The sequence below is a fragment of the Epargyreus clarus genome, unplaced genomic scaffold (genome assembly GCF_041222505.1).
Source record: "Epargyreus clarus isolate Ecla_fem2 unplaced genomic scaffold, WU_Ecla_fem_2.2 ptg000019l, whole genome shotgun sequence".
In the NCBI taxonomy this organism is placed as follows: Eukaryota; Metazoa; Arthropoda; class Insecta; order Lepidoptera; family Hesperiidae; genus Epargyreus; species Epargyreus clarus.
In genome coordinates, this window is record NW_027332227.1 from 16,056,050 (window position 1) to 16,200,228 (window position 144,179).

General features: G+C 34.6%; 1 protein-coding gene across 1 annotated transcript; it reads right to left on the bottom strand.

Moving 5' to 3' along the window:
* Positions 1-12,749: 12,749 nt before the first annotated feature.
* On the bottom strand, positions 12,750-114,061 carry LOC140750148 (neurotrimin). The gene is made up of 10 exons (XM_073083537.1): positions 113,864-114,061; positions 45,109-45,206; positions 41,798-42,002; positions 39,347-39,505; positions 26,532-26,660; positions 23,588-23,725; positions 16,512-16,661; positions 15,411-15,503; positions 13,696-13,797; positions 12,750-13,118 (listed from the first exon to the last, which is right to left on the bottom strand). Exons 1-10 carry the CDS (start codon positions 113,928-113,930, stop codon positions 13,099-13,101), a joined length of 1,161 nt encoding a protein of 386 aa, XP_072939638.1. The 5' UTR covers positions 113,931-114,061; the 3' UTR covers positions 12,750-13,098.
* Between the last annotated feature and the right edge of the window lie 30,118 nt (positions 114,062-144,179).

Genomic DNA, 144,179 nt, shown 5'->3' on the forward strand with positions numbered 1-144,179 from the left:
ATTTACAAAACTGTCTTTTTTAAATATTGTCTTTAGTTATGGGTATCGATCTTAAGATGTAGTATGGATCTGTCTAGTTGTATTTTACTTTTGTTATTAAACGGATTGTTGTAGAACGCTCATTATTAATACTCAATCTGTCCAAATTTAGCTTACCAATAATTGAAATTTGACAACTTCAACTTTGCAGACATTGTCATATATCGATCTTTGGTGAGCCGTGCAAATCCTAATGCTCGAAAAACTGAAATTACTTTGCTTTTAGCTAACACCAATTAAAACTTGTCAGTCAATGGGTATTATTTTTTTGTTAGTCGTGTCCTTCTTTTGGTTGATGTTATATCTTGCACACCTTTTATGAAGATAATTTTACTTAGATGAAGTCCTAAAAATGCTGACAAGAACAAGTTTTTACAGATAACACTACACTTCTTAAAACTATCTGTAGCATTTTCTTAAACTTGTAAAACGACATTGATGGTTGGTTGTAAAGAGATTTAACAGGACAACGTTATCCTTGTAGGTATGCCTACGAGAGATTGCTCCTACAATTTCCAATGTAAACTCTCAACTTGACACATTTCGACCCTGAATGACGGATAATTTCCCAACAAAGAAGCCCCAAATTCGAAGTGGCCTTTCAGGTCAGATAATAGGCCGTCGATCAATATGTCCCTTCCAATAATAAATGCAAATGAAAACAGCTTGCTGAATTATGCACGGTCCATCCCGATATCGAATTAGACCCGTAGCCTGTGATCGCTGTTTTACGGAAAAATACGTGTTAAGAAAATTGGCGTTTACGTCACGTTGACCGTACCGCACCGAACAGTCGTCGCTGGCAAATCTTTACAGATCAATCGTCAAGTCATTTTTTATTATAACATATAGCTTTCACTACTCTTTTTTAAAACTAGTGCGTAATCGCTAAATTCCTCATCTCCTTTTTGTTTAAAGCAAGAAAGTTTATTCGTTTAGCGATAGTCCGAACATCATCGTTCTTCTATCAATTCTATCAATGCATTTTTAAAGTTTGTGCTTATTACAATTCTTCAAGTTGTTTCAGTCAATTTTTCTCGATTTTTCTGTGTAACAAACCTGAACGTCACCACGATAAATTATAAAATAAAACTTTAATGAAGTTATAAAAGCTCAATGAAATTATAAAACGAAAATTTATAATATAAAAAATATGTCATCTAATTTTCATTAAAGTAGAAACGTGCCGGACACTTTTATCGAGCCGTATGTATATCACCACTGTCAGTGGAGTCAACTGAGTTTTTGTTGTCGATGTTCAATTTGTTCTTCGCGAAGGGCGGCTTCAAATTAATTAATTCATCTCCCGCCCCAATACTATGGTCCTTTGTTTTTGATTATTACACAGATTGCTTTTTGAACGGCGCATAATTGTGAAACGGGTTCCGTATTAATTTACATCTCAGTTCGTAAGGAATACATTTACTGAAAATACGGATTTCATTCCCACTGAAAGGATACCAAATCCAATTGTTTCTCAATTGTAGAAACAACTCAATGAGAGCTTGCTTTTAGCGCAAATGTTTGAGATACTTCAGACGTTTCTACCCATTCAAAGTATAAACGATTTGTTTAGTTATTCTGAGGTACGCGTGGAAATTATTATGGAGAAGAACACAAGTAAATATTCAAACAGAGGTATACTGATATACTGAAATTTGGCCTGTAGATTCTAAATTGATTGCTTTAAATAATAGACTTTGACATTACAAAATACTTTGCAACTTGTTTGCAACAAGTAAGTTTTGATTACTAAACTAAGTACCTACTAATTAAATTATTAAAGTTTGTGTCATATACAGTCTGGTCATAATGTATAAATATCCTTTAAAACAAATGATTACTCAATGTAGATCTCAGCTGTGTACTACGACTAGAAAGCATCGCAGCCATGAAAACACCTCAATTATATAACTCATTATGTATTCGGAAAAGTGTAAAAGACACAAATTTTAACCCGTACCTATGTCATTCTCTAAATTATAATAGTGTTTTTGTTGACATTCTTGTTATGCACTAGGAGAGTAATCAGTTGGAAATAAAGAGCTGAATAGCTGAAACTGCATACTGAAGTACAAATTAACGAGGCCAACCTCGTTACCCAGAAAACTAAAAAGCCTTTATCATTCGAAAAATGTACTGGCGTGAAAATGTTAGGGCCGCTCCGTCGAACAAAACACCATCCGGTCTCCGGGCTTATTGCGACATGGTTCTTAATTAGTGTTCATTTGATTTGCGTTGGAACCTTTGTTCGCTCATTTTTTGTATTCTGCGATACAAACAAAGTTGAGAAAAGTTTAGTATTAGTTCTCTGAGTCTGTATACTTTGAAAACTTTGATGCAGAGATGAAATTTAATTTGCTGCGGAACTTTAGATTTGTATATTAACTTTACTTTTATATAGTTAAAGAAAATAAGTTCTAGATGATCCGAGTGGTATAATGCCGTAATTCTGAAGGATCTGGGTTCGGTTCACGGTAGAGTTACATGTCCTTGGGTTAAGGTTTATGTACTTGTTTTTGTTCTGAATTTTAAGAGCCTTGTATGAAAGGACGGGTTATTATTATTAACTGTTATAAAAAGCTCAATGCCTGTTAATTAAAAATCTGTAGAATAATAAAATCGCTTCAAATTTTATTTTTAAGAGAAGTTAATTACTTGTATTTTCCCGCTATCGAGAAAAATAGGATCATATTTTAAAATTGAATATTCTCGAATATGAAGTGCCATTAGTTTAAGAAATTTGAAGAGTTTTTTTGCAGTAAAGTATTTTTTTTACCGATTTAGTGTTTTGCCATTGATTGAAAATATGTAAACTCAACATATGGAGAAGAACGAGTTGTTGGAAATGGATTCAGATTTTATTCCATCTCAATTTTGTATTCAATGAAATTTCAGTTTCAGTTATTCGGAGATTATTTCAGTTTCCATAAGTGGAATTTGAAACTTACCTATCTGTGATTGGCTTCATATAGAGCTAGTATTACATATATGAAGTTGGTAACACATATCCAAGGTACGCAGTGTCCCCTTACCATTATACTGTACAGGAGATTAATTTACTTGTAAAATGCAATACCCTCTCACGTTTGAAGCTTCATATTTGTCTGAGGTGCATGAGGAAGCAATTTGGAATACCCCAAGGTGCGGCGCATGAAATGTTGAGAATTAGATATTAGTGTTATTATTAGCCTAAAACAAAAGTAAATTTTAAGACAGTCTACAGATTTTCTGTTTTATTTTTCAAGTTAAAAAAATAAACTTTATAAATATTTACATAATTCAAAACTACGAACAATTGAACAGAAACATTGAATAGAAAATGATATGTACAAAATGTTATTTAACGAAACTACACGCACAAATAAACGCATATATTACCATTTTGCCGCGAGCTAATTCCGATCTGATAAAACCAATTTTGTTAAACTATTTTAATGCACGAAAAATGAATATTGATAAAGCATTAATGAGTTTAACATTGGAACAGTATTTGAATAGATTTTTAAGTAAATAATCATGATTGTTTTATGTAATTCGCACGTTCGGATTCGAATTTTAAAAATAATTATAGTTCAAAAACTAAAAAACACGCTTTTATGATAAAATCAACTAAAAAGTAGAAAATAATTTTCAATCTAAGAATCAATTAAGGAACAGTAAATAGTATAATTGTGGAAAAAGTGTGGGGTGCTTTTCGAACCTGATAAATGGAGCACCCCACACTTTTTCCACAATTATACTATTTACTGTTCCTTAATTGATTCTTAGATTGAAAATTATTTTCTACTTTTTAGTTGATTTTATCATAAAAGCGTGTTTTTTAGTTTTTTGAACTATAATTATTTATTAATTTTTAGTATTTCTCGTTATAGCGGCCACCATTATTCATCGTTTGTAAAAAAATCAAGTGTCTATCTATTACGATTTAAGAGATAAAGCCCAACGACAGACGAACAGACCGCAGAGGGTTTCGTTTTAACCTTTGAGTACGGAATCCTAAAAATCATTCTACAAGAGCGCATTATAGATATGTTTCAGAACATTTGAGTTATAGGGAAATATCATTATTATTTTCTAAACTAAAAATCACGATATAAAAGTTACGCCTATTGAAACTAAATAGCAATAATTATTTGCAATCTAAAGTTGCGATGGACTTTGCTGAAGGTGTTTGAAAAATCTCGCCTCGAAAATCTTTAATCCAGAGGATGTTGATAAGGACAATGGTACAAAACTATTAATGTTTAAAATATTGAATTGTCATCGGTCCTTAATAAGTATGCCAAATTTCGAGTTAATCCGACGTTTTGAAGGGGGTTAAAATCATGTTCAAAGATTCCGTTACATACTAACATACCAACATACCAACATACATACGTCTGAAGCTAATAAAAGCGTGTTAAAAATAGTAGTAGTACAGGTACAGGCATAGTAAAATTTAGAGGTGTGGGTAGAAACCTAAACATTTTACTTAGAGTTGCATTTATGACTTTTCAAAGTATTATTGTAAACCATTTTCTAATATATTAATTATTTTCTAGTTATTAATAGACTGGTATGGAGACCGAACCACGTGGCAGAGCGGTTACCACACCGGTCTGACGCGCAGAGGGTCCCGGGTTCGATCCCCGGCAAAAGAAAAATCTAAACTTAGGTTTCTGTTTCTGGCTCTGGATGTTCGTGTTCTTGTCTCTTTGTGACTATTGCACCCACGAAGAGAATATAGGGAATCCTAGTGTGGGGCTGTGAGTGTAGATTTTTCTAATATATATGTAATGATTTGTACCGTAATCAAAGTTACTAATAAGTAGGTAAAAATATTTATAAATGACACGCTAACCTCACATTACTCATCTTAAAACTTTACAAATAAACTCTAAGAGGGATGGGCCTTCAATTTCTAGATATCCAACCGAGATCGTGCAACGTTACGACGAACGTAAATAATAGGATAAACGGTGTAATCCTCTTGGACGCTGTATTTCCTCGCGATCCTGCCACGTCAGAGGTCGGTCAGTACAGGCTTCGTTCCTGAAATACAGCTTTTAGGCATAGAGTACACTTTAGAAAACACTTTTGAAGGTAGATGTTTTTATTAAATTGTGGAAGCCCTATTGACCTTTAAAAAATACGGATTACGGTGATACTGAATTAATTTATTTTTTATAGGTACCTATACGAAGACACTTATGAAGTAACTGTACTTCTATTTCTATTATGAAATTATGTATATTTAATAAAATTTTACGAAGTAGGTACTCTCTATTTCCAAAATAAAAACCGTGATCGCGCAACGTCAGGACCAACGTACATAATAGGATAGGTGTAATCCTTTTGGATGTTGTATTTCCTCGCGATCCTGCCACGTCAGAGGTCGGCCGACAGTCCAGGTTTCGTCCCTGAAATATAGCTTTTAAGCCCAGCATACACTGTAGAAAGAGTTTTTGGAGTTACTTATTAATCTGATAATGGACGTTCTTTCGTTTCTTTATAAACTTGTTTTACGTTTTAATTAGTTATTTATTTTGTTTGGGATAATGAGTAATTGTTAATTTTATTACCTAATAGATTGTCTGCTATAGGAAGGACAGGAATTATGACAGGAATAGACTTTAATGAAGAAGATTAGGAAATAATCGGAATCAGCGAAGTGTACTATATCAATTGCATCCAATTGGTCCATCTGTAAATGTTCTATCGATAAAACGTTGTGCATACGTTAGACTGCAATATAATTCTTATTTAAATTTTAATAGAATTTGTTGTGTCATGATTGTAATATATCCTAAATCGAAAATCATTTCAGTTAACACTTTATCGGTAAGAAAAGGAAATAAATATTATTTAAAACAGACGCGTTAACATTTCAATACCAATAACTGAATTTAAATTTGAAACATAACAATATTACCAGCTCTGCAATGTTATTTTTTCAATGCTGCATTTAAAGTTTAGCGGTGTAGTCTAGCCTTACTCAAAGCAGCGGAGCATTACGCACAAAATTGAACTCCAGTGAACTAAGCGGCATTTCGTTCCAGCATTGAGCTGGTTTGATCAAATTAGAGCTGTACGCCCAAATAAAGACGAAAAACACACTCTTTTTAAACGAATTTTCTTTTTGTCGAATCGCTGACCTGTCATTACTAGATTTAGGTCATTTGGTGTATTTTCGCAGTACAGTATTTTTAGTTAGTATATATGAATAGTTTTATTAGCTATAAAAAATTATATTATATATTTATATTGTGCGTTAATTATTAATTGATAGTATTTTGTTCCGATGATTAAGCCCGCATTTAAACATAACTTTTGTAATTTGAGAACTTAGCATACACAAGCGGCGTAGGGTAACACGTCATTGTTAGGTAGGAATTGTTCTGTTTTTCTTATTTCATCTTTTATTTGTAAAATTAGTAATTGTAATTTATGGTACTACTCTAAATACCAGGAAAGCATACGCTTAAATATGCCTACTATATCTGTGCCACATTTAATAATTATTTCAGTGTAACGTCATTATCATCATCATCATCATCATCATCAACCCATTATTGTCCCACTGCTGGGCACGGGTCTCCTCTCAGAATGAGAAGGATTGGACCATAATCCACCGCGCAGGCCAAGTGCATATTGGTAGAAGTCACATACCTTTGAGACTTTTTTTTCTAAATCTCTCAGGTATCTCAGGTTTCCTCGCGATGTTGTCCTTCATCACTTTAGCAAGTGATAATTAATTTCTAATATGCACATAATCAAAAAAAAACAGAAGTACGTCCCTGGTATTTGAATCTCAGACCCCTCGATCGATAGGCCGAGCTTCTTGACCACTATCTTGGCTATCACTGCCTCAGTATAAGTACCAGTATAACGAGGTAAAAGTTAATTATTTATTACATTGTAAGAGATAACATACCTATCCAAGCTATAAGGCATCAGTATAATAGGCGCCGTGATGTGGTTAATCACACAAAAATGAAATAGAAATAGAAGAATATAATATAATATAGAAAAGCTATAACTCTTCTACATTTTTTTTTATATAATATAGGAGTAGCAGACGAGCATGCAGTCCACCTGATGGTAAGTGGCTACTGCCGCCCATGGACATCTGTAATCAACCCCAGATAGGATTAGATATACCTACCTGAGGTCGGCCACAGATGCGCTGCTACCCCTGAGGACTAAGCTGGAATGCCTCGGAAAAGTATGTCTCCCTTACCACACCCTTTAAAACGGAACACAGCAGCGCTTAACACTGCTGCTATTAGGCAGAAATAGGTGTTTTGGTGGTGCCGCCGGAGTCGAACCACAAAGGGTTCTACCACCTTCAAAACATTATAATATAATTAACTACATAAACTTACCTACCTAAGTTATTCCAACTTACTCTACAGACGTAACTACGCATTCTTTTAATATATCGTACCCATATACTTGTATTGGGCAACAGGTTTCCTTGTGATACGTAACTATAGACAGCGAATTTTCCACTGAAAATAATAACCTCTTAAGTATATCTTAAAGGAATAATCCTATGGTCTTATATTAAAACGATTAAAGTCTAAGGCACTGAATACTAACGTCATACAATTTTATTCATGCGATGAATACTCCGCACCTTTAGAATTTATAGCTCCACAGCAATAAATAAGCACCTCGGACCATTAGCTCCAGATAATTCTGCTTTATTGTAATTTTATGCGCCACATTACCTCGAGGATGCATACTCTAGAAGATTAATTACTCGAAGGGGTCGATGCAAATCGTATCGTGCGATGCCTCGATGGATTTGTCTGGTATTCCACTAGTTTTGGTTGGTTTGCGCTGTATCTATTCGGTAGCTGAGATTTAGCTTTTAGCGTTGCTGGACGCTATTCATCATTTGCTCGGCTAGCATGATCGATGTGAACTATAGAAGTAAGAATCGAGCATGCAGTTCACTTAATGGTAAGTGGCTACTGCCGCTCATGGACATTTTGAATCAGCACTATTAGACTTTAACCATATAAGATTCAACCACAGTCTATATCTCAAAGAATCCATATTTATTTAATTTAAAATAATGTAAATGGTATATACCTACAACATTTTAAATTACAGGAACAGAAAAATATAAGTATCAAATAACATTTAATAACCTTTTCCTCACTAATTTAACTTACTAATGAATAATTTACCCTACTAACTAATTATCTTAACCTTTCTCATTTATGTTGAGAAATTCTACTAATACGATAGAACATACATGTATTTTATATTCTAGTTCTATGTATTCGGTCACTTTGATAGTTACTGATAAATTGTGTTGCAATTCTAGAGATTTAGTTCCCCAAATACCGATACCAATATCCGCTTACTAAAGATAGAATGTGTGTTCTATCCTTTTGTTTTCTATTGAAACTGTAGCACAATATTGTAGTTACGATATCTGTCTGCATCTCTACTGGAGATTTCTGCTAAATCAATAAGGGGAAATCATCATCATCATCATCACCATTGCGTCCTAATATTATTTTTTGGACAACTTTACATATCCACGTTGCGTTTAATTTATTTTGGATATGACGGCTCCAATACAAAATCTATCAAGCTTCTTCCTAAGTTGCGATATGAATAGGACCCACGTCAAGCGATGTCTGTCACTGTACTGTACTGACCCAAATATGTAAAATGAATTGTTGGACTCGTTGCAGATGAAACTTCCCCCATTTAAATATTTTTTTATTCATATCCTCAACCCTGAAGATGATTACAGGCGACTGCAAATCTAAATCAGTGGTAGCTTTAATAGAACCTTCTTACTTAATAGAAGCATATCAATTAAATACTCCACATATCTTTCATAGAGTGAAATAGTTTTCATCAAATACTTATATAGGATAGCAGGATAGCAGTTTAGCGCGGACTACATCTATTTAATGTCTACCACGCTTCTATTCTCTTAGCGTGTGTTAAGGATGCTAATGACAAATCAAGACTCAAAAGATCATATAAAAATCATTTTTCAAAATTCGTTGCTTAGATTTATATCCAGATCCTTGTTTATGCTATACTAGTGTCCTGATTACTTGGCATAGATATATTATCTATGTGACTTGGCAAATCATACATTTAAAAATCGTTTTGCGATTGTGTGATAGTGACAACTAGTGACAGATTGTTACAACACATACGCATTCCTTTTAAATGGTCATTACAATATAAATATCGTAGAAATATAGAATCGACACAATTAAAAAGGGTTATTATAACTACAGATACAGGCGAAGTATCAGAAGTTACTGAAGTTTTTAAAAGAAAACTAAAATCACATTTCCAAATTTTATTTTTTACAACGGAACAGATGATACAACGTAAGTACTTTTTACATTTAACTAGGCATTTACAAGTATTCAATATTCGGTCCAATTTGGTAATTTGCAATGGTTATTTATTATAGCTTTATACAATAACTGACGGACATTCTAATATAGACTTTAGATATTTTAGTTCACAAAACAAGGTTTATCTTTTGTAATGAGTTCAATAGAAAATCATAAACTTAATTATAAATTGCTGGCAGATTTTTGATCAAAATGTGTTAGGAGAATTCGGGGGAAGTTTGTTATTAATTTGTTAAAAGAATTTGGGGTAGGTCACGGTTGTACGCTACTCGGCTTTTTCTATACAATATTGTGTTGTAATAATTTAATAATATTAGGGTATCCAATTCGTTGAAATGTTATTTTCAAACAGTGTTTTGTTTTGTTATTTAACGAAACAAACAACTGCACAAAGTTTATAGTGCAATAATAGTCATAAATTCTTAGATATTCGGTAGAAATTGACGAGACTCCTCAATTCATCCACGGAAAATTCTTCCTCCTTCTGGTTTCTGTGTAGCATCTCATTTAACAATTCTTCAAAATCCAAATTTGGACAAAGGTATCTCCTACAAAAGGTGATTATTTTGTAGTCACTGTTCAGTTGTCGGTGACTTGTTAAAATATCTTCACTGGGAAACCTTGACTATCTCCTGAATTTAATCCCTTAATCACCTTCTACGCAAAGCAGGAAAAAAGGGGGTGGATATTCGATGCCACCACACGACTAACCTTGTAATAACCTCGTTTATCATCATAAGCGAGTCGATGATATTTACAAAGATCCCAAAAGATATATTATTCCATCATTCAAAGTCCCGATACATTTAAATTTATGTCACGGACGCTGATGGAGTGATATTATGATTTGACGAAGATAACAATATTGGATATTGATCCTCAAGATTTCCGTATATGATATTACTTTGAACGAGATATTCGTTTTCGTAGTTGATACTTAAGTGATTGGTTTATCGAGAAATTTTGTATTCAGGTAGTTTATCTCGATAGTCTCCAAAATTCAATTTCGAGACGTAATTAGAATAAATTAATTTTACTTAGTAACTAGAACAACCTCAGAATATTGAAATAACATTAATTTGTAAGAGTAGGTAATCAGTAATATTCATAGTAATTTGATTATTTTGCGCAAAAAACTGCTCCGTTTTGTGTTCTGAATTAGTCGGATTATACTACTATGGTACACACAAACAAACCAATTTTATTTATTTAGATTCTTTAGATAACAAAGTAGTCTTAAAACGTCGAAAAGCAATCAAACTGAACGCTATTAAATCGCCAATTACACGGTAGAAATATTTTACTTTCAAGTTTAGGTTTTAATGAAATCAAAACTCCGATCCTTCCCTCCGTGATTGAAGTTGGTGTTTTACTTTGCTGAAATCACCACTAATTAGTTAGCTATCTGATAGAACTCATGTTATATAATTCTACTTTTAAATGCTTTACTATTCTCTTATTATTTTTCTTTCCGATGAAAAAATGAGTCACTATTTGACCAATTAAATTGTGTGGTTTAAAGTAACTCCAAATGTTCCATAAGCTTAGGTGTGATTAGCTTATTTTAATTGAAATTTATTATTATTTTAGACGTGGTTATAGATTTTGGTTCGCCTCGCATCTACTCCATAACGAAACACCTTGCAAAAAGGTGATAGAATCTGTGAAGGATCTTGAATATTTTTTTTTTGATTTTGATTTTGGCCCGTGTGGTGGGGCGACCACCATACTAGTTAGTTATAGAGATGGTAAGTGCTAATATATGTATATGTCCAATTGTGCATAACAATTTTCTATATGATGTATGTAGTTATTTTACCATGTAATTTCGTAGAAGCCATACAAAATTACGAACTAGGTTGGAATTCGATTCTTTGAGAATGTGGACGGTAAATAGAATTGAAAATCGTCCCTTTCACTAAAATTCCGGGAGTGCTAACCGTCGCCTCTTTGCCTGGAATCGGTCGGAATTGTTTGAAGCCGGCTGAAATGCACGCTTTTACACTTTGCTTTTACTATAGAAATTCTAAACTGAAATCCGAGAAGTGTGTTGAGTAACGCCAGTGTTTAAGATTTTGTATTGTATCGATATCGAGTTTCATCTCTTTTTATGTCCCACTGCTGGGTGCGAATCGCTCTTATAACTGCTGCACTGGTCCAATCATATATGTAGAATGTTTGCGAAAAAATTCGAAGCCTATGGGTCCAATACAGATTAGTAAAGACAAGGTGTTTATACATTTATTCTATTGTTCGATTCCAGTTTATGTGTAGGGACGAATATATTTGTTTACGTGTACGTTAATACTATTGAACTTAAGACATAGGTGTCTTGTCTAGGGACAAGAAGTAATCCCGGGAACGTGTATAGATCCTGTGGGATAGTATTGACATTTGTAACAATTGTTAGGAACAGCCGAGCAGCAACCACGAAAACGACAAAAATATTAATGTATTTACCAAAATTACATTCTCATAATTATTACATAAGCACAACATTAAACATAATTAATAATAATATTTTTAACATAAATTCAAATGGTATTAATCAAATATAGAATTATTTAATGTGTTATTTAATTTTAATTGTTGTAAGCAGTTTGACGCTTACAATAAAATAAAAGTAAAATATTATTTTAGGTTCAAATGATTTACATGCCGATTTCGTTCAGATAGTCCAATTAGAATGTCCCTTTTATAATGTAAATATAAAATATCATAATATATCAAGTGTAATAAAAACAAGAAATATTAAAATAACAGCCATGATAACTTTAATTTTAGGTAGTAGAAAATAATCCGATTTAATTTAATTAGTTAATTACAATCAGAATTACTCCTAAGCATGGCGCGTGTTAAATTCTGATATGACTATTTCGTGCAAAATTATTTACAGCAGTTTCGTTATTATTTATCGTTATACGCTATAACATACGTCTATAATACATACATTAAATGTACTTACTACTATATGTAGCAGTCGCTTCACCCTTAGACATAAGCTATATTCATATGGGTCATTCGCTTATTAGGTAAGACGTTATTATCGTAAAATATTTAATAATTTAAGAATGCCATTAATATTGGAACCGTCGGTATTATTACAGTGCTTTTTTTATCAAAAATGTGAATTAAATTAACAACATGTAGGCAATATACTTAAGAAAGGTTGCATACTTGTAAAACAAACAAAGCTGAATATTTAAGTTGAAAGATGATTAACTACAATAACGTATTTTTCGTGTATTACTTAAGATATAAATCATTCTTACTGCTACAATGAATAAAAAAAATACAAAACTTAAAATTGCAACATGCGACACGGAGCATATCATCAAAGAGTCCGCAAACATCTTACATAATAAACGCTTGACCCCCAACATGCAACACAACCGTTCAATTGGAACTCAACTCAAAACGGACACTGAACACCACCGTGCTCACTCCTAACCCAAGTCCACGTCACACGTTACATGCCACGCGTCACGCATCACACGTCACGCGTCACACGTCGCGCGTCACACGTCACGCGCCACTCGTCACGCGTCACACGTCACGCCAGGACCGCCACGCACAGCGCGAGGGTCCAGAGGCAGGCGGCGGCGCGCGGCGCGGCGTCGTGCGGGGGCCAGCCGCCGCTCCACGGGGACTCGGCGCGCCCCCCCACCTCCGGTCACATCGTCGTTATCATCTCTGTTGAACAGACTACGCTTAGGATACCGTCAATCCTCTGTCCCACTGCTGGAGGCAGATTCCCTCCCAGTGGTAATCAGGGAGGTATGGTCTGTGTTAGCCAAATATGGCAGAACCTTCACACACCTTTGAGAACTTTTTTAAAGAACTCTAACGTGTGTTTCGGCACGATGTACCAAGTAGCAAAGATTTTCTAATACACATATAAGTTTAAAAAACAAATCAGAGATTGCCTGGAGTTTGTGCGGACCCCCCGATTAAGAGACCGTGTTTCAACCACTAGACTCGCGCTGCTTTAAAATATAGAATATAGTTATATTAACATCTATTATCTTTGTTATCACTCTGGCAGCACCACCCCTGCACCTATTTACGACTAATAAAAGTAGTATTGAGTGATGCTGTGCTCTTGCAAGAATGAGTTAAAGAATCTTACTTTTAAGTGTACTTTTCTTCTGGATTCTAATCTTATCTAGGGTAGATTACAAATATCCATGAGCGGCAGTAGCTACTTACCATGCATGCTCGTTTCCTATTCCTAATTCCTATATTATAAAAAAAACATATTAAATATTACCAAGATTCTGCATTTGGTGTTGGCTGAGGACAATGTAGTTGTCTTCGAGACCAGGCGCTTCCATCACACCTCGATGAAGCTGTTCCAGATGCCTCTCCACATCTAAACGAAACATTTGTTGATAAACAAAGAATATTGTTTCCACTAGTGTTGCACAAAAATTAATATCGACAGATTTTGACAAGATGTCCGAAGATAATTGTGCTAATAAATAATCAATGACATCAGGCGGAGTTGGGATAAAAATAATCATATATCGATAGTCTCGATTCTACAGTAAATCCTTACTATTTGTCCAGGCCACGGTACGAACCCAGTTCTACTGACGAATACTAAACTTAAAATCGATCTTTATAAAATTATTTACGATATTCAGTTTTTATTATCAGATATTCGGATATTATTACTACGATATTAACATTTATTTTAATAGAACATCCTATTATGTTAACTAGTAACTAAATCACGCTTCATAAAATTATTTGTGAATAAAAATGCTTGTATAATTCAATCCTTTTGAACAACTTTCAACAAAGTCTTAAATAGTTGTTTGAGTTGTTATAAAGTATATTTTATAGTTATAAATCGTAATATACACAACAAGAAATTGCTTTAATGTTCATTAAAAGTTGTGAAATGGGCTAACTTTCCACCCTCGCTAGAGTTAGTGTAACATTTCTCGACGTTGTTTCCTGTTAGTTATCTCTGTTATTATAAAATTGTTAGTAAAATACTCATTTTTTATGAATGATTATGTCTACGATTAATTATGTCTATAAAAAAAATGTCCTAATAAAACACAATTTCGTTAAAATTCAAATTGTTACGTAACAACTAATTTATATATAAGGTTTGTTCAGTAACTTTAGCTATTATAACCTATTTAGCTATTTAGCCATACATGAGAATTAAACAAAAGGTAATAATCTTGACATACCAGACAATGACCTCAATATTAAAACAAAGACCAAAAGCTCAGAATTTAAGTACTTAAATTTTAATTTGCAAGCTTCCAGTCTATTTAAAAGCAGATTAAAATTCATGTTTGTTATTACATTCACGTTAAATGAATTTGCATTGAAACATTTTACGGCTGCAGAAAATCACTTCAGCGCTTAGGTATTCCTGAACTGAGAGCTGAAATTTTTCTTTTTCAGTTCAACTGGGAGCCCATTTTCAGCTCTTGTGATGTTTCAGATAGAGATAATGATCTCTTACATTTAGATGGCTTTTTGCTTTTCGAATGGCGATAAAAACGTTTATTTTGTTTCAGTTGCTTGAGAAAAGTAATCGAGTGTTTTTGTTATAATGATCTGAAATTACGGTTCTATGAAAGTAAATTTGGAGTTTTTAGATGAATAACATCTATGCTTCATTTACTTTATGTTGTAATCTTTATAAAATTGTAATTTAAACGAAAAAAATAAAGAAACTTTGTTCCTATTTCCGAAGAGATTTTGGTCAACATCGTGTCGAAAATGCATCGATATTTTTTTTTATTTAAAAGTGATAACAACAAACTTCGCTTTATGTATGAATAAGTAAACAATTATGTTTTACTCAAGGTTTAGATTAATTTGTATCAGTATTTTTTTCTTGCAAATTGAGGTTTTCTTTTTGTAAGAAAAGTGTATTAAAATAAATGATTTATATTACTATACAAAGAACAAGTTTTGCATGAATTTACTAATTTCAGTAAAAATTAAATAGCTTACATGGCAGCAACGTGGTAGTTGGTGGCGGAGTTGTAGTCGTAGTAGTAGTGGTGGTTGTCGTGGTCGTTGTTGTTGTCGTTGTTGTTGTTAGCACTGTAAAAGAAAACTAGTTTAAAATACTTCCAATAAGAAGATCAATTCTGGAATAGATTTGTCTTCATTTCGATATTCGGTAATAATCAAGAACACAATTATTACGAGAAATTCATTAATTTAAAATTAAATTCAGATGAGCGGCGTCCTACTTTTGTAACTATTATACAAAATTAGACAATTTCGGGCGTGTTACATGACTGACCGATAGTTGGTATCATGTGCACTTTTTACCCGATTGCCAAGGGTTATTTGCTTCACAGAATACTTTAAGTTTTCCGCTCTAAACGTTACCTTTCGATAGCAAAAAGCAAACTTTGTCAAACACCTTACATGTTTTAATAACATCAAACCAGTAATTCCACCGACGTTCATCTTCCACCACTAATCCGAATTGGGGATAACTAGGGGTATGTTCAAGGCAACCAAATGATAGAAAATTGATCTTAGGTTTTCCAAAAAATATCCTCAAATATTTATCTCTCATTTTGTTAATAATATACAATTAAATGAAACCATATTAGTACGTAATTAACACAAGAAGTCGTTTCAATTAATAGCAATGCAACGGCCGTGTTAATTAAAAAGCCGTGTCATTCTCATAACACATTCATTGTTTAATTTATAAATTTTAAACTTACTCTGTTGTGAAAAGTAATTGAATATCATCAACTCGCTCTGTTTATTTCTTTGTTCTCTGTAAAAGTACTCATATTTTTGTATCATTTGTGCCATAATAAATAACTCTTTGTACATTAATAATATTGTTTGTAAAACATATCAATAAATAATTAATACGATTCCATGTGTCGTAAGCGCCATGAGACACAATGACGACTATACAAACCCTGAAATTCTGGGTTTGATTCCTGATCTGGATGAGTCTGGTCGAGTTTGGATTTTAACAAATGAGATGTCGTTGAAACGTCTTAATTGTGGAAACAGTAAAGGCTATATTTTTAAGCATTCGGATTTTTGTCTTTGTATTAATTCGTCTAATTAACTTACTATGTAAGAACAATTCGGCCTGCGCCTTTCCCAGGCTGTTCTCGACGTGGCACCTGTAGGCTCCGGCGTCTTCCCGCGACATGTCGTTGACGACCAGGCTCAGGGTGTGGCGGTACCCGCGGGATACTTTCGCTAGTCTGTGCTTTGTACCTGAGAGGACATAGGATTATTGAGAAATCACTGTATGGTTAAATGTTATGAGAAAAATACTGCAATGAGTTTTCAGGTAGATCTTATGTTGTTTTTTATGTAGCAAACTTGCAATCTGTAAACGCTACTGATATGCAATACTTTTAGTCAGTCGATTTTTTTTATTTTCAAAATATTTTACTAGTACCCAAGTGCGGAGGGTAATGCCTTTCTAGTATGTGTATGTCCTCCATTTCATTTTACTTTTAGTTTTTTTTAAATTATTAGTAAAATTAATTTCCCTATATATTCTTCCTAAGGCCCAGTATTAATAAAGTGACAAAAGACCAACATGACGATGTATGAAGCTTAATAGTTTAGCACTTGTCCGACGAATCTCGTCTAGACTTTATCACCACTGAGCCGTCATATTTAGCCTCCATTTTATATCTAGTCGAGACACTTTATTTGTAGTAATATCGTTCCAGCCTACATGCTACAAGTGTATGTATGTAATATGAACCGCCGCGCTCAAATATTACCTCTGTACCTGAAAAAAGAATATTGCGTCATATTTGGCGTTTGGAATTCGAGGTATATGGATATTTGCACGATAGCATATTTTTCGCAGTCAGTTGGTATGTCTGAACTAAAATTGCCAGACTTTTCAAAAATACATAACTGTCGATAGTGATACGGTGTTAATTGCATCATTGGGTTTGCAAATATCTTTGTTAAACACCAAGTATTTTGTGGATTTAATTTGAATTTAATACGATGAGTCATTTTTTTAAATATGTGAATTTTTACAAGAAAGAAAAGCTATATTTTATCGAAATATATACCGTTGAATTCCTTACTTAAATTGTGCTCCATTCTAAAGCAATGTTTGAACTAATCAAGATTTGATTTCAACGGAACAGAGCTTAACTCTGCTTCGTAATATTACTTGTATCAACATTTAATTCAGAATCGATCGAGTGCACAAACCTAAGCGTAGCATTTGGTAAATTAGATAACCGTTCAGATACAAACTTCCAGAGAACAGTTTACTGAAAGAGCTATTAAATAATGGATGAGTAAATTTGCTTATGAATTTATTTAAAAAATGTTTATGGTTACATTCTGGAGATATTACCGCGGTACTTTTTTCTGCTTTATAATAGCAGTCTTAAGCTCACGACGAGGCTTTCTAACTTAGTCCACATTGCAATGGATCAGACACGTAGGTCTGTTATCCTGTCTGGGATTAAATAAAGATCCTCATGGAAGTCTGGGTAGCGGGGTGGACTATTACACTACTACTACGACTACATGCTATTACTTTGTTAAAATATTCTATAAAATTATTCTAATATTCTAAATTTCTAAAAATATTTGAGGCAGAGTTACACGTATCAGCGTATTTCTTCATGAATTGGCCGGTAACGGTAAAGGATCCGATTTAGATAAAATTTTATGATCCTTCCTCCAGCCCCCCAAAGGCCGCGGAAATTAAGATTATAGTCCAAAATGAACGCTATATAGAGGACTAAAGTGCCATTTTGTTCCATCTTTTGAAGGTGGTAGAACCCTTTGTGGTTCGACTCCGGCGGCACAACCGCCACACCTATTTCTACCTTATAACAGCAGTGTTAGGCGCTGCTGTATTCCGGTTTGAAGGGTATGGTAAGGGAGACAGACTTTTCCGAGGCGTTCCAGCTTAGTCCTCAGGGGTAACGGCGCATCTGTGGCCGACCTCAGGTAGGAATATCTAATCATATCTGGGGTTGATTATAGATGTCCATGGGAGGCAGTAGCCACTTGCCATAAGGGGGGCTGCATGCTCGTCTGCTACTCTTATATTATTAAAAAAAAATCTTCAAGCAATAAATCGCCATCCGCATACGAGTACAAGTTAACTCCATGGAATATGTCAAATAATTATTTGATTCCAAAGTTTATTCAGAATTATTAGCATCGCAGATGGTAAGGTACGTCTTGCTACAAATGTTTTGAAGGCATGTACGGTCCCCAATATGAATATTCTTTTAAATATAAAATATTGCAAAATCTATGAAAAATGGTCATGATGGATATCATTATTTTATATTTAAGTGGACTTTTATTCTTGGAAAACTGTAAGCTTCGTTTACATTTAGTGATTTCCAATATGAGAAGCACATATTCTGTGAAACCTGATTTTAGCCGACGTCGTTCGGTTCAAAATAGTCGTTCAAAATAGTTCGGTTCAAAATATAGTCCTTTCAGGACGGACGTACGGACTACGTAGGCTTCGTAATAGAATTCCTTTCGTAACCTGACCCTAAAAACTGAAATAAGTTAAAGAAGAATTTTTCAAAAGGTCCAGGCATCTTTCAATAATCGGGAAATACATATAAAGGGGTTCGACAAATTGCGAACCTTCTTTGTCGGATAAAAATATTAATAATTGGTCAAGTGCGAATCGAACTCACACACAGACGAATTCAACATTTTTTATATTATTTTATTTTTAGTATTTACTGTCATAGCAGCTATAGAAGTAAATGCATTGTAAAAAAATGAGGTCAAATTATAGGTATCTTATTATTACGGTTCAATAGAAAAAGCTAAGAATGCCAAAAAATAGCCGTTTATATATATGACGACCCCCATTTCATATAAGATTTTTATTTTATGTATTTGTTGTTCTAACGACCACTGTTATACGTACTCTGTAAACTTTCAAGTGTCTATCTATTATGGTCGAAGATATAGAACCCTGTGAGGCTGTGACAGAAGGATTGATAGACGAGGTTTAGTAATAGGGTTCCGTATTTACGCTTTGTGTGCGTAACCCTACCTGCACAATATATAGTTACCTAACTTCAATTAAATAAAAGCCGAGTCAGTGAAGACCCCACTCATAACAATAGTCGCCAGTGTTCCGTAGACAAAGGACAAACAATGTACGGTGGCTCTTAAAGCCCATTTACAGCGGCAGCTGGAATAAAGCTATCGTACTCTTGCTGTTTGCCGATGTTGAATTATATTGTTAATCATGCAGATATTTTAAGATATAATTATTTAATGTAAAATTAAATGAATCGAACATATGGAGATAAGTGTTATAAGAAAATGTGTTATTTAACGTATATAAGCGTCAGTTGAACACTCTTCACAAAGATGGTCCATCTTCAAATGTTATTTATTTTTAAGATGTGTTATCATAGCAGCTATAAAAGTACAGTTGGCGACGGTTGGAGACGTTCGTCTACATGAACTGTCCCTTTCGTTTATTGGTTTACGTAGATAATCAAAACAAATCAAACATTTAAAAATACAATTAATAAATCCAAAATACCATTAATTCATTTTGTCATATGTCTTGTTCGAGCCCCAACAAATGGGACGCCCTACAACATTGGCAACCCTACCCTGTATACGGTTGATCAACAAATGGCGCACTCGGCTTGCTGTAAAAGCACAACGGGACTAACGCGCTGTTATCCATCCTTTGTTTAGACGTAAATCCTTTGTCTAAAGAGCCACTTTGCTCTACATTACAATACGGGACGATTGCTCTATTCTCATTCGAGTATGAACACTCGAAACCAAATGCTATTGTATCTAATTATCATTACAGGTAATATTTTCTATCTGTTTTCGTTGTTACAATGTTCGTTGTTTGTGTTCACTGGCTTCGTGAACTTTCAAAATGACTTAATTAACTTTCAAAATGATTTTTATAACTTGTAGTTAATGGAACTAATAATTCTGTTTTTACCACGCTTTTGTTAGCTTGACCTGTATGTAGTTATTTACGTATGTATGTAACGGAATCTTTGAGCTCTACTTTACCTATTTTGAACGGTCAAATTAATTTAAAATTTGGAACACATCACGAACCAATGCCAATACACGATTTTTATAATTTTGTCCCAATTTCCTCATTGGAATCATTGGGATTGGATTAATTGTTTTCCCTGTGTTAGTGTGGTTACTAATTAAACTATATTTATTTTATCTACAAACTGTTAGATTTACGAGTGGTTATAGCTTCAACCTTAGGTTCTCTGTCAATTCTTTTATTTTTATACCTTAAATTATTTCCATTCTCAAGATTTAAACCCGTCAATGGAAATCTACGTGAGGTAGAAATAAAGTTACATATAAAAATGCGAACCAACAAATGACTTAAATACTTCAGTTTCACACTAAACGGCACAATGGGGCCAACACGCTATTAGCGTCCTTTATCTATTCCAGAAATCCTTTGTCTAGCATATGGACCCTTTGTACGGACCACTTAGTGGTGTATCCGTTCACTAGTTTCTCTACATTGTAAGAGATTACTACTCTTACTGATAGTAGGAGATAATTGTTGAAGTAATTGTAAATAGGTTTTGTTGTAAGGATTGAACCATTAATCTTATAAATAAACTTCGGGTTAGTGGTCCAAGACGTCTAACTAAAAATGTTACAATGGTCGACCTATTCTCATTTGCTCTAGCAATTGATCAAATATCATAACATTTCGTGTAGTACTTTTTCAGTATCGTAAGAAACATAAACTTACATTTCGAATCTATCCTAAAAGACAAAAAATATTGTAATTTAATTGACAATATTTATTCTTCAGAAAAGAAAATTATGAACATTCAAAACTCATTGTTAAAATATCTCAATTCTATGCGAAACGTTACATGGTATTCGGATGTGTGCGTGTAAGTGTATCGTAAACATGTGCTTCATATAACAAGTATATATAATGTAATATCTGAATAATTCCAGTTCATCATCCAAATATTTATTTGCTGCTTGCATTATATATCCTTTATTCAGAATCCTTTGTTTATCAACCACTTAGTGTTCTGTTTAAAGACTTAACTTTCCTCCGGTTCGTAATGAGGCAGTAGTGCTCTAAGTTAAAATTAGGGTATAATTGCTTCGCTAATGGTAAGTAGCCCTTTGTGTAGGAATGCATGTAGGAAGGGAAGTATTTAATGTAAACGCTTAGTTATTTTAATTATGTGTATAAGGTTTAGTAAGAATTTTAAACGACTAAAAAAAGGTTTCCTGTATTCGACTTTTATATATGTAAGTTTATATATCCGTGATTATCTCGGAAACTACTGATAAATTTGGATGGAATTTTCATGATTTTAATAGAGCATCCATTTCAAATTAGACCTAACTTTTATCTGAAACTTGTTATATATGTTCTGCTACTATTGTAAGTCTGAGTTGGAAAACCTTATGTAACTTATTATTTGACCATAGTTATAATATTAGTTTTAACATAACAAGTTTTAACCATTCACGATTCTGCCACCTCAAGGAATATATTTTTCGGTCTACTGATTTCTTCATGAAAATGTGCTTAGAAATCTTGTTCTCTTGATGACCAAATTATTCAACAACTTCGTCAAGTATTCAATATTCGGCTAGCTTTACATTTTGGCAATAGTGGCGATGGTGACGTCACGAGGTCAATCACTTGTGACGGCAAATAAACCTTGAGTTAGAGACTGCTGAATATTCTGGGAAGTTTTGAATAAATGAGTTATATTAGAGCCGTTACAATGGCTTAGAGTTACGTCTGTGATTGTGGCTCATATAAATTGGAAATAGTAATAATCCCATTTTTTTTTCAATATTGAGCAATATTTATTCACATGCACAAAAAATTACACACACATAATCAAATATGTTTCTGCATTTCATTAGTCTGAATGTACACAATTTAATTAATAAGCTTCATTAATGGGAGGACACTTAGTTCCTTAAACATAATACGAAGTTTCCGATGAATCTGTTATAAATTAAGCTATAAAGGAAATATCGTGAATGTATTCATTATATAAAAACTATGTTTGGATAATTCGTTACAATAAAAGTACAGTAATATGTAAGATGTAAAATTCTATCGCAAAAACGTCCGATGTAAAATCGCGCGAGGCAAAAATGCGTGACGCATGACGCACGACACACGACGTAAGACGCACAACGCAAAACGTAAACGCATGACGCACGACGCAAGACGCACGCGGCCGCGACGAAGTCTATTAGGCAACTTGAAGACAAAATAACGACTTGGCTCTCTCCAACCGAATCAATCATCAACATCACAAAGGCTGCAGCCGTGGACATGTTGGCGCGATGCCAGGAAGACTTAGACACGACGTTAATGAGTGAATGAATGAAAAATGAATTGCACTCCCCGGGCCAATGAAATGTGAATTACCTCGGACTCGGTTCGAATACAGGGTTATCATTCTTCTTTAGTTTGGCATTCACTTTTGAGAACAAAAAGGTACGTCTTAAATTAAAGATTAAATATTCTTAGTTAGAATTCAGAGTGTCTTAATTGTTACGAGAAAATAATTCCTGTTAAATTAAGCCATTTGACAATTCTTGCCTATTAGAAATTGACAAATTTCGATCTTTGGAAGGCAAACATAAATTGTTTATTAATATCGGGCGTTTAGTCTGTAAAGCGTACCAGATTATTGACCTATGATGTATTGTTGTCAGAAATATTGGTAATGTTCAGGTAGGTATTTCATAATACCCTAAAACTGACTGACTGAGAGATAACACCCAGCAGCAATGTTCACGTGTCCTTATTAGTAATTACATTTTAGTTCATTCTGTCGCTTATTTCACTATTAGTCAGTTACACTTGTTGAAAAGGTAAACATATGTATGTGAACATTAAGACTCGAAAACTAAATATTTTACCGATGGAGTATTGTAATGCTACCATAATTTTAGATAATAACTAGCTGACCCGCGAACGTTGTGTTGCCATATAGATAAAAAATGTTAAGGGTGAACAAAACTTAGGGGTATGAAAAATAGATAGTAGCTGATTATCAAACCTACTGAATATGCATATAAAAAAGCCGTTTCGGAGGAGTACGGTAACTAACATTGTGACACGAGAATTTTATATATAAGATTAAAAGTAAGATATTACTCACCATTAATAAGCCGTTGCTCGCCATTCAGCATCCAGTAGAACTGCGGCGAGGGGTACGCCTCAGCGGTACACTGTAGCGTGACGGTGGAGCCAGAGAGCGCGCGGATCGCCACCCGCCCCGCCCACACTGACGGCACAACTAGCAGAGCGGATTATAGTTAGTTACAATTCTTTGGTAATATACGTTGTTGAAAATTTATCTCTACATATAATACCGTATAATCTGTAAAGTTGCACATTCTGTAACGCCGGTATGATAGATGCATACAAAGACAAATACACATGGATTTAGATCTTGAATAGTAAAATGAATTAATTATTTACACATTTGTCTAGTTGCAAATTGTATCCAGACCATTTAAGTGTCAGACCATGATAATGACAACTGAATCACTTTTTTGTGTTTGTCACTGTATCACTTTTATATGTTTGTAAATAAATAAATAAATATCATCAAATCATACTAAAACGTAGGGACATCACGAATTTAAGAAATGCTCATTCTATATAGAATAAAAAAAAGAGTTCAGTGTCTATAGACAAAGGCCACTTCAATTTGGAGCACGTATTTTTACCTGTTATTCTATCGAGAATACAACAGCAACAGAAATAAAAAATAATTGCATTGAAAAATTCATGCTAAGGAATCTACTTTTAATCAAAAGATACCGATTCAAATTCCTTTCACAGACCACAATTCCGTTTCAGCATACTTTAATATCTCAAGAGTCATATATTAGAACGATCAAAGCACTCGGTTCCGCTAGTAATACGGACGGTAGTTATAATTGACATCCCATACGCAATCGGAAATTCCGACGCTGAATAAGTTATTTGAAATTGAATTTCAAATTTATTTTAGTTGAGCTCACCGTTTCTAGAATTGTGAATGGTATTTTAAAATGAGCTTTAAGCGCAAAGTTTTCTTAGAATATTGTTTTAAAATAAATTTTAGTTCATCTTCAGTTTTAACGATTGAAAAAAAATCATCAATATTGTTATTCACATCGGTATAAGGTTTTTGGAAAAACGTTATTATAATTTGCTCACATGAAGTAAAATCCATCGATAAACGGCGTAGCAGATCTACGTAGTAACATGCCTCTACTTTTTTTTCATTAAATTGCAGTCTACCTGAACTGATCACGGCCAAGTCCGAATATAATTGAAGTCGTACCCAAAGATTAAATTGTACTGTTATAAATGTCTCCGTTATACTACAGTTTAGGCTGCAGGGAATGCCACAGAACAAGAAATTCATACATACGTACTCGTTTATACATTTATTGTTCCAGACACTGATAGCAACACTATTTGGCTTGCTAACGCATGACCACGTCCACTCGGGCCGGCCATCGCAAACAGACTGACTCATAGCCGGCACTTACCTTATGACAGTAGTGACGTATGTGCTCTAGACAAATATCCATCTACCCACATTCACTGCATTACGCTCAAAAAACATTCTCCTCCTCAGTCGGATAAAACAAAAACTGTTCCTTAAATTTCCCCGCAGGTGGTGGAACAGATATGGATTCAGATGATATAGTCATGTCATGATGATAGATGGTATCATGCCGCTTAAAAAAATATTTGTAGACTACAGTTATAATATTATATCGAACACTGCAAGTCACTTTCACATTAAATCACGAAAAGTAAATTGAACCCTTTCCGACGCATTAATGCGCGATAAATCAAAAGGCCGATCGCAACGCGGTATGTACCCAAATTGTAATTTAAAGTAGTGCCTCGAATTCACCCCGTATGGAGTTAAGTGGACCAATAATTTAATTTGAACCCCACTCGGCGCGCTCATGACGTTAATTTGAAGCCGACAGCTGATATTTATCGGCGTGTAGCCGACTGCACTAAAATAAAGTGTTAATTGATGTAGCTGCAAACTCATCGTTTATTTTTTCATCGTTGCAGTGTACGGTTTTTTGTAAGCACTTCATGTCGTCATGTTCTGAATCCATTACTGTCCCACTGCTGGGCACGGGTGTCTCCTCGGGATGATAGGGAACTTGAAAAATCTGCTATGCTTGCCTAGGATTCGAATCTCAGATTCCCCATGACATAGAGGCCGAGTTTTTAAGTATTACGCTTTAACTGTTTTTTTTAAATACCTCGGTAGAAATACAATTTAAAGATCGGTCTGTAGCTGCAAAATATCTAAGCTACGCTTTAAACGAGATATATTAGCGATACCCTTTGGAAATCTATTTTTTTATTTGTAAGAGGTAATAATCATAGAAAACAATGAGGCAATTTTGAGGGGAATCGTAACGTTAAGCTCCTATCATTCGATTAGATTTGATTTTTATCGTAATACAAGTAGACCTCTTTATATTGGAAAAAGGGAATTGATAATAGTGGTCACATAGAAGAGATTAATTGAGCCATAGAAGTAAAATACACAGATTCTAGCATTTAGATTTTTGGTGGAAGATAAGAATAACGGATACGATCCGTTTGGCAAAGCGGTCAACAAACTGATCTGACGCACAGAGGATTCCAGGTCATAGATCCGTTTAACGAGCATTTAAATTTCTCTGGGTTTTGGCACCCACACATTGAATGCTAATGGACCTGCGAGAATCCAGAATGTTATTATCCACGGTTAGTCAGTTTGTATGTACCTGTCTTTGTGTGTACACATAGTAAAACAATAAATTGAAATTTAAATTAGAAACTTCAAAAAACAACCGTTTGTCGAATTCATCTCATAAAACCATTAAATAAAATTTGATACTCATATTGAATTTAGAATGACGTCAATAAGCCAAATAATGCATCGTCATCCAAACGAATCTATTACGATTAACTGATTTAAAATAAGGTTGCATGATTCAACCCTTACATACTCGTACTAATGAACTAACTATACAATTTAGATAAAAGCTTGTATTAAAAACCAAAGTAAACAGATATGATAGACTCACACATGACATTAATTTGAATCCTCTTGCTGACTGAGGGAGGTACCCCATTGGTGGCTATACAGAGGTACGCGCCTGACGTTACTCGCTCCACGTTACTTATGTTCATCCACTCGTCACTCCATTTGGATACTGAAACAATTTTTTATTATTTAATACTATAATAATTATAATTGGATTTTTGTTACTTAAGATAATTGTATACAAATTGTTAGTCTAAAGCTAAACAAATAAACTTCAAGGCTACAAGGCTTAACGTAAGGTTTTAAAAATAACACTTGTATGTAGTGCTGCGTGAACCTGATTTTACCATTCCTTCTCTTTGTGTGTTCTTAATTGACTGTGGCCATCACTACTCTCTTACGCTATTTTATTTCATCTTCTCACATTCTCTTTTTTAGCGAAAAACTATGCACACTTATAGACTTTTTAGGATCTATTAATATATATTGTGACTACACTTAATGTCCATGAACGCTAAAATATAACACCGTTAAAAGTTAATACTTTAACTACGGTAATCCCCTTACAAATACCACAGCTGCTTAGGATGTATGTATACCAGCGACTAACTAATTACATTGATACAGAAATGTAGACGGAATCCGATTTCCGTTCTGTTTGTGAAAGATAGCGGGATTAATACTGTTGATGCGATTACCGCCCCTTCAGATAAAGAGGTCAGATTGCAGATAGGGATAGATAAATAGGTAGGGTAATAATTAACGACCTTCAGCTTTATGTTTGGGTTACGTATTTTAACTACGCTAATAAGTTGTGTTGCTTAAGACTAGACCCAAAAATCTTACGACAGACATAAATTATACTATGTAGATATAGACGAAATTGCTGACAATTGTGACAAAAAATAATTGAGACGCAGGAACTGTTGTTTTCATAACTCTAGCAGACTACCTGGCTAATAACCTAGATAAAACTGATGATATAAGTAAGTTTTAGACAGAAGAAAACATGTTAAATAAAATTTACCACATACATTATAACTCTAGTAAGTCAAGACATACATGGAATATCGGGAATAGCATTTAGTGAAAAGTTATGATCCACTTAAATATGAATATAAATATTTGTATGAAGTCCAAATTTTCTGAAATTCATTAAAAGACATCACGCCTTTATCCTTGGATGTCGTTAGAGGCGATTAACCGACTAAATTCAGGAAACCTTTGGTAGGAGGATTAGAGAGAAACAGAAGGATGTTATTAAGTCTTTCTACTAAGATATCCTTATTTTCTTACTTGTACTGCCAAGTGAAATACTATATTTTAGAGAAGCTTATCCTGTCCACGTATGGAATTCTACAAACCAATAGTCGATTATTATGTCGACGTCACTCATGTCTGTGTGCCATTTATAGACACGAGAGGAAACAATTAGTAAACAATGTAAATCCACTTTACACAAGCTTACAGCGTAGTTACAATCTGTTTATGCGCGAGCAGCGCCCTCTATGATCCGGCGTGCGTATGGAATCGGCTGCGGTACCACTCCAGTCAAGTAGTCTGGCTGCAATTATGGTACCGGTTACATGTAATTAAATGTACTTATGGTTGCCGGGAGCGGATTAATTGTTTTGTTGATGTGGTTATGGCTCCAAAACAATGGGAGCCTCTTGTGAGTACTCAGACTTCAAACAGTCGTTGTCTAGATAATTAAGTCCATAGTTTTCAAAATTTTACCTTTTCATAAAATTGCCGGTATTGAAAATATTATAATAACAGACGGTACTCATTCTATACTTATAGTTATATACTAGGATTTCATAAACTGTGGCCGTAGACATGCATAGAGATACAAAAATCAAGAGTAATATCAAGAGTCGAGTATACGTTATCTACCGAGATAGCGAAATAAATTATTGATTGATAAACAATAATATCGAGTAATAAGTAAGTGTAATTGAACAATTAAATTAATTTAAATATAGATAGAAATCAATCAATCTGATCCCCTTGTTTAGACAGTAAAACGATCAAGCAATTTGCACAAGTTCCCAGCATCGTAGTGTAGTTACACTAAACTGTTTAATGCGCGATCACGGCGCCCTCTGTAATCCGGAGTGCGTATGCGAAACCGACTGTGAGCTCTTCAATCAAGCCGCACGCAATTATGTTACTCCGTGTAGATGTAATTAAAAATCTCTTAGCTCAGACCGCATAAGTTAATGGTAGTGTATTTTAATACCTGAAGAGTAAAACTGTTTAAACAATAGATGCTCACTAGGAAGGCACCAATCACTGAATAGATATGAAGAAATATACAAAAGAATGTAAAGGATTAAAAATGTTTTGTTATAAAGGAGGTAATTCTGAAATAAATTATTTCGATTTTTGTAATAAATATATTTTAATAACAGTATAATTATAGTGTAATAACAGAAAACAAAGCTCTTATTAATAAAAAGTATTCTTAGAAGGTAGTAGAGCCATTTAAGGGCCATATTTATGAAATAAAAATAGACTTCCATAACTTTTCTTCTGTCCGTCTCTAGTAACTACAAAAAAAGCGCAAGAAAACTTTCAGAACTCGCTTTCGAAGACTAATTAGTGTAAGAGAGAAGACAGGATCTAAAAATAAAAAAAGGTTAAATACCACGTCTCATTCCACGAACGATATCTGCTGAGAAATTGCACGGTAACTAAATGACCGACTTTTATTTTGAGTAATAACGCTACTCTATGTCTTCGGGGATTTTATTTTGTGCATAAAATTTTCCGCTCCGTTTTGAGGCGAACCTTTTATTTAGTTTTAGCTAGAAAGGTTTTTCCCGGCGAAATTTTTCACGAAAATAATTTTCAACGTATTGTTTCGAGTTCTTGAATCTCGGCAGGAGTTCTTGTTTTTGATTTTGTTTATTCTTTTGATAGAAATACACTAATAATAAGTTTGTTTACATACGAGTATGACTCATACATCACAACGTTTACAAACGGATTGACCTATTTTGATGAAGTTTTGTTATATTAATACTAGATGGTTTTTAGTTTTAACAAGACTTGGTAAGTGGCATTGTTATCGAAATTATATTTTAATATCCAATTTTTTACAATTAGATTTTTTAAAAATTATAAAGTCTCGTAAGATAATTAAAGTAAACTTGTATAGAATAATCGGAGGAAAACGAACACTTGACTTCCTATTAAGTTGTCGTTACTTATTAGCAATTATTATTAGTATGTAGGTATGTAATAGGTCTGCAATATACAAGTTCATAAAATAGGACTTCACTCTAGAAGATTAAGTTAGAACGACTTGTGCATTAAGCTTGCCTAAAGCCTAAAGGCCTTCTATTTTAGCAAGTACGTAGACTACTGCTACTATACAGGAATAGGATATATAATAATATAAATAGTACGACATTTAATGATGAATTATAAGTTTCGAGCTAAATTGCAGTCTGTTGATACAATTAGCTATATTTTCTTTTCAATTAGACATAAAAAGGCAAAACGAAATCACCTAACGAGAAAGAACGACCATTAGCGTTAGCAGATACATTATCGGCTACGACGTGATTCGTTCATTAACCTTAACGTATCGATCTGATTCGATTGACAAAGGATAAATTAATTTATAAGATTTTAATGTAACGTTTACTTAGATAGGCAATAACTTGAATCGTACTATAATTTTGTATTTAGTACCTAACCTGAAATAAGTTACTTAAAATTTAAGGATTTCATTACAAAGTCAATAGTATTTTTAGCAAACACTTAATTGAGAATAACACATGTAAAGGATATCACTATTTACGCTAGTGACATTCCGTTTCTATTATTTATGCAGTTATCATAATATAATCTATGGAACTATTAGCTGTGAGTGCGACGTGAGTGACACCGACGATCAATTTTAGAAGGTAAAAGAAAAACGTGGAAAATATTCTCCTGCTTAATGTAAAAAAACAAGTTTAATATTATTTAAACTAGAAGTATAGGCTTTAAATTTTGTTTTTGTTATTTCAGGTAAGCTATTCTGTTTAAAATTGAAAATTAGACGAGCTTACCTGTAAGCGAAGTCTGATTATAATTTTATGAATGGTGATCTGAAATATAATTGAGAATTACAATGTAGTATCCTTCTTCCCACTCGTCGGCATCGCGATTGTTTAGCCTTTTAAAAACAAAAAAGTTTTAAGACCACTGACACTGCGTATGACAGTGACACTATATTGACAGCTACCTCACTTAATTTAGAGTCTATCATTTCCAACTTAGTCTCCTTGATAATATGCATGCTGTCTATATCTAGGAGACTCCTTGTTCTTATTGTTGCAGTATGGGTTTTGATTTTGGGAGGGTGGGTAATTATATTTCAGATCACCATTCATAAAATTATAATCAGACTTCGCTTACAGGTAAGCTCGTCTAATTTTCAATTTTATTTCATGGTGATCTGAAATATAATTGAGAATTACAATGTAGATGTTTAGAGACAACTGCAACAGTGGAACATGTAATTAAATTAAAGATTTATTACCATACATATATATTATTATATGGATTTAATTACATTGCTGAATATTTATTCGTTCTGCATCATATGGATGAGATGTTGTGAAATCCATAGTGCTTAGTGAGATTTATTCTCAATAATAAAATATATATATATAAAAAATATATAAAAATACAACATGAAAATATCATATTAATAAGAATTTTTTCTCTTAACCGATTGCGTGCGGATGTGGCACAACTGTGGGGGATGTGGCACAACTGTGGTGCCATCCGCACGGAATCGGTTAATTAGGTATAATTATAAAATATGCATAATTATTAGGATTGCTAACTGAATATTTACTCTTACTGTATAATATGGATGAAATGTTCTGAAACACATAGTACTAAGTGAGATTCCCTCTGAATCAGATGAAATAATATTCAGTGCAATAATAATGCAATATTTTTCTCTAAATATATTATTACTAAAATTGGCCAACAATAATAATAATAGTAATATTGCAATTTAGTCAGTATTAATGATTATTCAATTCAAGCTTTTGCACCTTGCAAAAAATAAATACATACAAGGTCGAAAATATGTTTTCTACCCTCCATAGTATGTCATAATTATGTGTAGAATTAATTACTTGGTCAATTTTATTGACACAAATAATACTATTTCCTTTGCTATGTAGCAATATATGTATAAATATGTTTCATATGTGATGTGCATTATATAATAATGTACTTTTATATAATACTATACTTATATGAACCAGTAGGTACATTGTATGTATTCCAATATTATTAAAATAGGAAGCCATCCCATGTTGAATATTTAGGAATTAATACCATTATTTATTGACAAATTATTATTGGGTATTTGATTTGATCTTGGGATGATATATGCCCCATGTGAGATAAATTTATATTTTATGTTGTAGGTATACCCGGTATAATATTGGGTGTTATACCTACTTTGTTTCTTTATATTAGTGTGCATGTTCAAGAGGGACATGATCATTCTTAGATCAATGAAACATTTTAGTTTTATATGACTTCCTGTTTTTGTAGGTATGTATCGGATTTGCAAAAGTTACTTATACTTTTTGCTGTACCATGCTTATGCATGCCCTCTGTAAAGTTACATATCTATATGGTTGGTTGGAAAGCTTATGATGCATTTCCTTTTGAAATCCATCTGAATTTCGATCTAACATCTTTTCCTAAAAATGTGTGTAACTATCAGTTATGTGTATGTATAAGTTGATATCAGTTTTCATAACAGTATTTATGTATATGATTATTTCAAACCCCATTCATGACTAGACCAGAAAAGCTTATCTTTACTCAAAAGTATTTGTGCTGAGCATTTCCAGGATTAATTCAGTTTTAATAAGTCAAATATTTTATAATTTCCATGGGGTTCTGGCTTACTTAGCCTGTAATGATTACTAACACAACAGGTTCTAGTTACAGCTCTGCCAGTGATAAATTATAAAGTTATTACCCACATTTCTTCTCCATCTTAATTCTTTAAGAAAAGGAAATTAGATAAATCTTTTATATATAATAATTATTTATATATATAATATAGTTTTCTTTGTTCCAGGTAAGCCATGTGTGTCCTATATAGTAATGTTAGAGTCCTATATAGTAACATTCATCACACATACCCCTAAGGAATTCCTATTAATTCTAGGGATGCTAGATTTACATTTGAGAATTGATTGGACATGCAGCTTACTTTCTATGTTTTATGTTTTATAAGAGCATCTAGGTATATACGCTAGGCACAAAAAAACCCAAAGAAGATATCATATTAATGGCTGGCCATTCACATGATATAATAATATTGTTATTACTTTTATATCATTAATGTGTCACATATTACCATGGTGGACATTATTAAATTTCATTATGAAATGATAGCAATTTCAGTTTTAGTGTAACTAACATAGACATTATAAAGACTTAAGTGCAATAGCAATTCTCATATTATGCTTGTCTTTATTCCAGGGTTAATGGGCTGCTGTGTTATTTGTTGACCTGATGTATAAATGTATGATGCATGTTTCTATATAAACCCGGTGTTGCTAAAGGAAATGTTTAAGCAACAATATAAATAATATATTATTATTTGATTGCATTTTGTAATGTTGGGAGTACCAGGATTCTGTTGTAAAACATTACATAGGTACTACCAATCTTTAGTCAATTTTTTCATGATGATCAACCTCATATTTTAAGCAGTTATGTACAGTAAAAGTGAAAAATATGTGCAGATATTTAATAATTAACCATATGTTTGTGGACTGAACTTCCAAACCTTTAATTATTACTGTATTTATTCCTATTGAGTCACTGAAAGATAAGTGTAACGAAATCCAAAATGTTAATTTTGTATAAATTCTCACATTTGTACATAAAGTTCACTCTTGACATTCACATATTGACATTTATGTCACATATGCCACATAAATAAGTAATACTAAACAAGGTTTTTGAATTATTTACAAGTATGGACATTTATTATTTAGCACATTTGTATTGTTATAGTATTGCAGGTATTGTTATAGTACCTGGCCTTAGAATAAATCATAAAGGTATTTGTGTCCAAAGACAACTCCAGACTTCTGGATTGATTTTATCACTGTAAACCAGTGTATTAAATAGATAATTTAAAAACTTCAATTCAAGTTACATCTATATATAATAGAGTTATATATATTATGTAAGCTCAATAACTTTAAGTAGGTACTCTGTACCAGTAGTAAAGTGGTGCATTATAGTTCTGATTGTACTCCTTGATACAAATCTCCTTAGAGTTATACCTTAATAATACGAGTATTTCCTGAAATCTGCAATATCTTGAAATACACCTAATCTGGATGTTAGGATATTCATATATACCTAGCCTAAAAGATATCAAATCAAACAGCTTTATATAGCTGGTAATTGATTAACTTTTATTATACATCATTTGTATATATGTGAGTAAGAGGTACTACAATATAACCCATGTAATATTGTTTACTTTGAGCCATGTATAGGTACCTGTTATTTGCTTATAAAACAGCTGAAATTGAGTAGGAACTATAGAGTATCCATAACAAATCAATGAACTCTGCTCGATTGTGTTGAGGTATTAACACATAATGCTACTATCAAAGCTAGGACTTCAGACGCTGGATCCAATATATGGGATACTTATAGTATTCTTTCTTCATGTGACTACAAATATATTGGACAGATATGTGTCAGTATCAATAAGCCGGAGTCTTGTTTGCTTAATCATTGTCCTCCTGAGGTGGTTCTTTTGAGAGAACATGCCTTCTGTTCTATATCAGGTTAACATGAAACAGTTGTCATGTATATACGCCAGTGTGTATGTGATAATGTGAAGAGCACATCTATTACCATTTGAGATCGAGCATTGGATTAACTAATATACAAAAATAATTTTGTCATCAATGTTGTAAGATTTTTATCTTGACGCCATATATTAAATTTTAATATCATATAACACAATTGATTTGTGTGGAACAACCAATCTCAACCAATTTCAAATTGGCAACGGGGTGCTGCATAAAACATTTATGTCACAAATGTCTATTTTAGACATTGTTTTCTGATAAGATAGTTAGTCTTCTATCATTTGTAATGCAGCTAAGTGAGTTTCAATGTCTTCAGTATGATTCCGTTACATGAGCTCATGAGCATCATGCTGTGCAGTGAATCCTGATAAGATTCTTATATGCACGGGGTTATATTTGTTTTGGGTTAGCGCACCAGCAATGTGATGATTCCTATTTTCTGTTCTCCACCATGTATTACATATATTTTTATCGTGTGTATTGTGGTGGAGCATAAATGACCTATTATGACCTTTATAGGTAGCACTAGTTAAAGTGTTATTCTGAGAAGAGCATCAAAATGTACCAGGTTGATTTCCTCAGTTCTCATTGGAATATGTCATTCATCCAGTTGCTTCACACATACCTCCCAATTTTAGAGAACTCTGATGATATTATTGTATTCACTCGTTGTCCCAGTATGTTGACATAATATTTTCCATTTCTGTTAGGACACTGTTTTGTCATATAGTTACAAATATGTTTTGCTATTTGCAATAACTCCATGAATGATTCCTGAAATTATAGCTGGTTCTGAAAATTATTTTGTCAGAGTTGGTATAACAGGGTTGGCATAACCTTGTGTTGTAGCAGCTCTAGCTTGGTGCTTATAAATCATTCATGCTTTATACTGTGTATTGTTAGTGCAATAGCTAGTGATGGAAGCATTCGAGCCATTTGCCACATATAAATGTTAGCGCAGGTATCTCGTACTCAATGGCGAATGAGTGAAACGTTTAGTGTCAACAAAGTAACACTTGGAGTATCTCGTACTCGACGGTTCTGATGCTTTGTATATTCGACCATTTGCCACATAGAAATGTTAGCGCGAGTATCTCGTACTCAATGGCGAATGAGTGAAACGTTTAGTGTCAACAAAGTAACACTTGGAGTATCTCGTACTCGACGGTTCTGATGCTTTGTATATTCGACCACTTGCCACATAGAAATGTTAGCGCGAGTATCTCGTACTCAATGGCGAATGAGTGAACCGTTTAGTGTCAACAAAGTAAAACTAGGAGTATCTCGTACTCGACGGTTGTGACTCTTTGAATATTCGAACATCTGTCACATATAAATGTAAGGGCCAGCATCTCGTGCTTAATGGTGAACATGGGAACCATTTAGTGTCGACAAAGCGACGCCACGAGTATCTCGTACTCGGGTGGGTGGTACTCGTGGCTCGGGTGCATTTTATATTTGGACCATTAATTGCTAAATTATATGCATAAAAATGCAAGCATCTTACGGTTAATGGCGAATATGAGCACCGTTTGGTGTCTGTAACGTGCAAGAGCGAGATTGGCGTGCGTTAATAGTTTTGAAGTTGTAGATACGAGAAAGTTTTTCAAACAATATAGTTTCTTTCTAAGCATATGTTAGTTATTTAGGCATTTTTATAGTTGTGCACACATAACTGTAAAAAATTAATACATTATTTTCTTACATACCTGGTAAGTGATTTGTACATAACCTATGAACCGGTGATCCAATCCGAGGAATTGCTTCGTAAATTCTTGCTACTGCGACCACAACTACGCGGACGTGATTCTTCATTCCTAGTTTCCATTTTTTCACTAGTTTTGCTTCACTATACACGTTTAACAAAACTTTGAAAAAATAATATCACGATGCCTTGGAAGCGCGAAAAAGAAGTGAGGTAGCTGTCAATATAGTGTCACTGTCATACGCAGTGTCAGTGGTCTTAAAACTTTTTTGTTTTTAAAAGGCTAAACAATCGCGATGCCGACGAGTGGGAAGAAGGATACTACATTGTAATTCTCAATTATATTTCAGATCACCATGAAATAAAATATATTAATTGTAGTAAAACTTGTGTATAAAAGTGATATATAATGGAATTTTGTTATTTTACAAAACACAATTACGTCTTTATTTCACCTGAGCATATACCATTATACACATATAGGTACGCTTATAATATAGTAATTTCAAAAAGTTAATTCTACAATTTATTCTATACTCGATTCAGCTAGCCAAACGTATGCACACAAGATGTATGGTACCGAAAAGATTTCCATCGTAGAAAATTGTGGAAATCCTCAATGCTTTTACTCGAAACCGCAGAGCAGTTCAGCTAAATACACCTCGGGGTATTAGAATAGAATATCTGCACTGCATTCAGCACATTGGAGTAAGTTTAACTGCATCGGTGGTGGAGATAAAAGTTATCGCACAGTGGGTTGGTATCTTCTTTAATGTTTATGTTGGTATTGTTTTACTTAGTTTTAATTAGATTTTCAAATTGCGAAGTTCTGTAATTGTGGTGCGATTGCAAACTTTTGTTATAATTATTAATAATAAATGACTTTTAGTTCGCTTTCTGGAACGTTTGAATATACTGAAGCGGCTCCAAATTTTGTACTACATTTATATTTTAATGCTTTTTGCATGTAGCCTCGACTATTCTCTGTGTTGTGGGTGCAATGGTGCATGCATAAACAAGTACACAAATACTCGGAAGAAATATGTCAGGCCATGTAGATATATGAATATTGTAGAAGTTGAGCATCAGACAGAATGATAATGTGAGGATTCATAAAACAAGTTGTTAGAGTATTTTATTTTTGACAAGGTTTAACGACTGTTATCTCACGATAAGAAACAGGCGTGTATCATAATGTGCGCGAGGGGGAGAAACACACATAAAATTTTGCTTTTTAGGGTTCCGCATTTAAGTAATAAACTAGTGTGCAGTCCACCTGATGATACGCCGCCCATGGTTCGGTCACACATGCATGCCACCTCTGATGACTAAGCTGGAATGACTTGTATAAGCACGTTTTCCTTATGACTTACTTTTAACAATGCTTTTAATGGACAGAAATAGGTGTGACGGTGGTATTTCCGAAGTCAAACCACCTTCAAATACTACTATCGATCGCCGATCCAACATTTGAGCGATCGACTTTGCTTAACTTTATATCGGTAATATATGCCGCAGCAATCTATTTAACCTGTGTTATGCGATATGCTCGTATTATTGCAGTGATAGTGACAGACTCGTATGTTAGCAGATAGCAATATCTAATTAGTTTCCATACAGTTTGAAATGATTATGGATTTTCTAGAGAACCCATATTAGTACTACGCAGAATTTACTTTGACTATTTTACTTCGTGTGCTTCGAATTGTTGGGAGTTTAAATGAATGCGGGGATAAATTTATTCAACTAATATATTGAAATTGAAAATTTATTGTTGAAGTTCTTATTGAAATATTACATTAATTTATTTTATGTCTAGTCGCTAATTAATAATATTACGACCACTTTTGACATCCAACTTAGGACTGGAAGTAACATCATCATTTTCTACTATTTCGTTTCGGTTGTGAAGTATGTACTACTGTAGTACAGTGGTACGGTGATGCCAAGTTCTGCCTTATAGCAGCAATTAAATAGCGCTATATTCTTATTTGAAAATTGGGGTAAATAAAGTTTTAGTCGTCGTCAACTCATTTTTGTCTTATTGCCGGGCATGTGTCTCCTCTCAGAGTGAAATAGGTTTATACCAAAGTCCAACGTGCTAATCAAATGTAAATTGATAGACGTCACACACCCTTTAAAACTTTTTTCGAACTTTCAGGCTTAAGGGTATCGTCGCGATTTTTTTCTTCGTCGTTTAAGCAAGTGATAATTAATTTCTAATACTATTCAGGGATTCGAACCTTGGACCCCCCGAATGTCAGGCCAAGTTATAACAGACTATCACTGCTGCCCAATTTCAATTTCCAAATTGCAGCTTTGCAAATTTTACTTATTATTCTTGGCAATTATTATCGCAAAACAAGATCAATGTTTTCACTTCAAACGCCGTGTTAGAAATTCGGTCATCCTAATAAACAGCCCTAAGGAACAGAACCTTTAATTATGAACGACATCTCGCCCCACAACGGAAGCTGGACCCGACTAACGACTTTCCTTGTCATAAATTTAGGATTTACGTAAAGGTCTGATAAATGGTTTAGAAACAATAACAAAGGCATTTGACTATGCAACGGGTATTCACGATATGCAGTGTTTTAATTCCTTTATTGCCGATATTTCTAGAATTTCTAGAGTGTCTCCCCGCCAACGCAGTTTCACCGTGACCACTATCCAAGCACCTGGTTCGAAATATCGGCAATAAAGAAATTAAAAAACCGCACACACGAGTGTTAAATACTATTAGTTCCATAATGTGCATAGGCAATATAGAGCAAATTAGCGTAGGGGCGATCGGGGAATGAACTCTTCTCTCCCCAAATAACATCTCAGGGAGAGGGGGAGTCTGAAAAACAGCGCTGCACGAGGTAACTTGTGCTAGCACAAGCTGAGACTTCCTTTGCTCACAACAAAATATTATGTGTGAATTAGATTTAAGTTTGTAATCATTTCTTTTTGTATCTCGTGTGGCAATAAAGCATTATTATTAGTATTATTATTATTATTAGGTACTCGTATATCATGAGTACCCCTTACACAGTAAAATGTCTCAATTCCACGATAATTTTAGTCTAAAATCATAAAATAACAAATAATTTCAATAAAGAATATTGAATAAAAGATAAATTTCCAATATTATACTTCCTAGTCAATTCATAGCGGAAAACGTATCTATGCTGTGGCTTTGTTTCGGTGCCTTCTATCCTAAAATATCATCCACACAAATGTCAATGCACTTGTACTACCTGAGGTTATAAATGTAGTAAATGTTACCTAGAGTCTGGTTATCAATTTTGAAGTGCCTGGAGTCCTCCCTCCTCCAGGTGACGTTGGGGCGCGGCGTGCCCGACGCGACACACCTAAGCGCAGCACTCTCCCCCTCCTTCACCAGCACCTCGCTGCTGCTCACCTCGTCGTCGATGTCTGGTGGCACTGGTGGGAAAAGGGGTGGTTAAATAGTAGAATAAGAAAGTGGTAGAAATCTTTGTAGTTCGACTCCAGCGGCACAACCGCACCTATTTCTGCCTAATGACAGCAGTGTTAAGCGCTGGTGTGTTCTGGTTTGAAGGCCACTCCCTTCACTATGGGAGACATACCTTTCCTTAACATCAGACGGTCTTCATGATCATCTGCTACTTCTATTTTAATATAAGAAAGCAAGCATGCAAACCATCTGATGATCAGATTTATGATCCCAAGTCGGGCAAGAGATATGATGTCAGACCTATGACCAAAAGTACACATAATGTTGATTGCTCTTGAAAAGTAAATTGGTATATTTTATATCAGTATGTTCCCTATCAAACAAAAACACGATAGATAGCGTCTCTGCTATAAAACAGAAAATAATAGCTATGATCGTTCTACCATGGGTTTGAATTAAGAAGAGTTCTACCATCATAATCAACTTTGTTAGGAATAATTTGTAACCATAGTCAATCAAATAACATATTCAGATCAATAATTTTAATTAATCGTTCTTATTCTGATATTATTTGCCAAATATAATTGCCTTCTCCGGAAATGGGAGGCTATTTTCGTCTACCATCGTGTAGAAATATTTTTATAACAGGAAGTATCGATATCGCTATATTAAAAATTAATCAATGAGGCCATCTTGGGCTTGAGCACCATAAATCCTAGGGTATTGGTGCGGACCTGATAAAATAAACTTATAAAACAAGGTCCGGGTAAGTTTATTTAAGATAAGGCAGTTTGTCCCGAACCCGTCGTAGTTTCTTGTTCGCTGACTCAAATGTTTATCATCAACATCTTAGTTAATGTGTGTTTCACTGACGACGAGTAAACGACCATAAGCACTCATTTCCTAAAGGTAATAGTAGAAACTATGTGTCTGGATGCTATTAGCACCACCTTCATACAGATTTTGTCTAATAACCGCACAGTTAAGCGCTGCTGTATTTTGATTTGAAGACCGGGGTAAAATAAACACACTTATCCGAGGCTTCTAACTTATCGAGTAGTATTCTAACTTATTTGATTACCGATCTCCATAAGCGGTAGTAGCCACTTACTATTAGGTGGGCTGCGTGCTTGTTTGTTACTTCAATATTATAAATATTTTTACACAATTTTTACACGTCGCCATCTGTAACAAATTCCAAGAGAACTTTATCTCATCTGCCGTTGATCACTAATACATTGCTACATCAAATGTTCATGTTTTAAATCCTCGTAAAAGCATGTTTCTTATCACATCAGCTCAAGTAAGTAATGCTGTTATATCGCCCTGATACGTCGCTTGGTAGGGTTGCCGTAATCTAACCATCATGAGCTCAAAAGTGTCGAAAAGGAAAGGTTTATCAAATTCTTATTAAACTTATTTTGTCTCATTAATATGTTTGGTCAACAAAAAATCTGAGTTGAGGGATTTGAAAAATGTAGCACGACCTCTGTATGACTAACTAATTATGATGAACTGCAGTTCTGTTTAAGGTTTGATTGCGTCTTCTACAGAACCACCTTAATCTGCTTTGCTACGCTGTTTATTTAATATGTTGTGTTATTTGAATGTATATCCAATTTCAGATGGAACAATTGTTCTGCGAACACAAAATTAGGTTAACTGCCACGCTCCATTGCAATTTCAGTAACATAAACGAAACAAATCGTAGGTGGTTGAACAAGTCCTGCAAGTTCTCAAGTTTTGCCAAGATTTCGTGTTTCCTTAACGCTTCCAAACGAGATTTTAATGCTAACTCGCTCTCGGATTCAATTTCAATTGCATAATTGCAAGCTCTGCCTTTAATGTGCTGGTGCTAATGTTAGCAAATTGTTGCTTTAGCGCTTAGCTCGCGAAGAATTTACAAGTTAAGTGTGTGAATTTCGGAACTGTAAGGCAAATGGAAGGATTTTATAAAGTGACATAATAAGTAAGTTTTTAAGCGGATTTATTTAGGGGTTCAACATGAGAATTGAAAAAAAATCTAATATACGAAAAGTATCAGTTATGTGCACCTACTCTGAATGGTTTCCTATTTTAAGTTCAAATACTCTAGGTGCGGGTAAATATGACACATATCCGACACATTTCCGATGTTCTACATTTAATCATTGTATTGTTATATCATATTCATATTCATATCACTTGATAGGTACCTACTCTGACTTCGTATTTCACAGCTTCTATTCCAAAAACAAAACAAGTACAAACTTCTCCATTCCTTACCAGTATCTGGTATTAGTAACTGGAATCATACTCACCAACAACCAAGAGCAAATGAGTCTGGCTCATCATGGGCTCAGTGTTAACTTGGCACATGTATCTCCCGCCGTCCGCCGGGTTCACGTCCCGGAGCCCCAGCGTCCAGGCGCCGTCTCCATGCTGCACGCTGATGCGGTGGTTCTTCGTGATCACGTGGCCAGCAATCGTGAGAATCGTTTGTGTGTCCACTCGCAACCACGCCACCTGGGGGCAAATGATGAGGTTTTAAAATTGCAATCGTATAAACATAGTGGAAGCATTCTTCTTGAATTTAAAACCATATTAATAATTAAATAAATCACAGATCCATCCATTTATAAATCGTTAGCAGGGCACTATTGAGTGCACAGAAAGTTTTGTGGTAACCAACGTGCTTGCCTGTACGTAATCATTATTACAGGTAATAAGTACATTCATGATAAGATATTCTAAATTTCGTGAGTATTATTGGATGGCAAAAGGATAAAAGAGCAAAAGAAAGTTCTTTTCCTCTTGCCTTTCATACCCCATACCATGCATCAATCCATTGAAATAAACAAACCTTATAAAGGCAGTATCCAATGGTAGTAGGTAATTTATCTACGCGAAAGAATACAGTGACTAGGTATTTATTGGTAAATAGCGACCCTGAACTAAACATGATCGGGGGATTAAACGTGATTCGCAAAAACGACACAAAGGCTTCGCATGAGTCAGTAGCATCGCTGCTCAAGGTCTTTAAAAATATTTACTTACAGCAACTTTCAATTTATCACACTAATTCAAAAATAATGTAACACTTTAAACTAAGAAACTTCTAAACTTCTTACCATGTGTTTTTACATTTTCACAAATATTACTGTTTTGGTGTTTGTTTACGTATTTGCCCATACAATTTCCAATCAGCGCCCCTAGCGGAATGTGTCAGAACTTGGTAATTCTATGGGCCTATACGTAAACAAATACCAAAACAGTCATATTGGTCCTAACTTAAAAATTCATGGTAAGGGTACTGACTACACCCATGTGCGTACAAACTTTAAATTAAATTGCAATTGCTGTCTGTAGTAATATGTAATCAATCCCAAATAGGATTTAAATTTTAGCAAAGTACGCCCACAAATATTTAGCTAGAAGTCAGAATACCTTAGGAAAATATCCCGTTACCAATATTGCCTTTTGTTATCAGAAAATAGATTGAATTTTAGATTCCAAGCGCGTTGTCCAAACCGGATCATCATTAGGTGGGCAACGTAATAACTGAGGTCACGTAGCGCCAGCAGATTGCGTATTCAGCCTTCGGGGACGATACTCTACTATACATTAGCTCTACGCTGTACATTACACATTGATTAGGATCCAGACCTCTTCTTAATGTACCTAGAATTTTATTTAGGACCTCATTACGTGAAGTAAATGAGATCGGATGTTGGCCACAAAAACAAGTTTAGTCTTATGTTGACTGTTTTTGTAATGCAATTAGGAAACTTCTGTTAAAAACTTTCCACAATTAATTTGTTACCAAATTTAATGTAATTTGAAACAGTTGATCGTGAAAATATTTTATACTCATCATAAGAAAGAATATTGAAATTTCAAAGTGTTTTTTTAGTATGAATGTCATACATATTTACATTAAATTTGCATTTAGTTTGAATATTTAAGGAACGCTGCCATTTCTTAGCCTTGTCTCATATTTTATTTACATTTTAAGTTAATAAGATTAGAAGATGCAAAATCCTATTGCTTAAAACATGAACTGCAGGTAATCCGGATTACATTACTTACGGTTGAGTTATGAAACATACCTTATAAGATTTTATAGACAAATACAAGTCTAGCGACATAATCATAATATTTCAATCCAACTGTTTAAGTTATAAAGAACACAAACATTTATAAACTTTCTTATAAAAACCTGATTTTTCTTCTTTGGATGTACTCGTAAGTAAAAAAAAACTTACAGTGTAACAGAAATAGTAGCCCCTGGGAGGCCATATTAGGAGGAGGCCATATAGGAGACTAGTAATTGAAATAACATAGGAGGCCTATGTTATTTCAATTACTAGTCCCGATTCTACCATAAATATGTAACTTTGTGAAGCTTCTCTTAGAAACATACCCTTACACAATAACATTTCTTATTTTATTCACAGTAGCTCAATTACTGGAGGTATACTGATGGCCGCTTCTTATACGTTTTTTTGAGAGTTTTCTCTCAATGGTATATCTAAAGTATGATATTTGAAGGTGGTAGAACCCTTTATGGTTCGACTCAGGCAGCACCACCGCCACACCGATTTCTGCCTCATAACAACAGTGTTGAGCGCTGCTGTTTTCTGGTTAAAAGGGTATGGTAAAGGAGAATTTTCCCAGGCGTTACAGCTTCGTCCTCAGGGACGGCGCATCTGTGGCCGACTCCAGGTAGGAATATTTAATCCTACCTGGGGTAGTTTACAGATGTCTAAGGGCGGCAGTAGCCACTTACCACCAGGTGGACTTCATGCTCGTCTGCTATTCCCATATTATAAAAAATAACGAAGGAGTAGTGGTTTTGTAAAAAATGGTATTTTTTTTTTCCGATATTAAAGAACAAAGAGAATTGGGTTGTTTCTTCCAAGTTTCCTTAATCATGTTTTATTCAGTCCTCTATTAGGTGAATAAACACTGTCACCGAGACTTTACACGAACTGAATAAAATTCAGAACAATGATCAACTTCCGGATAATTTATAACAACTCTCAAGTGTACGAGTACGAAGCCGCTGTAAATGATTAATGGCGGTGAGTTTTTGTCAATTTTCCTCTGATCACGTTGTATTGTATGAGGATTTTACAGCCCAGATTTCTTAGTAAAAAAATGTTTGTGACTTTTGTATCTCCTGCTATTTTGTATGTCTCTATATTAAGTTTATTAGTGAAATAACACATTTTATTACATATCTCAAATTATCCATTATCATCCCATCGTTACGAATGAAATGTTTTTACAGTTGTTTGAAATGTACCAACCTGCACTTAGGCAGCATGTTGAAATATGACCTAATTCCTTCACATTCCGAGATTTCTCACAAAGATAGTACCAAGTTGATGAAGTAAGTTTTATTTGATGACTCGCGTGGCGGAGCGGTCACCATACCGGTCTCACGCGCAGAGAGAGGGTTCCAGGTTCGATTGCCCCAGCCAGATTAATATCTAAATTATATATTTAGATCTGAGTGTTTGTGTCCATGGTTCCCACGACACAGGGAATTCTAGTGTAGGAATGTGATTGTAGAAAGCGTTTTTTTATGTTTTTTTTTTATATGAGAAATGGCCCAGTAAAACGATACCTTAAACGTTTGCAAGTTATCAACCCTGCAGGTGATGGCGGCGTCGCGACCGACCGCCACCGTCACGTTCGTCCCGGGGCCTACGAACCGTGGGAGATCTGAAACAAGAATATCTTCATTAAAATACTAGTAAGTACATACCAATCAGGTGGCAACCTCTGATGGCTAACTTCGAACGTGTTACGTAACTTATGAAGTTACTTTTATGTATTTTGTTACATCATACTGTAATGGTAGAGTTGTGAATTCTGTTAAATATCAGCTACATATCAATTACGTATTACACTATACCATGATTTAAAAACATAAAATGTACAATATTTGTATATATATCCATTTTAATCGTAATTAAATAAAATAAAAATCGATTCTCTAATTAACGCAAGAAAAGTCCCATTGAGTACATTGTAATTTGTCACAAAATAAATGAAGAAAATAAATATTCTTGTCCGATATGTATATTTTCGGACATAGGTGTTCAAAACGCTCAATTTGGCATTCTAGTTGAATACCCGATATTTGCAGTTTAAGGGTTTTTCCAAAAGATTTACTTACGTCATATGGAAGGTATCGCAAGTGTCAAGAAACAAGAGAAAAAGGATTCTCTGTGGCATATTTTATCGTTAAGTAAAACGTGGCTATTGTCGGGCATTCCTTCCGGGACAGTGAAGGATGCCAGCGCCGCGTGGCATATGAACATGCCTTAGAAGATATATGAATTGTATATATATATTTACTCGTTTTCCATGTTCTTTATATTGCTGACATATACATCTTATATATAAAATTCTCGTGTCATAATGTTAGTTACCGTACTCCTCCGAAACGGCTTTACCGATTTTCATCAAATTTTATATGCATATTCAATAGGTCTGAGAATCGGCTACTATTTTTCATACCCCTAAGTGAAAGGATTGTTCACCCTTAACCCTATATAACGACACAACGTTTGCCGGGTCAGCTAGTTTACTTCTAAATTATAATGACTTCATCCTTTAATTTATTCTTTTTCAAATCGAATTTCGAGGTTATCGATGTTAAAGTGTACACGTAAATCTTTTAATCCATATACATAATTATATTCATCTGTTCGTAAGAGTATCTACCAATCAGCTCAAAAAATTAAGTATTGTACACAAGTCTCTTCAAAATCGAAACAATTAGCGTTAATCTCCATGCTTGGCTTGGTATTGGTGACTGAATAACATAAATAGGTAAATTAATTCACGGAAGTCCAAGAGTGAGGAAACGTGCAAAAGTTGACTTTTAAGTTAAAAGTCCTTTTGTCCTATTAGAAATATGTTTTTAATAAAACTCAAGGTTAACGTCGACGAAACTTTTCTAAATACCCAAGAAAAAGTAACAATAAACATTAATCTCCTTTTTTCCTCCAGCGTGTAGGAAACAAATGTCATTTCTCCACTTCCGGCAAGCGTGTTACTCGGAGATATTGTCGAACATCCGTCTCGGCGCGTTGGGGACTGCGCCGCGTGGCTTATAAACGATGCCTAGTAGACCACGGAATTTTCAAAATTCCAATAAGAATAGAAAATTATTTAAAATATTGAATGTTTGTGTACTGTCTCTGTTTAATTTTATATTAAAATGGCAACAAAGGTTTAGCCAAAATTATTATTTATTTTCAAACGTACAGGAAATAAATTCCACTAAATATATTGAAACTCGTAATATCAATATCTCAGGGTTGTAGTATTAATATATCAAGGTCTTCACTCGATTATTACTCTCAAGAATTTGAAAACCAATAAAAATATGATTCATTTTAAATTAAAAGCTTATGAAAGATCTGGTGAATACGGTAAAATTTTAAGTGAATTGTAACATAAAAAATGGAATAATTATCTGTTACGACTTTCAGTTGCGGGAATTATTAGTTTCTCAACTTCCGACAAGTGCGTTATCCGGAGGTTTTGTGGCACGTACGAGTGTATCTCCCCTGGGGGTACATGAGAGACTGCTTTGCGCCACGCGGCTTATAAGCGCCGTTTAGGGATGTAAATGCGTTAAGTGATGGGAAAGGCTCGAAGCAACAATCGTAAATAGCATTCTTTATTATTATTTTCTTTTTGGAATTGATACATTAAGACAATAGATAGTCTAATATTTTCAATTAACGTACGAGTATTACTACCTTCTTTTGAGGAAGTAGACTTTTGAGACTTACAGGGCGAAAGGTTTAGACCATAGCATCTAACATGCTTGATGTAAATTGATATTCACATTAGTAACATTGTTTTAAAGAATCTTCAGGTATGTAGAGCTCTTCACGATATATCACCGTTATCATACTAATTAATTATACATTTAAATTAGAGATATCTGAGAATCGAACTCCAGACCCGCAGCAAGCTTTGAGCCACTAGACTATACCAATTTCATTTTAACAAAAGATAAATTAATAATTCGCAATTACTATATCATTCAGAAAAATATTTTCATTATACACTACTTATATCCTCAAACTAAATCAAGTAACCGAAAATAATATATAACATTTTTCTTAGAAATATTTATATACACCGTATTTTTTACTAAGCATTGTTCTCGTCTTATCCTCTTGTTATAATGAACACCAAATTAATTTCCACACTCAACTTTCTTTCAATTGCCTCTCCGTTGCCTACTTACCCTAAATTACTTCGTAAAAGGTTTCACGTAATATAATATCTTACAAAATGTTATCGTGTATTATATAACCGTACTATGTTATTTTAATACACTTTATTAGATGATTGCGTGTTTTAATATACATGGCTTATTTTGCGTCTTGATTAAATGGCTTAAAGGTGTGTGCCCGTTTTAAAAGTGCTGGTTGCAAGTGAAACGCAATAGAAGGTGTAAGGTTCGATTCCCGGTATGAGCAAATTATTGTTTCTCAGTTCGATGTATGTTTGTTTTTAATTAAAAAAATAAAATCTAAGTAGCCAATTAGGTATCCTTGTTTGTATCACTTGAAACAATAAATTATTGATCGATGTTAAAGCGGCAACTCCTTTAAAATTTTGTTATTTTCGACATAACCTAACCAAACTACCAAACTACTATCCCAGTAAACTCACTTAAAATAAGAATCCCTCCATTAAGCATTGACAGTAAGAAAAATATATCACATTTTATTATGCTTTTTTATTCACCACCACACTATCAATATAACTAACCAAATCTTACAGGTTGCGTGAGGCTGTAAAAGTTGTAAAAGTCACAAAAAAATAAAAAGAACAATTAAACCTCACGATTACGATACATAAAAAGTTGAATCATAAGGGATTTTAACAGGAGGTTGGAACACAGAATTTTGAAGTTAACTTCCGGCGCCGTATTAATTATGGAACCCCCATTCCACTTGCCACACTCGCGTCTAGTCGTGTCATAATTTAACGACATCAGGACTGGTTCTATTGCGAGCGAGTAACACTTTGGCGATAAAGTCATAACATGAGTTTACCTATGTAGATAAAAATGAAGTTTAGCTCATTTTCGTTTTACACTCATGCTATCTTCGCTATGCCAGATTGTTTGCATAGAGTAACGTGACCACACGTTCCGTTTTGAACGGGACTATCTCAGCTGTATATTTTATATATCTTGAAAAACAACTTAAAATGTAAACATATTAGTTATAGGAATAATTAAAGTACCGAACAGCTTTTAAACTTTTTTTGGCAGATTCAAACAAAGCTCTGACAAAGTATTTAACACCTGCTATCCAATAATAACAATCAAGACACACAGCTTACTATAGTTTATAAACCACGAAAGCGCGTCATATATCAGCAGCGGTCAATCATCTCACTGCTGAGCGCGGACAGGTTTTACAGATCGATTAAAATCTCCACAAGCCACGCCTTTCATAACTTTTGTGTGCAGTTTTTCAAAATAAAATTACTTCATAATATGTCTTTCAATAATATTTAGTCATTCCTCGTTTATTCTTGTGCTGTGAGACCTGCACGTAAATTGGGGCTGTCACTTTACGTTAAAACGTGTGAGATAACACTTTCAGAGGGGTTTAAGCGCACACCGGAGCGACTAATACGTGGAGTTGATGACTCTTAATAATTTGACGTCAGTCGTGCTGTTCTATCAAACACCAACACGAATTTGAGTTTCGATACATCACTGTTTCGATTGCACAAAAAAACAGACACTAACAATAGTGAATACGTTTCGAACATAATGAAAATCGATATATGTTAATTAAAATGCACGTAGTGCGTTGCATGAATTTCAGGTGCCCGAAGGCACTAGAGTATGCCTATTATCCTTTCAGGGTGCATATGTATGTAATACTATTGAGGCATTGCTTAGTTCACTTTAACCTAAAAAACTTTACCTTCATGTTCAAATGTGCGGCGCCTCTGACCATAGATTAGTAAAGATTACTCACTCCTAACAAGAAAATGTACCCAGTTTTGAGAATTGAAATAATTGCGTAAAAAAGTTTTGCCACGTCTTCGTGTTAAAATGTCCCTAAAATATTTGAAATAATTATTTATTTATTACGTAAATTACGCAGTATTAGTTATTTATTCGTAAAATTTCTCTAAAAATGTTTTTAATTGTCAAGAATTCAAAAACAGAACTTACTAAAATAAGTCGAAATTTAAAAAAATATCTGACGTTTTAGTATGTACTATTAAAGTTACAAAATAACTTGCTTAAATATCTACCTGTTGGTATGCTACGTCTTGTCTGTCAGTCAGTGTAGACTGTAGAAGCTTTATTAAATAAGCTATTACCCGTAACATAAAAAATCGACTCCTTAAAAATAAGAAGTGATATAGTCTGTATAATTCCCACAATTTAGATGAATGTCACCGCAGAATCCTCACAACTATATTAAATCGGTACAAAGGTTAGAGTACGTGTACCAAAGAAATAGTACATACAAGTGCTCGAAAGACATTACCCTCTTTAGTCAGGTAAAATAGTAAAAATATATGAATTCACTAATGGATTTCATTATGAATATTAAAATTTAAATAAGTTGCTTTTAACCACAATTACATATGTCTATTGACTATATTGTACGCAAAATTTGGTTTTCCGTACACATTTCCAGCTAAAATTTGTTTAATTAAACATATTTGAGGTTAAACATAAACCACATCAACATCAACCACATTTTCCACTCAGGTTTTAAAAATATATCAATATCATAACAAAATTAATCAGTTGTATTAAAGTTGATCTGACGAAAAACGTCTCAAACTTTTGCACTTAAATATTAAATTTACTCAATTACGAAAATGAATTGCACTAAGATCCTTACAGAAATCAGATTAAAAATGGATTATTTTCTTTAATCTATTTTATAGGTTTCTTTAACTATTAATAGTAGATAGTTAGGTTCGATTAGATGAGAAAATCCAGTGAAATTGGAGTAGCAAGCGAATATATGATTCATATGAAAGAAAGTGGTCACTACCGCCCGTAGACATCAGGTTGAAATGTGGTAAATGTCTCTGGAAACCCAAACGCCACATCCCATTCTACCCACAATAAGGGAGAAATACTTATCCAACGATTAGTCCTCAGGAGTGGTAACGCATCTATGACCTCAGGTAGGTCTCTGATCTTATCTAGGGTTCGTTACAGATGTCTTTGGGCGGCAGTAGCTACTTGACTTCGGATGAACAAATAGGATTAATGTTTTACATGAGGACGAAGTTGAAAAACTTCGTGTAATTACTTTACGACTCTTTTTAAACCGTAACATAGCAGCCCTTGAATAAAGTTACTATGTAACTTAGATAACTTATTTAAGACTTAGACTATATTTCAATTTACATTTAAGTATAAATAAAATTTTTAAAAGTATTTAGCACTTTATATATTCGTATACCCGTTAGTATTATAAAACGTGTCAACCCCTCTTGCTAGAGCTTCCTCGTTCTCAGAAATCAACCCCTGAGGGGAGCCGGCAATATATCCCGGCTATGAAATGACAGTTGCTCCCGGGGCGAGAACAAGTTCACGTCAGACATTATACCAGCGCGTTAAAAACTGACAACTGTAATTCCCCGACTTTTTATCTTTCTTTGTTATTTATGCCTCTATTCGTTTTATGATTTACTTTTTAGTATAACTTTACAGGATAAAGCGAAATAAAATATAGTGTTGAAGAAAAATAATTATTGTGTCCACTTGATGGTACTCAGCCACTCCATAGACATCTGTCATTAACTCTATAGAGCTCAATTTCTACTTGACTTCTACTTGAAAGAAATTAGGGAAGCTTTGCTACTCCTGAGGATTGAGATAGTCGGTCTATTTAATTTTAAGTCAGTCGGAATCCATAACCCTCCACCCCGAAACATAAGAAATTATATACGGTAAAACAAGGAGTGGTGGTAATTGTACCTCCACGGTCGATGTACATCGTAGCAAGGGTGTACCAATGAGTATATAAATATCTATGTTAATTATACAATTCGATTAATTGACACACTATTTTACAATTAAATCAATATTTAATTCTGAAAAGCATTCGCTATTTACCTTAATATTAAATCTATTCATATCAGTTCAATTAACAATAATAATTAATTGGATCTTATAATTTATTATTAAATAACTCTAATAAAGTAATTAAACAGCTAATTGTTTACCTATCTCACCCGCAACCAATATTTAATTATTCCGGTCTCGCGGGTGCAATAAGTTTCGTTTAAACGGGATAAACGATTACTTTTAAACGTCGAGAAATAAACGATCGTTCGCGCTAACAAACGAACTCTCGGTGAATAATCGTTGGATTTCGAGAGATCCGAGAGAAGCACGTTTTATCGTTTCGTTTGATAGAAGTATCGTGTTATCTGATAGTTTCATTTAACGTTGTTGATTTCGAGCCGATGAGTCTCGATTGGAAACTGACACCTCGTTATCGGAGATAGTTCGATTGCGATTAACTTTTAAATCGAGATGCAGGTTCATTTATTGATGCAATTTATCTTCATGTACCGATACGAAGAAAATAAGAAACTGAGCTTGCAAGATGTATAAATAACTTCAACTGACTTTATATAACGTCCCGTGGAGAGTAATAGTAGCGATTCTACAGTGCTTTGTAGTTTAGCTTCTCAATCTGCGGGTTCGAGGTTCAAATCTTAGGATTTTTCGAAGATATGTGGTTATTAAACTTTATAGTATAATATAACAAAGTTTGATAAATAATTATACTTTTTACAGGCTTTACTTGTTCTTTTAAATCTTAAAATAGTCATAGCCCTCGAGTTATATTATTATGTATATTGCGCAAAGGATTCAATTGTAACTCAATGTATCTCTCGCAATACGTATAAGACCACTGAAACGCAGAAATGAAGCCACCGAGCACTTTGTTCCGCCCTCTAACCTCTAACGAGCTACCGTTAGGTCAACTAGAGAGCTACCGAGAGCCAGAGAGCCACCGAGAGTAACCGAGAACCACATAGAACCGAGAACGTAAGATGTCTCACCGCCACTCGACGAGTCGAGAGACTTTTCGCATTTCACTCGGCAGATGCACAAGCCACTCCAACGCTTATACCAAAATACAAGCTAAAATTCACCTTATCTACCGAGTTATACAACTCAATGTTTCGTCGTTGAAGAACAGCTTTGTATGATAATTACTGAGGTTTGTTAGTTTTCCGTCAAAGAAAATGGGATAAAATAATTGCTTATTACTCTCACGGGTGAAGGCTGCACTCGAGGGGGATGAAAATAAAGCTCTTCATAACTCTAGACTCGAGTTTTGGGAATAAAAAATGTATGTGGAATAGTAACCATTCATATTTTTATGATTTTGTGTGATGATTTGATATAATGCTAGTTATAAACGAAGCAGCTGTTTTTTTTTAATATTACAAATCGCCTATTTTCACTTGTCACTAATAAATAAAGGATGATGAACAGCTGTAATTGATATTCATTGATTGATTGAATTGACTGCCATGAGTACTCAGTCGGAAGAACTCACTGTTATTACTTAACAAGGCGCAATGGGCATCACACAATTCTGACACAATCCTTCGAATTGGAATCCCTGTCACAGCGAAAAATATGGATGGAACTTGTGGATTCGGTTTCTTATGTCCAAGAAAACCATGAAATAATAACCATATTTATAACCATATAAAATAGTAAATAGAGTAGTAATGTATCAATTTGTAACACTTCAAATAACACCACCACCACACTCACTAAAAATCTGTCGAAAATATATTACATCAAGGGACATAACTGATATAAAAAGGCGGAGAAATATTAACCCATCCGATATCTTACCCTTTTACCCTTCCTTGCCCTTTCCTTAGGGTACGAGCCCTTGACAGGTGCCCATCTATAATTACGCAGGGTTGCCAAACATCAGTTTTTCGAATGAGCCCATACATCAACCGAGGCAAAATATATTTCCCGTGATATTTTACAGGCTGGGCGGATTTCAGCGCTTATAATAATACTAGTTTTTGCTCCCAATTTTGTGAGCGCCAGTTATAATTACGTAAAATATTACTTCTATAATTTTAACCTATATTTGGTTTAATTACTGATAAGGGGATGCAATAATCTTTTTATACGAGTTCGATATCATTATACATGAAATTGAATAGTAAAACCGTTCGTGATTCAACCAGGGCTGCAATAACGTCATGCCTATTTGTGCTTTATATCAGCAGTGTAGCGTTGCTGTGCTTCACTTTTAAGAGGTAGGAGACGCTCTTCGAATACCCAGATAACACTGGTAAGGGAGAGGTAGTTGCACTATGCATTCTGACTTGAGGCAACACTCAATTTTGAGTTCATTAAAAATATCTATGGGGCAGGCACTTTTTTATTACACTTTATTGACCAATAAAATAGTGGTACAGTAGGCGGACTTAATGTTAAGTAAGTAAGACTTAATGTTTTCCAGTCAACCTTAAGGATGTGCAGAAAATAAAGGACTTTTGTGGATTTCATGCTCATTTGCTAATTAGATTTCTAAAAAAATATTGTAAAGCAATTGTTGAAAGCCTACTTTATGCTTCACCATGCAGTTCCATTAAATCTAAAAAAAATAAACTGACCACGCGGCTTCTTTTACAAAATGCCGTTCAAAAAAGGCTTACAATTTTCTAAACCGCCCGAAAACGTTACTTGAATTGCTCAAATAAGTTACTCCAAACAAGGTGTAGTGAAAAATCGTATTTCGATAGAGCCACTTTGCAAAAACCGAAACGATGGTTTTCGGACCTCTGGGGACCGGGAAGGGATGTGCTCCATTTGGTAGAATTAAATCTTCGAGACGTTGTAACGTTGCTATTGTTTTAAATAAACCGTCTATCTATCTATTTCGTCAAGTTTATTGCAGTACAGTTTAACACCGTACTCTAGCTCTACCATAAATTTCTTTTTAAATCTATAATTATTTACCGGCAAACATTTTTTCTGGAATATGTTTTATCGTTTACTTTTTTATTAGGAGATACATTTTTTTCTATAGGAATCTGTTGCGTAAATTTTCATGTTTTTATATTTACCAATTAAATTTATCTGTTAGTGAATTTAATGCGCTTAAATATTAATCTTCAATCTCGTCTACATTTTAATATTTTTTTTTATAATATGGAAGAAACAAACAAGCTTGCAGTCTACTCGATGACAAGTGGCTATTGCTTCCCATGGACATCTATTATTCCATCAATAACTTTAGATTCAAATATGAGATCGGTCACACCTGCATTGGAACCTCAAGTGACTAAGTTAGAAAGCCTCGGAAGTATGATTCCCGTACCCTTTCAGCTAGAACACAGTAGCGCTCAACACTTCTATTATTAAGTCGAAGTAATGTATATTATCGGTGTCTGTTAGCGATTGAGAGTGAAATGAAGGGAAACACAGTACTTTTGCAAAATAGAATAGGTCGCAGAAGGCACAAATTAGCAATTAGAAGTCGCGCGCGAGATGACACCGAACAACTGATATTTTTAAAGAAACGGTACCGAGTCTGTCGTGTTTTTTACACAGTACCCTCTGCATCCGATCATTTATTTAATTTTAATGTTTGACAATAGATGGCGCCATCAGGCATGTCTTAACAATTTATATTTTAATTATATGTAAACGTTACACACAGTATGTACGCGTTGTACGTCATTAACAGTGTCGTTTTGAAAGCTTTAATACACCAGAATATTGACGTTTTCACAACCATTTACAATGTCAAATCTCTAGCAATAAAAGTCTCCCGTTTAACAATTCTGTCACCGGTGTGGCGATGGCAAATGGCGTAGAACCGTTTTTACGCCAAAAACGAGGCAATACGATTATCTGGGGACTGCACTCGTATCGAACGACATATTTGAATTGTACAGGGATCGTTCAAGAGTTTTTCTGTACTAAAACGGGAATTTGATATGTGTGACTTTTCTTGTCTACCCATTTCTGTTCAACTGTTGGGCACAGGTGTCATCTAAAAGTGAAATGGATTTTGGTCATAGTTCGCCGCTGGCTAAGTTTATAAATTTGATAGACTGCATGCAAGAAGGACCTTGGAGCACGTTTTTAGGGTTCCGTACTCAAATGGTAAAAACGGAACCCCATTACTAAGACTTCGCTGCCTGTCCGTCTGTCACAGGGCTATATCTCCAGAACTGTAATAGATAGACGCATGTTTTTTTTACAGAGGATGCACAACTACAGAGGATGGATTTTACGGTGGACGCTATAACAACAAATAAAGTTGAAAGTAAAATAAAGTTGAATATTAAAAGGGGTCTCCATAAAACAAATCGAATTTTTTTGGCATTTCGGTTGAAATTTTTACAATCCGTCTACTACTATATCTGGTATTATATTAAATACAAATAAGAACCATAAAACATATTTCAATACAGTTATTTTAATTTTATTACATGTTGTTTACGTATCATTCGTCATCGCCCCAACACCATCTATTATTGTGTCATATAACTAAGTATTCTTGAGAAGAATAAAATGAATAAAAATAAGTAAAAAAATGTACATTTGGTGGTACGGAAGCCTCCACGTGTGAGTTCGACTCGTACTTGGCGAATTATTTAAATAACTCCTAGGTGTGTAAGTTTTCCTCTCGATGTTTTCCTTTGCCAAATACCATATAATTTCTAATATACACATTACACATAACTTAGAACATTCAGACGTGTGTCCCCGGGGATTTGAACCCCTCGATTAAAAGGCCGCGTTTGAACCAATAGGCTTTCTTTCCTATTTTTAAATTAATAGTCTGGCCTTACATGGATCGAATCCAAACTAATTTATGTGTATGTACAATAAGTGTAGTTTGAGATTTGGAAACATATTTCTCGAAAGATTGTTCAGGTCACCTAGGCTTATGCAAATAATTTTAGAGTAGGTATATGAGTCAAAACATGCAATCGTCGTTATTGTCGTACATTATTTAAGTGAGAAAAATCCGTTAAATATTTTCCGTTCACGTATGAATAGAAATAATATTGTGCATTAAAAACTTCTACTGAGACGAGAACCCTTTTTTCCTAGTAATGTGAGTAACACATTACACAGCTTACATTCACAAGCTAAATGTAAGGATTTTTTTTAAATGAAGGTTTCCAAGAATTTATATCGTTAAGACATACCTACTTATACACTAAATACGTTTGATTAAAGGAAAATTCAGTTTAGAGAGCTTTTTACGTCGAGCGTGTTTATAAACCTCTTTTAAGATCACAATATTTCCCGAGAAATTTCACAGAATTATTCAGTAGCTTTCTTAAGGATCCTTGTGTGTACTTACGTTTACGTTTCTGAAATAATGTTATTGTTTTCATTTTTTTTTTCTAAAGAATTCTTTATTCTCGATAAATCCGCAGTTGGTTATATTTTTTTACATTCGCCAATGAAAATGGGACTATGGAGTGAACCCTTTACATTTTTAGATAAGACACGTATTTTTAGTAGGATGGTAATGGGGTGATGATTGCGCCTCAAACATATTTGAAATAAGATTCCAATTCTGATAAAAAATAGAGGTTACAGTGAGAGGGTACTTAAAATGCGTTGGCATTTTTATAAAAAGCTATTTAAATGCAAATAAGAATAGACTGTTTATGCTAGTAAAGTAGCTACATCCCATGAAATAAAATTCCTAAAAACCAAGATTATGCGTAATGCATTTATACATTGTATATTAAAGATTAGTAAAGATTACTCACTCCTAACAAGAAAATGTAACCAGTTTTGATAATTAAAATGGTCACTGTCATCTATTTTCGTGTCCGAAAAATATTAAAAATTGAAGTTTTTAGATGATTTACGAATGAAACGATATTTCTCCGCACTTTTTCTTCTATTTCGTTTTTTTTGCACCACTAAACTGCGCATGTCGACATTGCTCCGCGTAAATTACACCATGACAGCCATTCAATGGCTGACAGAATTGTCAGCCGTTTAAGCAATTTATAGCTTCCTTCAATTACAAGGCGGTGAGATATCTGTACTTATCTATGATTAAAGTAGATCGTAAATCTCTCATCGAAATTACATATGCTACCAATTATTTTTCAAATTATTTTGAAATTAAATCGGCTCCAAAATCTGGATATAATATCAAACTTATTACTCAGAAGATATTAATGTGATTTTACATTTACAGCTGAATTATATATTTATTAATTAACCAGTAATTAGCAATGGTACAACGTACTTAAATATGAAAAGTCATATCGTCTACAAACTAATAGATATTTTTCATTAACTACAAGAGTAAACTAACATTGAATCTAAATGGAAAACTTCCGTAATAAATAAAGTTTAAAGTATCCCGGATTCTATTGGATTAAGTTCCCACATCCATGCATTTATCACCGGGTTAAGCATGTCTCTTTTCTGGGGAGTTTGGGAAAACTAGTGTGCTTGGGAAAAACTGGGGAGCCTCGGAAAAACTAGACAGCCTGCAACATTTGTCTTTCAGACGCGCGGCTTACTATGCATAGCCTTAATTTATCATCTAAGTCACGGCGGTTCACTTAAGTTTGTTTATAAAGGTTACTTTTCTATGTCTTATTTTTTTCACTATATACATTTATGGAGTAACATACATCGTTGCAAGGCAAAAACAGATGAGAATTTAGAAACAGTGTTTAGTCTATTAATACTGTTTTAACGTGCTGTCTACATTTACTTATCCTATCCTTAGCGAGAGGCTTCTATCAATATTAGATAATATGACTTCTATTTATGTTAACTTACTTTGATTAATTTTAGTTGTATCTTGAAAAATCTTGATATTTACTTGTATAAACGATTTGTTTACAATGACAATGAATCAGTGCGTACACGAGTGCATATGTGAAATATATAGAACTAAAATAATATCATAGATCAGTCTATTCATCGATATTCACACAAAATAAACTGTTTAAAACAAACAAAAACGCCAAAGATTTTTGGGTCAGCCAATTATTTTGTTACATTTATCCCGCGACCGTACATAAATCATCCCGACCGCCGCGGAAGTCAATCAATTCCCGCGGTGAGAGCATCCATCATTCTGCTCGGCCACTTGTCCTGGTCGAGTGTTAGGGCGGACGTGGACAATTATGTATTTATTTTGACGGTTTTTGTACTAAATTGTTGCAGCTAACGAGCGGGCAACTCACCTGGTGGTAAGTGTTCACTGCCACTTACTGCAGTCAACCTTAATAGTGTTGTGTGTGTTGAGTCTATGTGACATCGGTCGCAACGTACGTTACGTTACGTTTGAAAGTAATAGAACTCTTTATGGTACGACATATAACGGCAGTGTTCAGTTCTACTATGCACCGGTTTGTAAGTTGTAGTTGGGCTGTAGCATACTTATTCGAAGCGTTCCAACTTAATCTTAAGAGAAGCAACGCATTTGTGACACACTTCTGGTAAGACTCTTATATGGGGTTGATTACACATATCCATGACCGGCAGTATCCACTTACAGTCATGTGGACTGCATGGTCGTTTGCCATTTCCACAGCCACTTACTTAAACCTGCCGTCAACCTTATTAGTGTTGGAATTTTCTCTGAGATCGGTCGCATTTCGTTACGTTTAAGGATTGAGTTGAAGAGCCCCGTGTAAGGGTTTTGCAACAATTGAAGAACATTGATTTATGTAGTGGCAATCAATTTGTTTACTAATCATATTCAGGATGCTGTAGGTCGCATCTGCATTTTGAAACCATTTCTGTACTAGATTCGAAGAGCATTGTTTTTTGGGTAAAGTTAGTCTCAAGGCAACCTCTGCATAATAGAGGAAGTGTCTATCGCTGGATTGTTCTGGTTTAATGTGTGTGGCAAGAGAATTACACTTATACGACAAAATTTTAAGTGTTCCTCGGGAGTAATAACGAATTTGTGGTAAATTTCAGGCTGGATTAAGCACTATATATTTAATCATATGAATAGGAATGATTACTTGCAATCACATAGTCTACATGCTCAATTGCTACCACAATTTCGTAAATAAAGAAACAATTTATAGTAGGTAAGAAAAATTGTGTTACCTATAATATTATCAGTAATATTTCCCTATTTATTAAGGTATAAATTGGAACTTAGTTAGCTATAACGACAAGATAAGTATTAGAACCACTTACTGAACAATAATTGAGATCTGTCTGAAGTCTAAACTCTATTAAGGTAAGGTAATTAAAGTAAATTAAAGTGAGCTATCCATTATGTAAAGTTAATTAAGTCTACTCTAAACTCTATTATGGTAATTATATTAAATTCAGGAGAAGTATATTTTGTCGAATAAATAAACTCTTGAATTTATTAGGAAATAAATAAGTTATTCCTCGTTATACTAAATTTAAAAGTAAAAGATTCGTTCAGGTTATAGAGAAGTAGTCAATTTCTGGATTAATAACGGTTCTAAAATTTTTATAACCCACTATTGGGCACAGATCTCTGGCGTCGTAGCACAGAAATAACTGACAAAAACTGAACATTAAATTACCTGTTGTAGCAGTATATCAGTAGATGAAATCTATGCTTACCAGATAGATACCTTAACGCAGTATAATACTAATTTGCACTGATTGACGTCCGTTGTTGAAATCAATCTATCTTTTACCCGACAAAGATCGAAACATGGCATAGTTTACTATGATTAAATTGTTAAAATCTTCGTTAGGTAAAACGTTGGATAGAATAAGGGTCGGAAGAAGTATACTACACTTATTGTTCAATTACATATATATGAGGGGAGATGTAAATGAAGTAGATTTGTTTTAGGTTTATACGACCAGATTGTAGGCCATATTGTTTTTTTTTATTTTTATAAACAAATGTAGACTTGTATAGAATATAAATGTGACAAAAATGGATGTAAAATAACTTAAAATTTGTTCGAGAAAGCTTTAAAGGTTAATTAGGCGATAATATTATGTTTATGAAATTAATGTGATTTGATTTTGTTTTAGTTTATATAAAATAATTCTCTTTTACAGAGCAAAACATTATAGTTTTATTGCACGAACATCAACAGTGTCTACAGTACACATATACAACAACAACAATATTATGATGTCAGCATGTAAGCCAATCAATTTGTCACACCATTAGTCATGGTTGCGGCCACTCGTCAGCTGTTGAATTGGACATGCTTCACCGATACAACTCCTGCTGCATCGTGCATTGCGTAACAATGTGTCATAACTACTTTATTAATATGCTCGAATGGTATGTGCTACTGTTGTACAATATACTCATCAGGGTTTATTTGAAATAGATTACCGATGAAGAATAATCTCTATGATTATTCTGATAACCAATTTCAAATAGAAATTAAGGTTGTACATATAAGTTCGACTCCGAATGTATCTCTGCCACACCTATTTCTGCCTTATGTGTGTTGTGTTTTAAGGTTTTTGTGTTAACGCTGCTGTTTCTGGTTTGGAAAGTGTGGTAACAGAAATATACTAATCTGAGGCGTTTGAACTTAGTCCTCAGGGATAGAAAAAATTCTGTCACCCACCTCATGTACGGTACTAATTTTATCTGGAGTTGATTGGAGATATTATGGCGTGGGGGGATCAGTAGCCACTTACCATCAGATGGAGTGTATAGACCTTTGCTGCGTCAGTATTTAAAAAATGGATTTAAGAGTCAAAAGTAATTTTGAGACTAAATCTGTTACTTTTATTTGACTACGGATCTCGTCGTTACGAATTCTGTACACGATATACCAAACATAGCTTTCTGCATAGTACGCTGTGGATCTTTAAATTTCAGAATAAAACCTATCTAAAACTCAGCTAACGTTTCGGATCCTTATACTTTACTTTTAGGTAAAGTCAAATAAAAACATCAAAAGTAAATAGCCAATTAGGCTAGTATGTAATATATGTTTTGTGGTATATATTAAATTCTTCTTCTTCTTAAGCGTTACACTCTTGTCAGAGTGGCCGTGGTCATTATTTGGTCTTCGTGGCACGCTTAACAAGACGCCGCCACTCGTTTCTTGTCGCCGCCTTCCTGGTGCACTCATGTAGTGGGGCGTTCACCATGGTCTTGATCTGGTCAGTCCATCGCATAGGTGATCTGCCTCGAGGTCTTGTAACCCTCGATTTTGCCTTGCACTACAAGTCTTTCAATGGACACACTACCCCGTCGTGAAACGTGACCAAAGAAAGTAAGAATGCGAGCTTGTACGGTACTGGATAAGCGCTCGTCGATACTCAGTTCCTCGAGAATAGACTTGTTGGTGCGGAAGGAGTTCCGGGATATTCCCAGCATGCTCCGCTAACACCACATTTCAAAAGCGTCTATTTGACGCTTATCAGTTTCTCGCAAGGTCCACGTTTCTGCTGCGTAGAGGAATATGGGGAATATTAGCGCTTGGACTAAACGAGACTTTGTAGCTTTAGTTATGTTGCGATTCCTCCATATTCTCTTCATCTTGTCCATTGCAGACCGACTAATCTATTAAATAGATTAGACTAATATATTAAATAGATCTTGTGAAATGGTATGCGGTTGAATTTATATTCACTAATGAGACTATGAATATGTGTATAAGTTACGTCTCATCCTGCGGTTTTGGAGTTCAAATGCTAGGCACGTAAAGAATTACATTGAAGGAAAACATCGTGAGTAACATGTCTCATAGATATCAATCAAGTTGTCAAAGGAATGTGATGTTTGCCAATAATTATTTGCCAATGTGGTAGACAATTTTTAAGATCGATTAAGAATCGATTCAACCCATTATTGATTTTTTTTTTCATACAGGTGAACTGACATCTGATATTCCGATATAATTTAAAACATTATCTATTGGCTCACTAATTGATTATTTTATCTATGTAAGAAATATTAATATATAATATAAAATAAAAATATAAAACAATACCTTGGAAGAAGTGAGATAATGGATGTTAAAATAAAAAGTATGTCAAGTGCTACGACACGTTGCTACGCTTGCTACGGCGTAGCGCAATGCTACAACGCGTAGTTAAACGCTTGAAAGTTGCATAGTTGCATAATATGATGTTCACCGTATAAATAAAATAAATTTCTCTTAAGTCTTTTCGCAATGTTAATATAATTTTATTATGTACTTTGCGAATTATAATTACACAGGGCTATCAGTACCCTTACCATGAGTTTTTACGTTTCGACAAATATGACTGTTTTGGTATTTGTTTACGTATTTGCCCATACTATTTCAAATCAGCGCCCCTAGCGGCTTATATCAGAACTTGGAAATTGTATGGTATGTTAAAGTTTTTGAACTGAATTTTATTATTTCGTGTAAGTGTGCATACGGTTATACAAAGCTCGTAGAGCTACGAAATATAATAACATAAGTAACAGTGACTCAATTACGGTAAGAAGACAAATTCAAAATATCTTAATCAGAATAGCATTAAAAAATAGATGTGTTATAACCGCCTTCAAACCAAGAAAGTCTTTTCTTAGAGAACAACGTTATCAACTTTTACATTTAACTGTTGGGTTAGAGGAGCAATTTATTAAAAGAACGTACGGTTACCTGAAACACTGTTAAATATTGTTATACTCCAGTAAGTAATATTTAAGATTTATAACGTACACTGCTCTATGTGTCTGCTAGAGTCCATAGAGAATGTCGTCGCTCAAATAGACCGTAACAAATGCTCTCCTTCCGCGAAATGATTACCTTCGTACTAGTTTAAACAGTGGGTTTATTTATAAGTTTATTGTCTCATTTAGCACTAAGGGATTAAGTTGATAAATGTTAATAGCCCTTTATATAGATTTTCTTAGAATTATTAAAAGTATGATAATTTAACATACAATACTTGTATATAGTGCCGTAACATACAATAAAATAATTTTTTTTTAGATGTTAATTCATTTTTAGAGTAATAATTAAGAAAAAAATAATTAATACATATTATTTCTTTATGTGTTTGTCTTTTTTCTTATATTGTGTGTGCATAAATAATAAATAAATAAATAAATAAATAATATTTTTAGAAAAATAAGTAATATTCAGTTTAACCAGGGTAATATTCTCTTTCGTAAGATTTTGGTGAGAAAATGTTAAGAAAGCGCTTGCATCGTTGCTACTCTTGACTAATATTATTTTTATTTATTTCATTTTATTCAAGCAGAAATAGAAATAATGGGTTTACGTGATTAGTGATCTTGGATTTACTAATCGCGGTAATACATGAAACCATAGAGTAGTCAATTAAATATATACTATTAATATTATCATCTTTTATCATATAAAAAGAATAATTATAATTAAATACACTAATACTGAAAGATAATAAAGATGTTGTGCTGATAACACATAAATATTTGTTGTTGTACTCGAATTTATGAGTTTGCTTTATCGTTGCAGTAAGTCGTAACTCAAATTGCCGTGATACATGTTCAGAGGCTGAGTAATGACTTACCTTTACATGAGTAATGCTTAGATGTTCAGGTATCCGACGAGTGGACGCAAATTTTAAGATCCCTTGGGGTTTTAGTAATACATATTATGAATGGTTTCTAAAACTTGTTTTATGTAAATAATATACAGTTCGGAGAACATATAGAGGAACGAAAAGATAAAATGCTAGTTATCAGATTTTTCTCTCCCAAGTTGTTTTAATTGCTAGAATACACTTGATCAGTGGTTATCTATTGCCTTATAGGTAAAGGTAAGTAAATTGAGGTAGGTAAAGATAAAAAAGTAAGATACAGCAGCTTATTTCTTTTATTTATTTATTGTAACACTAACAGAAAGTTAAGCTACAAAAAGGCAAACATTACATATATGTTTGCCCTTTTATGCACACATACTGCTATCCTAATTTACCTGGTACACTTTTAATTAATCGACCTGTTATAACTACTAACTTTGCAGAAGCAATGCTTCATTCAGTGATCTACTTCAGAACACTATATATTGATGACAATATTTTTTTAATATACATTGCGCCTGATTATTATTATTTGAAAAGAAGATTGAAAATATGGGACAATTTTATTTAAACATTTTTATTTTAATTGCAATAATTGCATTTATTAAACAAGTATTTCACACTTAGGTTAACAAAATAATATGTTCTGCAGACAGTCAGATTTTAGCAACAAAAATGAACAATAGCATCTGGCCACAGGTAGTGGGTCGTTTCTCAAATCGGTCGTGATGAATGCTCTGGCTGCTGTGTATGATTTATCTCTGTACCTGTTCAAGTGTTATCGAGATTTATGTAGAGTACTCGATTGTAGAGCAATTGGCAAGGGTTGCAGACTATTGCATTGTAGTTGCGCGTTTTTGATTTATTGTCGAAAATCCGCAGGGAAATATTAAAGGCCATAGTAACTTTTAGATAAAAATAGAAAAAGGAAAAAACACATTTGTAGATAGTTATATCTAAAACAGTGTAGTTTATCATCTAAACAAGAAAATACTGTATTTACTAATTGCTAAATCTGAATCTGCTTCACTAAGGCTTAGACTGTTGTAGTTGTGAATTAGAAAGTAAATAAAAGTTAAGTATATAAAAGTAACTTTAAAGTGGGAACTGCGGGACAAAAAGTTTATAAAACACATTAGTGCTTGCAAAGGAAATGTAGCGTTGTGTAAAAAAATACTTCAGTCAATTAATTTTTCTTTTATAGTTTTATGCACAAGTTGAAGTCGAACTTTCTTTCAAAAATAGTTCTGACTAGCTGTGCCCCGCGGTTTCACCCTCGTTAAAAAGAAACAGGGACACAGCTAGTTCTAAAATATAGGTAGCCTAAGTTACTTCTTATTACACTCATGTACGGGACTTTTAACCGGACCAATAAAAGTCCCGTCAAAATCGGTCCAGCCATTTCAAAGATTAGCCAGAACGAACAGACAGATAGACAGACAAAAATTGTAAAAAATATTATTTTGGTGTATGCACCCTATGTATATTCATATGCATGTAGTAAAAAGCGGTATTTTCAATATTAAAAACAGACACTCCCAATTTTATTTATATGTATAGATAAAACAGTAATTGTGATGTACAAAAATATTTTGTACAACACATTAATGAATATACAAACATAATACCTTTCCTGTTAACATAACAGAATGTGAAATCAAACTATACCTGTAATTAATACCATCGATTCCAGCATAACAATCCTTATCCTCGAAAGCAAAAAATATATAAATTTCTTCCAAATAAATTCCCTCGTATTCATAAATATGTTGTCTTTTCCCTGAAACTCATTAAGGCTTCTCGTGACTGTTTTTGCGCACGATCATTACACGTTACCTTACACTGTACCCTTAGTATGTGTTTATTACGTTTTTGTTTACGTATTTCCCATATATTTCCAATTAGTTCTGATACAATCCGCTAGAGGCGCTGATTGGAAATATATGGGCAAATACGTAAACAAATACCAAAACAGTATTTTTTGTAAAAACTCATAATAAACTCATACCCACGGACATATTTTGTAATCAACCCCAGATAAGATTAGATACCTACCTGAAGTCGGCTTGCTATCCTATGTACATAATACATATCATGCTTCTTAAACTGTGCTCTAACATCAGCGGTTGACATAAGCCAGAAATAGATGTGGCGGTAGTTCCTCCGGAGTTTAACTGGGTTCTATGAACTTCAAAGTAAATATGTAATTTATATTGCATTGTTGCTTATGTATGTGTGTGTGTATGTGCCTGACATCAGACGTGAATACGAGTTTGTGTGTGACATGAAATATTTTCTTGTATTTTTTAGTTTAGGCCAAATAAAAATAAACGGAATGGAATTTCTAACCATAAAGCTAATTAATCAATTGAAACATTCAGGTTTAAAAACAAATATCATAAATTTTCAATGACTGTACGATAGTTGCGCGGGTATTGTGCAGTCTATTACTGATATGAACTGGACCGAGGCGGCTTGTGCCGGTTTAAACTGAATATAACCGGTTTTAACTGAGTAATGTTAGCGCAGAGGCGATATTATGGCGTAGATGGATGGGAATGGTCGTGTGTAACGAATGTTCTAACTGGGTGTACATAAAATATGTTTACTGACTGCCTTCTGTATGGGATGTAAAAATTTATAGTTTTAACTAAAATGTGTCTTTTGGCCAACCATACATTGCACTACCGTAGGTAATTCTAATGGATATTTCGGGATACTTCTTAATATTCGGACATGCACAATTGCACAAAAGTCCTGCCATTGTTCTATTCAAATCAATAAAATCTTTTTTTATATTAAATAGGATCTTTACAGAACTTTTTTTGAACGTCAATACATCTACCGCCACTTCGGGATTGTGGGACGACTGTCGTTAAACTTATTTCTACTGTATAGCTAAGACATGTGTATTGTGATTGTGTTTTACTATTTTCATTTGAAATACGTGATGTAATTAAGTACCGCTTCTGTTATCGGCATTAGATGGGGCCTGCTTTAGACAACGTTTATTAACCGATTTTCTCCCTTCCCGTGGATACAGTAGATACGTAAGGGAATGCTTATAGGAGATGAATACGGTGGTATTGTGACTTATTACATAACTCTTTAAATTACTCTTTTTCTTTATAATATTGGAATACCAAACGAACATGCAGTCCACCTGTGGGTAAGTGGCTGTTGGAGCCCATGGGCATCTGTAACCAACTCCTGTGTACCCTGTACATTAGAGTGTTGCTTAAGGTCGGCCACACGGTGCTATTCCTGAGGACTAAGCCGGAACGCCTTGAATAACTATGTCTCCCTTACCTCGCTCTTCAAAGCGAAACACAGTAATTATTAATACTGCGGTATTATTAAAACAAAAACACAAGTTTTATTCGTATTTATGTTTTCAGTATTACTCATAGTTTGTTGTTTACTTTGTTCGTCGGTAAATTGAACCGTCCCTGAGCTTGCAGCTAATCCTCGGATTTACTTATTTAAATACCGAAACGAGGTGCAATTACTGTGGGAATATTTTCGAAAAAACCGTGATATAATGTTAGAGAAAATACTTTATGGAACACTATTTAGCAATGAAAATATATTTTGCTTTACACTTTTTAATTTCTATTGGACATCCGGAATTAAAATGTTGTAGAGGTGTGACTAATATATTAGTAATAGGTACAGGTATTTTAATACAAGCCATGTGTATTCATATTAGGATAGACGAATATAGAGTAATAGGTTACCAGGTATTAGTCAAATAATAGCAACGCGTGATAGCGAGGCGAGCAGGCGAGTCGCCTCGTTATGACAATATGATTTGCCGGCCGCGGTCATCTCCTCTCATTCACTCGCCGAGCGGCCACAGTAGACATATGGACCAGTATGGAAACTCCCTACAAGCGTTCGAAACGGCACACTCACAGAAACATGCGCCTGAAAACAACTAAGCCGGTTGAAGCATGAAGGAAAATTTAATCACCTTCACCGGTTTACTTCTGCAATAGGCATACCTACGTCATTAATATCGTGCATATTCTCAAGATCTTGTATTTCATATTAATTATTGTAGATAATATTACCTACGCAGGTATCAATATTACATTGAGTAGCTAATAATGATCGGTTCACTAATATGTGACTAATACTCAGTAATAGGTATCATAATATACGAATACACAGGTATCAATATTACATTGAGTAGCTAAGAGTGATCGGTTCACTAATATGTGGCTAATATCCAATAACAGGTATGGTATCATAATATACGATAGCTAATATATTCAATATTAGGATTACCTAAAAATAACCCTAATATAACATCTCTAAAATGGTGTTAAGTAAAAGAAGAAGAATATAAGAATAAGTTGTGGTGGTAGTTTATTGACTTCCAAAAAGTGTTCTATATGAATCAATTTTGAATAAATGAGATTTGAAGTGGAATTTGAGCGTATGTATTTTGGTCTTATTTTGGTACCCCATCAACCGAAGCGGCTTGACGGAATGGCTTGATTGGGATTTGTCTAATATTGTCGTGGCATAGAGTACATTATACAATACAATACAAAAATTCTTTATTGCACACCAAAGACAAAATAAAATAAACAACAATAACAAATAATTAAGGGTACAACCGGCGGTCTTAATTATTTATTTACTTATTATTTTATTTATGTAAAGTTAGTTTTTTTTTCAAAGAGCAATAAGTTTATATTAAGTAAAGCAATTTTCTAAACTTCGTCCACCAAAATTCAAAAATATTTACATTTACATCAAAGCACAAGTCCACAACAAACAAAAAGAAACCCAACTGAATAGAAATGATGCTTAAACAACAGAAACTTCGTTCCATTACATCTTAGAACTAACCCTTTCGTAAACTTTGTATGAAAGTTGTTTTGTATTGGAAAACTTTGATTGGAAACCGTAAATATGACGGGAAGTAGGCACCAAGTTGCATAAGCCGTGTGTTTCCTACTGTAGGATATTGGAACATTTTGCGACTAATCTGATGCTAGATGCAGAGGAAAGTGATAAAATGGCTCTTTGCATTTATTTTATGCTGCGAAATCAGATAAAAAAGTCGCAAAAGAGCAAAAAGATCTAACGTTATAGAAACTTAATTCTGATACTTTAGATTCTTAAAGGTAAACTTCCTTATTTTAAAACGCACAAAATTAGGAATTTAGGCATTACATGCGTATCTCTTCGTCTTCCTATCAGGTATACTGCATCGTTTGCTACCTTAATATTATAAAAATAACCCTTTTATTTCGCATTTAAGAAACTATGAAACTAAACCAATGTTCACTTTCATTGAAATACGTAAATATGGAAGGATGAAGCGGAAGGTTGCGTACCCCTGCCTTTTATATCTGTAGGCAGGAGATTGGAACATTTCCTAGCTGAGTGAATACTTATCTAGCGCATCTGAATCACAGTCGACGCTAATAGAATGAGCTTATTGAAAGATTCCGATCTGAGAAAAGAGATAAATATTTTATTCGCGTTCACGTAGTCGCTATACCTCAGGTAGTAAAAAGTTTATGCACTCTATTTAATGTTAAAAGAGAAGTTGATAGATCAGGATAATGTCAAAATACCTCTTAAAAATATTTACGACAAAACTAACGAATAGTGTCAGTATAGTTACTTAGTTTTAAACAATACTTTGCAATGGAATAAATTGTGACGATGCTAAATTCATGAAATGGGTTTAGATCATAGTCAGCCACGTAGGCCAAGTGTATATTGATAGACTTTACATACCTTTTTTTCAGGTGTCAAGAATTCGTCACTATGTTTTTCTTTACTGTTCAAGTAATAATAATTTATTTTTAATATGTACATACTTAACTTCGAGAAAACAGAGGTGTTATCAGATCACAAGAAAATGCGTATCTGGGATTCGAACCTCGAACTTGCAGATAATGAACCCGACAAACTAGGCTATCACTGCTATTACGAGTAAGTTACTCACAGCATAATTCAGTTGTTCAAACCACTCTTACTAATTCATAGTTAAGATTTTATAAAATAGTAAATATTAAAGTACGTGACGGCAGAAAACTTTAATTAGGTCAATTAGGTCGAGCTCTTAGATATGTTACTCGAGACTGTTAGCCTTTTTATTTAAAAGCTAATAAAGCCTGTAGACTTGCACTGTAATATTATAATAGGTACCTACTCGATAAAATTAACTCATATGTTTAGTCTGTTGTAAGGCGACGAAATTGCCTTATATCGAATGGTCACGATTAGGAATAATTGTTTGCCAACGGGAGATCTCCCGCCGGGCTGGGTGATCATGTCCGGGAAGCGGCCGTGCTCCGTCCAATTCAGAGCTTGTATATGTACAAGATGTTTAGAAAACTTCGATAGCGTGATTCAGAATACTCGTGGCGCCATCTCTTAGGCCCCAGCCTAGTAGGGAAGTCGCCACAACTGTATTAGACAAATAAATCCCGTTTATTCTTCTATAGTATAAAAACACTCATGCAATTAATAGACATTTTAGAAAAATATACATAACTCCGAGTACAAAGCTGAAACTCTTAGTACGACTTGCTGTACCAAAGGGTAATATGAACACAGATGAATAAAACACTAAGTTGCAACTTATTACGAGTATATCATTGGACTTTATCAAAACTAGATAATAGTACAGAAGTACAACTACAATACACTGCTAAAGATTTGAAAAATATTTTGTATTACATGATACATTGCTTCTCTGGATTAACCTGACAATTTTAACAGCTTACATTATTATGTTAATAGCCATGTTTATGTTACGTTAAACGTTTCGAAAGTTAAATTTGAGGCATGCACGAAAAAAAACACATGTAAACCCTAGTACAACGTAAAGGTTATTTGACTTCCTTTGCCATTTTATGGAGCGTAAATCTGGCAATCTTCCCATGTTCAGTACACCTTAAATAATGCATGAGGATTTAACCCTTTCCTCATGAGAATCATGAGCGTCATGAGCAATGGAAGCCGTCAACAAAGGGCTTATTTAAATTACTTTTGTTTGCTTGTTCCGGGATACTGTTTGTCTTAATGTATTTTTAATTACTTTTTTGCTTACCTTTCCTTTGTGTTATAACGAACCGATAGGAGTTCATCTGGTTTTAGGTGACCATGTAATGTTATAAGATTTTATAGTTAAAAATTCATAAACTGTAAGTATATATTTCGCCACGCTATCTAAGTCACACAAGTGTATCATACGATATTACGGTGCATTATTTAAACATGGTTGTATAACCTCGAAAAGTTGCTATCCTTGAATGTTACGAGTTGAATCACAATACCGTAAATGTTCCTACAATATTCAGAGTACACTAAATAATGTAACATCAAATGGACTGTGGATTCAACCAGTATTTATTTATTTATTTATTTATTTATTTTTGTACACCTTAAACTAAGGGTTACAAAGGGTAAACTTAATGCCTAATGGCATTCTCTGCCAGTCGACCCTGGGTGATGGCGATAACATGTGGTAGGCATAGACAAGAAATACAACTGTAAGAGAAAAAAAAAACATACAATATCTACATACAATAATAATAAATATAAATAATATATAAATATATAATACACATATAATATATACAAATAAATATATACAACACAGTGAGTTAAGGAAAATTGGAAGACTCAAGTATTGGAGGACATGCGAAGGTAATGCTCCCGAACCAATCTCTTGAAGGTGTTCCTACGAGTGGCTTTTCTGATGTTTTCGGGCAGGGCGTTCCAAAGTAGTATCGCCTGTACTGTGAAGGAATAATGGAAAAAACCACTATTATGCGGTGGAATATTGACTTTGAGAATTCTAGACGAACGTAGTCCGCTGTCGTGAGACGAACAGTGAAACTGAAAATTTTCCTTTAGATACGGCGGAGAAGCTGGATCATGTAAAATAGAATACAGAACCAGGAGAATTCTAGAATTACGCCTTTGACGAATAGTTAGCCATTTAAGCTGACGTCTATATTTAGAGATATGATCATATTTACGTAGGTTGAAAATAAATCGGATGCAATTATTAAGAAGGCGCTCTAGCTTATCAAGAAGTTCATCCGTCAGGTCTGGATAACACACATCTGCGTAATCGATAATAGGCAGTACGAGACTGTGAATTAGCGCGACTTTAGTTTTGTGCGGCAGAAATTTTTTAAGCCGATATAGGGATTGTAGAGTGGCATTTACCTTACGGCTCAGCTCGGTGACTTGTACACGCCAGCTCAAACTGCTGTCAATGACAAGCCCAAGGTTTTTCACATAATTGCAAAGAGGAATGGTGGTATTGTTGTATGTAATAGCGGGTAAGTTCGCAAAGTCGACTTTAGACAGCAGTCTCGAACTGCCTACTACAATGGCCTGACACTTTAAGGGATTGACAGAAACGCCATACAGACTAGACCAATCTTTCACAGTCTGTAAGTTATTATTGATAGTGTGAATAGCTTTATCAACTTCACCGATATTTGTCTGCACATATAATTGTAAATCGTCAGCATACAGATGATACGAACAGTTTATAAGTGTAGTGATGGAGTCAATAAATAACGAAAATAACAAAGGAGAAAGTATACCGCCTTGCGGAACCCCAGCAGCGATGTCAGCCCACTTAGAGCTCTTACGCTGTAGACGAACTGCCTGCTGGCGGTCGCGAAGATATGATGCAAACCACTTAAGGGTACATGGGGCGAAACTTAAGTGAGAAAGGATGGAAATGAGGATATCGTGGTCGACTGTGTTAAAAGCGTTTGAAAAGTCAATTAGCACCATTACTGTCACCATTCTGTTATCCATGGCCCGTCTTAGATCATCCGTGATTTTGATCAATGCAGAAGTGGTGCTATGACCAGGACGGAACCCAGACTGATACACGCTCAGTAGGTTATGGTTACATACAAAAGAGGAAAGTTGCTTGTGAACACAGGCTTCCAAAATTTTAGAAAGGAAAGGAAGTATGGAGATTGGGCGATAGTGGTTTGGTAAGGAAGGAGTTGAAACTTTAGGAAGAGGTCGCACAAAGGCTTTCTTCCAAATAGAAGGATAGTGGCCCGATAGTAAAGAAAAATTTATGATGTGCGTAATTGTTGGTAAAAGAATTTTTACTATCGGACAAATCATGGTCCTACTAATGTCATCACACCCCATGGCCCTTGATTTAATTGACGTAATAGCTGTCATCACTTCCATCTGGGTCACAGGAGACAGCTGAAAATTGGGAATGCAGGGTGATTGCATGGCTGCAATTGAAATCTGAGTTTTACGTCTGATTGCAGGGTCCAATAACGAAGTAGTGACAAAATAATCATTAATCGCATCAAGAGTGAGGAACGGACCGCAATCATAGGTTTGTGGTTTACAAAATCCAAGAGAACGAAGAAATTTCCACACTTCAGCGGGAGAAGAATTAAAGATGTTATCATGAAAATATCGGCGTTTGGCTGTTCGCACCATCTGGTTGCAACGGTTTCTCGCTGCTTTGAAGCTTAACCAATTGGAATCGGTGCGGTCCCTTTTGAAGACACGGAAGGCCCGATCCCGCCTTCTCATCGCCATTTGAATCCCCTTGGACATCCAGGGAGCCGGAGCACGCTTCAGCCTCACTTTGTGAATAGGAGCATGGACGTCATACAAATTAATGACAGAAGTGTTGAAGTAGGAGATTTTATCATTAATTGTTGACACCTCAGTCACCGGTTGGAAATCTATACCAGAAGCGTCATTCAGCAGCTTCCCAATGTCCATCCTTCTGAAATTCCTCAAATTAACAAATGTAGGCTCATATCTTGGAGGTCTACACCTATATGAGACGTAAATGAGGTCATGGCGAGAGAACCCGGGAGCAGAAAGCTGGCCATGCCTCAAAACCCGATCAGGAGACGCGGTTAAAATAAGGTCTAACCAGGTAGGATCATTGTCAACATTGTGGTGAGTAGCTGACAACGGAACAATTGAAAGATTGACTGAATCCACTATGGCTTTCAATTTCTGCTTACGGGTCGAATCCTTTAGTAAATCAGTATTAAAGTCACCCATTATAATATAATGAGCGTACGCGGACCCGATAGAATCGAAAACGCTTTCCAGACCGGAGAAGTAGTCAATGGAAGGAGGACAGTACACTACCCCAAGCAACACCCTGGTGCCCTTTACATCGAGTTCTAAGAATAGGTATTCGGCGGAAGCGGAATAACTCGACGGGGAAGTTAATACAATTTTATATGCAAATGAAGTTCGCAAATAAATAGCTACTCCACCACCGCCTTTACCTATCCGGTCATTCCGAATAAGAATAAAACCAGGTAATGGATATAAAGAAGAATGAAGCGAGGGTTTTAACCAACTTTCTGAAACGAGGATAGCATGAATATGATCACAGGAGAAAACACTTTCGAGTTCAGAGTAATGACTCGGTATACTTTGGGCATTAATATGAACCACATTCAAACAATTGCTATTGTTCTTAAATATAGAAACCACCTGATTTTTTAATAAATTTGAGTCAAGAGATTCGTCACAGGAAGCATAAGAAATGTCAGAGTCATATGCTGAAAAATAGGAACAAAACGAGTCATCGGACATTATTAAAGATAATATATATAAATATAAAATGCTATAATAATATTTAAATATATATATATAATATTAAAACTATATAAGAAAATACACATTTAATGCACCAACCCAGCAGCAGACTGTTATAATTCTAAAAACACACAAATTACTTACAGAAAAGAGAGAGAAAAAAAAAATCAGAAAACAAGCAAAAAAAAAAAAAAATTTACAGCAAACGTGAAACAAAATATATATGTGTGTAGGGAAAACAGTAAAGCTATTGGCCATATACAGTTGCAGGCCATTTACCATTGAATATCAGATTTACTTCAAACGACAAAAAAAAGAAAGAAAAAAGAGAAAAAAAAAACATAATAATAATTGGTAAGGTATATATAATAGCAACATAGCATAATAACTGCATTAATAATGGCCAATAACTACACAGTACATCCGTCAACCATCTAAATTATAAGCAACTGCGGTTGAATGATCAGAATTATCATTCACTGCAAAGACAAACAAATCAATGAATGCGATTGAATAATTGAATGAAAGAACGCGCTCAACGTCTACAAACAAATGTATAAAATATTGTAAGTAGCTTGCAAACCGTTGTATGAATAATATGAAGTATCAAATCTATTAAAAAATATATATATATCAATTACATCTAATAAGTTATCTATCAAGTGAAAAACAAAAATTGTTCAGTGAATAATATATAAAATGACAAGCACTAATATTTAATTAAAATTGCAGACACTGAACGCACCCAAAACACCGAAACGTCACAAAACGTCACTATAATGACAGATGAAAGGATTTCTTATTTATCTGACATAACAAAATCAAATTCGCAAAACAAACAAAACAAAAACACAAGCGACATAACACAGTACACTTTCACAAATAGCAGCACAGAAAATGAAGAAAACTACAACAGATAGGAAGAAAAAGCAGTGAAAAGAGTGAAGCAGCACATAAACAGCAGGCGATATTAAATAATTGGGTCTTACTTCTTTGGGGCCGTACGTCTAACACGCTTACTGTCCTCTACTTGCGACCCCGTGGGAAATTGTTTGCGGCGCACTTCCGTTTGGCGAAGTGGTATGGAACCACTATGGTGACCAGTGTGCCCGTCGCGGGTGCTGCTACCGTCACCACTGTCCCCACTCCTATCGCCAGCTCCCGCCAGCTGCTCAGGGTACTTAGCGACAAGGGATTCCAGCTCCTCCATAGTGGATATTTTCGTGCGGCCACCGCCACCAGGAAGTTTAATGTAGATTGTTCCATCCAGGGTCCACACATTACGCATACCAAAATGTTTCCGGGCTTTCTTGTGAACCACTTGCCGGGACTTCGTGAGAAATTCTGCTAATGATACAGGAGTAGCTTTGAATTTCGCCTTCAGACTCCACACTTCTGCTTTATAGCGATGGTCACAGAAATGGATAAGAACTGGGCGAACACTGTTGTTACCTTTAACCCCCAGCCGGTGACAGCGTTTCAAGCAGGAACTGTTAATGTGAGTGACACCCAGAGTATTGTGAAGTAAGTCCAGTACTTTCTGCTCGACCACAATATCAGGATCCTCAGGGATGCCGTGCAACAATAATACCTTTTGCCGGTTCCGCATATCCATGGTATCGATTGCCTTGGCATTCTCGCGAACCTGTTGCCCCAGAAGATGCAACATTTTCGTCACAAGGTCCTTAAATGCTTTAAATTCCCCTTGAAGCTGAAGTAAGGTTGGATTATTTGGGCTCGATGCAGCATTTAATCTGCTTTCAAAGTCTGCCATCTTTTGGATCCAGCAAGACTCCAACTCTTTTTGGGTTTTCTCCACGTCCGGTAATAGTGCCATCTTTAGTGTAGTGCAGTGAACTATTGATTATCACTTGAAAAATACAGTGCTTGACCACACAGTGAAAGATTGTGATGTAAAGCTTAGGTTATGCTGAGGGGTGGTGCTAAGTGAGTACTCAGAACTGTTTACAAGCACATATTCAATATGTACCACTCACAATAGGATGTAAAATATTGATATTAAAACTGAAACTATTAAAAACTAAACTGTAAATAATTTTAAATACACTTTATACTTCGGAAATCAAAAACAGATGTTTACTTTGTGCACCTACCCTCGAAAAAAAAACATAAGTATCATATAATGTAAACACATATTTATGAGTAATATTAGGTAACTGTCTTTCTCCTTAACCAACGAACACCTAGAGATAATTCCAAAACTTTTCCAATGCGATTGGTGGATTAAAGTACAGGTTAATAGCTAACCCGCTTTCAAACTACCCGTCAGGATTTCTACGACGTGTAACTGCTATAAATGGTAACAAACAGAATCGATGACTTGACGTGCCCTCCGAACCACGGAAGCGAACATGAAATATAGCCGCAAGCGGTCTCCAGTCCAAATCCCGACAGCGGCCGACGTTGCTATACTTTGGAAATCGGCTACGGTGTACATAAATACTCATAGTCTCCCTGTTACTGTTTCACTGCTGGGCAAGGTCTTCTCTCATAGTTCGAGCGGCCATTACCCATCGCATCTCTCTAAAATGCTCTGAAGATATCAAAGGTTAGTAGGTACTTAACGTTCAAATAGTTAATTTCTGATATCGACATAACTTTTGAAAAATTAAAAGTGCTTGTCTGAGCCCCGAACTCTACGATTGAGGCCGAATCTACGCTATCACTGATGTTTTACTTTCTGCTTATTAATTCGCTTACAAACTTTTCATAAAAAATATAAAAATCTACAATATTATTTATGATTTTAATCCTTTTAACCAAGTAATATTTTCGCTTCATTAATAATAAACAGAGAACCGACACGACAATATAAGACAAAAAAACAATTTATCAAAACTTGAAGATTTTCAATGTTAGCCGATGTTGCACGAAGTTACCCGATCTCAACTGATACAGACCCTATATCCGGCACCCCTATCTCTTCCATGCCATTTGCTCTCGCGAAAAGAATTTAGGTGCGAATTTTCCTCCACAATCGCCCATCGGAAGACAGTTTACAGACCCTTCGAGAGTTGAAAGATCTTAGGGTTGATAAGCGTGAATAATAAAGAGAATTTATGACAATTTTGCATAATTTCATCTTTTTAGCCGGAAATTTTGTTTTAGGATTTTTCCATTTCATATTTGCGGAGTTTGTTTAAAATATTATTTCGTGGTGTTGCGAACAGGTAGAATGTATTTTTTATGTAGTGAAAAAGGGAAACTAGGATGCCAAATAGAAATCATGCCTGAGTTGAATCACAAATGTTTATGCTTATGAAAAGTAAGGTGAACATCATGTATTTTAATTTCAGGGAAATCTTGTCTTACCTATAATTAGTTGAATTATCTGGATATAAAATATGTATTATCACTTGATTTAATTAGAGACAGTTCATAGAAACCTGTAGATCGATTTTGTTCAATGTATTGTAACAGAAACTCTAATTACCTAATACTAATATGTACTGATTCGTAAAAACTATAGTCTAAGCCTTTATCTTCTAAAGAGACCAATGGAAGTAATTAATAATTTAATGATGAAATTGAACATGACTTAGACGTCAACTCCATATAAATTAATTTCAGTGTGTCAACAGCCTTATATTGCCAATGGAAACTCGAATTACGTACAAAATTAATGACGACACACACGAGTAACATACACGAATCTCATTTACCTTAACATTGTGGGATGTGGCCGGGTACTGTGTTTAAGGGCTTGGCGTAAAATATAGGCGGTTAGGGTCGTTTTGCTGTATTTTGTATTCCTTGGAAGCCTTACACGACATACAAAAAATACGCAACGAATTGAAAACATCTCTTTTGGGACATTGGTGAATGAAAAAACTGTTTTTATGGCTTCTTTGCTACTGTTTAATAGGTTTCGCATGTGATGTTTTACATTTTTTTTATAATATAGGAGTAGCAGACGACTTTTGGGAAAAATAACCTACATAACTTTAAAATCCTAATCACAAATATCTGATATATTAAAATTTTGTTCGTGTTCGTATTTATTTGTCACAACTTTAAAGGTAAAATATAATACGGGGGTCTCGACTTATAATCTTATTGTAGGGCACCTAGAGTTCCCTAATATTTTTTAAAAGATGCGAAATCTACGAGTCTGTATTATGCACTATGGTAAACTACGGCTTACATCCTTCTCTTTGTGGCGATGGAATCACCTAACTTTAATATTGGAGTAGTAGAGTTGACCATGACGGTGAAGAAAAACATTAATTTGAGTATATTGTTTATCTGGACAAATGACACAATTTGGACCAACGCCGAAGACAGATAGGTCATAGGCGTTGACGGATAGGACTGTCCGTTAAATTTATGACTGCGTGTTGTTAGCCGGAATATTGTGGGCAGGTCATCAGCGGCAACGAGCCCTCGCGTTTGATTACGTATTAATGAGATCATTTGAGGCTGTCATTGTTTAACCAAGAACTCATTAAACTAGCCAATTAATTAACTTGTTAAGAAGGATCTGTTTGATTTCAAATTAATGACTGACCCATGAGGCTTTGATTCATATAATTCAGTATTTAATGAATAAGAGTATTATTATTTTATTGATTACCTAATTAATACGCCTGGTGGAGCGGTTGCCATATCGGTATAACGCGCAAATGGTGTCAAGTTTGATCCTCGGCTGGACAGATATCTTAACAATGAATTTAGACTTTTGTTTCTGGGTCTGGGTACTGGTGTATTCGTCTTGTGTATTTCGTATTGTGTGTTGCAATGGTACATACAACACAGAGAATCCTAGTGAGAGCTGCGAGTGTAGAACGTGGCTTAATTGTAATTAAAAGTTAATTTAGAAACGCGGTTATTGTTATTATTCATAATTAAGTCTAGATATCCTTAAAATTACTGCAATCAAACTTATTTCGATGCATAAGATACTAAAAACTAACGCTTGAACATTACAATAAATATTACTTTTCAGTAATTACAAACATAGCTCACTAAAAAGTTATCTTAAACGAAGACGTACAAAAACATAATGAAAGATAATTTTCCCATACTTACTGAGTTAATTTGAACCTATTTGATAGATCGTAGTGTCCGGTAGATTGATGGCGGTGGGCAGACGCCTGCATTAACTCAGGTGGGCTCAGTAAACACGTACATATTGGCCCGTATTTGCTCATTAATGAGGCTTAGCTTAATAGAGATTCCGAATTTCGCCATTAACGGGTAGAAGCTAATAATCTTATTAACAAAGGTTATAAGTAATGTGTATTAATTAAAGAGTTGTTTAAGCAAGATTAGTAGTAATAGGATGATGTTATTAGGTACTACTGATTTAAATACAAAAAAAAACCTATGTATATTGTTACAATATACATGTACAGTACATCACTGACGTCTTTATTTATAAATAATTAATCTAATTTTGTATCTAGCAAATATTTTACAGTTTTTACTAACTAGATTTTTTTCTATCTTTGGTAAACCAACAACGGATAGATTAGTTACAACAACTGATTATGAATCTATCTGACTATCTGACTATTCTTTCATCCTCATCATCATCAACCCATGACTTTTCCACTGCTGAACACGGGATTTATTTCAGCATGAAAAGGATTAGGCCATAGTCTAACACGCTAGCCAAGTGCGAATTAAAGTCTATCACTTTACATAACTTTCAGAAAATTAGTGAGATACTAATGTATGCAAATTTTATTGATATATATGATATATATGAACACGGGATTTATTTCAGCATGAAAAGGATTAGGCCATAGTCTAACACGCTAGCCAAGTGCGAATTAAAGTCTATCACTTTACATAACTTTCAGAACATTAGTGAGATACTAATGTATGCAAATTTTATTATGTAGTTTTCCTCTACGTTTAAAGTAAGTGATAATTAATTTCTAATACGCACTGTCTTCCTTACTGTATCCAAATTAATGTAGTCCCGAATTGAAGTAACCACGTAATCTCGACTAAGCACCGCGACTTCATTCTAATAATCACTTCACGTACGTTTAAATTGGAAGTGAAATTCCACAGTAGTAATACAACATTAATGTTTACGGATTTGAACTAATATTATCACGAAATGGTTCAATTTTAATATGTAACTGGTATTCGGTACATTGTTAGAATTTAATTCCAAATACATTTCAATATAATTATCTCTTATTTAAGCCAATAGTTTGCCCCAGTCATGTGGTTGATTTTCTCGCAATATATGAGGTCATGTATGATGAAGACACACATGTATTAAAATAAAAAAAGCATATCTTATTTAATAATATTATTTTGCTTTTCTAGAACGTAAATATGAACCTTACTCACCACCTTCACATAAATTCAGTTCAAGAACAGTTCAATCTTTTCTCTCTTCAATCAAAAGTACGTGTGTAAAATGTTACTTAGTTTGGTTCAATATTTTTTTGTCATTTTCTTTAAAAAATGTTGTAGTGTTTAACTTTTAAAGCAAATAATTTTAACATTTACACTTCAATTGCATTGAGTGTAATAAAACATATTTTCATGACATGTCCTTTTTACCATAGCTGTTTTTGCTGCAAGAATCTCTTCCACACTTTGTAACAAAATTAATGTAGTGAGGAAACGAAGCAACCGCGTAATCTCAACTAAGAGCTGCGAGCTCATTACAATAATCACTTTCACGTCCGCAAATTGAAACTGAAATTACGCTTGAAATTAATGACAACATGAGTACATGTGCTCAAGCATGACGCGGATCTTACGAGTATACACATGTAGCATGTAGGACATCGTTTCATTTAATATGTAATGGTAATGGGTATGAATGTAAGGTTTAGTGTTATTTTAGGTAATATATGCTATAAGCTTCTTTGGTGATCGTACAACTTCTTTTGACTCTTAGTAATAATTATTAGTTAAGTACATTACTTTTCATGATATAACATTTAATGCACCCCGGTAAGAAACACTATTTTACATGACATCGTAGGCTTTTTTGAACTATTTATCTTTTATCTCACTATTTCATTTTTTCCTGTACATTGGCCATTCTGCAGTCGCAAAAAAGAATGAATATATATTAAACACACATATAAAAGAAAAAGTACAAATTTATATAATAAAAACCAATTTCCACTCTTTTACACAATACACGTACTTACTACATTGTAAAACGATAGAAATCGGGAATATAACCATGATACTTGGATTCAAATCGTCACGTACCGCCGTTCGGGGCGTCGAGCGGGAATTTTTCCATAAAACGTCCCAAATGGCTGGTAATTTCCCGAACACGGAAGGGGTGGACTGGCACTATTACATAGACGTCCTCACAGGTTCCGTATATAGGGGGAGATTGGGACACGCGTGATAGCGATAGGGTTTTTTGCAATTTAAAAAGAGAATATTGGTTGTGGTTTGTCAACTTTTTTTTCTTCAATGATTTTCTTATGCAAATCGGCTCTAAAACTTTCTATGTCCTGCTAGATTACGGTTGCATTTGTTCTTAATTATTACCTACTATAATGGTGACAGAAAACATCATGCAGAAATCTACGTTTTAAGTAAACTCAACAAATCAATTGTCCTGGGTTCCAAATCTTGTGACTCTAGGGCAAAAAACAGAGTATATAAAACATTGGGATGTCATTGCTCACAAAAATATGAATTAGTTCTTCCATCTTATCTCAATCCAATACCGAGAAAATCTTTGTTCTCGTAAAATAATATTATCGTTAAGTTAGCAGTATCATTTAATATTAAATTATTACCTATTTGTCTTGATGAAATTTTTGTAGCAATTTGGATTTATACAAAAACGTTATAAGATTGTAACAACGATGATATTTTTTTAAATTACTATAAAATATTACAATAAAAGTTCCTCATTATGTTACTCAAAGTGCCTAGTTACCCAAAGCATCGTTTTAAAGCAATTACGTGCTTTTGAACGATATACCTACAAAAGTAATTGAAGGTGGGAATTTTTCCATGAAATCTTTTCAAACGGCCCATAATTTCCCGAACATGGAAAGGGAGGGAATAACTGAAGGGTTCATTCAGATCGGAGAGCGCAGGTAAGAATATCTCTATAGAATTTTGTCTTTTTAAGAGACCCTTTTAAGATTTTTTGAAAGCTCTAAGTCAAAGCTAATATTAGTGAGTGTAAATTGTATTAGCCGATTTGAATTAAGTTATTTTCAAAAGGTCAATTTTATTTCTTTACCTTTCTTTTGACTTTTTCGCTTCGTAATATAATTATAAACTTGTGAATAAAATCTTTTTGCAAGGATCAAATATTCTCTTTACAAAATGTTTATTTTTTGTCAATGTTTACTTAAAGACATTTTCTATTTTACACACAATTCAGGGGATTTATAAAAAAAAAAACACTTCTATGGTCTTAAACTCTTAGCCTACTTATTTCTGCCTATTAAGAGCAGTGTAAAGCGCGGATGTGTTCTGGTTTGAAGGGCACGGTAAATGCATTTTTACAGAGTCTTCAGGGGTAGCATCATATCTGTGACCGATCTCGGGTAGGACTCTACTCTTATTTGGGGTAAATGCATGTAACCGAAAAATAAAACTATGAATACGGCACCTTGCATCATTTTCATAAAATTCTTAGGGATTACTTGACAAATTCAAGTCGTGTTTATTCGACCGCTGACTTCATGCTGGCGCTGGCGATGACGAATGGCTCGCATTCCCACGAAAAATAACCGTCGCCCGGTTAGCGGCCGCGGGTTACTATATTTATGGTAAAACAGAGCGCGCCATTTCAAGCAATCTGTTTGAAAATTCTGTTTTTTGTATAGATGTTTTGTTTTGTATGGTCTCTCCCAGTAGTGAGAGTGGTGGTAGCCACGGTGCTTGTATCGATAATTAGATTGATATTTTGCAAGTGTACGTGAATGAGAAATTCTAATGCTATAAGGATTATCAAAAAATGCTGAAAGGATTTACAAGGCAGATTTTGATGAAAATTGAAACTGAATCAGTAGATTAAAAAAATAAATGTTCGATAGATGTTTTGCCGTCCATTTTTTATTACATTCCTCATTATTGCTTTGACAAATATTCAATTACTTTGTACGACTAAACTATAAGCACTTGTATCTTGGATTAAAATACAATAATTCTTCCCCATCGAAAATTGCTTGCCTCTGTGTTGCGTGACAGCGGGTAATGGTCCAACCACTATCTTCGCGCAATCTGTTACAAAAGATTGAGATTTTGTCGCGTTTCAAAGTGTGTATCTTTTTTATGTAACGCATTAACTTCTTTTTCTTTCGGTTAGCGAATTGCCATCATAAATCGTTAAATCAAACTAATCTCATATTATATGAGTGGAAATTAGGCATGCAAGCAAAGGTACAAAAAGTTTTACCAAAGTGGACCAATGCTGGGGTTGGATATCTCTCCAAAACACAATTGGTGGAGGCCTGAAGCATACTTCGCCGAACTGTTGCGAATTGTTGAATGAAAGTATCTACTACTTGGTGTTCGATATGTGGAGAATATTAGAATTAGTAAACTCTGATGGAATGATTGAATAAATTTCCGAATTATCTGATTTGATTTACATCTATTGTTGTTTAGCTTAAGAAAAATACAATAACTTTAGTCGTGCTTTATGCGACCAATAGAAATGTTACAATCATTTTCTATCCCTGAAAGCTATGTTGAAACAATTAAATTCACATTCATAAGTATATCAAAATATACCTAATGTTGATTGAAATGAAATGAAATTAAATGAAATATATTTATTTTGTATAGGCCAACGACGGCACTTACAAATTGTCAGGTACAATATTTTTCTTAAACTACTACCGAATCGGAACGCGACCTCTACTGAGAAGATCCGGTAAGAAACTCAGCGGGTTTGTCTTTTTTTTTAATAATAATTATTCTCTTTTTTTAATGCCATCATTTTTACATATAATTAATAAAGCATTAGCTCCAGTATCTTGCTTTACATTTATCTAAAAAAGAAGTTTGTTCAGCAAGATACACTACACTTTGACATTTTCTTAATTAATTAATAATTTTGTTATTGATCAGTCCCAAGCTGTTTTATCATCAATATAACCAGAAATTTTATAATAGGCTTTACGACTAAGTTTGATTTTGATTATGGCTTTAAATTTATTAATTGACCAATTTCTGATTTCGGAGGGAAGTTTATTATAAAAACGTATACATTGACCCATAAAAGAATTACTTATTTTGTGGAGACGAGTAACCTGTGTAGAAAGATTATGTTTGTTCCTTGTATTTACATTATGCGTGTCACACCGTTTTACAAATTTATTAATATTTTTCCTTACATACATTAGATTTTCATATATGTATTGAGATATAACAGTTAGAATATTTATTTCTTTAAACAGTTCTTTTAGTGAAGCTCTTGGAGGCAGGCTGTAGAGCTCTCTTTTGCAATATAAAATAAATGACTTCCAATTATAAATCACATTTGACCTGAAAAATAATTACCTGAACAATTCAATGCCTCTAATTTCTACCACGTTTAATTACTGGTTGCTAATAATGACGAAGTAATGAATTGGCCAAATCAGCGCGTGGTTTTGGCGAAATAAATTAGCTACAAAATATACCAATTTAATATAGTTGTGCTTCGAAACAATGGCCGTGGTTATTACTGAATGAGTACCAAAACATTACTTACTTTTATAACGCAATTATAGGTAAATTAAATAACTCGTGAACGTATAAGTACCAACCATCGAAATTTTTATTTAACATTCGCACAATACAGTCATTATAAATTCAGCAGAATAAAGCGGCATTTACTCGGTAAAAAAGACAAACAATACTAAATACATTTTTGGTTTTTGTTACACGTATGTTAAATTACTATAATTTAATTAGCCAATTAAAAAAATGTTTTACTGAACGGTAGCGAATCTTCGTAGATACCTACTATTATTATACGCTTAAATAAACTTCAAGATATCGATATCCAATAGTTAATTGCACATATTGGATTGCAGGCAATTAGTTAACTATCTGCACTAATTATAAATGAAATTAACCTGTTACGAAGAGAGAAACTTGTCCTAAGACTTTATTCTTATATTTATGGCAATTTACGTCTGAACATGACTACAAGAATAATTTTTGGTTTCATAATTTTTAGAGCTTGCTGTTTTCTTTACTTTTTAAAAACATTTTTTTCATTTATGTTCTAATTAGAACAATATTATATTAGAATTATGTTCAATTGGAACGTGTAATTAACTTTCCACTGTAGTAATGGTTACTTCATCTAATTCTAAGCTATACTTTCCTATCTATTTAAGGTTCTTCTTTGTGGTTCGACTCTGGAGGTACCGCCGCCCAGCCTATTTGCCTTATTGCATTGATGCTATGATATGCTACGGTAAAGTGGTAAGGGAGACTTACTTATCCGAGGCATTCCAACTTACGCTGTTTGTCCACTGCCACCGTCACCGAGCCGAAAGCGATAATTAATGACGGCTTCGGTAGCCTTCATACATTTACTATAGCTGCTTGTCCACCGAACGTCCGTCTCCCGAGCAACGTCATCCCGACCACCGATATTTCGAGTAGATCGGCGTGACCGCTAGATCGGCACTGAGATTTCGAAGGGCCGATGTGCCGGCAATATAAAACACGTTGGAACTTGTCCATACACTGCCATCACACGTCGATATCGATCGAATAAAATAAACCGCCGATATTGGTCGCGGTGGACAAACTATCGCCGTCACGACATAATTAAAATCGGCCCGAAGTAATTTCGTTCTCGGTATCGGCTCGGTGAAGGTGCTGTGGACAAACAGCCTTAGTCCTCAGGGGTAACGCAAAGCATAACGTAACGGCATCTGTGGCTGACCTTAGGTATGAATCTAATTTGATCTGGGGTCGATTACAAATGTCGATAAGCGGCAATATCCGATTACCCTCTAGTAAATTGCATAGTCGCTAGCTACTTTCATATTATAACAAAATGTCGCGTTGTTAGAATTATTGACCACAATCATTAGCTTTTACCGTCTCATAAAAATGCGAATTTATTAAAAAGTAGGAACATTCCAATTAATCGAGCTCAATATCACTCAAGCAAACGAAGGACGTCATAAAACAAGGTCCAAAAACCGTTCATCGATTCATACACACAATTCCTTTGTTCCCGTCGGTCAAGAGACTGCAAATATAATTATTGGCTGTAATCGCAGCTTTGTCGGTTCTGCCACAATGGGAGCAATAATGGACTCCGTTCAACAATGGAGCGGGCAAAAAGCTCGACCCATTGTCCCCGTTTCGCGGATCTAGGAAAACTGTTTAGAGCAAGATTTCAATGGAAACTGTGGCTAGGTGTAGCCCTTTCAAATTAGGCCCGGATTAGCGTTCGGGTTAATCAGCCTTTGTTGTGTAATCTTGGTCCATTTGGGACGGGATCGGGTTGGGAGAAATGACGAATGGGGAATGGAAGTAGTTTTTATTTCACGTTAATGTAATAGCTATTGTTGTAACTACAATGGCCTTTGTATGTGACGTTTTTATTAAACCGGATTGATTAAGTATGAAGGCCACCTTATCCTGTTTTATGAAAACGGCAATTTAGCTATATTGTAGAACGTCGGTTAAACTTTGAACTAAAATTGAACTGTGAGTACTTTTATGCGAACCAATAACCCTGAGACTTTATTTTTCACACATGTGATCCAGAAATTGAAACTCATATTATATAAGTTTATTTTTAAAAGATATTAGATTAAAATCAGTTTTCACGATAAGGAAGTTTCGAACCTTTTCAATCTGAGAAAAGGGCGTGTGAATATTGTTGTTGTTGTTGTGGTTACAAAACCTCTTCAGGTTAAAGCCACCATATACACATCAGCATGGAAATTAAAACCACGATTAAGAAGACTATTTGAGTGCTTCCTATAAATAGATTGGGCAGCTATTTTAGCATATATTCGTTTTACACAATAGAAATGGAAAAGCGCATGCAACCCGCCAGATGATAAATGGTCACTACCGCCCTTAATGTAATCAAACTAAGATAAAAAGTTAAAAAGTCGTGTGGACTAATTTGGAATGATTTGTATAATTATCACTGTCTTACCATAATAAAGAAATGACAAAAAAATAAAGAAATATATTTTTGCTTTAAATATAACAACGGGGACATTTTGAAGAATGTAGGTAACCTATACTACGAGGGTACAAAGAGATTTCTTTTTGAACATAAAATGTAAAAGACCAATTAACTTTCGCCTAAAGATCTGCGGCGCTCATTACACTTCCATTAAACAACTCTCTTTCAACTTATTGTAATGAAAAGTAATATTTATCTGTAATCATCGTTTATTTTTTAAGGAAATCATAAGTTATTTAGGGCGACGGCTACATTTATTCTAATAGATACTTTAGCTTCCACTCTAGTAATTCAGTAAACCATTTTGAAGAAGATTGAATGAAGATGACTAAATTGGAATGCCTCTCATGTGGTACTCAAAGGTATATGTAATTTGTATATTTCAGAAAATCACAAAAACTTGAAGCAACCCATTACCTCAGACTCCCCGATTGAAAGGCCGACTTTTGATTTCTATTCTATCATTGCTATCAACTATCATGCTTACGCTATTTATTCAATAATATAATATAACGATAGTATCGGATTATTATTATATTACCTATATTGAATACTTGTATATAATTGTATTTTGCAACTAATTCAGTATAATTACCAATTCCTCTGATATATTAATTATAAACACTTGAGCTCATAGCCATTAATCGTAGTTTGGGTAGTCAATCGTGAAATTACAATTCGATGCATAAGCTGTTATAATATTACGGGATTAATTCACTAAGTAATAAGTTAATACAAAGCATACACGTTGTCAACTTACTACTGTCCCACTGCTGGGCACTGGTCGCTTTTCAGAGTGAGAGAGGTAGGCCAAAGTCCTCACGCTGGTCGAGTGCGGATTGGTAGAAAGTTTTTTCATTATAATCATGTCAATTCATGACTATTGCATGTTGGTAGCTTTCAAATCGTCATCAGGTTTATGAAAATAAATAAAAAACTGTTATCTATGATAACGAACATGACAAAACAATACATTTTGAGTGAATTTTAACTGAACTTTACTTGTTTTACAAGATCTAAAGCGAAACTCTTCATGTAACTCTATCTAACGAGAGCCCTCGGAACCAAATCGCTAACCACCACCGTGACTGGTGTACCATTGCGGTCGAACTACAAGGAACCTACTCAATTATTGTACAACTAAAGCGACCAACGTTGGATTTAATACCTATTTGGAAACATCATCTTGGTACTTCCTACAATCAAATGAAAATAAATGAGGTACAAGATTGATTAGGATAAGTAACTTCGGAAGTCTTAAAAAAGAGACAATAGCTAATATAGTTACTTCATAAATCAAGACAGGAATGAGAGATATCCGCTGGCTAAATTAAACGTCGTACGCCCATAAATCAAGTTGTCATTTTTGAGAACTCTTACCTGTTTACCGCTAGATGGCAGTGCTGTCGGATTACCGTTTAATAATATTTATGAATGGACTTTCCTCAAGTGTACTTTTGTTCCGGTGTTTTGATTAAGTGAGATTTTTGTTCCTTTTGCACAAAATTTCCCGCTCAAAATGTTTTGGTATTTTTATGTTACATAGGTATTTTGATTTATTAAAAAATGTTGTTTTACCCGCCTGCGATCCTCGAGCCTATTAGGGATATTAAAAACAAAAGGAACGTAATGGATAAACAAGAATTTATATTAATAAGGAAATGTGTTACAATTTCAAAGCAAGCCCTTTCCGGAAAAATCTGAAATTAATTAAAAATAAATAAAGGAGATTTCATGATAATGATAAGCTAACAAGTTCTTGATTGATGTCAAAAAATAATCGCGACATATTTCTACCAGGTTTTAAAATTTAACAAAAATTTAAGATATAGGTATAATAAAATAACAAATGATATTAATATAACTATAGCCAGTTGTAATCTGAAGAATAGGAAGTTAAATCGTGAAAATAAATCCTTTTCTAAGTTCAAGGTGAGCTGCAAATATAATCCTCTTAAACCAAAACAATATTTAGCTATTAATTATAGCGACAAGCATTTAGAACTAGTGAAATTCAAACAGTGCTCAACTACAGAGTTAGAACAATCAGTGCCAGATGGATGCATCATCAGCAGATATCTTCAAAGACGCTCCAACTGCAAGTTTCCAACTCCGGCATTCGTATCTCAAATTAGTTGCAAGATACTTAATCTTCTCTTGTTGTTATTTTATAGGATGTATACCCTTCTAATATGCAACTGCATTTGGTTTGAGTTATAGGGTTAGTGGGATCGAACAATAATATTAGAATTTTGCTTTTGTATGTCCCGTGACAAGCAAGATCATAAGCGAAATAATCATGAAGATTGTACCTCGTCAAATCGCGGTCCTTTTATGCTCTAATCAACCTGATGTAGATACTAAAACTATAGCCAAAGTAAAGTAAAGGTCTACGACGGTTATGATATGTTTATTGTGCTTATGGATATATGGCTTGATGATGATGATGATGGATATATCTGACGCGTTTTTTAAGTTATTCCTAACATGGCCTTAAAAGAACGCGCATGATAGCATGTCCAAATTTACATTTACCAACGTTGTTTGACTTTATTGATCAGTAGTCACCCAAATAACCACGGGATTACGCACTTAAAACTGAAGGATTCTAGGCAATATTTAATAAGAGATTCCTCAAACCACGCCAAAGACTAAGTCTAGCAAACCGCAATCCTCGAACCACTTAGAGTAAAAGCAATCAATTACAACTGAATGCATCAGTCAACATTTCCAAAGAGATTCCACTGCAGAAGTTCCAAACTCCTGAGTTTCGATTGTTAAACTTCTAAAGAGTAAAGTCTGATGTGAGTACGGTATACAAGATATTTGATCTCGATTCAGTCTTCTCATAGTGTTTGTGCTATTTCTTGTAACTTTATCTTATTTGATCACCAAAAACTTATATGTACGAGTATAAAGTAGCAAAAGAACATCCTGTCAACCTGATGGAAAGTGCTTAGCTGTAGCCTATGAAGGCGGTCATACATACAAACTCTCTTGAGGGCTAAGATCGTATAAGTTGAGTAAGAAACAGGAGAAATGATTCACGCTACAAATAGGCGTGGCAGTGGTACCGCATACAAAAGGAATTTTCAGTATATCAGTATAGGAATTATATAAGGTCAGTATGAATTATATAAGGTAAAACTACAATAATGTATCTAGATTGGTTATGTCAAAGAATATGAACATGATGATACAATCATAATAATTGGATTTAATAAATTATTTTGTTATCATTACTGTGATTTTGACTTACAAATATTGTACAATCTTTATATATATATTTCTTATGTGCGTGTGTATGTCACTGAACTCCTCCTAAACGACTGGACTGATTTTGATGAAATTTGTTGTGTGTGTTCAAGGGGACTTGAGAATGGTTTAGATTCACAATTTAGTCCGTAATAAAAGGCTTTTTTAATTAATTTTTTAATTCGTAAATAGTTATATATATAGTTATAATCGTAAATTATGCATTTGATCAAGTGATGATCTTTAGCAAAGTTGTTGTCCAAGAACCCACGAAAGTTTGGGAGTTGGTAAGACCAATTTTCGACAGATGGCACCACTGTCATTCCAATGCAGGTAGAAATTTTTCGTTTTATGTATGTCATATTATTTCTTTAAAATTCGAAAGCCGCGGGCACCACTAGTATTGTATAAATACATATGTCGTGAAACATAGTTAAATTCATGATGCAATCAGTTCTGATACAGGCCACTAGGGGCGCAGATTGGAAATGTATGGGCAAATACGTAAACAAATAGAGAAACAGCCATTTTTGTAAAAACGTAAAACCTCATACTAAGGGTACTGAACAATCCTTTTAAATCGTTACAGAGTCAATAATCAAAATGACAGAAGTAAATCCACGAACTATTCCAATTCACTCCCAAACAAGACCATCAATTCCATTTCCATGCATCTTCAAAGACATTCCATCCAACGACATTCCATTCAAAGACATCGTATTGAAGTTCCCAACTCCGGGATTTGGATGACAAACTAGTTCAGGGACATCCCAAGGTGCGAACTTGTTCTTGACGGTTCCTTAACGCGAATACTGCGATATATTTCTCGAAAACTTTCTACTCTTAGGACGTTTGTCCATCGCCACCGTCACCGAGAACGAGATTATTTCGGGCCTATTTTAATATGAAGTGACGGCGATAGTTTGTCCAAGGCGACCGATATCGCCGGTTTATTTTATTCCAGCTTCCACCCGTGTGACGGCAGTGTATGTACAAGTTCCAACGTGTTTTATATTGCTGGCACGTCGGCACGTCTAAATGTCGGTGCCGATCTAGCGGTCACGCTGATCTACTCGAAATATCGACGGCCGGGATGACGGTGCGCGGGTGACGGACGTGCGGTGGACAGGCGATTATAATAAATGTATGTACTGCTACTTCGGCGCCGTCCTCTCGTTCTCAATGACAACTAGGTGACGGTGGCGGTAGACAAACCGCCTTAAGCTTACTACAACTTGCATTGAACTTTAAATATATTTTACAACTGTAATGCTATACCGTGAAATACAAACATGAATTCGGATTTATACGTAACAATCTCCATTGCTGAGAGTTGAGACGACTGGCAGTGAAACAAGTGATACGAGTTTCGAAAACAATGTAACTTGATGTTCGAGACGCTACTACCGCTGCAAAATACCGTAAACATAAATACCGTAAACATACTCGTAAATATGGATGTTGTCTTACTACTGATTACGAGTCTTTCCCCGCGGCTAAAGACGTCTTAGATTATATAATATCATGCTGCTTCAATAAGTATCTACAACTCATTTCTGTCCCACTGCTCTGAATACAGGTGTCATACAGGTCTAAGACTATGGGCCACCACGCAATCCAGAAGTAGACTTATCACATCTGAGAACTTTATTTTAAAACTCTCAAGTGTGTTGATTTCCTCTCGATAAGGAAAACCATTAGCCATTAAAGCAACTGATAATTAACACGTATATAACGAAAAATCAGAGGTCGCATCATCTAACGCGCAGCACGTTTTAATATACAATAACCCAGGAATGCTTTTTATTATGTGTTTTAATATTTTTACGCCCAACACATTTTGGAAGTTATCAATTACCCCATAGATTTCTAAAAAGATAATATATTAACTTAACCGCGCATAAAATTAATCGATGGCGGTCACCCATCTTACTATTGACCACACGGAGTATTGCTTAATTTTGTAAACCCGTTACTATATACTCAAGCCAGTGTTTATTCCTGTTTTCATGTAAATTCGTACTATTAAGTATATATAAGATATTACTAACTAAATGCTTTATGCATTTTCCGGGTCATTTAGCGCTGTCGTCACACCCTTATGACACCGACGGGACGCTCCATTAACATTACTGATGCCGTACGTTGCATATTATGGAGCTGACATATGCACTAACTTATAGTAACTGTGCCGGAAGTTCAAAGATCAACGAACAATTCGTTTTTTTTTTGGATTTTATACTTCGACTAGTATCGAAGGATCATCTAATTCACTTGGCATTAAAAAAGTGACTCTTATCTTATTTAAAGGTGAACAACTTTGAGCATGAGGGTTTATTATGATAAACCCTTAACAATCCCACGATTGGGCTTCGATCTTCTTACAGAATGATAAGAATTAAAGTTGTATAGGTAATAATGAACATAGGTGTAGTAAGAATTCAAGCATGTAGGCAATCTAACACATTAAAACTAGTGAAAATAACTTTATTATACCTTCGAAAACACAAGGGATTCGGATTACAACCCTAACCTACAGAATTGAACACCGAAATTAATAACTTTGTTTTATCAATGTTTTAATTAGACACTCACTGCTCCGACATTTTGCAATTTATTATCTTCGTCATTTATGGGCAAAGCAATGAAAGAGCATAGCCTCGTGGATTGTAGATCTGAACCGATTTTCAAAGTTAATTAACATTGGACGTGGTCGGCAATTGGATGGGTTGTTCGCGTAATAGAAGCTGCATTTGAGGCTTGCGTTCGTAATTTGGAAGGCATACGAAGAAACCTACAAGCCTGAAAAACCTGCAAAACTTCTCAATGGTGTGAAGTCTATCTATTCGTGCTTGGATAGCGTGGTGGACCATGACCTAAACCTTTTTTATGAAGAAATTCATCCCCAGCAGTTGGACTGTAATGGGTTAATGACTAAGGAACCTGTCGGTTTCTTTGGTTGTTATTATCATTCGTTAAATCGAGCCTTATAGATTTTTGACTTTGATAAAGTTTATTGAACTTGTCAGATTGGTCACTGCCGTACATTCCTCTACTATTCCATATTGCAACATGGTTAAATATTTTATCCCCAGTTATGAAAAAATCTCTATAGCGGGATTTCAGAAACATCAATCAATTCACATAACGCAACCAAATTCAATATCAACTAAAACTCAATTTACCAAAACACGAAACATTCACAAATTTAGTTATCCAACGAGTTGGCCTTTAAAACTAAACTGGAATTAGCCAATCAATTTTTCATACAACAAACAAGTTAGAGAGAGTAATAAATCTGGCTAATCGAACAAAATGGCGGACCGGATCCAATATCCCCGCCCGCCCAAATAACCGCATCAATTGTTCAGTCGGGCGCTTCGTTAAACAAATTAATACATAATTGCTTCTCAAGACGAGATATACGAAAATATAATTCCACGCTATGTATTTTGGTAATTCATAGTTTTGTTAATTTGTCAATTATTGTTCAGTTATGGATGGTGGTTTTTAAATTGTTTAATGGTGCTTTTCCATCAGGTTGAGTTGAAGATCAACTCACAGAAGCTCAGTTCACAGTATAATTTATTTCATATGACGTCATGCACAATGCAAGTCATGTGAAAATTATCTCAACAATGTGGACGAACTAAAACATATAATATTTATTTAATCCATTAGTCCATCTGGTACACTATTAGTTTACCTATACACACGTTATAGTTATAATAGTTATATGTAGTTTATCTCAGTCCGCTGAAGTAATCTCCAGAAACAGTTTTAAGCAATGGCAGTTCCAACGTCGCTATACACACTTAAATCGCTTTGTCTCATACGTTTACCGAGCGAATCTCGTCCCATTCACATTCCATATCCCATTCAATACCTAATTCAGTACACAGCGAACGTATTGAGAGTATCTGGCGATACCTCATTGAAAGCGTCTGAAAAGAAATCCGAAAGATTCACGCAAATCCGATTTTCCTTTGATTAAATCGAGAGCGATTGATTATTCATCTCTACAACGGATCGCGGAGGTGGGGAAGCGTTCGAAAATTCTTACGGTCCGTTTATATGTCAAGCAGGTTTTGATATGGTAACGAACCGAGAAAGCTATGTATATTGATAATATTGTAGATGCAAACGAGCATGCAGTGCTCCTTATGGTAAGTGGTTATTGCTGCCCATGGACATTTGTAATTAATCCCAGATAAGCTTATACATAGATATAGAGATCTATAGCAGTGTTAGCCTAGTGGTTAAGAAACTCGGCTTCTCGATTGAGGGGCTCTGATTTTTCAAAGTTATGTGCGTATTTGAAATAAATTATCACATGCTAAACAGTGAAGGAAACACCGTGAGTAAACCTGCATACCTGACAGATTTATAAGAAAAAATCTCAAAGGTATGTGAAGTCTACCAGTACGCACTTGGTCAGCGCGGTGGACTATGGTCTAATCCTACTCATTCTGACAGGAGACCCGTGCAGTAGTGGGACAGTAATGGGTTGATGATGATGAAGCTTATGCATATAACTACCAAAGCTTGGCTAAGTTGCTACCTCTGAGGACTAATTTAAAATGATTATTATGTCTCCCTTATTACACCCTTTAAAACGGAACACAGCAGCGCTTGATACTCATGTTATTAGATAGAAATAGGTGATGCATAATTGCTGCTAACATTTGTACATTTGAAAATATATATTGTATAATGTTCCCCAAAATCTTTTCTTATTTTTATAATTAGTAATTCAATCTTAAAATACATCCCATGCCTAAGGCTTCGTCACTAAGCTATTAATGCTCTCTATATAAACGCACCTTATGCTTGTAGAATTTGAGATGTGTTTTGGCTTCAAAGATTCAGAATATTGAATGAACACCGTGTGTGATTGAAATTGTGTGTATAGCTTTCTCGAATTTTTATAAGCAAATGAATCAATTTCTACATTCATGTTCTAGATACGAAACAAATTGAATAAATTATGTAATGTGAACACATTATCATGTTATACCTTTTTTGAGCTGTCAGCTGATTCCTAGACTAGACTTTTTTAAAGAAAGTGAAGTAGCGTGTAATATATGTAAAATAATAAATGGTGACTATCGCTCTTAAGCGTCTGTATACTTAATAGTCAACCATAAATATATAATTTTGACTCCTACTTTACATCAAGTACGTAGCTATAATTTTAAGGTTACAAATTCATCACTTACAATAAGTACACATGTCATATAATGATTATTTATTTTAACATTTTGCACACATTATAACTGTCAGAGAGTCATAACCGCTCCTAGCTTATGGGCCTCACTGAAAATCAGCGCAGTGGTCTAAGGATTAAGCCTGCATTAAGCTGAGTGTCGGCCCTTCCTCGATAAAGTGCAGCACAGGTACATAAATAATACTTTGTATAAATTATATACAGATTGTATGGTGGAAACATAGTTAAGTTTTTGTTTGTACTTTAAGTCTTAAAAAATGTTTACTACTGTGATTTATAGAGAATATGTAATAAGTAATAATTAATAAGTTTTCTTTCTTAAAAGCAAGTAGAATATGAATGTGCGTTCAGCAGTAGTTATGCGTCTGATCGATCTCAAGTAGGACCCCAATCATATTTGAGATTGGAATAATTAACCATGACCATGAGTAACGAGCGTAACCAGTGATCAAGTGGACTATATGACAGTTTGCTACTTAACATTCATAGAAAACGACTTTTTTTCTAAGATCATACATCTGCATTCATATTTTACACCACCTGGCTATAACAGCTGCTCAACCTTATAGGACCTTAAATTTCCAAATCTTGTCACCGTAAACCTAAACTTGTTTTAGTAGAATAATAAAGAGAAAAAATGTCGCCGAATAACGGCACCTTGGGTAGGTGTATACGCAAATATATCTCTTAAGACATTTATCGCTAGGCCGGTCGGGCCCTGTCGTATACCTGTCGATTAACTAATAAACATTGTATGGTGAAAATTATGTAAAATATCATTATGATGTCGAAGCTCGATATATTTTTCTGGCTTCCCACGGTCTTTGTTATTACGCATCAAGATGAGACCGTACCGATGCATCGTGGGAAGAGCACAGTCTGTGGTAGCGCATACGAATTCGTAGCAATGGATCGGATGCACCATGAGTCAGTAATTCAAAGGTGCTTTGCGACTTCTCAATGTGCATCTCTTTACCTTTGCATGTTGAACTGACCAAATAGTTTCAAATCCAACCGATAAATAGACACGGAACGTTGGAAAAGCCTTGTTTGTCCGTGGTTACGTGTCGTCCATAAATCTGTAGTAGCCCGGTCTGTGAGAGACCGCATTAAGAATTTCGATTGACCTGTGACTAAATTAAAACCAGTAAATTTGTGGTTCTAAAATAATAAAATACGATGTTTAATATAAAAATTCGTATGTATGTAATAATTAATTTAAAATGTTGTTTTCACTTGAAAAAAAATACAACATCATAAAATTTGATTCCATAAAGATGTTATCTAGATCGTGTACGTGATTTCGTTTACACATACGAGCGAGTTATAAACATAGGTAATTTCAAAATTTTTAAGTTAAATCTACACTACAAGAATATTTTCATCAAACTGTATAAAAAGTCGAATTTCGTGGGGATAATAAAGATAACTGACAGTGATAACAAAAATACAGGTACCAGGGTAGCAGAGGGTCCTACATATATCTCTTTGGACATTTATCGGAGGCTCGCCCAAAGCTGTTAATGTGACAGACTCGGGTTACCGAATGAAACTTTGTAGACTATTTATTGTGTACATTTAGTATATTTTATTTGTCGGTGGCCTATGAATGTTAACATTGTTTTGAAGTGAATTTACGTCAGTTGTTAATAAACGATCTATTCATTTATTGCTGCCAAAGATCAATATTTGAGAATTCCTATTAAGCAAGAATTGTCTAATTTTGGTAGATAAGACATGGACAGATGGACGGATTTTTTGTGTGTTTATACTGACGTATCTACATACATCAGATGAATATAACGTATGAATACAAGAAAGATGTAATTAACTATCTAGAGTGTTGGTTAAATGGTACCTGAGATCATTAATGTTAGACACGCCAATATAATGTATAACATATATTCATCAAGAGAATGTTTTCAAAATAAAGATATCGAATATAGTCCGCGCCAAACTGCTAGTCCGCTGTGAATATAGAAAAGAGTCGCGTCGCAATAGAAAATTCTAGGTATTAGCGGACGAAGACAGCGCAGGACCCCCTGACACCCGTTCGCCGCCAGCTCTCGCCCACGGGCACATAGCTGTGTTAGTGTGTCCTTACGTTGCTACAAATTATATGCTTGTAGTTATATGGTACAGGATAATAACAACATCTATAAATATAACTTACAAATAATTTTAATTATGCAATGTTAATAAGGAAGTTTTATTTTTGACTACAGTCCTTTTAATTCTAATTCTACTTTGATAAATATCGCTATCTGATACCAAACATCAGTATCTTTGCGAATAGATAACCTCTTTCATTTTGTAAATCAGTTAAAAATTTACCGAAGTGTACAGTGTACATGAATAAAAGATCTAAGATCACTCACCGGACACCCTGCATATCATCGTCATCATCATCAACCCATTATTATACCACTGCTGGTACGGGTCTCCTCGCTGGCCAAGTTCGTATTGGTAGACTTCACATATGAGATTATTTATATAAATCTCTCAGGTGTGCAGGTTTCCTCACGATGTTTTCCTTCACAGTTTAAGCAAGTGACAATTAATTTCTAACACGCACATATCTTTGAAAAATCAGAGGTCCCTGGTATTTGAACCTCGGACCCCTCGTTTGAGGCCGAGTTTCTTAACCATTAGGCTATCACTGCTATATATCGGATATGTATAGCCTGTAGGTATATGATAAACACATATTATACTAAAGATAGCCCTAAGAGTCACACGGCATACATTATGTTCGTAGCGTAACTAGATATTTCCTTTTATTCGTCAAGGAGTATCTGACGTACTTCTAAGTATAAAAGAGTAAGTAGTTGATATCAAACGAGGAAGGAAGTTTGATACTCGATATATGAATAAAGCTATCAGAAGCGAAATACATTCAAATATAGGCCAGGACGATGAAAGCAAACAGGCAATACAAACATCCTATAATATAGCAAAAGATATTAAAATAAAAGCTTTTGGCATATTAATATCGTATACGACTTTTCTCATAATACCTACGTTTCTGCTTACGTTTTTTACAGCGGAAAGTAATATTTTTTGAGCGTATGTACATATGTATGTATGTATATGGAAGGTGGTAGAACCCTTTGTGGTTCGCCTCCGGCGGCACCACCGCCACACCTGTTTCTACCTAATAACAGCAGTGTTAGGCGCTGCTGTGTTCCGGTTTGAAGGGTGTGGGTAAGGGAGACAGACTTTTCCGAGGCGTTCCAGCTTAGTCCTAGTCCTAGGGTAGCGGCGCATCTGTGGCCGACCTCAGGTAGGAATATCTAATCCTATCTGGGGTTGATTACAGACGTCCATGGGCGGAAGTAGCCACTTACCATCAGGTGGCCTGTATGCTCGTCTGCTACTCCTAAATTATAAAAAAAATGTATGTCTCATTCTTTGGGCACGTACCTACTGCTTTGGATGATATGACAGATTAATAACGAAAGTTACTTCCAACGACAAACGATGTCGTTGGAAGTAACTTTCGTTATTATTTAAATATTTTTAAGCAGGTTTTTTTTTAATTTTATAACTAGTCCTAAATAGTAAAAATATGCTTCAAATTCTTACATTTAAGAGTGTGATAAAAGATAGACCAGAGATACTTTAATTTAGTCTTCAGGGATAGCAACGTATCTATCATCGACTTCAGATAGGATATCAATTCTACTTGGAGTTGATTACAAATGTCCATAATCTGCAGTGACGAATTCCTTACATAATGAGAACTGTGTGCTCATTCACTTAGGTATTAAATTAAATAAAAAATGCTTCATCACGATGTTTTCTCTCAGCGGATAAATGATAATTAATTAATTTTAATAAACATACCTTCCCAAAAAGAGGTGAATACAAAATTGAGTCTCATCAATTATTTTCCGTAGGCCGTACACTCATTTCTCAGTAATTGTTTGTGATGAAACCATAACAAAATTAACCTAAATAGACAGAATTACAATTATACCTATTGAAAACATTCAGGGCTCAATATGAGGAAAATGAGATTAGACACCAAATCTATATAAATGTAGGCCGGGGACCACAAATCGGTGACACAATCAAGACAAACATCCGCCTTACGTAGCCCCTTGTGCCACTATAAGCGAGTAAATTATAATTATAAACAATTTTCTCGCTGACGGGATGTTTTTTACATTATTGTAATAAGAAAATATTGTAATGATTGTAAATATAACAAAGTTACTATGTTTATTAAGTAGTACATGAAACGTTGTTCTTATTATATTAAAATCTTTATACATCGGCGCTCATAATATTTAACTATTACTAGATGTATTTTGTCTAGTGGCAAGCAATATTATCTTAGGAATAATTAGATTAATTGACTACAATTATGAAAATATTCCAAGGATTAAAGTGCCCTTTATGATACTAGTGGCAGCAAGAATTAGCTTGAGTCTAACTACAGTCTTGCTACATAATTTATCTACGTCTGCCACTAATTAAAATTTACAAGTTCGTTCTAAATAATCACTTACTTGTAGTTTATTCGCGGCGGTGTTGAAGGTACCTTATAAGGAAGAATAACCCTTAGGAAAATCAATTGACATACTTTTTGTATTAAATTCTTCGAAGTCGTATGAGCCACGTTTTATTTGGAACGAGTTTTTGTAAGAAATCAAAGACATATTGTATCGGAAAATACAAACAAATTTTATTTTGATCTAATTGTACCAATGGTATCAATATAAAGGATTACGTTACATAAACAAATGTACTTGTACTGAAATCAGGGCGTCTGGATAGGGTTTCAGTTTGACAATTATAATTCTTAAGGCAAGGTCACCACAGTTCACGCTTACGACTTATTCCGCTCATTGACAGCATAATCAACTCAAAATAAGAGTAGAGTCCTATAGAAACATTTCCACTCTTGAGAGCTAAGTTGAAGCACTCCGGATAAGTACGAGTATGTCTTCTAAACATATTTTTCAAACCGGATCACAGCAGCGCCTAATACTACTGTTAATAGGCAGAAGTTATTTTAACAAATCAATTGTAGTTAAATACTTGTACTATTCAATCAAAATAATGGATTCCTTTTAAACACATCTCATATTTTTTAGTTGAAATCCTACGTTTTACATTGCAACATTCTATAAAAATAGAATCAAATTTGTTACCAAAAATATTTGTAAAAAATATGTATGTGTAAAGCTTTAGTAAGCTATGTTTCAGATACGTTTTAATCGCGTTTTATTTTTACGTGTTATATCACAATAGCCATGTTTCACTGCCAGTTTGTGGAATCAAAAATGTCAAAAGCTAGATAGAACGCTCTGAAAGTCGACCGGTTTTGCTAAACGGTTCAAAATCTATTGCTATCGCTTACTTACAAATAGATGAAGCGTTGAATTTTATCACCTATTTTAAAAAATAAGTCTTAAAATTATTAAATCAATCAATAAAACACTCATACATTGAGTGTCACAAGATGAGGACAATGAATGAATGAATGAATGAAGAAGTGACAATAAAAAGAAATTAATGTTTTACTAGCTTTTGCCCGCGGCTTCGCCCGCGTTTTATATAAAATAATATGACATACGAACATACATAAAACTGGATTTTTTTTTTATAATATAAGAGTAGCAGACGAGCATGCAGTCCACCTGATGGTAAGTGGCTACTGCCGCCCATGGACATCTGTAATCAACCCCAGATAGGATTAGATATTCCTACCTGAGGTCGGCCACAGATGCGCCGCTACCCCTGAGGACTAAGCTGGAACGCCTCGGAAAATTCTGTCTCCCTTACCACACCCTTCAAAACGGAACACAGCAGCGCTTAACACTGCTGTTATTAGGCAGAAATAGGTGTGGTGGTGGTGCCGCCGGAGTCGAACCACAAAGGGTTCTACCACCTTCAAATTCAATTCAATTCAATTCGTACCTTCATTGGAACGACAGTGGCGCAATCTGTCGAAAATTGGTCGTACCAACTCTGGAACCTTCGTGGGCTCATGGACAACAACTTTGCTAAAGATCATCACTTGATCAAATGTAGAGTTTACGATTCAATCCTTACTAATATCGATTAAAATAATCGTTTTTTTGGGTCCAAAAGATCGATTCTCCGATTAATCGATCTTAGATCGCCATCCCTAGTTCCCATGGGATTACCGGGATAAAACTATCCTATGTCCTTTCTCGGGTCTCACTATCTTTGTACAAAATTTCATTAAAATCGATTCAGTGGTTTAGGCATGAAGAAGAGACAACCAGACAGACAGACAGACAGACAGGGTTACTTTCGGATTTATAATTTTAAGTAAGGATTTAATTGTTTGTTGTAGAAACTATGTCAATATCAGGCTGTCGAACTCATTTCTCCACTATTTTAGGGCTAGTTTTACTCTACCAAGGATTAGTTTGATGTAGGATAAAAACAGATTTAAATGCTCAGACAATGACAATGACAATATAGTATTCTATTTTATTACAGCGACAATCGTTATTATAATCAAATATAATTTCGAAGTAAATTATCCCTGAAGACTTCTTTTATCCCCATTATAACTTTCTAGGCCAGTTAGTAAATGTATTTATTATTTTTAGAACATTTTCAGCACATTTTTGCCTACGATCTGAGATATAGTTAAATAATTTCGTGAGTTTCAACCTTGTCGTACATTCCTTTGAGACTCGCTCCGACTTCAATCCAAAAACAAATAATGTGCTTAGTTTTGTACATGGAGATAATTACTATATCTTGCTACGAGTAATATAGGCCTACTCCATTAAAATAGAAAACAGTAAAAAACACATTTTTATATATTGCCGCTATCTCAAATCAGCAAAAAAAAGATTAATAAAGCTTTTGAAATACAATGTGAAGCACAGCAAATTCTGACGATTTTAATAAAAGAATAACGGCGTATTGGTAATTACGAATCCCAATTCGGTTTAATGATTATTTATTTCCCACATTATGAAATACTCAGAAGTAAACTTATTCCCATTTAATAATTTGTAGGTGTGAAATTACCAAATATATGATGTCATTTGTTAAATTATATTCATAATTGGTTACTTTATTTTGTCATCAATGAAATTAAATGAAATAGAAAAGGGTGTTTGTATGCATGTATCATCTTGTTTCTCTTTTTATTTATTTATTTACTTAAGGAATTAAATTTAGCTACCCAATCATACTGTTAATACTACACAGATCTCTCCTCACAACTGTAGAAGACTAGGAACATATTCAACAAAGCCACTTTAATACATATTAGTGATCACGTACGCTTTGCTACTTTACTGTATTACACTAAATCTGCCAAATCCGAAGTCCAGGTAAGTTACAATGGCAGCATGCCAATCCGAGACATAACAATAACAATGTGGGGCAAATGTTTGGCTTCAGCGGCGTAAGCTGTCAACATAACAACGTATCTACCTGGATACGCTATCTCTTGTCAACGGGAGAACTGAACATGACTCTGACGCGAACTGCTATCGGCTACTACTAAAGCATACGATATAATTGGGTTAGGATATGTTTGAAACGAGAACCGTTTGCAATCCACTTGATGGAACTTAACGTCCACCGTGTCTGATGTTATCTGTAATTAACTGATATGGGTTTTATGAGATTGGTCACAGGTGCCATTGCTATCGAAAAACTTTGTTGCGATGACCCTTCAAAGCCGATAATAGCAGTGTTATATATTACTGTTATGAGACAGAAGAAACAACGAAGTATAATGGACCGGTTTTTAGCTTGAGATTTGGTAAATAAGTAGTCAAATGTCATAAAAGTACTTACATAATTCTTTAAGTAAAGAGCTACCTATCACGTCTTTTTTCGTAATATGAAATGTTCATCCTTTGTTCAGGGTTTGAACTTCGCATTAATATTCTCGTAGTTATAAGATTATGCCGTTTGTAATTTTTCGGTTCAGTAATCAGAAAAATGGAATGAAGAGATAGTTCGTAAGTACCACTTAAGACAAAACGAATTTTGTTAGGAGAAATCGGATGGAATCGTTTTGCAAAGTAGCAAACTTCTGGAATTCTTATACAATTCTATTAGTGCTACCTATTCGGGATATATATTTTTATTATTACAAACTTATGCCTCTTTCTGTAATGATACCCTGGATACAAAAAATCAGAATGCGGAATATATACATTGGTGTGTAATAAATTTTGAATGCTAATTTGGTGTTACTCCAAATGTCAGTGCCTTAATACACCACTGTTGGAAAAATGTCTCACGGTTCCCAATTTAATGTAGTCAAGTTAGTTTGAAATGTTCTCAGGTTATAAATAAAAATTGATCTTTCTTAGCCTTTTAATATGAAACCTATATAGAAGTAGTGCATAGATACGAATACGTTAGTATTTATAATAATACCAATACTAATAAATACTAAAGGATACTTATCAATATTTTATGTTGAAGCTACTTTAGTTTTAATATAAACATGGTCGGCAGTTAACGTAAACGTAGTGGTAACGAGGTCCCATACACAGGGTGAATTTTTCAAATGGGCCTTCAGGGCCAAATCCGAAATTATAAGTATTACCCGTGAAGGCCCATTTGAAAAATTCACCCTGTATATTATTGGAAATTAAGTATAAGATGTTGAGTGAATATATAACATATATAAGGGTAGATTGATAATACGACGATAACAAAAATACTAACAGTTTGAGCTGAAAATTCTTGGTTGGATCCATAAAGACGTTGGTCGCTAGCCAGGCGAGTTACAGCACCCTAATTTCGTAAGAAGTACTTTCAAAGATAAAATAAAAAGGAAACTGAAATCTATTAAGATCTGCCAATAAATCAGGAGCTGGAACAATGGCTTGCAATTGAAAATATTCATTAGCACAAGAAATCTTTGGTGAGCAAACTTTAAAATTCCATTTGCGTTTTCTCAAGTAGTGTTCACTTTCTTTACTACCATCGAAAAACGATAAGCGGTTAAGCGGTAATTATTTAGCATTAAGTAGATTTATGTTGCCAAAGGACCTTAAAATAAACAATATCAACACCTCTTTCAACTTTATGTGAACCAATAATATTATCATTATCTTTATTACAGCTGGTGATGTAGAAGCAGGATTTTTAAATTTAAATTGTGTAACCTACACCATTTATAATCGCCAAAATAAATAATTCAAAGTGCAAAAACCTCAAGGATCGGTGTATGCAAGAAAAACTGCCAGGGTGCTTCCAAAGTACAAACATTTTTTTTTACAAAAAATGAAAGTATATCGCTTAGTACTCGAGATAAGACAGGTCAGTTAGAGAACGTTGCTTTATCGACTTCTCAACTGGTCTACCAGTTAGAATTTATTAAGAACGTATTCTATTACTAATGTTTTGTTTAAAATTGTCTGAGCGGAAAGTTAAAGTCCGAATGTTGAAAGGGTTTTTTTTATAATATAGGAGTAGCAGACGAGCATGCAGTCCACCTGATGGTAAGTGGCTACTGCCGCCCATGGACATCTGTAATCAACCCCAGATGGGATTAGATATTACTACCTGAGGTCGGCTATAGATGCGCCGCTACCCCTGAGGACTAAGCTGGAACGCCTCGGAAAAGTATGTCTCCCTTACCACACCCTTCAAAACGGAACACAGCAGCGCCTAACACTGGTTCTACCACCTCCATTAAAGTAAAGTAAAAAACAATATAATAATACAAAATGTGTACATTTATTTAGCATTTTGTAAGTAATGTGCTCGATCAATCAGTTTGAATTTGCTTAGTCTATAAGCTCTATTTACTTTATTTATAGAATCCTAGCGTCAATAACTACTCAACCCGCAAATACTTAATTAAAGCAAAATTGTTTTTATATTTTTATTTATGTAGTTAATTAAATTAATGCAAAGTAAAGTAAACAACATAATACTACACATACGCAGTAATAACATTATAATCCCTTGTTAATTAAATTAATATAAGTAATTACTCATTCAAAATAAAAGCTCGACCAACGCACAATGGGAAAAGGTGTAAAAATTCACTAAAAGTTAAAATGACGAATTTCGTCAATTTGCATTCGAATCCGAAACAAGATTACTCGAGCCGACCACGCTTTATGGACTGCCAAAGCAATTAACATTGCGTTTTTGTGAATTGCTCGAGCAAAATACCGCATTCATTCAATAGAAAGACTAATGTTTTACTGCCCCTGCAAATCCTTTAAGCCAAAGAGTACATAGATGTATATTTAGAGTTAAATAAATAGACTGGGCTCGGCTTAATAATTATTTTTTGCGGCTTTGCACGAATGGAGCTATTTCTATTTTTTCTTTGGAACCCTTTCCATTTGCGGATTATCCTCGATTAAATTGGGATGTATATAAACAAAGTTCTCTGCTTCGGATGTTTTAAACGAAAATTGGCTTTATTGTGAATACGGTGCTCTTCTGTTACTCTTATTTAGAGCTAGATGGGCTCTGGTACTTACTTTGATAAGCCAATGAGTCCAAGTTCAATAAGAAGAAGTGGATAATGTTTATCTGACTGTATAACTCAACAAAACAAATTATCTATTAGTAGAGTTGTGATTGAAAGACACTTAATGAATACATGATTTTCAATGAGCGATATTTATCATAATATTCGAACATCAAATCAGAATGGTAATAATACAACATAATAGTCAGTATCACTAGAAAGCCGGCGTTAACCATTGTTGGGCCTAATGGGTTGTTTGAAAATATTCGACTCGGAATATTCGTGTTGGTGGAAAGTGGTTCGTCGTGTGGATGCCATCTGTCCTAGTCTCTCTCTTCTTATAAAAGAATCTGGTAGCAGATGCCTAAGGGCGGTAGTTACCACTTACCATCAGGAGGAGCAAGCTCGATTTCTACAATCACCAATATTGCAATTGTCTAAAAAACTTGTTATATCACGGAGCTATAAAACCACACGCGCATAAAACAAATATGTGTTTGTGATCACAATACTTGTTAAGAATGTACCCAAAAAATTCAGTCAACGTAAAAATATCTCCACTTGAAACCATCCAACAAAATTATAGCTTTTATCCACTACGATATGATATATCACAAAGATATGGATTGAACAATATGTTTCCAGATTTTGGCATTGGTTTCGCCAAACATGACGCAGCATGACTGTTGCTTTAATAAAGTAAGTGCTCGACCTTCAACCCTCTTTGATTAGCAGATCTTGTATGGAGAAATATATAACTCCATTGCTATATCGAGCGTAATCAAAATTGTACTAAATAAATCTGTTTGGAAGTTTATTCACGATACAACTGTTCTTATTTTTTTCAATATAAGAAAGAATAGGTATATGTTTAGGCTTTCAGTCCATTAATGAAATTATAAGTTTTTTTGTCTATAAGTCCGTTTGTACGTCGCAATTATTTACTTAATGAGTCTTTTGCTATAAAATTTAATAAAAGTGGTATAATTAAGTTTCGTAAGTATAACTGAAGGAAGAAAAATATGTTTGTGGATATAGGTTTAGTAGTTCGAAAAGGAAATTTACTTCCAATTTAGGTATGAAGTAGGTAAAACATATTACTATTATTATTACGATTCAAAAGTCTGTAATAACGGACTATAAGGAACCACCGTAAATATACCATTATTATCGACTAGCTGACCCGGCAAACTTTGTACCTCCTCAAAATCTATTTAACCAATATATTTCATATAAAATATAGCCTATGTTACTCGTGGATAAAGCAGCTTTCGAATAATGAAAGAATTTTTAAAATCGGTCCAGTAGTTTTTGAGCCTATTCATTACAAACAAAGTTTACCTATTTTTAATATTAGTGTAGATATCATTACATAACCATATTTACTTAACGAAGAATTTGAAAGTTTAACATTAATATAATTGAGCTATATAAATATCCTTAGCGTAATCTTCATCTTGGCACTGAACCTCTGATTCGGTATAACCTTTGATTTGGCAATTTGGCCTCAAGAGCCCTTTGATCAGCAACTAACTACTCTCGATTGATTGGTACAGCTGAGATTTTGATCGGGGATATTTAGACTAGACTGTTCAATTATATTAATTTGCGGTGTCTAGTCAAAATGTTATTTTCTTATATAATGTATTTTTTATATAATGGAAATTATCAGTGAAGTGTTCACTGCCTCTCATAAATAGGTATTTGTAGCCGATGGAATATGAAAAATTAAATGACTTGGTGAACTTCATCATCATTCATAACGGAACCCTGAAAATGATTTGGATGTAACTCTTTAAAATATTCAGTTATATGTGTATTAGAAATTAACTATCACTTGCTTAAATGGTGAAGGAAAACATCGTGAGGAAACCTGCATACCAGAGAAATCTTAAAAAAACAAATTTTCTAAGGTATCTGAAGTCTACCAATACTCACTTGGCCAGCGCGGTGGACTATAGCCTAATCCTTTTCATTCTGACAGGAAACCCGTGCCCAGTAGTGGGACAGTAAAGGGTTGATGAAGATGATGATGATGATGATGTAACTTTTTTTAAGTGACCACGCGGTTTCAATTGCATTAAAAAAATCTATTAATGTGTAATCCAATCTTATAATATACTATTCACATATTGATCTATTTAATTATTTCTATGACCGGCACTGAGATAACCAACAAAAGTATTAGTGTCAGTACCGTCCCGTGCCCTGCCGTCAAAGGGTCACGCCGGTGTTATAAGGCAGAAATAAGCCTGCAAGTCTTGCTGTACTTGAGTAACAAAGAAAGACTTTTAAACGTATTTCGGACATTTTTATGCAGGAAATATATTTTGGAAATGTAATTTTACTTCTTCTAAAATCTATGTTTATGTGAAATTCTCGGTAAATTAGATTCAACTGATTAGTCCGAATAGGCACATACCACGTTTCACAGCACATAACTCATTAACGATAATATAATCAAATATAATTATAGGATGGTAACTTGTATAATTGTAATATAAAAGTATAATTGTAACTGCCTTGGATTAGCGAACGTTAATATCTTCCTATTCTAAATAATACTAAGCAACAATGAGGAAGTTATGATAGGGGGAAAGCACGCTGAAACCTTCCGTGTAGTATACAGTACTGCATGCGTTGCTACAATTTTAAAAATCTTTTCGTGCTTCTTGATACACTAATTATTCATTTTTTCTTAATAATTGGGTAGGCTACGTAAAACAATAATATTGTATCCATCCTATGTTTTTCAAACAGTATAATAAGGAATAAAATATGACTTATTGCAGTCATAGTACAAAAACGTTACGATCTTTTCAGACAAGTAGTTTCCAGTTATTTGTGCATAATAATTTATCCACCCCTTTATTCTATTTGAAATTGTACAAAAGTATACAATTCCATTCAATTCCGTTCCATCCCCGTTAGAATACAGTGAAGTGGTCAAACAACAGGACGAGGCACGCACCGAGAGCTTAGAAAATAAATGCGGAACACAATAGGCAGGATGCTGATGTTGAAAAAACTAGGACACGGTTTATTTGTACTGTGATCATAGCCGCTGTACGAGCAGCTTGAACATAGTTTTTCCAAAGACTGAGAAATTAGTTTGCATACTCTTCAATGGTCCTGGAAAACATGTATGGTTGAGATCTTGGTAAGAAGTTCTCGAACGCTATGTCGTTCTATTCACATTTCAGCAGCGGCAGAAGTGACTTTCGTGAGAGAATTCGTGCCCCTCAGGCAATGATGCCAGTACAGCCGATTTCGTCGTACAAAAGTCACAGCACAGGGAATTTCAGATTTTTTTAATGATACAGAAGTAGCATGCGGACCAAACTAGCATGGTAAGTGGCTACTGTGACTCACGAGCATCTGTATCCCAACAATCTCAGATAAGGGCAGAGTCCTATCTGAGGTCGGCTACAGTTCCTTCGCTACCACTGAGGACTAATTTAACCTTAGTTATCTGTCTATTTGTCTTGCTTACCACAATCTATAAACTAGAACACAACGGCATAAACACTGTTGTTAATTGGCAGGGGTGTGGTGGTGTCTCCGAAGTCCAATCACAAAGGGATCTACTAAGCATATGATATACAGATTCTAAGACTAGATATTTATTTCAACGATGCGAGATTCCAATTCTCGTATTCTGTCTTTAATGCAGTGTGAACCACTGCTTATATCGTAAAAGCAGCTGAAAATCCTATATAGCGGACAAAGTCGTCAAACCGATTGCATTCTGTTCCAATTTCCGAGGAAGAGTCGTAGGACTGAAGTAATTATAGTAACGGCGCGTCCTTAGGATGCCGCACTTGTGCGGCTTTCGTCCTGGTTTCACTGGTTATTCCACTGTTATGTAAGTGGCTACTTTTTAAAATGAAATGAAAAGTTGTGGTTCACTTATCATATTATGGAAGTAACAAAGTATGCAGTGGAATGTAACCACTAGACTCTAACCACAGATGAGATTAGAGTCCAACCTGAGGTTGGCCGCACTTGCCGTGTTACCTCTGGGGACTAAGTTGGAACGCCTCGGATAAAAGTATTTCTCCTTTACGAAACAACCACACAAGAATGGATCTTCTTTTAAAACGTACCTCCGATGAGAGTCCCTTCGTCCCTTCAGTATTTTGCCAAAAAATTGGTAAGTAGAAATTAACTTTACGTGTTATAAAACACCAAAACATAGTATTTCCTACTGTTCTAGTTTACAGCTTAATTACCGACATAAGCATCGTTTAAGCCCTTAAAAGGACAACGCACTTCCCGCGCTCACAGGCCATTGCTGTACGCGATAGCCTAGTTAGCGTTTTTTTCTTTCGTCATGAAAAGCCAGCTAAGTGCGAGTCGGGCTTGCACAATTAACTTATGTTTGTGTTGCACTTTCAATTACAGGGTATATCTTTGTCCTCATGTAAATATTTTAACAAGAAGTAACAACTAAGTTTATTTAGTTTATTTATATATCTTACGGATACGTCAATAAAAAATACTGAAAGTAAAAAATAATAATGAAATTGATATTATCGTCTAACAATGCCAGTTTTATGACGCGTAACATGAAAGAAAAACTGACTGGCAAAATTGTTTGCCCTAACGTCAAAACGAAATTTGGTAAAAAATACGGTAGAATTAACATGTGACTCTTCTGTAAACATATTCCCATCTCGCCCAATAACAAACACGATCGAATGGGCTCGTGTCAAAGCGACGTAAAGATATCAACACTTCGCAGTATCTGTCAATCACTCGAGAACCAACACTAGTATCTTCAAAGAACTGACTTCAGATAGTGCCATAGATAAAACTGAGCATTTAGGTTTTTTTCCAATACGACTAGGTCATCATCGACAAATTACTATCCCATTGTTGGGCACGAGTATAGCCAAGAGTGAAGTCTACCAATAAGGAGTCCCTCACATTTTAAACATAACTTTTTTTAAACTCTTAGGCATGACGACCCTTCACGATATTTTCCCCTTAAGGTCAGCAAGTAATATTATTGTTAGTATATAACTTAGAAAAATCATAGGTGCCTACCTGGTATTCGAACCTTGAACCGATAGTTTAACTTATAACCATTAGGTTACCACTGGGTATAGACCCAGTGGTACCCAGGGGAACATAGGTACAGTAGGCATAAATTGATTATTAGCAAGGTAGCAAAAAATCATTATTAATATGGGGTGTTAGTTAACATGAAAATTTAACGTTATTTTGATACCTTTATACTAAAATTAATAAAAGCCTAGTTTTCTCAAAATCGATCTCGCTATAGTTTCCATAAAAAATGCTTTTGTTTGTAAGCCCGCTTCGAGTTTCAATAACTTCCCGCAGCCTAGTTCACGTACGAGCGAACGTTATTTAACATACAGAAATAAAATAGCTTTGAAAATGAAATTTGCGAGTTATTGATATAGAAAGTATTTTTATGATACACAAATACAAAAAGTTTGTAGAAACAACGACTTAGGTCATCAAATTATCACATCCCATAATCTTGAGCATAATGAAGAAAGTGCATTTTTTATGTCTGAAGTGGTAAACTATGTAGGTATGCAGTCGAATAAGTGGTCATCACGGCCGTACATTAACACATGCAACCAATACAGGCTAGGAGGATAACAGAACAGGAGTTCTATCTGAATCTAATTATACATGCGTCCGGAGAACTAGGATGGTCAGCCGGGATCTACACCCATCGAAACGCAAGAACTCCTTTACGCGATAAATAGGTGTGGTGACACTTTACCAATCGAACCACGTAGCTTCTAAACACTCCAACCGTATTCTGACCGTGGATTCTCTCCACGACTAGGGCAGAATTAGCGAGAATCCATAACACGCCATGACTAAAAACTGGGAGAACCAGAGGTTAGAGCGGGGATCTCCCCGGTCTGACCTCCTAATTCTACCCTGCCACACCTAATTCTACCCTGCCACACCTAATTCTACCCTGAATTAGTCCTGCATTTCAGGGGACGAGCGGATGCCTCACAAAAAAGTGGCGACCATTTTATATGAAGTTGGTTACAGATGTCCATAGGCGGTAAGCACTATTTACCATAAATAATAGTTTTATTTTTCTAAAAAATAATGTATTTGAATAAGATGCATGGATTGACAAATTATTAAGATAAGTTTTTCAACAATAGTCTGAATAAATCAACATAATAATATAATATATTAAATTAATATGGTTCAGTAATTGTAGTGTAATGAGTCGGTGACAATGATTTTATCCTTTATGTTAATTCAATATCTGTATGATGAACTTTTTAATAGTTTGATGTTTTTTTATTTTCTGTTTTTTTACCTGTGTACAAATTTCGAGAATTGTAGGAAACTCTTCTGGTGTTATTTTTATGAAATTATCATGGAGGGTTAAGATATAAAATGCAGATGGAGTGGTTAGTACAAGTTAATTACTAGTATTTATTTAAAAATAAAAACGTTTTTTGTAAGACAGTGGGCAACGGATTGCCAAAGAATGCCATTGCCTGATGCCTCAAAGAATTCTCTTTTAAAATAACTGTAAGTTTTTTTTTTATTAAATACGATTTTGTAAATATAAACATATAATAACGATAACACAAGCTTACAGATTTACTTTCCGAAGTCGACAATTATTGAGTAACAATAAAATTGTTTAAGTGGCGATTTAACGAAAGTAATCGCGCAATTCACGAGTTACCACTTTTCTTAAGATGTTTCATCAGTAACACTTCGCAATATATAATTCTGGTTGCATAAATAAGGAAAACTGCTATAGGCATAAACTTAATTTTATTTTTTAAATGTGGAATTAGCGCCTATAACATTTTTACGTAAATTCCGTAGTTAACTACCCATCAATAAATGATACCGATAAATCACTTGATACAGAAATATTACTCTCAAAAATTATATGTGTCGGATATACCTGTGTCGGATATATTTTATTGATAGTTTCCATATAGATATACATTCATAATGCTGAATATAATAATTATATTTGATTGAATATTTCATTTACTTAAATAAATGGTCCTATTGTAACAATGCCGTGAGCTTTTTATTAAATTAAATTTAAAAAAATATTAATTTCATCAAAAATATTTTTTATTACTAATAAATTGTATTAAATAAAAATCGCACTTACCAACCGAATCCGTACATCGGAACAACACTGAAACTCCAACAAGAACAGTGAGCATGGAACACATCATCACGTTGTATCACTACACCATATACATCCCGAGTCACTAACAAACTTAGCTTGAACGCGTCATGTCATGTTCCGAAGTTCGAAATTCGAATTTCGTGTTCAAAATGGCGGGCGGTCGGCGCGCGGGCGGTTAGCAACTGTCTGTGGGTACTTTGGAAGCTGGGAAGCGATGTTCGCGCACGCGTCGTGTTTCCTTGGGAATTGGGAACTTGGGAAATGTTTCCTGGCAATCTGAGCCACTTTGGTCAGTCCTAGATAGTGCAAAGGTTTTATCTGACTGTGGTCAAGTAGAAAGGAGTATTAAAAATTTTTGTTTTTATACTTTTCGTCACTTTGGATATGTCTTTGACGTCGAGGAAATTTTAGTTTGAAGGTAAGAGTGTAGAAAACCTTAAAATTATTCGTCATTAGATGTCCCATTAAGATTGTCAGCAGCAAAACGATAAACCAACTACTACAACTTTGGAATGCTGTTGGCAGTTGGCATCCCCATCCCAATCTCTTAATATATTGGGACGATTTATTTACCTTGCGTGCTGATACGATTAACTTGATGCGTCGTGAAAACTCTTTTACTACACCCTTAAACAACAACGTAAACTAAAATTTATTTAAAGAGTATATTTGAGTACTATCTTAAAATTTACACTCAGTTTCAAACTAAAAGTTGCTTTAAAACAATTTTGGCAACCCTAAAGGCTATTATATTAGCAAGCGAGTACATCTAAAAAACAAAGCTCACGTGACGTCACTTGTCGGTAGTAATTGCCGCGACACACGCTCCGCTCACTCTAATTCTAGTAATTACTAGATCGCTACTGCGTTCTGTATTATACTAATTGTGGCTTATTTGTAGCCCGTAAATGCATTTTTACTACTTTTTGCCTGCTAACTTTTTCATATAAATTTAAAAATTAGCGCATAAGTATTTTTTTGGTCATACGCAATCGTTGGTTATCTTCAAATACATAATATTTAACAATCCCACGGAAAACATTAAAAATCAGTTATATCACGCCCTCAAAGTCGGAACACAGAATACCTAACATTTAATTGCTAGTATAAACTAGAAATATATATAGACGGTGGCGTTGCTGTCGAACATCAAATTAAACCATTTATTTCCCGATACTATGGGGAGTTCTAATTTAATTATTCAACATGTGGTTTGAAAGAGGATTAATGCTGTATTAATCCTCTTTATATTATAAAGAGGATAGTGTGACGTTACTAACGACACTCCTATTTCTGACATGAAGCAGTTGATTCTGATGGAAGGGTTTGCCAGCTGACTCAACATATGCGGCAACCATTTTAATCCTCAGGTGTGCTTCACCAGTAATCGAATTCAGATAGAACTGATGTTCTATATGAAGCTATTTACATATATCTAAAAGCAGTGAGCACTTATCAGCAGATGGTCAGAAAACTCGCCACTGTAGTCTTATAAAAACGTGAATCCTAACTAGTGCAATGGCATACATTCAAACGACTTTACCTTTGGTACATAGAAGAATAATAAATCAAACTGGATATTTCACAATCTGCAAGAATATAAATCGAAAGCTCATCCATCACTCGTGGTCACCGGAACGTCGTAACTTGCAAATCGGTCTTTAAAGAACATTTAAACGTTGATAAACTCCCCCTGAGGTTTTAATGGCTATGATCTGTTTATGAGGACCTTACCCCGTCGTATCATATTACCATATTGTATTACCATAAATACGATTTTTCGGTTACCTATTTTGTAAGGTTATTTGCTAGGTGTAACATTTTATGTCTTACTGGGTAGGAAGCTTTCCCTATAGCTGGAGGAACTGTAGAACCTGGAGTGTTTATATCACATTGCTCGAAGACCAATGCATGCTTCCGGATGACTTGTTGTGATTTTGACGCATGCCTACATAATTAAAAATCATTTAATTTTTTTGTTAATTTTGTAATTTTAATAATTTAAGATTAGATCGTTTGCGAGACAATATTTTTTCTCAAAGTTTCAGTTTGAGTTAAAAACAATAAAGTATTAATAAAGTTTGAATGAAGAGGAAGCATCGAGTCAAATAAGGATCTGTATAGGGTTCACTCATATATTGTCATACATAACCTAATAAATATTTATTAAAACAAGTAATTAATTTAAAAAATCAAAAACCCGACTGCACCAAAAAGGCTGAAGTAGAATTTCCAAAAGCAATGCAATAGGCATTTCATTATTTTTATCCAGAAAGCCAAATACAAAGTTTCATAGTAGGTGTCTGCTTCAAAACTAAGAAATGTTCAAACAATATTATCCTATTTTATTTTATCCTCGTAGTGTTCATTTACGCCATAATAAGAACCTATGTGTAAAATTCATTTCATTCATTCATTCACGCTTAAGTTCAGCGGTTTCCTTTTGCGTTGATCTCTGGCACATCAACTCTCTCATTTAGTCAGACAGTCATCTCGATGTGTATATACGAGTATGTACAAGCTGACCCGGCAAACGTTGTGTTGCCATATAAATAAAAAAATGTTAAGGATGACCAACCCTTATCACTTAGGTGTAAAAAAATAGATAGTGGCCGATTCTCAGACCTACTGAATATGTATATAAAATTTGGTGAAAATCGGTGAAGCCGTTTCGGAGGAGTACGGTAACTAACACGAGAATTTTATATATAAGATATATTATATAATGTATGTGTAATCTCCTCTCAATTTCCTTTATTTTGACACCCTACTCGATAGGTTTGGTTAACTTTTTTAAAACGTGTTACTATTTCGCGAAAATATTCACCATTTACGGTCTATAAAATATATAACTTCAGTAAATCAAAGTTTCGATCATTATTTTACCTCGTTAGAGGTAGCATTTCATTATTTTTATCCAACAAGCCTGATACAATATGTCATAGTGTTTGCTTCAAAATTGACGATAGTTCAAATTAACTTTTAACCCTTATTTTACCTTCTACGGGGTTGATTTTTCGGAGGGGGGTAAATAAGTGCGTCCTTGTTCCTATCCAGAAAGCCAAATACAAAATTTTATAGTAGTTGCTTCAAAATTAAAGGATTTCAAAAAAACTGTTTTCCCCTATTTTACCCTCTTAAGGGTAGAATTTCCAAAAGGCCTTTCTTAGTACTTATTCAAGCTATATAGAGAACTTGTGTGCAAAATTTCAGAACTGTAAAGTCCTTGGTTTAGGCTGTACGTTGATTTCTGAAAAATGAAAAAGTCATTTAGTTAGTCAGTCAGTCAGTCACCTTACTGTTTTATATATATACAAATATGTTTTTATAATCTCCGTTTAATTTCCTTTCATTTGATACCCTACTCGATAGGTTCGGTTAACTTTTTTTTTAAATGTGTTACTATTTCGCGCCAAAAATCCGCCATTTTGATTTTTTTTTACTCACACCTATCTAAGGACACTCGGGTCATTGAGACAAATATAATGACACTTTAACTGTTGAAATTCATCCAGCCGTTTGTTAGATCGGATCAAATAAAGAAAGACAAACATACAAGATACGCGCGAAAAACATAACCCTTCCTTGGCAGTCGGGTAAAAATAGACCGCACTTGATCACTTCATAAGCTTAATGACACACCAAAGTTCATAGTAGTTCATCGCTAATCGCGTAACTCTCGTAATAGGACAAGTCGATAAGTTATGTACATACATTAGCTTCATCAGATCGGTTTGCTAAACATCATCAATCAAGTTCCACGCTGTCTGCAAATAGCCAAGGGTTTGCCAGCGATCTAAGCCATTAGGAGCACTACAAACAACATTTGGATTTTGAAGAGATGGAAATAAGTTAAAATACATTATTATACACGTGTAAAAACTAAATTTATGTCATTGACGCATGTTAAAGATATAAACTCTAGAAGAACATACGTTCTAGGTAAACGTAACGTATCGACATAACCAATGTAAATGTGAATTAAATTTAGAATCTTAAAAATAAATTGTAATAGTAGCATAGGTAAAATTATTTATTTAATATTGGCCGGCCAAAATAATATTACTACGCATTTTTTATAATATATTGAAGTAGTGAACGAGCTTGCTGTCCACCTGATGGCAAGTAGTCTCTGCCATCCATGGGCAAACCCCAGGTAAGATTGGAGACCTTAACCACAGATGCTTTGCTACCCTTGAGTACCAAGTTGGAATGCCTTCGATACGTATGTCTCCCATACCATACCCTTCAAAAAGGAAAACACGGCTGCCCTTACTGTTATTAGCCGGAAATAGGTGTGGCGGTGTTGCATCCCGAGTAGAACCACAAACATTCTGCCGCCTTCGAAATTGTTACCACGTTGTTTTTTTTTGTTTACGTATACTACAAATTTGCATATTAATCGGCCAAAATTTAATATGCATTTTGTTTGGATAGCCTAGGGTGTTACGACTTTACGAACAATTTTTGTTCATACCGGAAAAAATCGCGACAGGAAGGTTACGCAGCGATGACAATACATTGTGGCATCCACTATTTATTCTATTGTAAAATTTAACTTTAAAAACTTAAATTTGGGACAGTCCACGCATTTGGAACCGCGGATACAGCTAGGGTCTAATATAACTTTATGTAGGAGAAAAACCGTAGAACATCGTAAAATTTGAGACGATCCTCAATGTTGGACGCGGTCAGAAATCGATTGGATAAACGCTAAAGTTACCTAGGTAAAATTGCGGGTCTTATACGTTGTAAGTATAATGTAAACTTTAAATTAATTTAGAAAAATCCTACACGAATAAGCCAGTAGACCGTGACATTTTCTACTAATCCCCATTTAAGTTATCGTGGTTGAGTATTTTTCCCCAGTTGAGAAGATTGAACTCAGTACCAAAACACCTTAAGTACAGCAACAGTCTCTTATAATACTAAAATAGGCTTATTAGGTTATCGTTGAACATGCCTCTTACATTTAAATGGAAACAAATGGCAGAGGCAATGCAATTTGCCGCTGAAGACGCCGCAGGCTTTGTTCAAAGTGCAGAAATAAAACAAGCGCGTCTCTGCCGAGTTGTTTGCGAGAATAAAATGCGGGGAAAGTGTTTCTGTAATATTTTATTCCATGGAAATTTTAGTGGCACGCTATTTGAGATACGTAACTGTTTGCACGAGATCGTTTACAACCAGGGTTAATGTTACAGCGTTTTTGCATTTCATTTAAGTAACTAATAACTTATGTCTTTTTACAATATCGGAGCAGCAAACGAGCATGAAATGTACCTGATGGTAAGTGTCTGCTACCACCTTTGGACATCTGTAATCAACCCTTAGATTAGATTCCTTACTGAGGTTAGCTACATATGTATAGGTACATATGTATAGGTAGCTACACGTGTATAGGTTGTTATTCCTGAAGACTAAGTTGGAATGCGTCGATTTAGCATATATGCTTTACCATAACATTCACAGCAGAACACGGCAACACTCAATATTGCTGTTATATGCATGGCGAAGGTAAATTCAAAGTCGACTGACAAAAAGTTCTACCACCTTCCAAGTAAGTATTAAAGATTAGATTCAGAGTACATTACTGTATGTACGAATATGTGAGAAGTGAACAGATTTGGATGCTGAGATAAGAAGACGAGAAGATAAAATATTCAACAGACCGATTTTGATAATTATTTTTTTATTGTGTAGGGACGAGCTGGAAATTGGTCCCATTTAAATATTATCCCATTAAAATATTGGTCCCAATTGGGCGGTTCCAATCAATGTAAATACAGACCTTACCTTCATTCATGATCACGTTTTTGCAATTTTATGGGTGAAACATTTTTTTAACAAAAAATACAACCGACTTCTAAGTCACTACAAAGTAAAAAATAATTGAAATAAATGTTGGCTTAGTACATATTTCTGAAGTCGGCGCTCATATTAGACACGCTGTTTACATCGTTATCCAACTAAATATATTGATATTATATATATATATATATATATATATATATATATATATATATATATATATATATATATTTTCCACAGCCTATGGGAGTCTAAGAAATATAAACTTATATCTACTCTTAAAAAGAATATTTATTTTGAACACGGTATCCTTTATTTTACATAACCCATCACGTACTTAACTGTTTTTATTACGCTCAATAAAATCAAATAAAGAGTAAATAAATGTTTTGAATAAAAGCTTTAGCAACCATGTTTTAAAAGTTCAATGCTCCGAAATTGCCGAGTTGAACAGCGAACGAAACATAGCCAAGACATTACGCTGATGTGCTGATTCACTCAGCATAATCCCAGCTTAGTGTCAATACCGTCACAACACTAGTGGAGAGTGAAGTTTGGTAATATTAGTACATTTTATATGCTTATTCCCAGACTGACCCAGAAATGAATGAGGATTATGATTGGTCTTGGTTTTTGATCATTATAAAGGTGCTGCAATCTAGCGAGTATTCCACCTGATGGTAAACGGTCACTGCCGCCCATGGACTATAATCAACTTCAAATAGAAAGAGGATTCTTCATGAAGCTAATTATAGATTTTTCCGTACAAATGGTCTTAAATGCTTTATTGTAAGTTTATTTACTTATTTTACCAAAATCCACAGCTCTTAGTAGTAAAGATTACATAGCTTATGTTTAAAACTTAAAGCCAATTACGGATTTACATTTTTTAAGTAAGCACTGTTAAACTGCCACTGAGGTTTAAAATAAAACATTATAAGTGCAAGCATGCTTGAATGTGAATGCTGACGTGTGCGTGTGTGTGCGTCTTTGTGTGTTATGTGTGTGTGTGTGTGTATGTGTTTTGTGTGTGTGTGTGTGTGTGTGTGTGTGTGTGTGTGTGTGTGTGTGTGTATTAATGTGTGTGTTTTGCAGCTGCTCTTCTTTTACGTAATTAAATATGTAGGATATTTTTTTATCATTTTATATATTGTAGTATACATAATTTAAATTTAAATAGTTCCATGAATATTATATATATCTCGTATAAATATAGAGCGATATAGTTATTATAATTTATGTAAATAAGAAACAGTAATACTATTAAGTGTATTTGTTAATCAACTTTTATTTATGTGGTCACTGTCATTTATGACTTTGCATACATCTTTTTTAAAACTGTACTTACTAGTATGAAAAATATCTAAAGTACTAAAATTTTTATTATAGCTTGTTTGTAGTCTGCTAACCAAAGAATCCTGCGCATAATTACATTTTGCTTTTGTAACTGCGAACAACGAGTTTGATGCGTGCCTAGTGCGCTTTTTTGGCACATAAAGTTGTACGATTTTACCTGCCAGCGCCGTACAATCTATATACCCATTACATAAACCATGAAGAAAAGACATATCAGACAAGTTCCGTCTGTTTTCAAGTGACATGAGTTTGTATTGAGAACAAGAGTCAGAATAATCTAGAAAACTACGAGAATATCGGAAATTTAGATATTTTACAAACTTACTCTGTATGTTTTCTAATTTTTGAATGTATGTAATATAATGTGGGCTCCAGATAGGGCTACAGTATTCCAGAATACTTCTAACGTAGGAGTAATATAAAATATAAAATAAGTTCCTAAGTTCCTAAGCTTTACTTGTTAGCTCATTACATAACTAATACACTAAACGAAAATAGAGAAATAGGTATCTGTTAACAACAAAAACTTTAAAGAAAGATTAATCGAAATTTTATATGTTAAAATCTTTAAAGCCGTTTCAGCTACAGAGTATACAAATAATGATGCATCAATACATACATAGAAATGTCTTTGAATATATAAGCTAATAAAAACACTATACACCGAATTTGGTTAAATATAAGAAATATACCTACATAGTTATAGTCATATTCGTTTACCAAGTGAACTTTAAGTAAACATTTCGTCCAACCTTACGAGAAATAGGGTGTCAAAATTCGCTCCCACCGATATTATTCATGTATTCATAGTTTAGCCCTAAACTGTTACCATTACACAATCGATTCTCAATATCGCTCGAGAGGCTTCTATACACGTCACGTGCCTTCGCGAAAACCGCCCACGGACCACTTTGATAAGTTATCTATATGTATGTGGATGTTTGGATTAAAGTCGGCAAGATTTGTGTTCCACTGTTAGGCACGGGTCTCCTATTTTTTTTTTTTTATATTTGGACCTGACGATAAAGCAGACGTGCTACCTGATGGAAAGTAGTTAACGTCGCCTATGGACATTTGCAACACCAGAGGAGTCGCCAATGCATCGCCGGCTTTGAAGGAGAGCTCTTTTTGCACCTTTTTTGAAGAGCCCCATGTCATAGCGCTCCGGGAATACCTCGGGAGGAAGCTCATTCCACATCTTGCACGTCCGTGCAAACCGAACCGTGGAGGACCGCCACGAGTCCAGTTGGTGTGGATGGAACTTCATCCTTCGGCGAGTGGTGCGATGGAGGAATGGTGACGTAGGCACCAGGTCAAATAGTTCCACGGAACACTCACCATTATAAAGCCGGTAGAACACGCAAAGGGAACCTATGTCCCTCCGTAAACTTCTACCGTAACCGTAAACCGTAAGGTTCTAGCCGATCGGAGATCCTCGGATCGTTGACGATTCGTACTGCGCGTTTGTGCACGGAGTCAAGTGGCTTAAGTTGGTATTGGGGCGCCCCTGCCCAGAGATGCAAGCAATACTCCATGTGGGGTCTCACTTGCGCCTTATAAAGCAGAAGCAGTTGCCCCGTAGTGAAGTACCGCTTCGCTCTGTTCAAGACGCCCAGCTTTCTTGACGCCAACTTCGCCTTAACGTCCAAATGACCCCGGTACTGCACATCACACGATATGTCAACTCCTAGGATCCCTATACTTTTATTAATGGTGAGTGGAATTCCTTGGAACCGTGGCGCTATGACGAATGGGGATTTTTTTTGGCGGTGAACGCGCAGACTTGTGTCTTCGTAGGGTTGAACTCAACAAGGTTAAGTCGACCCCATGTCGAGACCTGCTCCAGAGAGTCCTCGATTTCAGACACAAGTCGGATTCTACTTTCCTCCACGAGAGTCCGAGACGTGTTTGCACGGCCTGTGTACACAGCATCTCCCGTACTATCATCTGCATAGCAATGAATGCTGCCAGTTTTTTGCAACATGTCATTGATGTGCAGAATGAATAGTGAGGGAGAGAGGACAGAGCCCTGAGGGACGCCAGCGTTAACAAGCTTTGTGTCTGAGCAGCACCCGTCAACTACGACTTTGATTTGCCGCTCAGACAGAAAACTGGCTGTCCATGTGCCTCTCGGGAAGACCGTAAGATGGAAGCTTAAACTGAAAGTCCATAGTTCTCAAAGGTGTGTAAGTTTCCTGCCATTGTTATCCTTCTACGTTGTAGCAAGTGATAATGATTTTCGAATATGCTCATACCTTAACCTCGGACCCCTCGACTGAGAGGCCTAGCGTCGGCCACAGCGCATCTGTGGCCAACCTCAAGTATGACTCTTTCATATTTGGGATAAATATCCTTTGGTGGCCCTAGCCACTTACCATCAATGCTTTACCATGCTCTTTTGCTATTTAAATATTATAAAAATGTATTAATAATACATAATTAATGGTATACATTTCAAATTTTGTCCAGTTATGACAAAGCGCTAGCGGGTCAAGTATAAATGGAGACAGCGTCTTCAGTTATACAAAGCGTACAAAGTGGTAGTTTAATCTGATAAGCCTGATCCTTATAAGTACTATTAAGACGAAACTTGCTGGAGGTTGGGTACCTTCCCAATCAAGTTATGGCAGTTTGAACTTTGTAGAGGCCCGGGATTTATTAGGTTACCGAATATTACACTGTCCCTGAGATTGTAAATTGCAATAGTAATACTGTTATTTTGCAATTGTTAGCGTTTCATATTTAAAGGTTAAAAACGGGGCCCTATTACTAAATATGTTTGTATGTCAGTGTGTTATACATATGTTATATTTCTTTTAATTAAAAGTATCGGTCGTACGTACACACAAAAATACTGGTAAACACCCCCCGGTTAATGGTGTTGTACTAAACACTTAAGACTTTCTATATTCCATATTCCATATCGGACTAGTGGACTAACAATACTCCTCAAAGGGCAAAGTATCACAAGGTTTTTTTTTATAATATTGTAGTAGCAGGCGAGCATGCAGTCTACCTAATGGTAAAAATCTGTGATCAACCCCACATAGATATTCCTACCTGAGGTCGACCACAGATGATTATAAGGCAGAAATAGGTGTGGCGGTGGTGCCGCAGGAGTCGAACCACAAAGGGTTCTACCACCTTGTATGGTACCACCTTCTAAGGTAATGGTCATTCGACTCTGCTGTTCCATTTCGTCCGTTCTTTCTTAAGTAAACTACGAAAACATGACATTAACGTCAATTTCAAAGTATATTTCTAGAAATGCTTAGAAAATGTTTATCAGCTTAAGAGAGTCCGTTAACCGAATGAGTGAGCACGAATCAAAAGGTGTTTGCTTGTTTAGTACGAGAGGCATAACTCATAACTTTTACGGGCAATTACCATAAATTTGGGCCTACGCGAATGAATAACGGCCGGTTCAGTGAACTTTGGCGAAAACAATTACTAAGTTTGTTTCCTGATACGTGTGGTCATGAATGATATTTTGATGTAAGAGAGGTTTAGGATTATAGAATAGAAGGAAAGTGTTATGGAACATTTTCTAATACTATATACTTATACTTTTTTTCTCATATATACTATATACTTTTTTTCTCATACAAAAAAACATGAATACGGTCGAATTAAGAAACCTCCTCCTTTTTAGAAGTCGATTAAAAATACAAGTGACCTAAGGTCGGCTGCTGATAAGTAGAATCCATGAGCACTGTACCTAGTGTAAGGGTATGTCCCTTACTACTACCAAAACCAATAAAATATAACAGTGCTTAACTCTGCTGTTTTTACAATTTGGATTAAAGTTGAACCGCGCAAGGATTGACAAACCTTAGAATATTAAAGATATTGCTAATTTTAATTTAAAAGCACGTTCACATTTAGATATTCTACTAACAGTAATACCACTTATATGATTTATACCAATAAATAAAACGTGGGAAAGTCTGACAGTTCTTTTAATTTATGTATTGTATAGCTAAGAAACGAGAAATTTATTCATCTCGTATTTTCCTTCTTTTTGCGCTTTTTGCATTTAAATACGTCTCAGTTTCGTTTTCGAGGCAAATCAAATTTATTCTGACAAGTGACAGCAATAGCGACACTTTTACATCATTTTGATTCTTAAACTTGTAAGAATAAGTCGTAGTTTGTTGTAGCAATTTATTCACAGATGACCACCAAAAGAATTTGACGCGGTTTTTCTTACAATTTTCTAAGTTTCCTAACTTCGTGATTATGTTACCAAATATAATTAGTATTTAATTAAAATGTATTATAAAATAGATATCTAAATTTATATTAGGAGATCAAAACTTCGCTACCAAAATCTAATATACCGAAAATACCGATATTAAAAATATTAGAAACTTGTGTAATTTAATATTAATTACGTTCGAGGATTCCGAACGTAAAAGGGCTAAAACTTCGTTTAAACACATTTAATTACACTGGAGCAGGCTGGGCCTTTGATCGCTCTTTGCTTAGGACATCGGGCAAGCATCATCCTATTGAAATGAAATATCAAACAATAAGAACAAAAGACGACCTTGTGACTGTTTGAAAGGTATTTGGACTCGTTGTGTTTACTCCATTGTTTTGTAATGACTATTCCGAATGTCTCCACGTTAACATTCTCTGGGTCTTGCGAACTGCCGTTTTCGAAATCGTTGTTCGGTTCTTAAGTGTTTAAATCTAATGGTAATGTTGATTGTGGTACGCAGTGATAGCCAAGTTCTACTACACTACACTACCCTACCCTGTCCATCCCAGGAATATCAAGCTGGATATATCCACATTTAAGGTTCAACCACATTTTATTCATCTATGAATCTACCACCATGGACAAGCACATCCATAATAAACTCTTAAACGTATTGGAATTCCACCTCGCAACTGCCAATAAAACGTTACTAGCCTGGCGAACTAAGTTACAATGTTTGTCTTAATTGGCCCCTTTAAAGGATGTGGTAACCCTTACGAGCCCTTTAACCAGCCCAGAGATGCTGAAACTGAGATTGATAGAAATGTTTTGATGACAGACTCAGCGTTCGTTGATAATGATAAATAGAAAGCAGCTATAGTCAAAGCTGACAAAGTCGCGAGCAAAGGCTTATACATTAATAAACTCAACTCATCAACAATTTTCCAGCTACTGTACCAAAGCCACACTTTGGTTCACTATCTCTACCGACGAAGGATTTAAATAGACTCTCAATGTCGTTCTGATACTTTGCAACTAGTCAAACTTGTATAAAGTCGTCCTAAAAGCTGTATCTTTAAATAACGCAAATTTTTGAGTCAATCAAAAGCCTAAGCCAATCGACCTGCAACAGAATCAATTTATAATGAAATATTTTATCTAATGCTTTAGAGAAATTTTAAAACAGTCAACGTACTAAAACTTTGCAAATTATGTACGAATTAACCGAAAATAAAAGTGTCCTTCCATCTATTGTTTGAAATAGTTGCAGATAAAACAAATTTTATTTGTTATATCAGTAACATTCAAATGTTAACGAATTTATTTTAAGTTTCCTTAAGATAAGAAATAAACCTTTTGAGTGAAGTGTACGAAGCGAGGATTAGCAGTCTATTTGATTCGTTCGTCCACGATTATCGCTCTGGAGGGAAAGTTTGTGACGAGACAAACTACGTCACCCTTGGTGTCAACCGTAAATAGTTTCATCTGGGCTCCGGCGATAATGACGAGAGAGGTCGGCTTACTAACCACTACTTATAGTTTGGGTTCTATAATGCAAATATACCGGTAGTGCTCACCATGTCCATTAGTCTTTATATGTTCTCTGGATATAGGCCTCTTGGAAACAGTTTTGTTAGTATGTGGAGAGAACAATAAACAAATATTGAATAACTTTACTAGAACAGTGTTACGGTAGAAACTATAATAACTAGGCTGAAAAGAGATTCTAAAAATACAATATATTCTTCCATAATCACACTTCCATTACAAAATACATTGTAAAAATCAGATGACATTTCATGAATCAAAGTAAGACTGAATATTCCAAAAATATTAAATCAGAAAGAATAATAAAAAGTCACGTAAATTATCAATAACCAGCAATATATACATGAATCAGTGTGATATGACTGTAACACAATTTATGGATGATCACGGTGAAGATGATTATGATAGTAGTGGTGATGACGATAAAATTAGTGATTCAAATCCAAATTCAAAATAAACGCAATGTTATCTATAAAATGTCTCCTTCAAGACAATTAACTTAGGAGCGGCACAAATAATTCATTTAATATTGCCCAAAGTGGCTATCGCTATGCTAATACGCCGACAGACGGCCGACCCATAATGGAATGGAATATTAATTTCGGCCTGTTTATTAGTATACAGACCGGCATTCCTCTCTAGTTATTAAAATCAGTCAACAAAAAAATATTCTGTATCTGAAACATTTTGCAAATTTTTCGACCGTCTGTTTCGTCAATATCATCTTGTAATAACTTCGGTTCTTATTTCGCAAATTAATTTCTAAATGATTTAAATATCTTTAAATGTCTTTGAATCGCACTTGGAAAGCAGTAATTTAATTAACAAAAATATCTATTTGGGTTTTGGTATTTGGAAATACTTTAGATTCATAGTTACATCTAAAACAATAGATACAAAGTCTTATCAGAGAAATTTCATTGTTATATCTATGCATGAAATTAACTAAGTAACATTTAAGTTGTTCAATTTAGTGTCCCTTTGGATATGTCCCTTGTACGTGTATATATGTTCGTGTATTAATGTGGGGGTGCGTTTTTGCGTAATTGTATGCGTGTTTGATTATTTCGTTGTGAAGAGATGATAATGCCAGGCTAACTCATTAAGTTTAAATTAATGGAGGATTAATATCGGAACGTAAAAAATGTTTAATGCTTTTGAAAACATTGATCCCACAAACAGTACGATGGCAAATTGTTTTGTGACAGTAATTCCGGCATAACGTATGGTTGTTTGTATGCGAACAATAAATTCACTTTTAACTAGGACGTTTAAACGGACATTTCCGGCGAAATCACAGCACAATTTCGTGTGTTCGCCCCAATGTTTGTCCCAGATGAAACAATAAAACGAATTGGAACAGCCTTCACACTGTTTCCGGCCCCCATTCCCGCGTAACAACAATACAATAGTGTTGGCTGGAAACACTCTGTCACGCGCGTCGCAATCATAATCGGTACTATAAAAGTCGGAATAGTAATTCGGAACAACACTACCACGCCTCAAGTTACAACTACCCTAACAATTGCGTGCCATCCATTGCTGTTTTCGTTCTTTTCTAAATTTGGCTTTCGTCAGTAAAGCAGCAATGAATTTCGAAGCAACAGGAATTCTTTGTTGGTTAATAGTGTTGGTCGTGGCGCAGTGAATGGAAATGGTTGAGAGTTGACGCAATAAATTATGGCGGTACAATAACGAAGCGATCAACGCAAATGTGACTTGAAATACTGTTTAAGCGTAGCGTGCGGTAACACGATGCGGGTGCAAATATTATGGATGGTAATGTTTCACTGCATTATTGATCGAAATAGATTTCGGTTTTACCTGAAGATCATAAATTCATTGTCACTACTCAGGACTAATTGTCACTTTATATGTAAATCAGCTGAAATACATCTATCTCCTCCAGGTATAGGTGTTTTATTTATATAAAACATTTGTTTAAATTCAATAAAGAAAATATTTTTGGGTCACCTCATACTTTCTAACTTAGATCTAACTTAATCTCGTTATCTTAACTTAATCTTCTATCGCCTAAAAAACACAAACAGGTTTTACCCACTGTCAATTGGATTATCTCGTTAACAACCTCAAGAGTTAGTTTAGAGTAAAGCGTACTTAGCAGTCTTACGGTTCGCGGTTAAACAAAGCCTCGCAAGTCATAGTTGTTTCACTACGGCTTACTACGTGACCCCTATTCCAACAGTATAAAGTTAAAATTGAACTCTGTCATCGTGAAAAGCAACTATGAGCTTAAACAGTCGTGGCGATGTTCAAAGTTTAATCTTCAGAGTGACCCGAATGGGCTGGGATTATAAGAAATGGGTTTGGACAAGCGCGAGCTGTTAAAAAACTGGTTCCGTATATGTTCAAAGTTAGGAAATCGTGCCAAAAAGGTCAGCGGAAACGAACCCATAATTTCACTCATAAAAATCCCGCAAAATCTCATGGAAATTTACGATCCTTAGCTATAAAGGAGTGAACATATCTGAGGCAAATCCCTTTTATGTAATGTGACATACTCTGCCGGTATATTACATTTTAATATTCAAGTATAGATTTTCCGGAAGTTTTGAATAAAAGAATTCACTGAGAATAAGGTAGTGAGCAAGGTATGTAAGTAGAAGAGAAGTAATCTCATAACAAAGCTAAAACACAAAACTAAACTGGAACGCTCAATATTTTTCATTATTACCAGAAGTCTCTCTCTCTTCGATCCGTTTTCCTCACTACTAAGGGTCGTGACCGCCATGATTCTTGTTGAGCACAGTTCGGATAATATCGCGCCATTTGCTGCGGTTCTCGGCTGTTTGCATAGCATCATGAACTGAGGTGTGGACAGATGTCCGAACTTGATCGGGCCAACGTATCGGGCTTCGTCCCCGAGGTCTCTTTCCTTCGATCTTACCGGTGACCATAAGTTTTTCGAGATTGTCACCGGATTTTCTGGCAATATGACCGAAGTACTCGATCCTCTTAAGGCAGATAGTAGAGAGCCTTGTTCTAATGGATAGTTGTTTAAGTATCGATACGTTGGTCCTGTGCGCTATCCATGGTATTTGTAGCATTTTTCTCCAGCACCATCTCGAAAGCATCTATGCGTTTCCAATCTGCAGCTTTTAATGTCCATGTCTCAGCGCCATACATAAATATGGAAAATACCAGGGTTCTGATAAGCTTAGTCTTGGTGCGCGTTGAGATATTTCTATCTTTCCAGATTGTTTGAACAGAAGTAGTAGATTCTGATCGTAATACGTGGCCTACCTAAAATTGATCGCAGATGCAATGCTACCCCCGACAACTGATATAGCGATTCCTAAAATTCTCCCTTACCACACACTTCAAGTCTGATTTTGTCGAATCGCTCAATCTTACCTTAGAAGACTTCTCTTAACTATCAGTATGGAGTTGTTTATAGTTACCGTAGACTACATTGACTGCTTAACATCTAATGGACTTTATTTAAGTTAACAACTTTGGTATATTGCAACAAAAGGATATAAAATGCCCCTTAGTAATCGTTTAAAACATTAAGCACCGCGTTTGCAAATATTACAACGGAAAAGCTGTAAGCGGGTTACCAGCCTCGCTCATACCAGCCTTTGCTCGCTACAAAATTAGGTTATCCGATGAAGCCCTATTATGTCATTGTTGTGTTGTCAACTAATTCTACTGCTTAACTCGTTACAAATTCTTTTTAGTACCAGTAATAGAATTATTTGACTGTTTTGTGCTTAAAGTACTGAGTCGTTTTAAAAGATAGCGTTTCATTAAAGATTGGTGGTATTCTTTGGAACTATATATGTATATGTTTAGAAGAATAGCTAAGCTCGCAGCTACGGTTACATAAATCACGTATTTAAGGTTGATGTTAATTCTCTTACTACACCCGACGTCACGGATGCCACCGTGCACTGTTGCCACAACAAATTAAACAAAACTCGACAATTCGTGTAGTTTCTAGTCGTTTAATTGTTAACTTAGTAACAATCTTCGAGGCTTTAGGAGTAACTGGCAACCGATAGTGTTGCACAAGGATTGATGCAACCGCGGGAGTGCGGTCACAACTCGCTAGTCAATAGTGCTTACTCTGCAATGTATTGTAATGGAACTGGAGAAGTATACAGTTCAACGTATCAGGTTAGTTACTTCAATTTCTGTGGAAATATTTGGTGAGCTGTTAATTTTATTTTTTATATTGCGATGTTTTTTGATTGTTATAAATTGAAATTTGTTGAATGATGCCTTTGTGGTTCAGTCAAGTTAAGGAGATATATTGATCCGACGAATTCAGTTGGAATGCGTTGCTATTCCTAGGGACCAAGTTGCATCGTCTCGTGTAAGAATGACGTTATTTGTTACGCTCTGTAAGCCAAGTAGAGTTCTACAACCTTTAAGTAAGCTGACGTTAAGCCCAGCCACGGGAACACCACCACTTTTGTTTTCCTAAATACAAACTTTTATATTTAACTCTTTTCTGGTTAAAAGATTGGTAACATGATATGATTGGTATAAACATATTAAAATTAAATACATCATCATGATCTTTAGTTATAGTGGCTTTACAAAAACAGCATTATTTGTTAAACCAGTATTATTATTTTTAACCGACTTCAAAAAAGTAGGAGGTTCCTCCTTTCGGCCGTATATATGTATTTGTATCATTATTTCTACGAAAGCACTAACTAATTGTTAGATAAGTTTTTAATATCGACTATTACATTGGAGACGTTAAGTTCTTACAGAAGTAAGAACTTAACGTCTCCAATGTAATAGTCAGTAACAGAAGTTACTTCCTTTTAAATTTTGCGACTTTACAATATAAGCTTAGGTGGTATTTTTTCCAATTCACAAACTTCCAATTAACATACTACCACAATTATTAAATCTAAGTTCTAAGTTTGATTTATTTACATCACAACACTCGCATAAGTAACATAACTTCAAAACTTGCACCGGCGGTAAGTAACAAGGATTAATGCAAGCGAAGCGCGCGCCGGAACAATGTGCTAACTGTGCCGCAGAACTTAGCTGCAACCGACAGTACTTAGCGCAATCATACTCGTATATTCAAAATTCAATATATACTTAAGTTACGCTACTTTATGAGAGACTACGTTAGACTAACGTTTCTTTATACGAGACGAAAGTCGCATTTTATTTTTGATCTTCATAATATTGAATTTTCTTAGTAAATAATATTTTGTTTAAACTTTTTTTTATCACATGAACTTTGGTAACATACGAAGTATCTTACCGTTACCTACATATTTGTTGCTGCCGTCGAGGTTTATGTTGGAAGGCGACTTGTCTCTTACCATACCTTGCAAACCAAAACACAGTAACGGTTACTATACAGGAATATTATAGTAGCATGGATATCATATTTATAATTACTTAGTTCACTTATAATATAATGTTTTAACATTTTCGATATTATTGCAACTGGCGCTTAGAACAAGGTAAGGCTAATAACAGAGCCAGTTCAGTACAAAGTGAATGGCTCTAGTTCTTCGCTTAGACTAGGGTTGAATTCCAAGAGTTTACTAAATTGTATAACTATCACATAATTTATAACATAATAACCCATAGTTATGGATTTTCTATTTGAAATTGTTGAAATGAAAAGTGGTACAAATTAATGGTTCGACTACGACGGCACCACTGAAAGCTGTTTTTGCCGTATTATTTAGTTAGAAAAGTATGCGGAGATATTTAAGCAGTTCTCAATTGTTGTAATGCAAATGTAATCATCTTAGATAAATACACCGTCTGAAATTTGATGATAAGTCATAACTTAAGTATTGCCATAATAAACTTCCTCTGTTTCTAAAAGTACTTTGCTTTTTGAACCTATATCGCAGGCTCCCAGTCTAGATATTAACACTAACGAAACATGTGAGCCGCTATCGTTACGTCTCATCAGTTTATCTCATTCTCGTGCAGATACAATGGCTTCACTTCTGTTTAATAACTTGGAAACACACGTGTAAGCATTTTGTACGTTCACGCTGCTTCCTTTCTACATAAAGTAAGGAACTAGCGTTAAAGTTTATTCGTGCTATGAATTTTGTGATAATGTAGATATACTTACGTGAGGCGCGATTTGAATTTTTAAATGTCAATGTCACAGCCATAATCAAAATTGTGTTCAAAAGGTGTGCCAATCTTTATGTTCCAAAAAGATCGATGTGATTTTTGAGTAATGTTTAACCGATCAAAAATGTACAACTATATTTGTAGATAGTATGTAGTACTACAGTCAGAAGTGTAAACTAAAAATTGCCACAGATAATATTTATATTATTATGTTGTATGGTTTGGTTCTAAAACAATTAATATGATTTTGTGAAATGATGACTAAGGAATGTTAATAACACGCACAATGCACCCTTTTCTCAGAAAGAAGCGCACACCCACCATTGTACCTCAATCATATAAAAAAGAGGAACCACAATATAAAGCTTGTGTAACATACAAGATAATTTTAACTGCTGGGAGCTCACAAAGTTTTCATTTAAAAATGTAACTCTGTAATTAGAGTAAGTCACTCCAGTTGCTTCAATGTAAAAAGTATGCAAATAGGAGCGTTGCAACGGGAAATAAAATTTTATTGCATTACTCGTATGTGCCCGCGACGTCGTTGAAAACTATTTTATTTTTAAGCGCTTGCTTATGACATTTTGAACTTTAAGAAGTTCTATCAGATATATAAGATGTTGCATAAGGTCTATAAAGTCCAATAACTTTTATAAGATGGTAGAACCCTCTATGGTTCGAGTCCGATGGCACCAACTCACTCATTTCGGCCTAACAGCAGTGTTAAGCGCTGCTGTCTTCTGGTTTGTAGGGCGAGGCTGGTGGAAAGGGCGACATTTACCAAAGCGTTTCAGCTTAGCTCTCAGGGGTAGCGATGCATCTGTGGCAGAATACAGATAGAAATTTAATCTTGTATGGGGTTGATTACATTTCCATCGGCGGTAGTAGCCACTTACCATCAGGTGGACTGTATGCTCGTCTGCTACTTCTATATTATACAAAAAGTATATACGTCTTATGTTAAATATTCAGTTATTACATTTTTTTAGTTTCTTTATTTCAGATATTATATTACTTTTATGTTTATTGCGACACAAATTGAACTTCGCCTCTTCAATTATTTTACTTCTACGAACTTACAAACGTTATAATTTCAGAAAGTATTGTTTTACAGACTCAATATATTTTTGATTAGGCTTAAAAACAAACTAGAGCCCATTTAATGTTTCAAAAAATTTAAATTAAAATACTTTTTTGTCAAAGAATTCGATCTTCTCTTTTTTCCTACTGAAATTATGAATAGGTACTTCTTAAGGATAGCAAGGCATTTGGAAAAAAAAAAATTATAGACTGCAATAACTATCAATATTAACATAACAAAAATATAACTTTTGGTGAAAAACAATAGACAGATATCTGTCTATTTACGTAAACTGTTTATAAACGTATATACGTTTTCGAGGCGTTCCATAATTTTCCGAGGCGATCCAGCTTAGTCCTCAGGGGCATCGGCGCATCTGTGGGAGATTTAAGGAAGCAATATCTAATCCTATCTGAGGGATATTACAGATGTCCATGGGCGGTAGTAGCCGATTACCATCAGGTGGACTGCATGTTTGTCAGCTACTCCTATATTATCAAAAAAAGACAGACATACGTAAGCCTTTCTATATAGAGACCGGAATACTAGAGTGACTGCAATACACAGTTGCTAATTGCGCCGCCGGCCTTGCACAAGTTGGCTCTTCTTTATGTTTTAATTAAACATTAAAAATATTTTTATCTTTTTAGCTGCACGTGTCAAGGTAGCGAAATATTTTAGTATGTGCTACATCAAAAAAAATATCATTGACATTGGAGTGCAAAGGAAATAGCGAAATTATATGCTTCACGCAATTAAATGTAAAATTTTCTTTTTTATCGCGTTAATTTATTAATAGGGAGTTTTATAACGCAATTATGGAAACGGTTTGGAGTGCATTTGATATCCTTGTTTTTACATTCCATCCATATATTATAATCATTACGATCTTATAAGATAACCCTTACAGCATTTGTATCGCTGTTTACTCTGTTTATTAAGCCATTGCAGGAAACGTGTAACATATAAGGTATGTAGAATACGGTATTCAAAACACTTATCGCAGTATCTTGTTCTTAGTAAAGATTATATAGGTATATGTATGTATATCAATGATTGAAAATGATGATAAAGTTGTGGACATTGTTACAGATATTGTATAGAAATTTAAACAGTGTAACAGTTAAATGAAAGTGGTTGAATCCCTGTATACAATTTCAAAATTGCGGAAATTATCTAAGTGAATTATAAGTATATTTTATTTATACAACGATCTGTCTGTACCAGCTTATATTTGATTGCATTCGAATAATTTTACAACCGGAGTTTTCTGGTAAAAATTAATACCGTCATGTTCCTATAATCAGATAAAGAAACCAGTTAAAATATACGGCATAGGTTCTCAAAGTGTATCGCTTGTCGCGCGACATGGCACACGTGTGCGTGTACTCGCTCGCTGTAGATAGTTTGAGCAGCACAGGCGACGTGACCCGGGCGCTTAATGTGTAACCTGAGGGACTCGCGGTAATGATCCCTGTTTAGATACTTGTAACTGAATAAATAGGGCATTCTTAAAATACATGTTGAGTATTGTGACACTAATATAGTGCCCCAGATAGATGTAAATATCTTTAAATCCAAAGTAAATCTGAACTTATTCCCCAAGAAATAAATTTTACATCCTTAAATGTTTACGACTGGTGTATTGTTTTTATTTATTTAAAAAAAATAGAAAAGATTTTAATTCAATGTATCTAATATAATAGAGTCTCTGTTTTATTACAAACATTCTTTATTTTGACATACTCTAATCTGCGATCGACCTCAAAAAGGGACATTTCTATTTCAGTTGTGGTTATTTATCATTAAGTTAATATACAATTTATATTATATCAAATAATTATATTACACAGGTTGAATAAAGTGTCCTTAACGTGAGTCGCATATCAGCACATAGCATGAAATGGGCATACAAACTTGCAAATAGAATTTGGATGTGCTAACTGCGTGTCGTGCGAATTGTGACGACTGTTCGAACGGTACGGATGATTGGCCACTGGGTTTTATTGGATCTAGGAATTGTGTAAATTACCTTTTACGGCCCTAGTAGCTGGTAGTTCCTGTATATTTATACACAATTACCTTAAAGTGTAATAAAACTCAATATTTCTGATTTAAAACATTTTTGTCGAAATATGCCATCTACTTCTATATATCTCTAGTTTAGTTTAACTTCAATATAAGAATATTCCAGTTACGTCGCGGATGTTAAAGTAGGCGTCTATGAAATTAACCTACAAGACAGGCACCTTCTGCGAAATGCATCCACAATAGTCGCATCATTGCCATCCAATGATAACGATATACTGCACGATATTATGTTCTGTTTTCAAGCTATGGCAAGAAGGAGGTATATACCTCAGATATTCTTACTTAGTTCACAGCCGTAGCGACATATATGCGTGATCACAGTAAAATCCACAATCCTATTTACTTAGGATTAACAAAATTACATATGTTCAAATCCAGCTGATGGCCAAATAAATGTATGAATGCTTGCTCGTTTGCTAATTTATTTATTTCAAAAATATCACATCATTACTGTGTTCATTACCATCTCCAATCTTAACATTGTTAAACCAACTCGGGCAGTCCGTCGCGACAAACATCCCGTAACAAGGATTAATTCCGCCGCAGCTTGCGGTTACAACTTAGCGTCTTTGTAATGCGCTTTAGTTAGAACTTTCCTTTTTTGTATTTATAGAACCTTTTCCCGGTGGTTTTGTTCATTTACAACCTTTCTTCGTTTATTTAGCGGTAGGAAATGAATTTTCAAACTTCCTTGCATACTGCTTATCTATTTGTGCAAAATTACATGCTAAATCCACAGATTTAAACTACATATGATGTAATACTATCAATGTAATAATTTTTTAAAGTATTAAATAATCAACGGCCCAACCCTTCACATTCTGAGAGGAGACCCGCGCAGTGGGACAGTAAAGGGTTGATGATGATGATGATGAAATGCAACAACTTGTATGGTTACCAGTCATCTGTTTCAATTCTTCAGTACCCCTACCAGGAGTTTTCAAAACAACGCAAATGTTTACGTTATGTATGCTCAATCCATTCTTCTGTTCCGTTAGATTCAGTAGAATGATTTGTCAAAAACGCACCACTGAGTAAACATAACAAAAGTAAGTGCTCAAGTGACCTTGAACTTTTTGTCTCCCTCAAATGTTCGCAAAAAAGTGAGACAAACCATAAAGCGCCATTCTGTCAATTTAGACATTTAATTTTATGTTTTGAGTATTTCTTGTACCGCGTCAAATGTTGTACCACATTATATGAACATTATGCCAAAATATTATTGATTAATTATATAACAAATATTTACAAAAACACATTTGCAAATTTAAATAATTTAAAAATGAATATTTTAATATAAAAAACAATATAACACTTTAAATAAATATTTGGACTAAAAGGTTTATGTTGCCGCCTTAAAAAAAAAATTCAAATACAAAGTTTCATTGCGAAGTTTGTAACTGTCAAAAATAATAAAAGAAAAAACTGTTTGAACGAGAAGGCATCGTATTATCAACAAAAAAAACTGGATATAATATAATGAGGACAAGCACGTCACAATTTGAACGGATGGTGGAGTTTATGGAACCGAGAGAACCGTATTTTTATTAATATTCTACATTCCTATGCATTTTTAAAAAATGAGTATTTATTACATATTATAGCACCTATTGTATAAAACTAATGTCTTACAAAGCAATAATGATGATAAGGTTGGAAATGAAAGTGCCGGGTTGCAGTTCATACTTTTTTATTCTACCACTGCTTCGGAAGGTATCTTATCTATATGTAGGAGAAAGAAGAATAAGTAAAAAAAAAAAACTATGTGGTTGCTGCGTGTAGCCTGGTAGCCAGCCTGTCGCGTATCTGGCGACCCAGGAACAGCATGTCATCTTCTGCCTGCTGTGGATCCAATGAAGGCACAGCAATGACTGGAGTTTCTGAAAACAAAATATTTTATTATGTACCTTTTAAAAATTAAAATTGATTTCATACAAAAAATATATATATTACAAGGAATTTAACAACTACCAAGTATTTCTTCATCAGACAGGAAGTCTTTAAAGTCTAGTGCAATATTATGTAACACTGAACATGCAACAATGATTTTTGCACATTTGTCTGGCTTGTAGTGCAATACTCTGTCTTTATGCAGACATCTCCATCTGTTTTTGAGTCGTCCAAATGTATTTTCAACTATGACTCTTGTCTTGCTGTGTATTGCATTAAATGATTCTTGAGAAGAATGTGGTGTTGGGTTTATGTAGGGCGTCATGAGCCATGGTCTTTGAGGGTACGCAGAGTCACCTGTAAAAATTAATGGAATCGAAATTATTAATAAGCATAATAACTGAAACCTGACCTACTTATTAACATATATCGCTTTACCTAAAAGCCAAACCGATTCGCCATTCCGGTGTAAAGATTGCATAAATGTGTTAATGGTGCTATTATTCCATATGAAGGCATCATGACTTGCTCCACCAAATTTGGGATTGACATATAATATTCTGCCCTCATGATCCGAAACCTGGCAAAACAAAAACTTGTATGTTTCAATTTAGTCACTTGCTATATAAATTTCATATTAATGCCTATACTTACTACTTGCACATTAATGGAGTGATAATGTTTCCTACAGAAATAAAGGTGTTCCTCGTTCCTTTTGGGTTTTTTTATTTTGAAATGGGAGCCATCAATGCTTCCTAAGACACCCGGGAAGCCATACTTGTTGTAGAAACTAAAAGTAATTCAAAAGGTTATTCAAATTAAAATTACATGTATCCCTAAAATGTAGATGGTATAAATAAATTGTTAAATACTGACTTTTGTGTGGTACGCTGTCTATCTTCAGGCAAACATGGAAATTTTATAAAATTTTTTGTCACATGAGGGTGATTTAATGCCTCCGTGACCTCTTGCACGTACCCGCTAATCGTCTCTTGCGACAGGTAATTAGCCTCGCCAATGACACGCTGGTAATCGCCATTGGCGTAGAATAGTAAAGCGCTAAGAACCTAGAAATATAACAATTTTGTACATTGTATTGTACGACAAGTAACTATTAGGTATCTATAGAAAACAAAATCTTACCTTAGTCTCCAGCGACACCCTTTGTGATTTCCTTAAATCAGTATTTTCCCTTAATACTGTGCACAAATAGGTAAACCCCCTCTTTGAGAGCCGGTACAACTGGATGAACTTCTTCTCCGAGACACGAGATACGTTGCTCCGTTTCTTTAAATATAGCCGCTGCCTCGCCCGATGGTCTGCTTCCTCCTGCTGCTCAATCATCTTCCCAGCAAAATGGTATTTAGCGGCAAACATTTTCAAACAAAATGAGCAAAACACAAAACACGGCGAAAAGTCCGCTGACTGACAACTCGGTTGTCCGTTAATGTAAATGTCATGACGTATTTTACGGATTGATAATTGTCAAATAAGCAACTCATAATGCCAAATCGCGATTTGACGGCTGTTTATGTCTCAAACGTAACGTAATTATTGTAAAAAAACCGTTTTTGTAACTCGTGTTCCGACACTATACTTCGGAAACAATCCGCTAGGGGCGCTGATTGGAATTTGTATGGGCAAATACGTAAACAAATACCAAAACAGTCATTTTTGTCGAAACGTAAAAACTCCTGGTAGGGGTACAGATATATATGTTTTTTTGTTTTTTTTTTGGCATTTCGTGTTCATCCACTACACCCGTAAGTACAGCTAAGTACTTTTAACCTATGTTACTAAAATTTATTACGTTGTGTATTTCACACAAAAATTATTTCAAATTGTACCAAAAGTGAACTTGCTCACGACGTTTAAATATATAAAAGCAAATTGTTCATCTAATAGCACGTTAAATACAATTACAGGATACTTCGGTTAGTAGTTGCGTCAACAGGGATTAACTCAACCATAACGCCGGCCACAACGACACCCTGTTTCTTGTTCCGCTGGACTTAGAGCCTGTTTGTGGCTGTCTACTTACAACGGAATTAGTTTTGCTATTTCTAAAGCTTCGTGTACAAAACCGACTTAAAGTTTTAACAAACATACGCTATCCTGAAATTATATTTAACTGTTTCTTTTTTTTTAAAGAAATAGATTTACAAGATTTAAATAATATTGTAGGTTATAGGTACTACATACTTGTTTAAATGTAGTATAAAGATTTCCTGTCTAGGATTGCCTATAATAAATTAGAAACTGACTATTTTCACGTTTTTAAAAGCTAATATAAGAATTTTCCGCTCCATAGCAAAAGTACCGTAAGAAGGCCGTATCTCATAAAATCCTCTTAAATTTTGAACGAGATAAAAAGGTGCATTACTCAGTATTCCGTACAAATGAATTGGCCATGAATACTTAATTTACTAAAGAGTAAACAAAGTTGTTTTTCCGTTACCCTCTTTATTGTTTCCTCAAGCCTTTGTTTAAGTTTAATTCTGTGTTTTATGATCAGATCGCTCCGACTAACGTTCCTGGAATTATGTCTTTTCTAATTGTAATTAAAATTTGTGCCGTTGTTTAGGTTTTGAATAATATATTCGACTCAAGTCAGGTAAAGCGAAATTTAAGTTAAAGTTTATTTATAAAGGCCTCTTTTTGAATGTCAAATTACAAAGCTACCCTTTATGTTAAGGTTTGTTTATTAGGAATATCTATTAAGGTTTTAGAATAGGTTCAAGATCGGTATAATCGTTTGACAGACTAAACTTGACAGTTAAGTATTTGATTATGTAATTTTATCTTTGTGAACTTAAACAATATGAGAAAAAATATCCTTTAAAGTTTCTAAATGTTTCTTGAGTATTTTGAAGTATTTTTTATAAATAATTAAATAGCTAAGTTACGCATATATTTCTTTGATGCCTATAGCAACATTAAAAAATACATCGTAGAATTAATAAATGTCAGAATATCTAGTTTTATTAAACAATGTTGTTTTGCGTAAATAAAATTCGTTAGGTCGTAAGCAATTTCAACATATTTCAAAAGGTATAAGTTTTCTTCGCAAGCATTTCCTTTTTAATTTATATTGAAGATGCCCTCCAAATTTCCTTTCATTTAATAATTAATTCATTAACTATAGAATCTCTCACGGAACTCGTGTTTCTCGGACAGAGAAGTGCTTAAATTAACTGCACATTTACCGACATGTTCCGCTACGAGATTAGAAGCGACAAGCGACAGTGAAACGATAGAATAAATTTATATTAATGTGTCTATTCTTATGCTGCTGACGTTTCACAGATCATTCTCGATTAAAAATCCAGGTGTAATTATTTTTGTTTAATTTACGATTTTTATTCACACAAATAATTGCACTTTAATAAGACAAACATTATTATACTCTAAATAATAATTTATTTGATTATAATATAAAAGAAGTAATTTTCTCCAATATAAATTGATTAATTGACACTTATTTCTTGCCTGACACTACCACTTATTTCTGAAAGAAACCCCGTTTTTTATATACATATATTCTATTCACTCTTTTCAAGCTATATATCAAACAAGTGTCTTATAGAGAAGCTTATTAATTTATGCATTCCTTGTGTAAACGCCGCTTGAATTAATTTAAAATATATTCACTACGGGAAGAAGATTGCGAGATAGAAACCTGATAGTTGCAGCCATTCCTTTTATAGCAAATTAAAATTAACTTCATATTTAAACAGAAAAGTGTTATCAATGCTTTAATTAAATACTAATTTTGCAAAATAAATAAGACGTCGAAATGGTTCTCTATTCGTTTATATTTTATTTAATTGTTATAGTTCTTATTTTGTTGCAGACCTTTGATGGTAAGTGGTCATTACCGTCATGAACATGGGCATCTTTAATCAACACTAGGACCCGATTCCTATACGAATTGGGTTACATATGCGTTATTCTACCCAAAGAATAAGTAGGAATGTCTTGGTTTTATACCAAACCACACCTACACTCATTGAGAGGTGGTAGAACCAGTATTATTCGACCAGGGAGGAACCAATACCACAAGTAAGTAAGAATCGGCCATCTTAGTCCTTATGACTAGCAACGCTTTTGCAATTGGATATATGTATAGTCTGATTCATAATTAGGTGTCCAAAATGTAAACAAAGGTGTTGACCTATCAAGAAAATACGTTAGAAATGGTAGTTTCTTATTTTTGTCGATATTAAAGTAATACAACAATAATAAAATAATAATCTAAATAAATTAAGATTAATTCACATTTTCTAATACTTATATCACCTCAATTTCGTCCCATACAGTAATAATAATAAAAAACAAAGTTTATGGTAGAAAATTAAAATGTGATAATTGTAACACAATCGGAATCCAAGACATTTCTTGTGCTGTCATTTTTAAGTTTCGTAACTGATATTATTCATTTTCGTGATTGTGATCGAATTCGAATGGTTTCTCGTTTACATAACGCGTTTGTTAAATTGTGTCTATTTGTTAAATTTTCGTTTTTTGTTAAGTTTGATAAAGTTTTTGTTTCGTGTTAATATTGACAGACATTTCTTTGTCTACATTTTGGACACCTAATTATGAATCAGACTATAGAACCACTGTTATTTATAGAGTTGGCTGCAGTAGTTCATGACGATGACCACAAACCATCAGGTGTACTTACAATATGAGCATTTATGGAGAAAGAATATATATAAAGAAAAACCTCCTCAAACGTATGCGTAGTTGACTGTCTAAGCAGTAGCCTATTTCACATTTCCAAAAGTAAAAGAAAACAGTACACTCATTTCATTCCCACGAAAAATGTATGAACCCTAAAACTCGCTTACTAAATCTACTTATTCCTCTCCATATCCAAAGCGAGCTTAGCACCACCCTTAAATATTCAGCAAGTCATGCGTGGTGGCTGTTTTGTTATTGAAATTAACTTCGTTTAAAATTCATACGCACTACGCCCTGCGAGATTTCTACCTGTACCTGTGGACAGCGAGCGGAAAAAGTATAATCACTGCCTGTGATTATGTCCTTGGCCTTTGTGCTTTTGGAAGCGGGATTTTTTTCGTGTCCCATTTAACGATTGTCTTTTAAGTGTTTTTATCGTTGTATGGTGCGGTGTGTTGAAGTTTAGTCGAATTTTACATCTGCCTTGAAGGAATATGGAGTATAGAATATTTACAGTTGAGGTGATAGAATCCGTTTTAGGGCGCGATAATTCGGCCACTAACGGTCTCCCATCCACTTACTAGCTATGGTGAACGTTGCTTTACAAGTAATTACTTTCTTATTCGTGAACAACCGAAATCACACTTATTAAATTTACTATACACTTACAATGTCTTTTAGTGTACAACGCTTACAGAAGTTTGCGCAAAGCAGTTGTCTCCCGTTCGTAAGCAGAAAGAGATTTTTGTTATGATAATTGTAACATTTCTAGAATTTGCACGTGAAATAGATTTTTTGTCTCAACCTGAGCAAAAGTTTGTTTATATCAATTTGCTAGTAGATATATACGCCATTGTTAATTACACAATATTGAACTATATTGATGTTGTGTATGAAGAGTTAAATGATCAAATTGAGACATACTATTACTATTTGTATATATATATATAATGGTGTAGTCATAATGTTGTGTGGTTTCGCCACAAATAAACAAATATAATCATTTAAACCCAGACTAGGATATTATGATACATACTTGGCCAAAATCGAACCTGGAACTTTGTTTCACAGACATGTGTTGACTGCTGCACCAAGTAAGTCAAAATAAAGTTATGGAACGGTTACACAAAAGAGATCGGTCTGGGACCGGAGAATTGAGTTACATTTTGGAGCGCGCTACAAAACTCGATAGAAACAACACTACTCAGCTCCTCGTAGGCAGGCTAAATCGAGTGAAATAGACTCTGAAATACTTTCGAAAATACTTATAAAGTATATTCGGTTACATTTTTACCTTTATGACCCTTATAGGTAATTCAAATTTACCTAATTATCATAAGTAAATTCTCTTACGGATTGGGCATAGCGGCGCGCCTTGGGAGAGGCCGTGGACCCATCTTGGCTGATGATGACATGACTTACGATTCACTAAGTTTGAATTTTAAAGTAAGAATGTCGTCATCTCACAGCTGGGCACGCGTCTGCTCTTAGAGTGAGAGGAGCTTAGACCAAAGTTTACCGCAATCGGTAAG

Excerpts from the sequence above, each read along its gene's own strand:
- LOC140750148 (XM_073083537.1), bottom strand. The coding sequence starts at position 113,930 with ATGATGTGTTCCATGCTCACTGTTCTTGTTGGAGTTTCAGTGTTGTTC. Across the intron at positions 23,726-26,531 it reads GATTCAAATTAATGTCATGT|TTGTGCCGTCAGTGTGGGCG; the intron begins GTGAGTCTATCA and ends CCGCTCTGCTAG. Across the intron at positions 16,662-23,587 it reads CGAGCAACGGCTTATTAATG|GTACAAAGCACAGACTAGCG; the intron begins GTGAGTAATATC and ends ATGTCCTCTCAG.